This window comes from Canis lupus, chromosome 4 (genome assembly GCF_003254725.2).
Source record: "Canis lupus dingo isolate Sandy chromosome 4, ASM325472v2, whole genome shotgun sequence".
NCBI classification, from domain to species: domain Eukaryota; kingdom Metazoa; phylum Chordata; class Mammalia; order Carnivora; family Canidae; genus Canis; species Canis lupus.
The window spans coordinates 39,636,271-39,758,166 of record NC_064246.1 but is presented as its reverse complement, the minus strand read 5'-3'; the positions used below and the strand labels follow the sequence as shown (position 1 = coordinate 39,758,166).

Genomic DNA, 121,896 nt, shown 5'->3' with positions numbered 1-121,896 from the left:
TGTGGAGGACCTCGGTAAAGCAGCCGCAACAGTCCCGCTCCCAAATCAGTGCCCTCCGGTCCCGCAGCCCCCCTCGAGTTTCACTGGACCTAGAATGTTAATGCAAGTGGGCATAAACATAAATATAAATGGGTATTCGGCCACGGCGGGCCTCACCGTGTAGCCGCGAGATCAGATAAACGCCGGGTGGGAGCGCTTTCGTAAACGAACCTGGTCTGCAAACGTGCGTGTGGCTCCGTATCGAAGACGGCCCACGCCCACGCGGCCGCGGCAGGCGCCGAGCCCCCGCTCCGCCCCCTCTTCCTGGTTTTCCCGGCAAGCCGCCCCTCCGGCGTCACGTGACAGAGGTGGCCGGCCGGGCCGAGCTCCTGATTGGCCGGGCCGCAGGGCGCCTCGCGATTGGCCGGAGGCCGGCGGGCCTCCGCCTCCCTCCTCCTCCTCGCCGCGGCCCACGTGAGGGGGGCGAGTCACGCGATTTCCGGGAACCCGTCAGGAAGGACATAAACAAAACAAACCGAGGCAGCATGGAGAGGGGCCGCGGCCCCTGCAGCGGAAGCCGCCCCAGCCCCTGAGCCGCCCCCGCACCCACAGGTGAGCTCCGCTGCTCTCCGCCCGGAGCCCGCCGGATCCTGGGCTGGGGGACGAGCCGGGCGGGGGGCGGAGGAGGGCCGCTGGCCTACGAGGCGGCAGCGCCGGGGCTCTGAGCCGGGCCGGCGCGGGGCGGCTGGGACCAGGGCCGACTCTGGGGGCGCGCGGGCCTCAGGCTGCCGCCTGCCGGTCACGGGGTCTCCGGGTCCCCTCCCCCACCCCCGGCCCCGGCCCCGGCTCCGGCCCCGGCCCGGGGCAGTTATATAAAAGCGCGGGGCGGCGGTAGAGGGGACCCACGGGTGGGCGGCAAGCTAGGCCAGGGGTGGGCAGCGCCAGGCGTTTGCCCTGCCAGGCCGTCCGGCCCTTCACTGCTGCCTCGGAGCCCGGGGCCGTGGCTGCCGGCAACCGGCCTGTCAGAGAAGCGAGCGGGTGGGAGGGGCCGGAGAAGGGAGGGGAGGCGAGGCTGGCGGGGGAGGAGAGAGAGGGGCGTGTGAGGAAGGGCCGGGGCCACGAAGGTTGGAACCGCGCAGGGGAGAGGCGAGGAAGCGCCGGCGGGGGGCGGAAGGGGACCCAGGCAGGGGTGTCTCTGGGGTAGCCGCTCCCCCTTCCCGTCTCCGCCCCAGAGACGGGCTAGAGGGGCCTCCCTCCGGGATTTGTTTATATGTCTTCTCAAAGCAGCTTGAAGCGGCTCGTAGGCGGAGCCCTCAGCGCGGAGTGGCAGGCCGTGGCGCCCAATGGCGCAGGCGGGCCGAGGCTGCCGTGCCAATGGCCGCGGGGGAGGCGGTGCCGCGGGGCCCCCAATTGGTTAGGCTGTGCCGGGGGTGGGCCGGGCGAGGCGGCCATGTTAGATGGGAGGGGACCGGTGGTGGTGGGTCACTGGGAGGGGAGGAGACAGGGCAAAGGGCGAGGGAGCCGGGCCGGGGGCGTTTCGGGTGTCCGAAGGCGAGTCCCATCGGACCAGGAAGTAGCTCAGGGGAGCCAGACCCCGACCCACCGCTCTCCCCTCCAGAGCAGAGGAGGCAGGGAAGTACCGAGGGCAGTCTAGCCGCCCCTGGGGGTGGTTCCTGGGACTAGATGGAGCTCAATCTTTGGATTCTCCCTCTTTCTCGGCCCTACCCTTCCTGACAAACACGGCCGCCAAACCCTGTAATTGCTCTCCTCTAGCCCAAGAAAGCAAACCCTTTTGCTGTTTCTGAGCGGGCTTGAGCCTTAAGAAGGTACTTGGGTAACTAGCGGTCTGAATTTCGGCACAAGGCCTCACATAAAGACAGGCAGTGAGGAGGAAGTTCTGCTTCTCTGGATTTTGCACGGAAAACCAGGACTAGAAAAAGCCGAGAAAGTTGTTAACAGCTGGGTGGGGTTTCCATTTTTTCATCAGGGTACCTTCTAAAGATCGCCCCCGCACTTTCTAGTCCTGGTCCTAGTAGTAATTTGCCCTTCCTGCCTACGTAAATTTGTAGCTCATGTGAATCGACTTCGTAAGAAAACTGAGCCTTGAGAAAATTATTTAGATCTGAAGGTTCTTTTAGGACTTTGTCTTGTGACTACCCTGCAGGTGAGGAATAGGATCAAAATCTGACTGACTGCTTTTTTAACAGCAGAAAATAAGACTTTTATGTAAATCTGGTGATCCGTGGTAAACGGGTTGTCACTTGGTTGTACTTTTAAATATATTTTTTTTTTTTACCATTTTCTTTTCATCCAAAATAGCTGGGAAAACACCAAAGATGAAGGGGGAAATGGTATGAATATTTAGAAAATCAGTTATTTTACTTTGTTTCCTGATTATTTTGACATCCTGTCAGCCTCATTAAATGCTTGATGTGGCTTTATGATAACATCACTTTGCAACCTGTGACTTGCACCGGTATTGTCAAGGGTACCAGGCTGTTTGTTGATGCACTTAGGGTATCGTGCAGAGGGCATTCAGGAGTTGACTGTATTTGAGAATTTGCACTTTCTCCTGTTAGGTTAACTGGAGAAAAAAAAATCGGTAAATAAATGATTTGTCGATTTCTATATTGTTTTTGACATGCTTGACTCAGTGCTATTAAGAATGATATGTAAAAATATAACCCCTGTTTTTTAATAGACTTTAGTTCTTAAATATAACTTAAACTAAATCCACCATTTGCTTTTAAAGTGTAGTGTGTAGTCAGAATTGACAATTATATGACTTGGAATTAATCAGCAGAGGTTTGTTTCCCTGTGAGTTTTGACTTGGATATTTGGGGGAAGAATTCTCTTTGATTGTATTCAGTAGTTCAATCTTCCAGGCTAGATAAACTCTTAGGCTAGACATAATTTGTCAGGTCATTAGTCTGATGATTTTAAGATAGGAGTTGACAAATTTTTTTTCTGTTCATGGTCAAAAGTAAGTATTTAGGCTTTGTGGGTCATGTAGTCTGTCACAGCTACTCAGCTCTGCAAATTATAGCATGAAAACAACCATAGTATGTTTGGGGTTGTATTCTAATAAAATATGTTTACAGGAACAGGCTGTGGTTGAAGGTTGTAGTTTATCAACCCCTGTACTAAGACATCAGCCACTAGGTTTTAATTACTTAGATGTAAAGATATTGCAGAACATGTAAACGTGCACTTCAGGTAGTAATTTGAGCATTTGTAGAATGTATATTATCTCTTGCCTTGAAGAATTTTTAGAATAAGAGCACATGACAGCATTGTATTATATATATTTTTTTCATTTGTAAAAAGATGTTTTCCTACAAAAATGCTTACTTTTTTTACTTTTTAAAAGTAGGCTCCACACCCAGTCACATACATGACTCTGACATCAGGACCTGAGCTGAAATCAAAAGTCAGACGCTTAACCCACTGAGTTACCTGGGTGCCCCTGGAAAATCTTTTAAAGCAAATGTTGGAATATTAAGTCCTGTTTATTTTATTCAATGCATTCCAATTGAAAATCTTGCTTTTTAAGATATGATACCTAAGAACCTTAATATAGTCAAGGGTAGGGTCTTACTGATGTCTAAAACTACAATTAGTGTATCATTCCTAACAAAACTGTTTACAGCTGTTTGAAGAGATATTAGGCAAATGAATAGTTAATACTATTAGTTCTTATATATAGCATACAGTTGATTTAGAAGCCACACTGATGGTGCCATTGCCTGAGTTGTTTGTAGAATTACCTAAATAGGGTAGGATACCTTTTCAAACAAGATCCCAAAAGATACAGGTTGTTACCCGTCCACTTCCTTGGAAAAATGTGAAGTGGTGCTAATGCCAACTGAAGCAGAGATGCCAAAACATTAAAATATTACATAGGCAAATATTTAATTTTTTCATGGATAGCTTTGTGCATTGTTTCTAGGTGTTAATCCTCCACTTTTGTTGACTTGAACTGGCTTTTAAGTCCAAGCCTGACAGTTGAGAAGGAATATATTGACCTCTTAAGATTGAAAAGCATTATATGGCCTGTTAACCTTGTTTCTAATTCTATTTCACCTACTATTTGTCTGAATTACTGTGGTAATTCAGTTTATTAATTTGTAATGGGAGAGATTAATGATGTTTTCTATCTTTTAGGGATATTGGGAAATTGTCAGTTATTGTATTCTCAAGGTTTTGTACTTTGAATATGCTAATACTTCCAGCTGCTTGGAACCACTTGTCAAATCTCCATTCAGTTTTCTTTCTTTTGTTTTAATTGTCTCTCAGTTTATCTTTTTTTAAGATTTTATTTATTTCAGAGACAAAGAGCATGAGCTGGAGGGGCGGGCGTGGGGGGGGGGGAGCGGAGTAGAAAGCAGACTACCTGCTAGGCAGAGAGCCCAACATAGGGCTTGATCCCAGGACCATCATGACCTTAGCGAAGGCAGACACTTAACCTACTGAGCCACCCAGGCCACCCCTAAGTTTATCTTTATTAGCGCTTGTACCACAGTATGATACTTATCCATTTATGTCATCTGCCTGGTGAGCCACTTGAAGTCAGATTCTGCCTCTTTATTTCTATATCCCCAGTGCCTCCCCATGTTCCTGACACCTTTTAGTGCTTCATTTACGTAAGAAATTCTTAAATGGATGTATTGTTAAAAACTGCTTATCTGGAAGGTAATAAGTCAGTCCACTATTAGTAGAGATGTTGGGCTTAGAAGGGAGGAATTAATCACCATCTGCTCAAACAAAAAGCCTTCATTTAAAAATTGACCCTTTTCTTTTGAGAAGGTTTATGGAAAAGCTATTTTGATGATGTCTGAAATTCCCTTGAATTATTTTGTCAATTTTTTTCAGATACATTCCATTAGACTTGTTGAATATTCCTTCTAAGCGTGTGCATACAGACAGACACACACACACACACACACACACACACACACAAACCTGCGTTTTGTCCTTTGGATTCGTCATTAGCTCTTGGCACACTTAGATCTCTGAATGTTTGGCAAATGTGAGTGGAACCTCTTATTTCTTAGAGGTTTGGAACAATTCTTCATCTATATAGCAGTGTTTCTCATCTTGGGGGGAGGCACTGTAAAATCACTCTTGTTAATAAGTCTAATTTACCCCAGTGGGGAGGACATGGAAAGAGTTTGTTGCAGGGGACTCTTATGATACATGGTGACTGCAGTACCATCCCATTGCTTTGCTAGCCAAACCTTGTATGGTTTTTCACCAGTTCATGACTTTTCTTCCAAAATCTACATTGGAATGGAACTCTCCTCCCCAAACAACTTTTTAAATCACTCATCTCCCCACTAATTCCCAGCTACTCAGATCATGCTACTATTCTGTCCTTTTAACACCAAGCCCTTTTTTACATCTTTTGTTACAAAGTTGTGTTTTACGTATTGTTGATGTGGACGGTTTCCCATGAAAGCATTATGAACTTGCTGATTTTGTGTCCTCCAGTTTTCTTCAGATTCTTTTTGTACATTTATTTTCTTTAGTATGTAATATTCTGTCTTTGAGAGTTTAAGGTGCTTTTTTTTGTTTTTAGAGGGGAATTTTCTTCTTTGCTGTATGCTATTTTTGATGCAGTTTGCCTTCTCCATTACATTTTTGCCATTCAACAGAAATTTAAAGCATTACAAAAATAAAACTTTCAGGAAAAGTCTTTGGTATGGGGAGGAACTAGGGGTAGGGGCATGTGTAACTCATTCAGAAGATTCACTGTAGAATTCAGTAAGGCTTCTAGCTTACTTGTGTTGTATAAGATGTGTAAAATTTCCTACTTATAAAAGGACTTTACAGTTTTTTGAAATGCTTATTAGTAAGGGTTTTCGTCCTTACTATTGAATCCTCTACTAGAATTGCCTGCAGACTAATAGAGGAAACAAGACCTTGCAGTTCCAATAGTAGGATAATTTTTAGAACAGCACGTTCTGAAAATACGAAAGATGGACTACTAACTCCGCCTGGGAAGGTTGGAGAAGCTTCACAGAAAAGGTCCATTTGAACTGGGTTTTGAAGACCAGTTCTAGTCCAGTCAAGGAGGTGTAAAAGCTATATGTGGGGCACCTGTCTGGCTCAGTGAAGCATGCGACTCTTGATCTCAAAGTCATGAGTTTGAACCCCACATTGGTTATAGAGCCTACTTAAAAAAATAAAAAGGTACATATTGATGTTTAGGGTGGGCTTGGATTTGAGAAGGCTTACGTAAGTAAGTAAGGCGGGGCCATGGAGAGGGGGTAGGTGAAGGAGGAGGAGGAGACTCCTTGGTGAGATTTCCGAGGAAAGGGCTTTTTTTTGTTGTTTTCTTTTGTGTTCTTATCCTACTTCTCCTAGGCCTGCTCTACACTATCAGGTCTCTGGTCTCTTTGTAGCTCTGACTTTGATTAGATGGTCTCTTTTCCCATCATTTTTACTTTTTCTTTTAGTCCTTCATCAAGGCCTGACACACCTCTGTTTTCTCCTGTAATATATCAGTACGGAGGTACTTTTTATTCTGATCTAATGTGTCCCTTGCCTTTATCTCACCTTCTGGTTTCCATCCCTTTCTTTATTCCCTTTGGGTTTCTTTTCCCCTTTTTTTGACTCTGACTTTTCCTCTTCATTTTGCTTTATTTTTTTATTTAGATTGTATTTATTTATTCATGAGAGACAGAGCAAGGCAGAGACATAGGTAGAGGGAGAAGCAGGCTCCCTGCAGGGAGCCTGATATGGGACTGGATCCCAGGACCCCGGTATCACGCCCAGGGCCAAAGGCAGATGCTCAACCACTGAGCCACCCAGGCGTCCCATTTTGTTTTATTTAAAAACAAAAATGTGGGATCCCTGGGTGGCTCAGGGGTTTGGTGCCTGCCTTGGGCCCGGGGCATGATCCTGGAGCGGAGTCCCAGGATCGAGTCCTACATCAGGCTCCCCGCATGGAGCCTGCTTCTCCCTCTGTCTGTCTCTCTGTGTCTCTCTTTCTCATGAATAAATAAATAAAATCTTTTAAAAAAATAAAAAATAAAAACGTTGTTTCACACTGTCAGCTTCTTTACATTTGAATAGCAACGTATGTCTGAGTTGATTCCTTTTTGGGAAATCTTGTGAGATCAGCTTATCTTTGATACCTTTCCCCAGTACTCATTATCCATCTCTATGAATTTCCTTTTATGAAGCATTTTACTTTGTGTTCAGAGATGCCATTTCTCATAGGCTACAGTGCAGAATATAACCACTTGTATGCTGTGTTTTCTACTTCTTATGCATCTTAAAATTGTTACGTGAGAAGATCCAATTCAAATCTTTACCTGAAGTTTTCCCAAGCTTACCCAGGTAGAGATGGTAGTACTCTTCTCGGTAGTTTTAGTGTTTTCTAAACACCTCAGCTTTACTGAGTAGTTAATAATTTACATAAAATAAAGTTCACCTGATTTTTAGTTTTGACAAACCTGGGCAGTCATCTAAAGTATTTCTATAGTCATGATATGGAACACTTCCATCACCACAAAAGTTCCCTCGTGACCCTGCTTCACCCCTGCCCAAATCACTGATTTACTTCCTATTGCTATGGTTTTGTCTTTCCTGGAATTTCATTTAAATGCAGTCATAGAACATGTGTTGTCTTTTGAGTATGATTACTTTTAATGTTAATAATGCTTTTTCGATTTCATGCCATTTCAAGTATCAGTTGAGTACTTGTTATTGTATGGATGTACCACAATCTGTCCATCCATTTTGGGTTTCCTTCCAGGTTTTAGGCTGTTATGAATAAAGCTACTATAAACATTCACGTACAGGTCTTTTAAATACTTCTCTCCTTATTAACTCTCTTTTATTTGGAGGTCTAGTTGCAGAGTGCTTAAGAGTGAAAGTTCTGGGGTTAAACTAGTTCACTAGCAGGCTTTTTGCTGGTGCTGTGGTTTTAACAGTGTCAGTACAGGCACCTCAACTGTAAGATGGGACTGGTGGAGATGGGAGCAAGCTGGAGAGCACAGGCCAGTTTAAAGAGAGAGCTCATTTCAGCTCAAGGGATCTTGCTGGGAATATGTACCCAGTGATTTTCTTTTTTCCCCAAGAGAGTGGCATTTGTTAACAGGATTCAGAAATTTTATATGAAATTTCCAACTGAAATGCTGGAAGTTAAAATTTAAAATACCAGTGTGAGCGGAACAAACCCCTTCTGTAGGCATCAATTCGTGGCTTAGCATAATGTGTTGCTAGTGGTCCAGCCACTCAAGTTAAAAAACTAAAGAATTGCCATAAATGAATTTTATTCTTTCCTCTGATAGGCAGGATATAAGAAGTCTGAGGGGAGGATGGGATCAGGTTCTTGTTACTTTTTGTACTTTTCCTCTAATAGCTGCTGATTCCTTTCATGGTTCTGTTTTCCCAACAATTGGGGTAGTAGTCCATCTCTTTTTTCTGGTTTATTGTGAATCCTGTTGAGACAAGTACAGTATAAACTTTGTGTTTGTATTTATTAGAAACTGTGGAACGTGTTACGGATATGAAAGATAAATTTTGTGTAAGTTCATTCCCTTAGGCTACCAGAATCTCTCGTGAAACCAGTATAACTATAAAAAAGCTATATGTAGTTGTTTGAACAATTAGAGCCGTAATCTCTCTGAAGAAGCCCTTCCCCCTTGTAATTTATTTGCCAAGTCTTTTTTTTTTTTAAGAAAAAAAATTTTTTTAAATTTTTAAGTAATTTCTGCACCCAGTGTAGGGCTTGAACAGTCACAAACCCGAGATCAAGAGTCACATGCTCCACAGACTGAGCCAGCCAGGTACCTCTTCTTGCCAGTTCTTTATTGTGTACAGAGATGACTAGTTTGCAGCTTTATGAATTATTTTGTGAATCCAAAGATTCTTTTTGCTGATTAAACCAGCATAATTGGTATTGACCCTCGTGAAGCCAGGGCTGGGATGTTAAATCACCTGTGTTGCCTACAGATTCCTATCCACCCTAGTTCCAAGCAGTTGAATTTTTGTGATAATTGAGTGTGGAATTTAGACAATCTAGGATTCTGAGTCTTACACTTTGGTCGCTGCAACACTCCAGGAGTATGTTTATAACAAGGAAGGAACCTTAGAATAAAAAATAGCCCACAATTTATTCAGTATCTCTTTTGTTTCAGGGCACATATTATTGTGAATCACAAAATCCCTGCAAAGTAAGACAGAGAATTCTTGTATTTACAAGTAAAAGAAGGCAAGTAAGAATCCAGGATAAAATTCCAAATACTCATAATGCAGAACCTTTTATCTTTTATCTAGAGTTTGCTTCTCACAGAGCAATCCTTTAGGATTATCAGAGCCAAAGAGGCAGCCATCCTTTCTCAGTGTTGAAAGAAATGACTGCAAAACTGTTCACAACCACTTTGTAGCCTTATGCCCATAACCCATGTACTAGCTGTTCTGTAGTCCTATGCCAGTGGTATAGCCCATTTCACACAATGGGAAGGAATTTGAAGAAGATTTCAAAACTGTTGTGTATATTTTTGCTAGGTTTGAAAAGTCAAATCTGAGAAAGGAGAGAGGAGACAATAAAGTTAAAGGGAGAGCCTAGATCTCTGATAACAGCAGTGCTGAAGATGCCTGGGTGGCTCAGTGGTTAAACAGCAGTGCTGAAGTTGTTAGGGTACGTCCCAAGTGTCTTGGGAAAGCTATTCCCCTTGAATATTCCAGTATGGCTCAAGTGTGTTTGCTTGCACCACTGTCTGTTTCTATGCTGCTGTCTTTAACCCTGCTGTTCTTTTTTTACATTTTGTAGATTTCTGCTGAACAGCTCAGAAAACTAAATGATTCTTTAAATTTTAGTGTTTAATCTGCATAAAATATTTTGTTTTGATTAAAAATGGGGGTGGGAAGAGAGGGAACAGTGTGTAACATGTATCAGTCCCAATGCCTGGATTCAGTTGGTTTAAATAAATTTTAACCCTATTTCTACTACTCTCTCCTCACTAGACAAGAATTCTCTCTGAGAATTCTGAGTCTTCAGAATTGACTGAAATTCAAATAATGCTTTTCCTGGAAGTCTAAAAGACAATTCAGGAGCACAATTTTAAGTGTTTTTATCATGTGATACCACAGTGGTTCGAGACTCAAATTAACGTGCTAACTACTAGATAATTCCAGAGCACATAAAAGGTCCTTAATAAATACACAGTTGACCTTTGAACAATATGGGGGTTAGGGGCACTGACCCCCTCCACCTCCATGCAGTTGAAACTCATGGATAATTTTTGACTCTTCAAAAACTTGACTAATAGCCTGCTGTTGACCAGATATGGATAACCAGATGTTATCCATAAACATTTGGCTAACATATATTTTGTTTATATTATATACTGTATTCTTACAATAAAGTAAGCTGGAAAAAATATTAAGAATCATAAGGAAGAGAGCATACATGTACAGTATTATACTCTACTTACTGGAAAAAATCCACATACAGGTGGCCCACACTGTTCAAACCTGTTATTCAAGGGTCAGCTGTATACTAATACTGACTTCTTTGCAGTGTCCTCTTTGTATGTGAACAAAGTTGCACCTCTGACTCCTCCTTATCCAGAAGGACCTGTGGTCTTAGAGGATTTCCCACTGGTCAACTATTGTGTGGATTCCTGTGCTGGACAAGGCATTGCTTTTAGCACTGTAGTGAAATAGAGATGGGATGTAATGGTTGTTCTCAAAAAACTTTACAGTCTAGTTAGTAGTGGAGACGAGATTAGGGAGGAGGAAAAGAAAAACCATTGTGAGCAAAGGCATGAAAGGCTAGAGCCTCACTTTTGGAAATTCTGAGTGGAGTGAAGTGGGATAGTAAGTACCTCAAGGATTTTGGTGGGATTGTAAGATCAAGCTAATATTAGAGTTATAGGACAGTAGTGGAAAATAGACTGGAAAGATAGTTTCATTATATCTGAGTATTTTGAACATTATCCAAGAAATCTTTGGGAGTTGCTGAAAACTTATAAGCACAGTGCTAATACGAAGTGGTTGTTTAGGGAGAAAATGGAACATAAGAGCTGGAAAGAGAGGGGCTGGCGAAAGGAACATCTGTAGGGCAATTATTGGAATGGTAAATATAAAATGATGAGGTCAAAGTAAAGGTTGAGAAAGTGGGAAGGGCAAAGACAAATACATGCACGTGTGCTGAGTACAAGGTAAGTTGCCAGCATATCTTTGTTAAAGAGAACTGGCATGATTTAACAAAGTGTTGGGGGAGGAGAAAGAAAAAGAGTCAGGTTTGAGATCAGTGTTCTAAGCCTGGATGTCTGAGACATGATGTGATTACTGACAGAATGGAAATGTTTGAAGAGAGAGGTGGCATGCTGTGTCTGAGGTCATGCTATTTGAATAACCATGGAAATACCTGGTTCTCAGGTGGCAAGGCTCTGTGCATTCATGCATTTAGATTGAAGATGTAGATTTGGGAGTCTTCTGGAGAAGAGGCACTGCAAGTAGAGATGGTCTCTATGATAGGTTTGCACAGAGGCATTTACTGAATGGTCTCAGATAAATCTCTTATCCTTGCTGAACTTTTTTTGTTAATGTAAAAATGGTTGGGCAGAGGGTAGGAGATAGCAGTGATGCTAATATGTACCCTAACTACTACTCCCAAGTTTTTTTTTTATCAAATGACAGGGCATAGCAGTGTGCCTTGTAGTCTATAAACAGTGATACAAATATAGACTGTGAATATTTTGTTGCCAGTGGTAACCAAGTGTGGCTGGGGTTAGAAATGCATTCTTTGGTTCTGTCTTAAACTGTCCCATGCTCTTACTCTTTGCTCCAAACAACTTAATTGACAAGTATCAATGCTGCAGGAAGCCCCTACTGTTGTGTAATTGATAGTTTAAGAAATAAAAAGTATCTCTTCCTGTTCAACTCACATTGATCCGGACTCCTGTTTTAATGCTCTTTCTTTTTGGTTCCCAAAGAGTTTTAACTAAGCTCCCATATGTTGTCTTTGTAGGCAAGAGATTAAAGTTGGGCAGAAGCCTTTGGAAAGGAATCAAATAAAATTCTGAGAGGTCTTATGTCTTCCTCCAAGATTGCATTCTAAGGAGAGATATTTTTGAGATTCAGTATCTTTTCTTAGCTCTTCAGGAGTCTCAGTAAAATGTAATTATTTTGTTTAATTAAAGGTGGCAAACCTAACTCAACCCCCATATTTTTAAAACTTTCTTGAGTGTGAAGATAAAAGGGGACTATTGGATTGACCCAAGGATAGAGAGTCCACAAAGCAGTATGGTAAAAGGATCATTATCTGCTTATAGTGTGATGATGAGTACTGCTTGGCTAGGAAAATCATCTTTTCTCATCTAATCTGAGGGAAAAGATATGTCTTCTCTCTCTTTACCTTCCTCTGTCTTCAAGACCTGCAGTAGCAGGGTTTGGAAAATAAATAATGGGGGGTCTTTTGCTAATAATTCCAGACAGAAACCATAATCATCTAGTTTGAAGTGTATTTACCTATTTTCTATATTTTGGAGTCCAGAGAACTGCTGTTGAAGGGTAGCGAACAGGGATTCACTTGGAGTTGTGTTCATAGGATTTATATCACATAGTAAAGGGAGAATGTGGCACCCACCATTCACCCAGTGTGTACCTTGCATGAGCAGCATATACTTCCTCAGTGGTATAGGGATTTGTGGATCTCTGATTTCTGCTCTGCTATGAACCAGGTAGTGGCTTGATTCACTAAACATCTGAAAAACTATTGTTTAGTAGAACTATTTTGTTTACTGTTTTGCTGTGTCCTTTTCAAAAGGAAAGGAATTGTTGAGTGGGATATAAGAAGTATGGCAGGATGGGTTGAATGTGGCTAATGGGTCCTGGTCAGCTAAGGAACTTGGGCAAACTGATAAACTGTCTTTCTTGCCAAACAGGGGAGCTTCTTGGGGTATATATACATACCGTACAAACTTAAATTGCCAAGTCAGTGGTCTTTCCTCCCTTCCCTCCCCTCTCTTCTCTTTCATCTTTACTTGGGGATTAAGCCTCAGGAAAAATTATTTAAGTTTGAGGGTCAGGACAGTTAGCACATCTTACAACTGTGGATCTGGTACAGTTTAAAGACAACAGAGAGAGAACCCAGGGAGTCTGCACACATGAAAGAAATGATGAGCAACAAAGATTATGAAAGATCAAAATAAACCATAGTATGTGAACTATATAATGGTATAAATGTGTTGGTATTTCTTACCTCAAAAAAATTTTTTAATGTTTTTCATTGTAAAGTTTTTCCATTGAAACCATTTTTGAGGGTCCAGTTCAATGGCATAGGACACTGACAATCTTGTTTAACTATTTCTAGAACATTTTTCTCATCCTAGACAGAAACTCTGTGCCCATTAAACAGTAACTCTCCCAGCCTCTGGTAACCTCTGTTCTACTTTCTGTTCAGTGAATTTCCCTATTCTAGTACCTCATATAAAGGGAATCATGTAGTATTTGTCCTTTTGTGTCTGGTTTATTTCAGCATAATGTTTTTAAGGTTCATCCATGATCAGAATTTTATTCATTTTTATGGCTGAATAATGTTCCATTGTATGTATTACCATTTTTTGTTTAGCCATTGATCTGTTAATGGCCACTAGGGGTGTTTCCACCTTTCAATTATTGCGAATAGCGTAGCTGTGAACATGGGTGTGCATGTATCTGTTTGAGTCCCTGCTCTCAGTTCTTCTTCTTTTTTTTTTTAAAGATTTCTTTATTTATTCATGATAGACATGGAGAGAGAGAGAGGCAGAAACACAGGAAGAGGGAGAAGCAGGCTCCATGCCGGGAGCCCGATATGGGACTCGATCCTGGGACTCCAGGATTGCGCCCTGGGCCAAAGACAGGTGCTAAACCGCTGAGCCACCCAGGGATCCCCCTGCTTTCAGTTCTTTTGGGTATATACCCAGATGTGGAATTGCTGGATCATATGATAATTCCATGTTTAGCTTTGTGTGAAACTGCTAAAGCGTCCCAGCTGCACCATTTTATTTTACATTCCTACCAACATTGCACAAAGGTTCCAGTTTTTCCATATCCTCCTCAATATCCTCGACGTGTTATTTTCCAGTTTTTGGATAATAACCATCCTAATGGGTGTGTCAATTTTTTTTTAACATCTATTCTGATGAACATTGGGTGACTCAAAAGTGCTGCTTACTATTGTGAGGAGCCAGTTCCCTTAAGCTAACTAAAAGGGAACAGTGCCCTAAGCCAGTGCCATATAAAAGTGGAGCTGTAGGGATTTTGGCCATCGTATATATAGTATCTGCTTTTTCATAAGACATTTTCATTTATAAATTGGTTTACATTGTTCAACCTTTTAGAAACATGTGGACTCTCAGAAATCAGCCGAATCCCTCAGATTCAGAAGAGGCAAAATTTAGGGGCTCTTGGATGTGTTTAAGCTGTCTGGGGCACTCTAGTTAGTTCTTGGGTTTGGCTTTCAAAGTTTGGATTAGTAGTTTAAGCAGTCCAATGGATGAGGTTTTGTAAAAGTCCTTTGGCCTTATCTATCCTCTTACTTCACCTTTTACCTTGCCTAATGTACATAGTAAGCCTCAACAAATTTTTAAGTGGAGAACCAAAAAAACAAAAACAACAACAACAAACAAACAAAAAAAAAAAACAGGAAAGGACCTAGTAAAAAAGGTTATGAAAGGTACTGAGCTGTGGCCATCTTCAAGTGACACCATTGCTGCTCATAAATCAGTCATTTGCTCCATTTCATTTGTAGGGGAGGAAAACTTCCTCTTTTCTCTTTTGGCTAGTCTAATATAGTTAAATTAACACAAGACAGATTAACAAGAGAAAAAAAAATTAATTTCGTATATATGGAAGCTCATCAAAATATGAGATTCAAAGAAATGACCAAAGCCAGCAGCTTTTATACCTTTTAGACAAAGAAGCAATAAGAGTTAAGGATTGACAAGACAAAAAAAAAAAAAAAGAATTGACAAGACAAAGATGTTTGGGCTTGGGGTAGCAAATTAATGAAGAAATAACAAGGTTTATTTATACAGTCTTCTTGGCCCTGAATTGCCTCTCTGGTGGTAAGGATGCCTTCGTCTCCCAGGTGTAGAGGAAGGCACATGGGGAAATTTATTTCTTGTTTTCAGGGGGACAGAGGAGGGTCGGTGTCTTTCTTGGACTAGCTCTTTCTTCAGTAACTTCAATTAAAAACAATATGCCAGGGTGGCATATTTTGGGGTGGCCTACGCCAAACTGCATCACATTGTTTCAGAGAGAGCTAGTTTTCTGTTAATATTTTCCTGTGCCTAGGAGAGCTGCTGTTGAATAGTTTTGAATGAGCCAACGTGCAGAAAATCTGTTGACAAATATTCTGATAGACAACAATCTTCTCTCCCTTGAATAACCTGTAAAACTCTATTGGGAACTGATGAGCCAGAGTTGTGAATAAAAGGAATTCATGGGGTACCTAGGTGGCTCAGTTGATTAAGTGTCTCCCTTTGGCTCAGGCTGTGATCCAGGGCGTGCTGTCAGCAGGGAATCTGCTCCTCCCTCTCCCTCTTTGCTCTCTCTTAAGTAAATAAATCCTTTTTTTTTTTTTATAAAGGAATTCATAACTAGGGGAATTAATTTAGCCTTTCCTTTAAGGTGTTGTGATTTTGTTGTCATTGTTTTAAATAGCACTAGTCTTGAGGCCTGCTTTTGAGGGCAGGGTAGAGGATTTTAGAATCCAGTAAGTTTGGGAAATTCTATCTCCTCTAGCTACCTGCTGGTGATTTATAATGCACATTAGCATTCTAGCATCTTAAGGTTTGCAAGAAGTCCTGCATAAAGGCAGAATATCAGTTTTAATGTGTTTTCCAAACTTCATAACCCTTTTTGTTGAATAGCCATTTAACATTTCTTGAAACAAATATTTCTTAGATTACAGATTGGGAAATGAGACCATTGCTTTTAAAGTATATAACTTTAGTATCAAAGCTTTGAGTAACATATGGGTATTCTTGAGCCCAAAGAAGTGTGAAGGCATCCTGATAAAAAGCAAGTGGTTACACTTGTTATTTGACCATCTAAACATTAATGTACTCTTTGTATATGTTTCCCTGGTATAGGAGATGGTTTGGGAGCAGTATATCATTATGGAAGATTCTGTAAAATGGTAATTGCTGTAGAAACCTTTATTTTTTCTTTCCCTTCCATTTCTGGGTGGGGAATTTTGTTCATGATTTTTTCTTTTTTTTCTTTTTTTTTTTTTTAATTTTTATTTATTTATGATAGTCACACACAGAGAGAGAGAGAGAGGCAGAGACACAGGCAGAGGGAGAAGCAGGCTCCATGCACCGGGAGCCAGACGTGGGATTCGATCCCGGGTCTCCAGGATCGCGCCCTGGGCCAAAGGCAGGCGCCAAACCGCTGCGCCACCCAGGGATCCCCTGATTTTTTCACAATAAGCATATAGAATGATACCAAGCATTTTGGAAAATGGGTGCAAAACCTTGGAGATAAAGATAATTGGTTGTGATCTTGGCTCATTAGTTTTAGAAAATGAAAAGACCTTCTGTTGGGGGGAGAATTGGCCCTTCCCCCATCCTGTTTGCTGCTACCTGAAAGCCTGGAAGAAGCAACAAAGGACCCTTAACTATCCCAGGAGGAAAAAAAAACAAAAACAAAACAAAACAAAAAAACTATCCCAGAAGAATGTGCTCAACTCTTTACGTGGTGGATACCCTCTCTTTGGGAATTGGTGTCTTTAAAACACTTAACCCTGTTGCCAATAGCTGTCACGGATGTTGAGTTTCTGAGATGGACTAGCTGTGGATCAAAAGAAAGCATTGGCAAAATATACCTATTGATAATAACCTTTCAAATTTATTTTATTAGTACATCCTAATTTAATATCTCATTCAATTCTCATAACATCCCTGTAATATAGTTAGAGGAGAATAATTATGATTCTTCAATTGAGTGCTAAGGCATAAATTTAAATAACTTGCTCAAATTCATAAGGCTGCTTAGTTTTAATTATGGCATCAAAACTGGATTCCAGGTCTCCTGTCAAGTGCTACAAACAAGTGCTCTTTTTGCTGACTGCATTGACAAATTAGTTTTGATGTTAAGCGTTTAAATAAAAATTTAAAGGTTTCTCCTGTTATGCAAAAGCAGAGGGCTCCTATGAAACCTTTCGTAAGTGGAAATGGCATAAAGCAGAGAAGCACTTACCATTAATTATGTGTAAAAGTTTTGAGCATTCCCAGGCCAGAGAATAACCTCTCATAGGATTTTATGATACCTTAGGATACATCTTGCTAACGTATGCACAAAACAAATCTAGATAAAGCCCAGATGTTCAGAGACACAGTTCAGAGCTGTTGCAGATTTGTACTGAGATGCTGAGTGGTTCCCAGGGAAGGAGTTGAATGGGGCACCTGCTGCTCTGCTTGGGGTCTTGTGCTGCCTCTGTAAGGGTCCAATGCACAATGTACGTGTAACACTATTTTCATAAAAATAAAAATCCTCTTTGGATTTCTTTCAGTTAGCAAAACCAGGTACCAATGTAGATCTTTGTTAAAGCAAAGTGGTGTAACATGAACTTCAAAAGTGGGGTTACCTGTTTTGCATTTTTATTTTATAGTTTTATGGCTTAAAATATTTGGTGCCTAGGGCAGCCCGGGTGGCTCAGCCTTTTGGCGCTGCCTTCAGCCCAGGGCATGATTCTGGGGACCGGGATCAAGTCCCGCGTTGGGCTCCCTGCATGGAGCCTGCTTCTCCCTCTGCCTGTGTCTCTGCCTCTCTCTCTGTCTCTCCCATGAATATATAAATAAAATCTTTTAAAAAAAATTTGGTGCCTAGAAAACTAGTAATAGTTGTGTTTTCTTTCGAGAAATGAGAAAATGAGACTTAAAAAGATTGACCTACCCACTGTGATATAGTTTGCAAGTGAGAGCTACAACTAGAACTTGGCCATTTTTTTGTAGTGTTTTGATAAACCAAGCTGTGGTAGATGGTGTCTTTAGTTGATGGCAGTAAGTATTTGTTGAATAGGATTTAATCTTTTCTTGAGGCTTCAGCCCTGTTTCTTAGTAAGGGTAAACCTCATGTTTTAGAGAATATCAAACTTTTTTCCCAGATCCAGGTTATAGGCCAGGATTATATTGACCCACTTCACTGATTGCATCACTTGAGTCATATACCTTTTTGGAGTCTAAGAAATAGGTCTAGAAAAGGCAACCCACTGGAGCACCTGGATTGTTCAGTCCATTAAGCATCAAACTCCTAATTTCGGCTCAGGTCATGATCTCAGGGTTGTGAGATCAAGCCCCACGTCACTTAAGATTCTCTCCTTCTTCCTTCCCCCACCCCTTAAAAATAAGAAAGAAGGAAAAGGCAACTGACTGTGTTACTCACAGGAATCAAGGGAAGAATCAGAACTGAGATTATATATCAGCAGTAGGACCAAGGCATGAGACTGCGTAAGACGGAACCAGACCAGAACTGGCCTTTGGCAGGAGCCTAGACTGTGGCATTGGATTGAGATGCATAGTTAAATCTGTTTCTAGGCCCAGGATAGGCACTTGATGGTGTTTCCTAGGCTAGAACAGCAAGGTAGGAATGACAGCCCACCAGAGGAGTGAGCCTAGCAAAGATCCAGAAAATAGAAATGGCTGTCAATTTATTAATCTAATTAAGTGGAACAATTATTGACTCTCTTGTTGACAATCTCTTGTTCTGCAGAGGCCTTTGAAATTGATGCAATGTACTGCTCTAACCCTCTCTAGTCCAGATGTGATACGTATGGAGCAGTTTGGTTTAACTTGGCTTTTTGCATCAATCTAAGAAACAATACTGCAACTAGCCTGAATGAGAGCAAGGTGTTGAGTGTAAGACAGTGATTCTCAAATTTTAGAGAGAATCGGAATTGCCTAGAGGGCTTGTTAAAACATATAACTGGGAGAAACACTCCCAGAGTTTCTGCTTTAGTTGGTCTGGGCTGGAGCCTAAAATTTTGCAATTGTAACAAAAACCAAGTTGTTGCTGGTCCTGGGATCACACTTTGAGGACCACTAATCTAGGAATAGATGATGAAGTGGATATAAACTGTTTAGTTACTCTTAATTAAGGCCTTCACAGAGGAGGGAAAAGGGAATTAGCATTTAAATTTAAGTTTCTGCCACAATTAAGACTTTGTGCTAGGTGATTTGCCATCATTACTTAATCTAACCCTTAAAACCCTCTGCAGATGGAAATTTTCCTATTTTCCCCCACAGCATAAACATGTTAAAAACTTACTGGAATAATTCTTACTTCAAGGACAGCTTTCACTTCTAACTTAAAGCATAATGTTGCATATGCCATTATGAATGTGATTTAATGCAGAGGATGTGTTAAATTCCATTGTTGGCTTTTAGATGTTTATTACTCTTCTTATAGATTTATAAGAGATACAAAATGTAGATTAGTTTTGTAGTAATGATTATACAATAGATGGAATTAAGGGTTCAGACATACTTTCTCATATAGAACATAAAGTGAACAAGAGCTTTACTCTAACATTAGGTATAATACATCTTTCAGATCACAAGAAAAGATAAGCCTCAGTTAATTTTGTCAGGGTGTTTTCATTCTTTTTTTAATGTTGCCAATTGATTATTGACCTGTCCATTTTAAGAAACAAATAAAGAGAGGAATGATGAATTTCAGAATAGTTGATACTAAGAAATGACCAAATTCTTGAGATTGCAAAGATAAGACTCCTTTAAAGTGTTCTTTGTTAATGTCATTTTTGAAAGGTCAACTTTTTAATGGTGTTCAGTGAAGTTACTTTGTGCTCTTGTTTGACAGATTCACACAGAAATTTTTAAAAAAGTAAAAAGCAAAAGCAGCGATCCAAGCATTTGAATTGAAGGCATTCCGGGAAAACCTGCCATTTATTGTGAAAATCGTCTTTGATCTTGAAATTAAAAGTAAACCTGGAAAGGAATTTACAAACGAGGAAAAAAAAAAGTTTGGGATCGGACTCACAGGATCTGGGCTTGGAAATGCCTCAGGTAAATCATACAGAGTAGGTGCAAAGTTTTATATTTTCCCTACTGCAGAAAGTCAATACCACTGGTTCTGTAAGTTCTCTGAATCTTAACACAACTTGACCAACTCCCTTTTTAAGACATTTTACTTCTGATCTCAGCTATTTCTGAATATGTGTCCTTCCTTCCTTTGCTCTCATTTCCTCTTTTGCTACAGCTTTGAAATTATTTTAATGAACTTGACGCTGGAAGCATGTTGAATGCGAAGTTGTTTAGAAAGGGGGCGGATCTGCTGGCTTTATGGAGGCTCACCCAACTCCCCTGAAAATTAATTTGCCACAGAAAGCCCACTTCCATCTCCTTGTCTACTTCTGATTCCCAGTCATACCTTTCCATTTATGCCTACTGAATTTAAAAGTAGTTAAGAGGAAATAGAGATTTCAACCTTTCTCTTTCATACACATACATATACTATATATATATATACACACACACACACATTCATACACACACACACCTACAAAAGATTACTAAGAATGATTATATCTATTTATATTATGGTAACTACTTTGAATCGATCAGTTCTGGTTTGAGGCAATCATTGAAATAATAAATGAAATCCTGTTTGTCCCCACTGCACATCAGATTTCTTCCTGTCTTCCTTCAGTGGTTAGCTCTTACCCTCTTCCCTCTTTGGGTTCAGTGCTGAGGAGAAACCTAGAAATAAGGAGAGGACAGGAACTCTTAGGTAGCTTCATGTAGAGCCAGGCAGAATTATGCCTTGAGCACAGAAAATAAGCAACTTGCCAGGATTTTCCAGTGGCTCAGAGGTAAAGAAAGGGGATTTGCTAGCTGATATTAAGAAGACCAGTGGCCTAGCCTCCACCCCAGTCCCTGGGCCAAGTAGACTACACATACTGATTTAGAGCTCTTTCCCATTCAGCGCTTAATTTCCTATTTATGGAATACTTGAAGCTAGAGCTATAACACTCTTATTTTGAGCTTGTGGCTTGATAGGGTTGGGGAAAATCAGAGAAAGAAAAGAATGGGTTGGGAAGTACCAGTGAGGAAAAACATTATAGGAGAGTGTGTAAGAAGGCCGGTCTGTGGTAAGTAGAAAGTATATGAATAGGGAAATGTAAGCAAATAGACGAATAGAATTTTTTAAAGTTTCAGCAAAAACTTGCAGAATAAGAACAAAAGGGCAAAGAGGTAATTTTTTATTGCTTTGCAACCTCTTCCTTCATCCAAGTTAGATTTCAGAGTGAGGCCTTTCACTTGTTTGGGTTGCTTTAGGAGTGTGGCCTGGCTTTCCCTCTGGAGTGATTTATATAGATGTTGAAATGGAAAAGGGGGATGGCGAGAAAAGGGGCATCAACTCTGTGTGCCAAGTCTTTTTTCCCTTATTTATTACAAAATGAATTATAACCTTTTTCTGGGATCAAGATTAAGGCTATTGAGCTCATGCCAAGTTTCTGGTCTTACCAGTAAGATTTTTGGATATTTGGCTGATCCTATCTCCATCACCACATTCCTGGAGACATTGTTTGCACTAGAGGTGCCCAAATTGTCTTCCAGCTTGTTTGGGGAAATAAGACCTTAGACTCACTTAGGAGTACAGAATAAGACCAGCTTGCTATCTCTGCAGACCCCAGGAAATAGGGAATTCTCCACATTGAAGAGTTAGAAGAAGGAGTGGTGTTAGAGATGGATTTGAAGAAATGTTCTATAGCTGAATAAAGTACTCATTCGGTATTGAACGCTGATTCTAGTGGCTAAATAAGTTTTAGTTTTTAGAAGTTAGGTGTTAGTAACAGTTGCCACTATTTCTTTTTCTGTTTTTAATGCATCTTCATTATTTTCCTAATTTAAGTTCACAACTTAATGCTAGTTAAATATCTCAAATGTGCTAAAGAGTAGAAAATATACAGAATTGTTGTGAAAATAATAAATTAGTAGGTGTGGGAGCAGGGCTTATGTGTAATAAATTGGCCTTGGAGTAGGCTTTAACTTTCTAAAGTTAAAATCATTCTGTTGCAGCCTAGTGTAAGCGGAATGGATCCGCCTTTTGGGGATGCCTTTCGAAGCCACACCTTTTCAGAACAGACACTAATGAGCACAGATCTCTTAGCAAACAGTTCAGATCCAGATTTCATGTATGAACTGGTAAGTAGCATTTTCTTGGATTCTGCTTTAATTGATTTGGGGTAAAAATGTTGTCATATACTTGTTTTTAATTTATGAATGCCTAAAAAGAAAAAAGAATGTCAAGCTTGGTTCTTGTGACTGTCAGCCTAGTAATTTTAGATGGCTTTATGAATGCATTGAAAATAGTAAGAGGAGTGGAGGGGAGGTGGGTGAGGGGGTGGGTGAAACAGGTGAAAGAGATTAAGAGTATACTTAACTATGATGAGTACTGAGTAATGTATAGAATTGTTGAATCACTATATTGTACACCTAAAACTAATATAACAGTGTATGTTATTTATACTGCAATTTAAAAATGTGTATATGATTATACAAATAAATATGGTATTTTTATATACATGTATGTGCACATACACGTAAGAAAAAATGTGAGAGGAAAGTATATCTAAATATCTTCAAGTCCAGTTTTTGCTGATGAGGATGGGAAGCTGTCTTTTTTGATATACCTAACCCCTAGAGGACTCTTCAACGGAGATATTTAGAAATGATAACACTGAGCAAAGCATATAACACAGAGAATGTGAGGTAAAAATAGCAATTCCAAGTAGTATACTTATCACTTATTCTTTTTTTTTTTTTTAAGATTTTATTTATTTATTCATAGAGACACAGCTAGAGAGAGAGGCAGAGACACAGGCAGAGGGAGAAGCAGGCACCACGCAGGGAGCCTGATGTGGGACTCAATCCCGGGTCTCCAGGATCACACCCTGGGCTGCAGGCGGCGCTAAACCGCTGCGCCACCGGGGCTGCCCCCTTATCACTTATTCTTAAGAAAAATAGACACCTGCGATTCCTAAGAACATTTAAAAAATAACTTTAATTATGGCTTAAGCAACATGGAAGTATATGAAAACTGAATCATTGAATTGTACACTTAATACAATTTTGTGTATTGAATTTTGTGGTCTGCAAACTGTACTTCGTTAAAGCTGTTAGAACACACACACACACACACACACATATGCAAAAACTAAACAAGAATAGCCCCAAATAAATGGAAAAATCAAAGCGGGACAAAACAAACTGGAAAAATGAAAATTTCCTCATTTCCTTCCTGAACCTCCACCTTCTAAACCTATTCCCCAAAGATAAGTACTCCTAACAGAGTTTTTCTGTTCATATATAAATATATGAGTATTTTAAATTGGATGACACATTCATAGATACAGTATTCTGTAACTTAATCCTTTTAATGTAAAGACATATGGTGAGCAGCCTCTCATGCTAGTACATTAGACTGCATTCTTTACTGCATTCTTTTTAATGGCTGCACAGTCTCACTGACATTTTTTAAATCCTATCTCTATTCATGAGGCGTATCACACTCCTGAGGAGTATTGTAGTTCCCATGCCCAGGCGTTGTTAACAAGGGCTTACCAAAGATCTTATCCTTCTGTGATGGAGTTTCAACTCTTCTTTGGTTTGCACTTTGCCTCTATATTTCAGTTCTCACTTAAGAAGACAGATTCTTCTGTGATTAAGGTAAGGTCTTCATTATTTGCTTTGTAATTGAAACTTATTTCAAAGGAGATCCCCAAATCCTTCTAAGTCAAAGATCAGGAAATGTAAACCTTTTTCAGGAAGAGTGTTTATAGTAAAGTTCAAGAGCCCTTGATATTTAGACCATACCTAAGCCTCTCAAGGGACATATTTCTCTCCCCCCCCCCCTTTTTTTTTCCTTGCCCAAGGAAATGATATTATATGGACTGGTAAAGTGACATGTAAATAGCCTTTATCTTAAAATAAAACAGAACAGAGGTCAAGTAATGATTTATCAATTTGGTACATGGGTGTGAGGATGGAGGTGAATATTTCTTTCCTAAAATATGGTGTGTAATTTTTTTAAACTTTTCTCAGGATAGAGAGATGAACTATCAACAGAATCCTAGAGACAACTTCCTTTCTTTGGAGGACTGCAAAGATATTGAAAATCTGGAGTCTTTCACAGATGTCCTGGATAATGAGGGTGCCTTGACCTCAAACTGGGAACAGTGGGATACATACTGTGAAGACTTAACAAAGTACACCAAACTAACTAGCTGTGACATCTGGGGAACAAAAGAAGTGGATTACTTGGGTCTTGATGACTTTTCTAGCCCTTACCAAGATGAAGAGGTCATAAGTAAAACTCCAACTCTGGCCCAGCTGAATAGTGAGGATTCTCAGTCTGTTTCCGATTCCCTTTATTACCCTGATTCACTTTTCAGTGTCAAACAGAATCCCTTGCCCTCTTCATTCCCTAGTAAAAAGATCTCAAACAGAGCAGCTGCCCCTGTGTGTTCTTCTAAGACTCTTCAGGCTGAGGTCCCTTTGTCAGACTGTGTCCAAAAAGCAAGTAAACCCACTTCAAGCACACAGATCATGGTGAAGACCAACATGTATCATAACGAAAAGGTGAACTTTCATGTTGAATGTAAAGACTATGTAAAAAAGGCAAAGGTAAAGATCAACCCAGTGCAGCAGAGCCGGCCCTTGTTGAGCCAGATTCACGCAGATGCAGCAAAGGAGAATACCTGCTACTGTGGTGCAGTAGCAAAGAGACCAGAGAAAAAAGGGATGGAGCCTCTTCAGGGTCATGCCACTCCAGCTTTGCCTTTTAAAGAAACCCAGGAACTATTACTCAGTCCCCTGTCCCAGGAGGGTCCTGGGTCAATTGCAGCGGGAGAGAGTAGCAGCCTTTCTGCCAGCACATTGGTCTCAGATTCATCCCAGAAAAAAGAAGAGCACAATTACTCCCTTTTTGTCTCCGACAACTTGGGTGAACAGCCAACCAAATGCAGTCCTGAAGAAGATGAGGAAGACGAGGAGGATGTTGATGATGAGGACCATGATGAAGGATTTGGTAGTGAGCATGAACTTTCTGAAAATGAGGAGGAAGAAGAAGAGGAAGAGGATTATGAAGATGACAAAGATGATGATATTAGTGACACTTTCTCTGAGCCAGGTATGGCAATGCTTGGAGGCTTACCAAACTGACCTTTCTCCTATTGAGATATCGATGGTTTCTTTATCTTAGTTTGGGGATTCAATTCAAGATATTCAATTAATATCTTGGCTCAGATATATAATTGCTTTTTTTCTATTCAGGCAGTTCTAAAATAATCACTTTTGCTCATATAGTGATTCATAGGCTGATTCTTCGAGGGCTTCTTAATTTATCTTATGTTAAGGGACTTAATTTGTTACTCTCTGAGAAGCTGTGCAAAGATGCCAAGAATTGATCGATTAAAAAAATGTTCTATTTATATACATGTCCCTCTATTATAATTGAGGCAGGTTAGGAGTGCCCACATGGTAAACCAAGTAATGATGGTTTATATTACTCATGCTTATAACCAACAAGGCCTACTTAATGAATAATGTAAAAAAAGAGCTTTTTCGTGTCTGCCATCTTTCCATTCACACAGTATTTTTCCATTTAAGAAAAATACATGCTGTAATTTAATGAGCATGAAGGATACTCTGCTTTATTTATATACAGTACATATAAATAAAAGGGAAAAAGAAAATGAAACTTGTGGGAACTGGTTCACTTCATTTAGCATTTACATGCTTGGGCTGTTGCCACTGTTGGCTTGTGCAGTATTTATGAAAATGGTATTGCCAAGTGGCACACAGTTTAAAATGCAGAAAGAAGCGAAGATCTTCAAATTTTTAAAAAAGTTATTCAAAGTTTTCTTCAAAATTATTTTCTTCAAAAATAGTGTTGATGCTGTAACTTGTACGTAAAAATAAGTTATTTTTAAAACCTTAGAAATTGTCAGAGACCCCTTTTGTTATAATTACTGGAATTTTTGGCAGTGTAAAGATTGGTATTTAATTTTCAGAAAGGTTTTTAAGGCATAGTAGCTATATTGTAGCCAGTAAAGTACTACTACTGCTGAAAGACTTTCCTTTAGTGAAATCTATTACACAAATGCTTAGATTTGTGTCTTGGACACAATCAAGTTGTTTGACTTGGGTAGAGTTTCAAGTACAGAAAAGGTACTTTAATCTGGTGGAAAAGGGCTTATGCCTTTTTTTGGTTTACTTTAGAACTCTAGATAGAACAATTATTTTCTCTACTTAGAAAAATTTTCCTCTTAACAAATTAATAAAATCTGCTTCGAGGGGCACTTTGGGTGGCTTAGTTTGTTGACCATGTGACTCTTAATCTCAGAGTTGTGAGTTCAAGCCCCACGTTGGGTGTAGGGATTACTTAAAATAAAATCTGTAGGGACACCTGGTGGCTCAGTAATTGAGCATCTACCTGTAGCTCAATCCCGGGCTCGTGATCCCGGGCCCCTGGGATTGAGTCCCACATCATGTTCTCCACAGGGAACCTGCTTCTCCCTCTGCCTACGTCTCTGCCTCTCTCTCTCTCTCTCTCTCTCGCTCTCATAAATACATTTTTAAAAAAAATCTTTTAAAAATCTGCTTTGAGAAGTTTCAGGGAAGGTTGTCTTTATAGCTAGTGCTGAGTTATATAGCTCCCTCTCATGGGAAGACCAGAGTGCTATGAGTGGTCTTTAAGGTCTCACCAATCAGTGCTGTTGCTTTGAGTTCCATATTTAGGATCATGGTAGGAGGTAGGGGAAGGGTGAGACAAAGACGAGATGGGTAATAACTAAGGGAAATAGAAAGTGTGGAGAAAGAGGAGTTTTTCCCTGTGGGTGCTCAAAGGAACATGTAAATCAGAGGGAGTCAGTAAATTCCACTGTCTACAAGGACTGTACTGTCTACCTCACTTCTGGTTGTAGTTTTGCTTTTCTTTGGCTTTCAACTCACCCTTTATCTTTTAATGTGTTTTTACCTGGATAAATTGTGTTGAGAGATGAGTAGGTCTGTGAAGAGAGATCACTTAGTAAGTTGACTCTCATTTCCGTTTTGTCAGCCTTTAGACTCTCATAGGGAAGGGGGACCAGTGTTATAGTTGGTGTTGTCCTGTCATGCCACATTCTCTTGCCTTGTCTCTGGTAGAAGAATCCCGATTTGTGAGCTTCTTGGTGTTAACCAACACTACTTTGAAACAGATGCATTGGCTGGTAAAACTCTCCTCTTGGCTCTGTTTAACAATGCTAAATGTTTGGATGGTATTTAATTCACTCACTTCCAGTTGACTTGAAGTAAAGCCTCTTTGGTTAGTATTACTTGGGCAGTTTTCACAAATTTTTTTTAAAATATTTTATTTATTCATGAGAGAGAGAGAGAGAGAGAGAGAGGCAGAGACACAGGCAGAGGGAGAAGCAGGCTCCATGCAGGGAGCCCGATGCGGTACTCGATCCTGGGTCTCCAGGATCAAGCCCTGGGCTGAAGGCAGTGCTAAGCCGCTGAGCCACCCGGGCTGCCCAGTTTTCACAAATGTTAATGAATGTGACATGATTTAACCACAATGTCAACACAGTTCTCTGGTATTATTTGGGCTTTATTCACATTGGCTAATGAAAATTTTCCTTTTTCTTGGAAGAAAGAGCTAAACAAGTGACTTCAGGAATGCAAAAATGAATTATTCGTGAGAAGCAGGAAGAAATTCTTTGAAGCAGAAAAGTGGGGATAGTTATAGTTTCTTCAGAGTGCTAGTTTTAGAGTAGGTTGATTGGTTTAATTTGCAGCAGTTTACAAAAGCCCTTTTGTGTTGACTAGCTCCCTTGATGCTGTTTCTTGGCAGTTGGCTACAACAGTGCCTGAGCCTACAAAGCTCCAGGAAAGGTGTAAAAAAAAGAGTTTCAGTCCCTACTCTGGCTTTGCTCCCAAATTTTAATAGAGCCTATTCTGTGGGCAGGCTGTGACTCTTTGGGGTCATTGGGATTACATGGTTGTATAATACTAGGAATTGGGCCCCCAGAATGAAAGTTTATTTTGTAGTCTGTATTAATATTTTTACAATTGACTTTATCAGTAGTCTGAACTAAACAGAGATGTGTGATTAGAATTTTACAGAATGAATATAGCCTTTTTGACTTCTATTTAATAATCATGTCAAGAAGGAATGAGTTAAATCAGTATGGTGTTCAAGCAAATGAAAAGAAAAGAGAAAAGGCTTCATGGGAAATTTTGCATTAAACAAGTAATTGGTTAAAAGAAAAAAATTTTGAGTGCCTACTTCTTTTTCAGGCACTGTATTAGGTATTGCCTATCCAGAGATGAGCAAAACAGACATGACCCTTGTCTTAATGGAACTTAGAGTTGAGTGGGTTTATTTACTGTTATGATTTCTTAGTCTTTTAATCTGCTTGTGTGTAGTATGAGTTGGCAAGAGAGATATGCAGGATGAAGAGTTTTCTTAAACCTTATTTGACCGTGGAACTCACTTGGGGATGAAGGCATATCTTATGATAATAGTGTTCCTTAAAACATACTTTGAGAAATATTTAATTACCTTAAATGCTAGACCAATGATCTGGGAATATAATTGTTCTGCATTCTACTTGCTCATGGTGCTCTCTGTATTGAAAAGTGGCCATCTTAAAAAAAAAAAAAAAGAAAAGAAAAGTGGCCATCTTTAAGAAACCCATTGTGTGCGTTTGTGTTATGGTGAATTTATGGTGTATGTTATTAGAAAATATTAAAATGTTAAGTCAAAGGAAGCTGATGGCCCTTAAATGCTGTTTTGGAAAAGACTGACCATAGATAAAACTGATAACTAATTTTAGTGGGACAGAAGAAATGAAAATCTTCATTATTCTTTGAATTTAACATGGGATATATGTGAAGAAAAATCCACTTAAACCATTTCACTAGATGGGAACAGGAAGAGTGAGAAGCCTAATAGAAGCTAGACTCCTTGAGGCATGGGACTGAGTCAGTTCAAGCTCTGCCAAATCACTTAAAGCCTCCATGAGCATGTTTCTTTTTGTAAATGGAGTTAATAACGTCTTTTTTTTACTGTACTCTTGGAAGTCTTAAATGAAATATGTGTAAGTACATTAAATGAGAAGAACAGAGTTTTGCCAAAAATCCAAGCCACCTGAGGGGAGTTGCTAAGTAGGGGAGAGCATCAAATAAATTGTCAGAGGGATGGGATGCCTGAGGAAGCTGTATATGAAAAAAGTTTCCCTTATTCTTTGGGCTAGGGTAGATTTAAATATGGAATACTAGTTTTTTTTTATTTTTTATTGAAGTATAATTGACATATAAAATCCTGTTAGTTTCAGGTATGCATCATAATGATGATATTTTTATACATTACAACATGATCCCCATGATAAGTCTAGTTACGGTCTGCCACCATACAAAGGGTTGGTTTTTTTTGTTTTCTTTGTTTTGTTTTGTTTACTTATTTTTAAAATTTTTGTCTTTTAATTAAAGTATAGGTGATATATGATGTTAATTTCAGTGTGTAGTATAGTGAGTCAACATTTTTATACATTACAAAATAATCCCTACATTAAGTCTAGTTGCCATCTGTCACCATACAAAATTATTACACTATTATTGACTGTTCCCTAAGTTGTAATTTATATCCCATGACTTACTTATTTTGTAACTGGAAATTTATACGTCTTAATCCCCTTTACCTATTTTGCCCAACCACCCCACCCCCCAGCCACTTCCCCTTCTGTAGCTTATCTGTGGTTTGTTTTTTGTATCTGTGAGTCTATTTTGGTTTGTTTGTTTTGGTTTTTTTTTGTGGAATGCCAGTTCTTGACACTGGTAGGAAGTTGGGAGTGGTTTTGTTGGTCTGTCTGCCTGTGTTAAGCCATTCTTGGTTAATCTGTGTGAGCCAATAGTTTCTTCGAACCAGTAAGTTTTTCTTGGCCTGGGGGTGCCAGGCGTTTTGAAAAAGCCATTTCTGGTGGCACAATGTGGCCCTTGCACCTTTCCCAAAGCTAGGCTGATTGCTGGAACAAGATGAAATCCTTTTAAAGTATCACATTGGCACAAATAAATAGGCCAAAGTTACTGCTTTATCTAACACGATTTTTTTAAAAATCAGACTTCTAGAAACAATTGTGGCTCAACTTGTACATCATTTCTTTTTTTTTTTTAATTTTTAAAAATGTTTTATTTATTTGAGGAAGAGAGTGAGAGAGCATGAGCAGGGGGTAGGGATAGAGAGAGAAGCAGACTCCCCACTGAGCAGGGAGCCTGATGTGGGGCTCTATCCCGGGACCCTGGGATCATGACCTGAGCCAAAGGCAGAAACTTAACTGACTGAGCTGCCCAGGTGCCCTATGCATCATTTCTTAAGAAACTAAAGTTGACTGTCACACTCCTTGCCATATCGTTTTAAACTACCACATGTGCGCTTTAATTCTGTTAATACCAGCAGTGCTACAGAAGCTTCTCTTGATTGTTGCCCTGAAATCATTCTGGTTTCCGAATTGAAAGGTTATGTTAATTGAAGTATAATAAGTATAAGTATGAAAATTCACCCTTCTTTAAGTGTACATTTCTGTGAGATTGACAAGTGCATGTAGTGGTGGTAACCACTACCAGCATCGAGAAACAGAAGAGTTTGATCACCCCTCAAATTTCCCTTGTGTTCCAGGGAACTCCATAACTCCTTGGAGTTAAACTCCATGGCTCCCTCCACCCCCACCTCCTGGCAATCACTTTTTAGTTTTTCCTATAGTTTCGCCTTTTACAGAATGTCATATAAATGGAGCCATGTTTCTGATTCTTAATCTCTTGAAGAAAACCTGGTAAAATTCTGAAATTCCTTTTTCCAAAACGTGCAGATGTCATCACTTTCTTAGTGTCAGTTCCCGAGGAATCATGTTTTTAGGAGAAAAAAGTGGTCATTTTGCTTGGCTAATGCTGCCTAACTTTTCCTGTCACCTTAGGGTTATATACATCCTATATGGGGCTCATCTCCACTCCCCCATGTACCTAGCAGTAATGATGTGTGGAGTATACTAAGGTGGGCATTCTCTGGGGATATTTAGATTTGTAGGTCATCCTGCGTGAGGTCTGACCAGCAGTTCTAGCAGCTTAGAATTAAGTATTTTCTGAAACTCCCATTAATAAGGAAAATAACTTCTTAAAAAGTGAAGTAAATGCAGATTGCTTCCAGTAAAATATTAGACTAGGCATATATGTTTTTATTTGAGAGCCTGTGCAAGAACTCTCATACTTTTACAAAAGGGGTAGGTTAGGAGGTAGGCAGCAAAGCCCTCTACTGCCTCACAAAATTCTATATGGTAGGATACCATCTTAGAAATGCACATACCTGTCTGGGAATGTTTTAGATGCATAAATTTTAGGAGGAAGGCATTTAAATCATAGTGTAGTATCTTAGTACCACGATCTAATGGTACATTTGACATTCCTAGAGCTATATATTTTACTTTTTTTTTTTTTATATGATAGTCACAGAGAGAGAGAGAGGCAGAGACATAGGCAGAGGGAGAAGCAGGCTCCATGCACTGGGAGCCCGATGTGGGATTCGATCCTGGATCTCCAGGATCGCGCCCTGGGCCAAAGGCAGACGCCAAACTGCTGCGCCACCCAGGGATCCTGAGCTATATATTTCATTATTCTCTCATGAGAGCCTATCTAAAGATACAAAAAAAAGATGTCATATACTAACTTACAAAAACCAAAGAGAAATATTAGGATAAACAATATAGTTATCTCTGTTAGTAATCTCTGAATATTTTATGACTTCGAGATCTCCATATTTAAAATCACTATAGACCTGGTCTGTTATCTTTGACATGCCAATGATATTTTCAGATGAAAGGAAATATATCAGGTGACAAATAGAAGAGACCTTTTTATTTGCCCTGATTGCTTTATTGAAATTTGTGGAACTTAAAAAATTGGGGGCGGGGGGCTCTCCTCTTTTTTTTAAGGCTATGAAAATGATTCTGTGGAAGACTTGAAGGAGATGACTTCAATATCTTCTCGGAAGAGAGGTAAAAGAAGGTACTTCTGGGAGTATAGTGAACAGCTCACCCCATCACAGCAAGAGAGGATGCTGAGGCCATCTGAATGGAACCGAGACACCTTGCCAAGTAATATGTATCAGAAAAATGGCTTACATCATGGTAAGTGGGAATTGTCAATTTTAAAGTGTCACTTTAAATAGAAATCATAAACCATAATATTTACTCCGTGTAAATTCTTAGTTACGTATTCAGCCTTTACTACCAAAATGGAGAGAGGGGAACAGTAGAGCTGCTATATTTGCTATCATTGCAGACACTCACGAATAGCTTTTACCAGTGGTGAGAGCCATCACTTAAACAGGGAGGAAGGTCTGTGCAGAAGTGATTTCTATCACTTCCTATTCTACTTATCCTACCCAGGAAATGACCAGGAGCCTGCTGATTGATACCTGGACCTGCCACAGTTGCAATAAACCAGAAGGGTTGGGGAGAAAGGGAATGGACTCCAGCATCTTTCTCTTCCATTCTTGTCCTGTCTCCAGGCTGAAATGTAAACAGGGAGATTGGAATCAAATGGTGGATGGGAAGAGGAGAGAGAGGAAAGGGAATAATTGTAGAGAAAAGAAATGGAGAGAGAAGAGTTGAATGGTAGGAGTCAGGAGAAGCCTATAACGTTAGGCCAAGTTTCCAATTATGAACCTAGGAAGATGTAATTAAATAGGATTTCTTCTTTTATTTTTTTATGATCCAAAATCTGTACTGAAAAGAGGGAGGGCGCTAGTAAGCTTGGCACTCAACAGTTTTAGTAATCTCTCATGCTACAGTTGTAAGTTGCTAAGCAATTTTGTTTTGACACAGGAATTATATCAGAAGTATGTTTATGCCTCATTTTCCCTTTCCACTGGCACTCTTTCTGTACTCTACTGTTTCTCAATGAATAGACCTAGTTTTTGCCTTCAGATCAGTTTTCTATGAGAAATGAAAAGACAGGTCCAACAAATAGCTTTAGGTAGCACATAACGAGTACTAGGAAAGTTGTTTGGTGAATTGTAGTTCAGAGGACAGGGCCATCTCTCTTGCCTGCAGTGATAGGGCAAGACCCCTGAGTCTTCTGTAATGTTATTTATCAAACTAATCAAAGAAGAGCTTTCAAAAAAAGCAATCCTTATCTGTTGGCCTTTTTGAGTCCAGCACCAGAGTATATGTTTGAGAAATTTTCGGTCATAGCCTCAAAACATCTTGGTTCCAGTAAGATCTCCTATTTCTTTTCTGGGTGTATATTCTACCCTAGCCCTGATTTTTGGGTGCAGCAAACTTACACTCCAGTCCTGAGGTTTGAGATGCTTGTTACTACCATGCATATAATTAAGATTCTGTCCTACGAGGGCTAGAAACTTTAAGGTGGAGAAGAACTTGGCAAAGACTAGAGCTGTGCCATATTTCCCCTATTTCTTACATTCACAAGGTGGGAAGGAGAGGAGGCTAGTCCTTTTAGCATAGACCGTTAATGTGCTGAGACTTCTGAAACATGTGAAAACTTCTAAAAAAGAAAAAAGAGGGGAGGAAGAAATGTTTTAAAATATGGCTGTAGAATATATCTTTCATGAAATAAAATGATCTAACTTACAGACTTCTTTAAACCATCTCTAGGAAAATATGCGGTAAAGAAGTCACGGAGAACTGACGTAGAAGACCTGACTCCAAATCCTAAAAAACTACTCCAGATAGGCAATGAACTACGGAAACTGAATAAGGTGATTAGCGATCTGACTCCAGTCAGTGAGCTTCCCTTAACAGCCCGGCCAAGGTCAAGGAAGGAAAAAAATAAACTGGCTTCCAGGTAAATGCTAATCACATTCACCTGTGTAAATAAAGTCTAGGCGGTGAGGTTAGACTTTCAGTGAGCTTTTATAGATGATCGTCAACCATTTATTCAGAAATATGCTTTTATAAATATTACAATGAGAGGATTATAGTTTTTCCTTTGAAAATACAGTATTTATGCTTTGTTTATGCTTCATAATACCAAAAGATGGTATTATGCTTTTAAAGGAGAGAGGTAGGGGTGCCTGGGTGGCTCAGTGGTTGAGCATCTGCCTTTGGCGCAGGTCATGTTCCTTGGGGTCCTAGGATTAAGTCCTGTATCAGTCTCCCTGCAGGGAGCCTGCTTCTCCCTCTGCTTATGTCTCTGCCTCTCTCTGTGTCTTTCATGAATTAAAAAAAAAAAAAAAGTTGAGGGGGAGGTGAATGGACTCAAGTGCATTATAACAATGAAAAATCTTATCATAGTTTCATTTTTTCTGTTTTGTGGTAAGTCAGTTTATTTGAGTATAATTTATTTGAGATAAAGTATATCCCTTTTAATGTATACCTTTATGCATTTTTAAAAGATTTGTTTATTTATTAGAGAGAGAGAGAAAGAGAGCACATGTGGAAGCAAGGGGAGGGGCAAAGAGGGAGGGAGGGAGACAATCCCAAGCGGACTCCGGGTTGAGTATTGGAGCCTGATTCAGGGCCCGATCTCACAACCCTGAAATCATGACGTAAGCCAGAACCAAGAGTCCTTTGCTTAACCGACTAAGCCACTCAGGCTCTTCTACACTTTTATAGGTTTTGACAAATGTATCCAATCATACACCACCACAATCAGGATAATATTTTCCATCATCCATTAAAAAATTTCCTCATGCTTCCTTGTAAAGTGAACCTCTAATCCCTCACAACCACTGATTTGTTTAACAGTTTTGCTTTTTCTAGAATGTCATATAGATGTAGTCATATTATATGTAGCCCTTTGAGTTTGGCTTCTTTGATTTAACATGATGCATTTGAGATTCATGTTGATCCATATTGTTGAGTAGAGTAATAGTTTGTTCCTTTTTATTGCGAAATAGTATTCCTTTGTTAGGATATACTACAGTTTATCCATTCACCAACTGAAGGACATTGGAATTGCTTTCACTTTTGCCAATTATGAATAAAGCCACCATAAGCATTCACTTACAGGTGATTGTGTGAATATAAGTTTGCATTTCTCTTGGGTAAATACCCAGAAGCATATGTTTAACTTTATAAGAAATTGTCAAAGTAGTGGTTTCTGAAGTAATAAAGTAAATTTTTAAAAATTACTGTTTTTCAAAGTAGCAGTACATAGTATTTTATATCCCAATTAGCAACATATGATGGTTCCACTTTACATTCTCTTGGTATTATCAGTTTTTGTTTATTTTAGTGTACTCATCATAACTTTATTTTTGGATGTGTGATAAAATTTTTAAGAATCAGTTTGGATTAATGATTATGTTGTGTGGGTTTTTTTTTTTTTGGAAATTGAGTTCCTTGTTATAAACATCAATAGGCAGTGATTTTTGGTTACTGTAAGAAAATGTTTGACAGCAGCAAGAAGAAGTATATTCTGAATGTTCACTTAAAAAAAGAAGTGAACTAATTGCTCCTTCCTTTCACAGGGCTTGTCGATTAAAGAAAAAAGCCCAGTATGAAGCTAATAAAGTGAAATTATGGGGCCTCAACACAGAATATGGTAAACCTAAACTTTTAAGAATTTGATTAACTTCCTATTACTTTGCCAATCACTCTCTTTTTCTTTGGCTCTGTTATTTGCTTTCCCTGTATTCTGCCAAGTTTTAGGCCAGCCTCCTTTTTGTTCATTTATTCAATAAGCTACATACTCACTCTTACTCATTCATGTTCTCCTTTTAGTGAATGTCTGTATCTGTGGCTCCCCATGCCAAATCTCCTCTCTACCCTAAAGAGCTTGTCTACTTGTGACCACAGTCATCTCCTACTTCATTTTACAGTTGTGTTGCTGCATTAGCCAGTTTATTGACTAGTGTTTATTGTAATCTCTGAGTGGATAATTTAGATATGTTTTACAAATTTGATTGCTTGTTAGAATCATCTGTGTATATGCTAAAGTATGGATTTCTAGGCTTCTCCCCAGATCCAATGAGGGAATATGCAGTCTGTGCAAGTAGAACTCAAGAGTCCATATTTTTAACACTACCCCATATTACTCTCAGGCAACTATCTTAGCACTTATTTGGGAACTGTTGGTTTAGATCAGTACCTCCCAATCTTTCACAACATGGCACATGTAAAAAATTATCATCTCTAAGGCATCCCGGAACTTATCAGAGCAGGCTGCTCATGGGAGAGGAGGCCTGTGTCCTGAGAGAATTAATCTCTCAAATGCCTGGAACCCTTTAACAGCACACTAGAGGTTTGAAAAGCTCTAGTTTTGATCTTCTGTAAGAAGAGCCACCTTTCCTTTCCTTTCCTTTGCTCTGTTACCATTCCTTAAGCCTAGTATTGGAAGAGTTCATATGTTCTTTTGCCTCTAAAATTGTCTTCTTCACTGTATAGCTCTCGTGCTAAAGTCGGATCTGAAAGTGGGTCAGTGGCAAAATGATCAGTTATTATTTGTTTCCAGAGATTTTCTGAAGTCTAGCAGGACATCTGGCACGTAAGTGCTCAGTAAACTTTGTGCAGTTTTCTTAATTCTTTATCTTGATTATCTTGTTTCCATCTGTGAGGGCAGAAAGAGGATTTCCTACTGTGAAGTTTACAACTTGTGAAATGAGCTGATGGTTTTGTATATTAATGGCCACTCAGGAACTCTCATCAGGTAAATGAATTAGGTAAAACAATAGTTGGTTTGTTGGAAAGAAAATCTACCCATTTTCATATTATTCTTTCTTGCTGTTGAAGCATTCTGACCTTGAGCTCTGTGTGTGTATACACACACACACACACACACACACGTAATGATTACAATATCATAGGCATTCATATTTCATTTTAGAACCAGATGACTTGAGCTGCAGGGACATGTGGTGGGCCATTGGGAGCCTTTTGGGTCTGTGTTTCCTTGGACACTTGTAGGCATCTATCTATGTGTTGTTCAGTTAATCTATCCATGACTATGTATATCTGTGTGGCTAGGTATTTGTATATATGCTAATGCACACCCTCCACACGTGCTTTGGATCCATGATATAAATATATTCTGGGGTAGAGAACACCTGGGGATTTGGTAAAGGTTAGGAGTATGTGTTGTTCTATCTCAAATTGAGTTTTGATAGCTGTCTTAAATTTTTGTTTCTAAAGCTGACTTCAAGCCTCTTCATTTTCATGTAGGAAAAGGCCCATCTTTAAAAGGTACCATTTTCTTCTCAATTAGGATCTTCTCATTCATTTATTTCTCTTCCACTTTTGTCTTAACTAGCTTCTCTTCTCCAGTTTCTGGGGAGGAATAGCCAGCCTTAACTATTGGTTTAGAAGTCATTTTAGATGGGATCCCTGGGTGGCGCAGCGGTTTGGCGCCTGCCTTTGGCCCAGGGCGCGATCCTGGAGACCCGGGATCGAATCCCACATCAGGCTCCCGGTGCATGGAGCCTGCTTCTCCCTCTGCCTATGTCTCTGCCTCTCTCTCTTTCTCTCTCTGTGACTATCATAAATAAATAAAAATTAAAAAAAAAAATAAATAAAAAAAAATAAAAATTAAAAAAAAGAAGTCATTTTAGAACCCAGGAAATGCTCTCATGCAGTTTGCCACGTGTAGTTTGAAAATTCTTCCTGGGGTTTCTGGTACATCTCTCAAGAGAATGGTGCCCTTGATGCCTGAAATATCTGTCAGTCAATCTGTTATTGTTTTGTGGAACACTTATTATCCACTACCCATCTATTAACCCATTAGTTTCTGGAATTTATAATTCACAAGTCAGTGACATTTGAAAAAGAATTTGGGATTTGGAAAGTATAGGGTTACCAACTTTATGTTTTGCCAGGTGAAGACATTAAAAAGAACCATCATCTACAACTACAGTAATTTCATACAAGGAAGGATATTTTGGCATTAAAAAATTGAGACAGGAATAATCTCAGAATGAAATAAACTTTACAAAAAATTTACTTTGTTATTCTTATCCTTTGTGTTTATTTATTTATATTCTGAAGTTCTTAGTTATTCTGCATTATATGTTTTGTACTGTGTAGAATTAAGCACAGTACAATACCCTGCCTTTTTAACCCCTTTATTTTAGGATTAAACAATTTATACCACTTAAGATGTTTAAATGGAATTTACTTGGCAGAGGGAGAAGGATTAACAAAATGTAAACACAGGAGTTAATAAATTCATAATCAACTCTGCTAAAGATCAAGTGCCCAAATAAATATAAGTATAGACCACACCGAGAAGGGACATCCCTAAGACATCCCCAATTGGAAAATGAACCAAGTCATGGAAAAGTAGAGTAACTCCAAGAGCTACCAAAGAGCAAAAATTTTTAATTTTGATGAACTCCAATTTGCCAGTTTTTCCTTTTATATCTCATATTTTTAGTGTTCTGAAAAACTTTGCCACTTTCAAAATATTTTTCTGCATGCTTTCTCCTAGAATTTGTATAGTTTTAGGTTTTGCATGTAGGTTTATGATCCATTTTAGGTTAATTTTTATTTATGGTGTGGAGTGATAGTTGATGTTCATTTTTTTCCATAAGAATATCCAGTTGACCAAACACCATTCATTAAAAAGGCTTTTCTTTTCCTGTTCAGTTGTTTTCTCACCTTTGTCAAATCAGTTGACCCTATATGTAGGAGTCTGCTTCTGGACTCTGTATTCTGGCCCATTGATCATTTGTCTATTTTTATGTGAATACAAATTATTTTGATTACTGTAGTTTTATAGTAAATCTTAAGTCAGGTAAGTGTAAGTTCTTGCTAATCCTACAACTTTGTTTTTTCAAAGTTATGTTGGCTATTTTAGGTTATTTACATGACCATGTAAATTTTGGTATCACTTTTTACATTAAAAGCTTACTGAAATTTTGATTGCCAGTGCTTTTAGTCTGTAGATCAATTTGGAGAGAATTACCATCTTAATAAAATGGAGTCTTTTAATCCATGAACTTGGTATCTCTTTCCATTTGTAGGTCTCCTTTAATTTCTCTGTGCCTTGTTTTATAGTTTTCAGTATACAATACTTAATATCTTTTGTTAGATCTATTACTAGGTATTTTATATTTTTTGGTGCTCTATAAAAATGGAATCATTTTTGAAATTTTATTTTTAAACTCTTTGCTGCTAATATATAAAATAGAAGTAAAGTTCTCTTTTTTCCTAGTTTCATTTATTATAAATGGGTGTTGAATATTATCATGTGGTCTTTTTTTGCACCTTTTGGAGCAATCATGTTCTCCTTTATTCTGGTAATATATCACATATTTATCTCTTAATATGGTGAATTACATTAATTGACTTTTGTGGTTTTTTGTTTTTTTTTAATTGACTTTTGAATTTAAGCCAACCTTGCATTCTTGGAATAAACTCTACTTGGTTGTGATGTATTTTCTTTTTTATATTAGAGTCTATTACAAATATTCTGTAAGGTTGTGTTTTAAAACTTTAAGTTGGATTCTGTTGCTAATATTTTGTTAAGGTTTTGTGTGTCTATATTCAAAAGTGGTCTGTGATTTTTTTTTTTTTTTTTTTTGTAATATCTTTGCCAGGTTTTGATATTCGGGCTATTTTGGCCTTATTGAGTGAATTGGGCCATGATCTATCTTCCTCTTTTTTGAAAAGTTTAATAAGATCCATTTTAATTTCTTCATTGTATATTTGATAAAATTTTCATTGAAACCTTTTGGGTTTTCCTTTGGGAATATTTTTGATTAAATTAATTCCTTTACTCCAAATACGCTATTCAGATTTTTCATTTCTTCTAGTGTCAATTTTGTTAAGTTACATTTTCAAGAAATATGACCATTTTTACCAAGTGGTTGAATCTGTTGGCATAGCATTTTCTTATTATCCTTTCAATGGCTCTAGATTCTTAAGTGATAACCCCCTTTCTCATTCCAGATACAGGTGACTGATCTCTTTAGCTGAGGATGGGGATGGGAGTAGATTATCAATTTTGTTAGCCTTTTTAAGGAACCACTTTTGGCATTGTTAACTTTCTCTGTTGTATGTTTCTGGTGTTTTATTGTTTTCTGCTTTTTATTATTTACCTCCTGTTTACTTTTGATTAACTCTCTTCTTAAGCTTAGGGATATTTGTTTTTAAAGTTTTGTCTCTGGAAGACTTGAAGGACTTCATTTGATTTATTTAATAAACATTTATTAAGATCCTATGATTCAATACAGGTATTATAGTTCTTAAAGCCATAAAGACAAATAAGTCAAGTTGCTTACAGGATAGTAGACATTGATACATGTCTACAATATGTTATCAAAAGTGGCACATCATTTGAAATTAGTTTCTTTGGATAAAAAAGCTTGTAACTGAGCTCTACATCTGAAACTAATGATGTACTACTGTATGTTGACTAACTGAATTTAAATTAAAAAAAACATAACCATCACTACTTAATATTTTCTTACAAATTCACCATTTTTAACTGAATAACTGTAATTACACAATAAAAAGCAAATTCTTCCATGTTAGAGTGACATGTCCCAAGTGTCTTGTTCTGTCTTACAGATAATTTATTGTTTGTAATCAACTCCATCAAGCAAGAGATTGTAAACCGAGTACAGAATCCAAGAGAGGAGAGAGGACCCAACATGGGGCAGAAGCTTGAAATACTCATTAAAGATACTCTTGGTAAGAATAATATTAAATTCATAACAATAAGATGTAGCATAAGATACATGATTTAAGGAGATATTAAACATTCTTTTAAGGAAAAATTCAAATGTTCTTATTGTAGTTACTCTTCTTTACAAGTTGTTTTGTCTTTTCAGGTTTTGCATTTATAAATATGTGCTGCTGGTTACCACAATTTGTTATTTAGACTTAATCATTGAACTATTTTAACACTTAGGAAAGGTGAACTTCCAGCAACTTTAACCTTTTATGGGAAAAATAAAGATCCCTGAGCTCTCAAGCCTGCAATTTATACTTTGGTAGAGGTTCCTACCTATATGTTTTACTCAGTAATACATTTTGTGGGATTTTAGCAAACTTAATTATCTGGTTTTTTTCCCTGAATGGATTATATACCATGAAGAGGAACAGAGAGGCAGACATCCAGAAGTCAGGCAGAGCAATACCTGGCAGAGAAAGGAGAGGTAGCTAATATAGACATGAGAACTCTAGAGGTGCAAGAGCTTAGCTGCCATAGAAGCAAATCACCTTACAGATGAGTAGCATCCCAAGGACATTGCAGCATAGTGCAATCCATGAAAACCCTGAAGCATCATAAAATTGGCTCAGCTGTTTTATGTATTCTTTGTTTAGCAATATTTATTCTAGGACTGTCTTTTAAAAACGGGTTCTTGGGATACCTGGGTGGCTCAGTGATTGAGCGCGCCTGCCTTCTGCCCAGAGTGTGACCCTGGAGTCCTGGGATCAAGTCCTGCCTCAGGCACCCTACATGGAGCCTGCTTCTCTCTCTGCCTTTGTCTCTGCCTCTCTCTCTCTCTGTCATGAATAAATAAAATATTTAAAACAAAACAAAACAAACCAAAAAAATGGGTTCTTATGTAGTCATTGTGTAGAGTGGCAAACTTAGGTTACTTGAGAATTTTTTTTTTAATTTTTTATTTATTTATGATAGTCACACACAGAGAGAGAGGCAGAGACATAGGCAGAGGGAGAAGCAGGCTCCATGCACCGGGAGCCCGATGTGGGATTCGATCCCGGGTCTCCAGGATCGCGCCCTGGGCCAAAGGCAGGCTCTAAACTGCTGCGCCACCCAGGGATCCCGTTACTTGAGAATTTTATTCCAGTTCATTTTTCCCCAGAATACTGACTGTGTATTCAATCAGGTCACTTAAAAAAAATTAGAGCTTACTTTTTAATGATTATCTAGTTACTTACCTGAATTTTAGAGTAACAAACACTATAAATTGTTCCTATTTTTTAAAATTGTAAATATCTTGGATTTTTTTTTACATTTCTGTTAAAATATTTTTTCTAACTTCTAGTTTACTATAAGTTCAATCATCAAAGTTTCTTCAAAGCCTGCTATGTGCCAAGTGTTGGGGACACAGGGATGAATAATAGAGATTTGGTCACTACTCTTACTAATAAGCTTGTAGTCTAAAAATGGAAACAAAGAATTAACAGGAAAAAATATAACATTGTGGCAATTGCTGTGAAGAAATCAAGATGTTTAGATAGAAGTGAGCAATAGTTCATTTCTGTTTACACAGAAATACCTCTCACAGCTACCAAAATGATTGTGTTTTTAATTAAAAATCAGTACATGGGGCAGCCCCGGTGGCGCAGCGGTTTAGTGCCGCCTGCAGCCTGGGGTGTGATCCTGGAGACCCGGGATCGAGTCCCACATCGGGCTTCCTGCATGGGGCCTGCTTTTCCCTCTGCCTGTGTCTCTGCCTCTCTCTCGCTCTCTCTGAATGAATAAATAAATAAATCTTAAAAAAAAAAATCAGTACACATTGAATGCTTCCATGCGCTTAATTAAGTTTCTCACGGTCTTTGAAATTATTAGTTTCTCTTGTCAGCATTGTGCTCATACTAAGTGTGAAGTATTCTAGTGTTTTTGAAGGACAAGTTGGGATCATTAAATTAGCAATGCATGTAGAACCTGACAAAACAGTTTCATGAATTTGACAACATTCATGTTTGAAGGCTAATGGAGAAGATTCAAACGAGAGATCAAGGGCCCAGAAAGGATTCCTTGGGTGTTAGGGAAGGGAACAACAGCTAGTATTTACCAGGTACTTAACTACGATCCAGGACTTGTCTGTTAAGGTTGGTTAGTCATCTACTTTCACAGTTCTGTATGGGAGGTATGTATTATGCTGGCTTTACAAATGAGGAATTGAAAACGCGGCAAGGTACTAAAGTAACCTGCCATAAGTCATACAATCAATAAATGGCCAAACCAGATATTGAAGTAAGTTCTTTGAGTTCCAGTGCTCACACTACCCCCAAACACCATGACTTAGCCCTATCATCTGACACCCATCCCTGTAGTATTTGACCTGAATAGTTCACATGTGGTGTGCTACTTGCTTCATCCAGTAGGCTGACTTGAGAATTTCTTTTTCTTGACATCTTTGTAACATTTGACAGTTTTGAGCATTTATCTTCCTCTTTGAAACATTTTCTTTATTTTAAGGGACCTTAGATCTGCATGTCTTGTTCCTATCTTTTTACCAAAAAAAAAAAAAAAAAGACTAGATTTCTCTGTGGCTTTAGCAATAGCAGTGGTCTAAAAATTAAAATCATGTTTTCGAAAAGCAAAAGCTTGTTTATTGTAGTGGTTAAAATCAGAGTATTTGAAATCAGTTCTAGATTTAACTCCTGGCCCTGCCACATACTGCATGAGGACCCTAGGGAAATGACTTCATTTCCCTCAACCTACTTTTATTCATCTGTAAAATATGGACAATTGGGTGGATTAAATGAGAAGAGTGCATATAAAGCACTTAGTACCCTGCTGAGCACATAAATTCTCAGTACTCAGTATTAGTAGTCAGTGTTACCATATTATATCTTAACCATTTAAAATTTTTAAAAAGAGTTTTAGGGGATCCCTGGGTGGCTCAGTGGTTTAGCGCCTGCCTTTGGCTCAGGGCGTGATCCTGGAGTCCCGGGATCGAGTCCCGTGTCAGGCTCCTGGTATGGAGCCTGCTTCTCCCTCTGCCTGTGTCTCTGCCTCTCTCTCTCTCTCTCTCTCTCTGTCTATCATGAACAAATAAATAAATAAATCTTTAAAAAAATAAAATAAAATAAAATAAATTTTTTTAAAAAGAGTTTTATTTCTACCTTGTTCCTGTAATCCATCATTCATATTTTAGAAAATTAAATATTTTGTTCAGGACAAAGCCAATTAAGATTAGTCAGATGCTTAAGTTGCATGTTCACGACATAGTATTAACTGATAATTATTTGTGATATAATTGGCTAGCAAAATAAGTTTAATTTTTCCATTTCAGCATTCCAAATGATATGGTATTTCAGTGATTATTTCTAGTCTGTAATTATTTTTGCAAGCTTTGAAAAATGACAAACAGTGACTAGGTAAGCTTATAGAATGGTAAAATGAATGTGCAACTTTAATATTTACAGAATGACTTTTTCAAAAGTAGTTTTAAATACACATTAAAATAGAGTACATTACAAAATGAAACAGGATTAAGGACAGTATATTTATATAAAACATTAACACTATGAAAGGTCAAAAGTCTGTTTTGAACAAAATTATATCTATGTGAAGAACAATCTTAGCAGAGAGTAAATCCTAAATATTGATATTTTCCTAAGCAGTCAGTTAATTTATATCTTTATATAATTATAAATTATAAATTAATTATAAATTAATTCAGTACCCAAATAGGAAGTCCTGGTAAATTTGCTTGATGTTTTTTTCAAATGGATTTTTGCTGTTTTAATATTTTATGTATTATTTCAGCACATTTCTGTCTTTCATGTTCTTTGAAATCATTTTCAGTTCCTTTGTTAGGTAGAGGGAGGAACTTAACACTACAAGTAAAGATTCTTTTTACTTTTTCAGTTTTAAATTTAAAGACTTTGTATGTTGATAAATTTGTAAATATTCTCTTTATATCTAAAAAGTCAGTTTTACCAGACTCAAAATCCTTGACTCACATTTTCTTTATTTTAAATATGTTTCTTTATTTTTTTCTTTTGGCATAAAATGTTGCTATTTAAAAGTGAATAGTTGGGCAGCCGGGGTGTGGCTCAGCGGTTTAGCACCGTCTTCAGCCCAGGGCCTAATCCTGGAGACCTGGGATCGAGTCCAGTCCAACGTCGGGCTCCCTGCATGGAGCCTGCTTCTCTCTCTGCCTGTGTCTCTCTGCCTCTCTCTCTCTCTCTGTGTGTGTCTCTCATGAGTAAATAAATAAAATCTTAAAAAAAAAAAAAGTGAATAGTTGCAAAAAAAAAAAAAAAAAGGCGCTAATAGTTGTGAAACTTTTTTTCCTGATAACTTATTTGGTCTTTTTCCAAGATGTCAATAGGATTTTTCTTTTTCTTTTAATTCTCAGTAATTTCACTAGACTTTGTTTTGGAATTGGTCATTTTAGGTTGATGTTTTCGTGTGTGTACTGTGCTCTTTAAATATGTAGTTAAAATCTTTTTAGTATTTTTTTTAATCCCCCCGCCCCCCTTTTTAGTATTTGAACTGTTTCTGTGCTTTGGTTTTTTGTTGTTTTTTTTTAAGCTGGTTGTGGTACCCAGTGCAGAGCCTGTCAAGTGAGCTGAAGTCAAGAATTGGACACTTAACTGATTGATTCACTCAGGGCCCCCTTGCTTTGTTTTTGTTTTTGTGTTTTGTGATTTGTGTTTTTGTTTTGTTTTTTGATGACTTAATATTTGTGGGTTGCATCTTCTTTTGCCTATCTTTAGTATTTTCTGAGGTATATTCACTTTTGATCAATTATTTTGTCTTTTTTTATTTTAAAAATCTTTCTCCTTTGCACTTCTGTTTCTCTTAAAAGCATTATTGTGTTTATTTGCTGCTCTTGTATTTTTAGTTTTGTCTTTTTTTAAATTATTTATTGGGTACTTGAGTGGTTCAGTGGGTTAAGCTCTGCCTTTGACTCAGGTCATGATCTCAGTGTCTTGGGATCAAGCACCACATCAGGCTCCCTGCTTGATGCTCCCTCTCTCTCTGCCCCCTTCCTGTTCATGCTCATGCTCTCTTTCTTTCTCTCAAATAAAATCTCTTAAAAAATAAATAAAATGCTTTATTTAAATTGTATTTAGTTAACATATACTGTATTATTAGTTTCAGGGATAGAATTTAGTGATGCAGCTGATGGATCAAGTGCCCCCCCCCTTTAATGCCTATCGTCCAATTATCCCTTCCCTTCACCTGCTTCCTCTCCAACAACCCTCAGTTTATTTCCTAGAGTTCGTCCCTAATGGTTTGCCTCCCTCTCTATTTTCATCTTTTTTCCTTCCCTTCCCCTATGTTCGTTTGTTTCTTAAATTCCACATATGAATGAAATCATATGGTATTTGTCTTACTGTGACTGACTGACTTCGCTTAGCATAATACCCTCTAGTTCCATCTGCATTGTTGCAAAATGTCAAGATTTCATTTCTTTTTGATGGCTGAGTAATATTTCGTTGTTTTTATATACCACATCTTCTTTATCCATTCATCTGTTGGTGGACACTTGGGCTTTTTCTATAGTTTGGCTATTGTGGACATTGATACTGTAAACATTAGGGTGTGTGTGCTCCTTTGAATCACTATGTGTATATCCTTTAGGTAAATACCTAGTAGCGCAATTGCTGGGTCATAGTGTAACTCTATTTTTAACTTTTTGAGGAACCTCCATCTTTTTTTTTTTTTCAGAATGGCTGCACCATTTTGCATTTCCACCAGCAGGGTTCCTCTTTCTGCACATCCTCGTCAACATCTGTTGTTTCTTGAGTTGTTCATTTTAGCCATTCTGGCCAGTATCAGGTGATATCTCATTGTGGTTTTGATTTGTATTTCCCTGATGCTGATTGATGTTGAGCATTTTTTCATGTGTCTGTTGGCCATTTGTATATCTTCTTGGAAAAATGTTTGTTCATGTCTTCTGCCTATTTCTTGACTGGATTATCTGGGGGGGGGTATTGAGTTTGATAAGTTTTTTATAGATTTTGGAGACTAGCCCTTTATCTGATAAGACATTTGGAAATACCTTCTCCTGTTCTGTAGGCTACCTTGTTCTTTTAGTTTTGTCTTAACTTCAGGAATTAAATTTTTCTTCCCATTCTTTTCTGAGTTTTTCTATTTCTGATTTTTGTAGTTCTTTCATGTAACATTTTCTTTAATGTCTTTTAGTTCATTTTGAAAATCATTGAGTTCATTTTGAAATAATAGTGGATTGTGACTATTTGGGATAATAATCGTATGATATGGTCATTTTTGCATATATCTTTCAGGCACACTTTCATTGTTTGTAGGAATCTTCTTTTTTTTCCTTACAATAACTTTTTTTGGGATTTCTTTTACCTTGATACACATAAAACTCTTTCTTCTAAACTTTGAAAAGTTTACTTCAGGATAGCTTTTCTAACTTCAAACTTTACAGAGTCCTCTGTTTTTAGTTAATATAAAGCTATGCTTTGCTTTCATTTATGAGATGGTGATTCAGTCCATCCTAAGAAGGGGACACAGGAGAGGATCAGGAAGAAAGTTTACCCTAGAAAAACAAAGTCACCACATGCCACAGGGGAGCCACATGGAGGGAGCAATAAGGGAGAGGGCTCAACAAAGCAGGTAGGGAGGAGACGGGGCAGGGGGGTTGGGGGAGGTGGGTAGAAAACCAAAAGAACCTGTGGGCAAGTGCCTTTATTGGAGGTAGCAGTGATGTTCAAAAGCAAAAGATGTTCAAAAGCAAAAGATGAGAGGGAATTTCTCTGGTACACTTGTATGTCACTAGCCCACAGTCCAGCGAGGGCAAGAAGAACAACTTGTGGCTGGGCAGGTGCACAGGGCAGCTTGTTTTCTGAAATTTCTTGTTTTGTGCTCCTCTTCCTTTTTATCTGGACCATTTCTTTCTTTCATATCTATTGTGCCTGTCTTGCCCAATTTTGATTCTTGCCAGTCCTGGTTCCTGTCTTACAAGGGAGTCCTATTTAGTCAGTTTTTAGTTCACAGAGCTAGACTGCTCAAGCCCCTCAACATCTTTCTGTGGGCCTTTTTTTTTTTTTCCTGGGGGCTTCTCACACTCACCTTGTACTCAATTTTTGTACTCCCTATTCATTTGTACAAATCTCTCACAGCTTCATCTGTTCTCATATTGGTCTCCTGTGGCTTCCAGTGAGTAACTTGTTGGCTATTTTAGACTCTTTTGTTCTCAGGCCCATTAATCCCCTTGACTCATCCTGCACAAGTATTGGTAAAGTTAATACCATACAGGTCTTGTAGCTTTTGGTAGTTTGTTTCCACCCTTTTGAATTTTGGGGGTTTTGAAGATACATTGTCACTTGTTATGTTTTTCATGGGTTTATGGGTTTTCTAGTTAATCTCTGTCTTTATAATGGGAATTGAGATTAAAAATCTGTGCTGCCATACAACAGTCTTTCTAGAGTTCCTCCCTGGAGCAGTTTAAATAAATTGGGGTTTCTTTTTCTTAAAGATTTGGTAGAACAAGCTTTGAAACTATCTGGTCTAGTATGTTTTTGTGATTAACTCTTTGAAAACTTTCTCTGTATGTTAGATTACAAGCTGTTCTGGAGTCAGTTTTGATAATTTACATATTCCTAGAAAATTATCCACTTCCTCCATGCCCTCAAATTTATAAAAATTGTCTTGTTTTTTAATAGCCTCTGTATTGGTGGCTAATGCTTCATTTTCATTTCTTTATGTGTACTGTGTTTGCCTTCATTTCTTGAATTGGTTAGTTATAGGTAGTTCGACTTCTCCCCTCAAAAAAGAACCAGCTCTTGAATTCATCAGTTCTTCTTATTTCTTCAGTTAGATGCTTAATTCACTTATTTTCTATTCTTTCTTGTTCATTAATATAATTAAAAACTTTTGAAATTTCTCCTGAGAGCTGCTTGAGCTATATGTCATAAATTTTGATATGTCATATTTGTTTTCTGAATACTTTGAAATTTGGGGTGTTTTTTAGTAAGATTTTATTTATTTGAGAGAGAACGAGAAAGCACAAGCAGGGGGGCAGAGGGAAAAGGAGAAGCAGACCACCCCACTGATCAGGGAGCCCAATAGAAGGCTCCATCCCAGGACCCTGGGATCATGACCTGAGACAAAGGCAGACACTTAACCAACTGAGCCACCCAGATGCCCCTGAATTTTTGGTTTGATTTACTCTGCAAAAACTGCTTGAGAAGGGGCAGCCCTGGTGGGCGCAGCGGTTTAGCGCTGCCTGCAGCCCAGGGCGTGATCCTGGAGACCCGGGATCAAGTCCCACATCAGGCTCTCTGTATGGTGCCTGCTTCTCCCTCTGCCTGTGTCTCTGCCTCTCTCTCTCTGTCTCTATGAATAAATAAATAAAATCTTAAAAAAAAAAACTGCTTGAGAAATATTTAAAATTTTCCAGAAGGTCGACATTATTATTTTTCTAGTTTTGTTATTAATTTCTCTTTTTTGTGATGTATTTAAGAGGTTTTTTTTAGCTATCTAACATGATTACATTTATTTACATTTGTTATGTTTATTACAACCTAATTAAATGTTCTCTGGGCATTTGAAAAGTAGACATATTTTCTGTTTGTGTTAAGACTGCATAATATGCTCCATCAGGTAATCTTAATTAGGTCTTGTTTTCTTTTTTTATTTTTGTAGGTGTACATTTACTCTAAGATTGAAAAAGGTCCTCGCTAATGTGTATCAGTTTTTTCTCATATTTTCTGTGGTTTTGCTTGAATAGGATTCCTTACTGCTAGATCTTCATTACAGATTATAATCTTTATCATAATGAAGCATAGCTTTTTCTCTGAATTCAATCCTGTCTCATATTACAATCATTAATGAAGCTTTATTATTATTTATATTTGCTTAGTATACCTTTGCCTACCCTTTAATTTTCAGTTTTTCTGAATACTTTATATTAGATACATCTTTTAAAAATATTTAAGTTAAAATTTATTTTGATAAGTATAGCATCAAATTCACTTTGAGATTTTTGTACATAGCATAGAGTTAGATTTTATTTATTAGACTGGAAATCTTTCTTTAATAGGTGAACTTAGGTCATTTTTATTTATTGATTCATATTTAATTTTAGTTTTGTCATCAAAAGATCTGTTAGGCTTTGTTCATATGGCTTTTTCCTTTTTATATCATTCACTGTATGATTCATTATAGTTTAGTTTTATATGTTTTCTCTGATAATTCATAAGTTCTGTATTTTTGTCTTATGAGATGAAATTTTAACTATAGCATAACATGTATATTTCATTTTTTCCTCTTAACTTTTCATTTAAGATTTCAGTCCTAGGGCCGCCTGGATGGCTCAGCAGTTTAGCGCCGCCTTCAGCCCAGGGCTTGATCCTGGAGACCTGGGGTTGAGTCCCACATCAGGCTCCCTGCATGGAGCCTGCTTCTCCCTCTACCTTCTCATATTTGGACAAATACAAGAAGAGTTGGTGTCTCTGCGTCTCTTTCTCTCTCTGTGTCTCTCATGAATAAATGAATGAATGAATGAATGAATAATATTTTTTAAAAATTTCAGTCCTATAAGAAAAGTAGAAATGGCACATGAACATCTGTTTATGATTCAACTAAATTCCCAGTTGTTAATATTTTGCTACATTTGCTTTATTTTTGTCTCTGTCTAAATTTTTTATTCCTATTTGAAGGTAACTTCTACCAAATCCTTCATCCCCAACTACTTCAGCACGTATTTCTCAAGAACAAGGACATTTTCTTTCTTAGGCACAATACCAGTATCACACTCAAGTACTTCAATACTGTTATAATATCTATATTGAGTCCATATTTAAACTTCTCCAGTTGTCTCAGTAATGTCCTTTATAGCCTTTGTTTGTTAAGCATCATTGCATTATTTATATCTTTTTGTCTCCTTTAATCTAGATCAGTCTCCCAGCATATTTTTTTCCATGAAAAATTCAGGTAGTTGATCTTGTAAAATTTCCCAACATCTGGAGTTGTTTGTTTCCTCCTGACTAAATACAGTTAAATTTTCTTGCCAAGAATCATGGGTGATTATCCTCCTCATTCCATCAATCAAGAGGTACATATATCAGTTTGTCCCACTATTGGTCATGCTATGTTTATTTATTTATGTATGTATGTTCGATTTTCTAACATATAGTATAACACCCAGTGCTCATCCCATCAAGTACCCTCCTCTGTGCCCGTCACCCAGTTACCTCATCCCCCCCTTCTGCCTCCCCTTCCATTACCCTTTGTTAGTTTCCCAGAGTTAGGAGTCTCTCATGTTTTATCACCCTCTAGTTTTTCCCACTCATTTTTCCTCCTTTCCCCTATAATCCTTTTCACTATTTCTTATATTCCCCATGTGAGTGAAACTGTATGATGATTGTCCTTCTCTGACTGACTGACTTCACTCAGCATAATACCCTCCAGTTCCATCCATGTCGAAGCAAATGGTGGGTATTCGTCCTTTCTGATGGCTGAGTAATATTCCATTGAATATATAGACCACATCTTTATCCATTTATCTGTCGAAGGACATCGAGGCTCCTTCCACAGTTTGGCTGTTGTGGACATTGCTGCTATAAACATTGGGGTGCAGGTGCCCCAGCATTTCACTGCATCTGAATCTTGGGGTAAATACCCAATAGTGCAATTGCTGGGTCATAGGGTAGCTTTATTTTTAACTCTTTGAGGAACCTCCACACAGTTTTCCAGAGTGGCTGTACCAGTTCACATTCCCACCAACAGTGCACATCCTCTCCAACATTTGTTGTTTCCTGTCTTGTTCATTTTCGCCATTCTCACTGGTGTGAGGTGGTATCTTACTGTGGTTTTGATTTGTATTTCTCTGGTGACAAGTGTTGCGGAGCATTTTCTTATGTGCTTGTTGGCTGTGTCTATGTCTTCCTCTGTGAAATTTCTGTTCATGCCTTCTGCCCATTTCATGATTGGATTGTTTCTTGGGTGTTGAGTTTCATAAGTTCTTTATAGGTCATGCTACATTTAATGACATGGTTGAGGTAGTGTCAGTTCTCTGTTTTTTACACTATCTTGTGACTTCTTCCTATGAGCCATGCCTAAATCTTTTTCTATTTCTATCTCATTTTAATCATTTTTTTTGTCATTACTTTTAAAACATGCTTATACTAGCTCTGTTTGACATACTGATTTAAAATATCTTTTGACCTCAGCTGTAGAAGATGAAGATAAAAATGAAAAACTCAACATACTTAAAGTGTCTCCCACCTTTTTCCCCCTTCTCTTCCAACTTTATTCATTCATTTTTCTTTAAAATGAAGAAAAAGAAATACAAATTTATTCCAGTAGTTATAAAAATGACTGAAAAAAAATTTTTTTAATGACTGAATACATCCTTCAGGCCAGTGTTTTCAGTTGTGTGGGTAAAGCCCACTCATGAGACATACAGAGGCTGGAGCAGTTGGAAGAGACTGACACAACAGGGCAAACATGGTCAGTTGGGGAACAATGCTTGTTGTGACAGTGTGGAGTTTGGGTTTGGACTATTATTTGGACTTTACTACTTACCGTCTACCTCCTTTTAAAATATTGATTTACCATTCTTCATTCTTGGTTTGATCTTTCTAATCTAGTGGGGCTAGAATGAATTTCTGGGTTGCAGTAGCGAGCAGCTGAGCACTTGGCTAGGACCAGTATCAAGCTGGGGTCTGTCCGTCCATCCCCCGCACCCCCCGCTCCCAGATCTGCCTACTCCTCACCTTCTCTTTAAGCCCTCTCCATTTCTGTGCCTAAGTGTGCCTTATTTCTTTTTCTTCAGGTCTCCCAGTTGCTGGGCAAACCTCAGAATTTGTTAACCAAGTGTTAGAGAAGACCGCAGAAGGCAATCCCACTGGAGGCCTTGTAGGACTAAGGATACCAACATCAAAAGTGTAATCAGCCTCATTGGACCACTGGTCAGAAATGTCTGTGTTTGTCACGTTATTCATTGTAAATTTTCATTCTGTTTTGCATGTCAGTTTAGCATTATGTAAACATTTACAATTAGGTTACATTGTTTTAAGAACTAAGTAGCATAAGTGAAGCATGATCCAAAATACTTGATTATTGCATTTTCAGAGCATAAACCATAGTTAAAACTGCTACTGGCATCAGAATTGAAACTCACATTTAAGTAAATGTTTAGATACAGATTGCAAAAATCTGTTAAAGTAAAACATTTGGGAGGAGCGAAGATATTAATAAATGCCAAATTGTGGCAGGTTTATGCTCTGAACCACACAAAAAAATTGAGGAAGCATTTTTTTAAACAGTCAGTTTAGATTGTTTTTAGAGTTACTACTTTTGTTCTGATTTTCCACAACCATTAATCTCACTTGTACATGGCACAACCCAGCATTCACACCCATGTGCCATATTAGAAGTTCATTTTCCGAGCTCAATATGGTATATATAAGTATATATATAAATATATATATATATATAATGTCTGTGCAAGTAAGAAAAAAAGCATATTCTTTGTGCCTTGTATTTTGGGGAAACTATAAAACTGGTAATATTTTGTATGATGAAAACCCTAATGAGGAAACACAGGATATATAGATGGAAAAATTATGGGGTTTAAATGTTTTTTTGTTCCAACTCTTTTTCAAAATTTTTGAATGTATATAGGACTATGTTGAAATGTAGATATATGCCACAGAGTCTGTGTATTGTATAAAAAACAAAACAAAAAACAAACAAAAAAAAGATGGCTCTAGAAAACTCCTATTTCGGTACTTGACCGGAAGAAGACAAATACTTGCACATTATTGCGATTGTTTTATTTTTTGTACCAAAGACAAATGCAACTGATATGGCAAACTGCCAGTCTAAGTAAAGTTTTGCACAGCTTACATGATACTGTATGAATGTATGAAAAAAAAAAGGAGAAAAAAAAGAAAAATGAAAAGGTCAGGGTTAGGGATCTTACTGAACTGTGAATTTTATTTCTGTTTGGGTCCAATTATCTACAGAAGGAGCATCCACACACACAAATATTATTTTGCTGTTCCTCTAGTTCGCTTCCATAGTAGATAAGTTGGTGGCCATTTAGATGTCTGTAAGTCTTTTTATTTCTGCACTTATTGTAGGAAATTTTAATATATTTCATTTTAGTAAGCTATTGGTGAAATAGATTTTGACCTTGAAAATTAAAAAAGTTTATTTAGCTTATTGTAGTATACTTCCACCAAACAACCAAAATACAGATTATTTTTATTGTATTATGTATATATATATATGTAAAGAAAGAAAAAAGCTAAAAATATCTAATTCTTTAGTTGCCACTTTTCCAATTGATGTATTATTGTGCATGTAATATTTTCAAAGATGAACACAAGCTTAAAACAAAAACAATTTATAGATTTTTATATTTTTGTACAGGTATTTTCAAATTAGCTTCTTCAAACTTACATGTGACTTATTCTTCTTCTATAATTTCTAGAACTGAGAAATATTAACACATTTAGTTTTTAGGTGCTCTTTTTTGCTCACATAAAACAGCTTCATTAGTCAGTGTTTTAACTGTGTTACAGCTTTACCTCTTGATGAGAAATTTCTTGTGTCAAGGCAGCATTATAAACCTTCCCCACAGGTCTTTCCATTCTGTCTCTCTTACTGTTAGATTCTCAAATCTTGTGTTTTGAACTCTGAAAACTGGTGGCTTAAAAACTATACTTTAAAAAAGATCCTATCTAGCCAGAAAAAAATACCAAAAATTTCAGCTGCTGGGAAAGTATCTATTTCTCCAACTGTTTCTCCATTACCCCCTGGAGAATTTATTCCTTAATTATATTTTGTCTTTATAGTGTGTTTCCTTTTCTTCTACTTTATCCCCTCTCCCCCAACCCCCATTTGTAAGCCATAGCATATGAAGCTATTGCTTATAAAGTTTGATTCTAAAACACACAGTAACAACTGAACAATGTTTGCTTATATGCTTCTTTGACATCATGAAAAGGAAACTCCAAGGATTGTCTTAACACCTTAGCTAAACTGTGATGCACAAGATTTTCTTGTGCTTGATGGAAATGTACCTGGTTAGTGCATTTATGCTAAACAGATGATAAGCTCAGAGCTAGTGGTTTAAAAGAATGTAAGCTCATTGTTTAAAGTTTTTCTTTTTTAGATGGGAGGAGTCAAAGCACAGGCTTATAACTTGGAAGTATATGAAGTTTTGACAGAGTGTGTTTAGTAAAATGAAACATGTTCCAAAATGTGGCAGTTTTGCAATCAGGTGAAAATCACTTCATGATAGAGATTCAGCTGATGAGGTTTATAAAATTGCCCCTTTCTAGCTGCTGTGTTAGGAATTCTGGTTTTTGATACTTTTTTCCTGTCTGCAAACCAGAATTTGATTTTTTGGTCTTGCATTTCAAAAAAAAAAAAAAAAAAAAGACTTTGAATCTGTTTAGTAGATTCCATATCCTTGCATTTCAGTGTTTTATATGTACTACTTAAGTTAAATAGTTAAAAGCTTTTAAATAGTTGAGCTTTTTAATGTTGACACTTTATTTTGTACCTATTTATATATGTATGTATATCTTAGAAAAGCACTTTGTTAAAAAAAAAATTGCATTTTATATGATTCCTGCCATTTGCTGCTAAATCTGGGCTGGTCAGAATGCTGCAGCGATACTTGATCTAAATAAAAACCTGGCAGTAAAATGTAGAGTGAAAGTTAAATCCTCTTGCTGTTTTAACTTTATCATAAAGATGACATAGGCAAGCTGTGCAGCTTTACATTTTAACCAGGGGACTCTGTGGCATTTAAAACCGTCTAGAAATGGTTGTACTTTAATGCCAGTAATAATCTGCTTCCTCTATTGTCATTAAAATATACTCGTTTAGTGTATCACACAAACAGATCTTATAAGGGTAACATAAAAACCCCAACAATTGTACATGTTCTGTTTTTGAAAATTGTGGCATGTATTTTTGGGTGAAGATCATTAGAGAAGAGCTCTCTAAAGGTTTTCTGTGTTCATACATGGTATACAGATAGCTCATAATGAAGTCCAGAATCTTACTTTAAGTAAAGGCATTGTGAATTCACCTCAAATAAACCCATTGTTCCAAAAACAATTATAAACTTTGACTCTAGTACTACTATGATTTAAAAACAAAACAAAACAAAACAAAAAAACGTTCTTCCTCATTTCAGATACACTGGATTCTTTATAGAGTTTGTCTCCATATGAAAGCATGCTGTCCAGTTGTTCTTGTTAAGATCTTGTCTGAGTTTTGAATTGGGTGCCACACTTTTTCAGTCAATATGATTGCTTGTTCTACTGTACCATGTATGATTCTTGTCCTTTCCTATATCCTTCATGACAGATTATGATGTGGCTTTATATTGTGCCTTACTTGTACATTTAAACTTAACGTCTTCATTCCCTTCCACTTCCTAAATCTTTCACTTTGACCTTTTTGGTAAGAGAATCAGAGCAATTATAAAAACATCATGAAGGATTTCAGATGGGTATGGTTTCCAATTCCCTCTCTTTATAGTTATTTTATATTTGTATGAAAGACCAGTTTTGAATGGTCTTTAAATATGAGAGGGAAAGACTAGCAGTAATTTCACTACATCCCTTGTTTCTGACTTTCATGAATTTGTCCTACATCTTCTTTCTGATGCTTGACTTGATTTGCTCCTTAGCAATAGTCTGCATTTAAAGAAAGGTGTGTTCAGTTCATCAGCTTGAAATTGACTATTTCATCTTTCCAGAATTTTTTAGGAGAAGAATACCCGTTTTGTTTGTTTTATAAAACAGATGACAAGTCTCTTTAAAAGAAACAGAAGTACAGTACTTTTGAAATACAATGCTGTTAGTTTGGATTTCTTTTTTTATATATAATATTCATACAATTATCTGATGTTTGCCTTCATTAATAAAGCTGTTAGTTTATTCACCAAAATGTCAAGAATGGATGTGCTTTTCTTTATTCCATACATTTAAAAATATTTTAGCTGCTAAGATTTAGTTAACTTTCTAAGAAACAAATTCAAGTTGCCTTCAGCAGGAATTAACAAAAACTTATGTTCCCTTTCTTTATATAGTCTTCCTACAATTCTGTTCAAGTATTTTCTAATTAATTATGTAAGAGAATGTTAGCATCTCTCCAAATCTTGAAACTTGAATTTTGAGAATGCATTGAATTATGCTTTCAGTGTTAAAGTAAAAGGTTTCAATTATCCTTCTAGTGAAGTCTATTGTGGAATACCATTTCCCATGGAACTGAGGCCATTTCCACAACTTTGCAAAGAATTGCAGTCTTGTTCTTCCCTTGGATCATGATAAATAAGTCTCACACAGTGCCGTAATACTTGTGGATTCTTTTGTAATCTTTGTAATCTTAATAAGGGCATTATGAGAAGATGACTCCATGTTTTTTTAATATTTCAAACACATTGGGATGTAACAATGAATGTCAACTGTAGGAATGGTTGTTTCGTTTTAAGGAATAAGCATGTTGGGGAAAGATGATGAAAATGTACTACTGACAGTTTTACACTTCCATAGGCAAGCGGGATTATGTGTTGAAGCATAATCCTCATGCTTAGTAAACTGACCGAAAATTGTAGAAATTACACCTAGGAACTGAATTATGCCAAATTGCCATTTTCTTTAGAAAAGAGAGGTTAGAGTGTAGTAGGGAGTAGAACCTTAAAACTACTTCCAAATAGTACTTTGGAATTGAAGACTTGGTAACTAGTGAAGAACATCAGAGTTGGGTATTTCAGTGTGCCAAGTTTGGGTGAACTAGGTTTGCCTCTTTCATAACAATGTAAACACAATGGTGTAGTTAATTAAATTCTGGGTGGATGGGAGCGGGACTGATTACTGTGTCTTGCCCTTCACCCTTTGTTTTTTTCAGAACCAAATAACAGAAATGTGTATGTGTGTACTGTATCTGCCTTTCCACCACATTTTTATGACACTGTATTCCACTGCCTGCTTTTTTTTTTTTTACTTTCTTTCCCTAGGATTTGTCCAATAATTAGCATTTGTGATTAACAGTGATATTAGGGCTGACCGCACATAAGAAGTCACAAGAGAAGAGTGGAAGGGCAAGAATTCAGAGCATTTGTTCATACAATGTGGCAACCTCTTTTGCATAGTGGCGTAGGATCCTGTTTGTAATGCTATCATAAATATTCTGTAGTTTTGTTTCCCCATTCCCCCAACTGGAGCTATGAAACTTTTTATTGGATTCAGTCTTGTCTTTTGTCTAGAGAGAATTTTATCTTGTTGACGCATGAGCTGTTTAAAAATTATTCTATTAAATGTTGGTTAATAGTTGTGCAGTTTTTCTTTTCAGAAGAAAAGGCAATTCAAATGTTGCCTTTGTTTTCTGTCACCTTCCAACCCCTCAGCACTTCTAGTCAGATACAGATTCATCAGTGTATGCAACATCCTTTGTAATTTAAAATAAAAAAAAATATGAAAAGGTTTTGAATTGTTTGTCTCATGTTTTCGCCCTTCCTTTCTCTGTTGCTTTTCTATCACTTCCAAGGGTAACCATCTGCTCCTCTGCAAGATAACCCACTGCAAAGAAATTCCAGACTAAAAACAACAGTGAACTGTGGGTTGTGCTGCCTCTTTCTTGGTGTAGGGCACAAAGAGCTAAAATTTTGGACATTTGGGGCTGATTTTCAGTACTCTGGTGAAATGTAGCTGTTATGGAGAATTATTTGTTGGTGAAAACATTTGCATTCTTCATAGTTTGGAGCACAGTTTCGTTTACAAGTATTTTTTCCTTTGATTCTTTGGGCAGGCAAGGGAAACTGTTTTGAGTCTCTCTTGACTTTAAACACTTGTATATATTTATTAATTCAAAGTAAGCTAGGAGATAGTCTGGGCATATACACAGAGATTTATTTTATTTATTTTATTTATTATTTATTTATTTATTTATTATTTATATTTTTTAAAGATTTTATTTATTCATGAGAGACGCAGAGAGGCAGAGATGTAGGCAGAGGGAGAAGCAGGCTCCTTGCAGGGAGCCTATGTGAGACTCGATCAAGGACCCCAGGATCACGCCCTGAGCCAAAGGCAGATGCCCAACTGCTGAGCTACCCAGGTGTGCCCAGAGTCTTTTTTTTTTAAAGGCCTTATTTATTTGAGAGTGAGAGAGCAAGTATGAGCAGGGGGAGGGGCAAAGGGAGAGGGAGAAGCAGACTCCCCAACTGAGCAGGGAGCCTGATACTGTGGATGGCTGGATCCCAGGACCCCGGGATCATGACCTGAGCCGAAGGCAGACGCTTAACTGACTGACCCATCCAGGCATTCTGGGTACCTTATTGCTGAGATACTTCAAGGACACAGATACCACAGGGTATGCTAGAGAAGAATTGACAGGCTTGTGTTCATGACATCAGGACTCTTGAAGGAGTTCTTTTTGCTTTATTGGAGTGACATTGGGGCTGTCAGATAGCAAAGTGGAGATGGCCTCTCATGGACTTGACCTCCATCCCAACCACTCCTCACAGGAGCCTCTGTCGTGGTCTGGGAACTTTTAAGGAGCTGAGTGAGCCGGGTCAGTATAGTCCTCAGGAAACAACATTTTGTGGGTAGCACCTAGTTAAATGGGTAAGTCAGTTGTCCCTCCTCACTCATAGTGATTGCAGAACCAGAAGAGCTCTTTAGATAGAAAGACAAAGTTGGAAAATACTTTAATACCCCAGCTGAAAGGGTTAGAATAAGAAAAGGTTGTTAGAAGGCTAGGGTGGCTGGCATTTGTTAGATCCCTGCTAGGTGCTTTCCTGTCAGGTTAATTCTGCTCTCAATGGCACAGTGCAGTGGGGGGTCATGTTCATTTTACAAAAGAGAATAAACTCAGATAAGGGACTCACCTCAGACCCAACTTATAGCCCCAATTCAAACTCCAGTCTGCTCTTGCACTCAGACAATTTATACTTTTAAAGGACCAGGCCAGGTCACAGGCAATACTTGAATTTGATAGGAGGGAGGTAATGGGACTGGAATCTGAAAACCAGAACTAAAGCTGAAACCTACCAGATGTAGTTATGAAAAGCTAGTCTCAGGACCTGTGGGGTCAAGGTGATAGAAGCAAAATAACATTGGCAGGAGTCAGTGATTCAGAGTGTGGTTCACCACATTGTACATCTATCCTTCAAAGATGGCCTCTAGTTTAAGGGCTTAAAATTGGGTCTCTGTTAGAAGGAGCATGTTGGAGGATGGAGAAAAAAAAGGGAGCTATGTTTTCTTAATTGCCTCATGGAGACTGTCAGTTGCATAGGAATTTCCAGCAAGAAGCCAGATGTGAAAGGGGCCCGAGGTCATGTGTCCTAAATAGAGAGCTGCTGAGGATCCAAAACTTTTCAGTGACCTGAAAAATGTCAGTTTCCTTAAAAGATTTTAATCTTAAAACATCACCAGGAATGAACTTAAAAATGTACAGGGTCTAGATAAAGAAAACTTTAACATGAAGGACACAGAAGACTTGAACAACTGGAAAGAAAGATCCAAGTTCTTGAACTTGAGCAGTGAGCAACATGATGCTGTAAGCCCTCAAAATTAAAAATTTAATGCTATCTCAAAACATACCAATAAGGTTAAAAAACAAAATACTTAAGGTTTCTAGGGGAAAAATATAATAGCAGAGGAGAAAAAGATTGGGCATTTAATTGAAACACATTAAAACACATAAAAAAACTATAAAATTGTCATTTTGGTGTGTAAATAGGACAATAGAACAGAAGGTCTAGAAATGGATTCGAACATAAGAATTATGGTAAATGTAGCATCCGGAACCAGTGAGAAAAAGATGGATTCTTCAGAAAACAGTGTTGGAACAACTGGGAAACTCTCTGGAGAAAGGAACGTTGGCTCTGTATCTCATACCATAAGCCAATATATATATATCTCAAAATGTGTAAATGAACAAATGACAGAAATGGGAGCAATTCATTTAAAACCTGTGGGGTGGGGGTGAGGAGGCCTTTCTAACTTGGATCCTAAATCCAGGAGTCATAATTGAAGACTGATAAATTCTATGTGAAACAAAAAATTCAAAAACTTATTTAAGGCCAAAACCATCATAAGCCAAGTCAAATTCTATAGACTACATAAAAAGCTCATCTCTAAAGGCTAATCCTCCTGAAATATAAAGAGCTCCTGGAAACTGGTATGAAAAAGAACAACCACCTGACAGAGAAATGAGCAAAGTAAATACAAATAGCACTCAATTTCATTCATGTAAGAGAAAAGTGAATTAAAGAATGGTATTTTTTACTCAGTCAAATTGGCAAAGGGGCACCTGAGTGGCTCAGTCAGTTAAGCATTGGCTCAGGTCATGATCTTAGGGTCCTGGGATTGTGCCCAGGATAGGGCTCCCTGCTCAGCGGGGAGTTGGCTTCTCCCTCTGCTCCTCCCCCTGCTCATGTGCACTCTCTCACACAAAAATAAAAGTTTTTTAAAAATTGGCAAAAATCCTAGTATTTAACACACCATGTTGGCAAGGCCGTGGGAAAGCAGGCATTTGTAGCACATTGTTGTGGGAGTGTAAATTGATATAAACTCTCTGAAGTGCAATTTGGTAATTCTAAATTTTAAATGCACAAATCAAAAAATAATAATAATAAAATGCACATATCCGGGAATCCCTGGGTGGCTCAGCGGTTTGGTGCCTGCCTTCGGCCCAGGGCATGATCCTGGAGTCCCGGGATCGAGTCCCACGTCGGGCTCCCTGCATGGAGCCTGCTTCTCCCTCTGCCTGTGTCTCTCATTAATAAATAAAATCTTTAAAAAAAAATAAAATGCACATATCCTTTGACTAGCACTTCCATTTTGCACTGCGCAAATCATCCTGTGCCTATTTCTTCATGTATAAAATGGATAATTCTACCTCATAGGGTTGTTATGAGAGTTAAATTAGATGACACACATTAAGAACTTAGTACAAAGTGCCTGGCACATAGGAAGTGCTCCAAAAAATGTCAGTAATGTCATAGCAGCTAATGCACATTGAGTTCTTAAACACATGCCACATGACTACACTGTGCTTGGTGCTTTTCATGTACTACCTCATTTAATCCTCCACCTCTGTGACTCTACCAGTTAGCCTCAGAATTCTGAGGGGCAGAGCTGTGAAGTGGGTCCTCCAGCAGGATTCAAGCAGGGTTGACTCTAAGGCCTGCAATACATTGCCTATTAGGTGCAGTGGGGTGATGAACGCCTTAACGGATGGTGTGTGGAGCAGTGGAGAAACACAGATAGGCAAGCACATAGCCCCCTGTGTACGACACTATACCCAAGGGGCCATATTTGGTTTTTGAGGGAAGACGTGGCTTTTAGTGAAGGCTCTGCCACTTTCAAGTTATGTAACTTTGGGGCAGGGACGTTCAGTTTTGATTTTTTTCGCTTTGATCTACTCTTGGTCCATCTACTGATCTGTAAAACTGGGGTATTACCTATTTCAAGTCTGGTTGAAGGATTAAGAGAAAAACACAGCTAGGCATTCAGGTCTTAACAATTTATGCTTGCTGATGTGAACAGAAGCACATGGGGTGGGAGCAAGAGGGGGAAAGCATTCTAAGAAAAGGGAACAGCACATTCCAAAGCTACAGATCCAAAAACAGCTTGAGGAATCCAGGAGAGCGATGGAGTGAGGTGGCTGATGGCCTTGGACTATTTGATAATAAAGGCAGGAGCCACTGTTCGTTGAGGGTCTGCTCTTAATTATTTCCATCAAAACTACTCCAGCAAGGTAGGCTTTATAAATCCAACTGTACACAAAAGGCACGTGCCAGGAGCTACAAAAGAGGTGGAGGTGGGGAAGTGACTTGATCAGTTGTGATTTTAGAACCCTTGGACCATGTGCTGGAAGAGGCCTGTCTTGAATTCCACACGTGAAAAGCAGTAATAACATTTACCATCTTTTCATTTGCTCCACAATTATATTCACTGTACAACATATGAAAAATATAAGGAAATTTAAAGAGATATAAAAAATTGTTAATTCCACCTTCCAGAGACATCCCAATTGATACTTTCCTTTTTTTTTTTCTCTCTCTCTCTCTCTGCAAAAAACATGTAGTCATTAGAATGCCTTTTAGGTAAAAGATGGGGAGAGGCCAATGTTAAAACGCTCTCGATACTCCCTCTCTTCTTCCTTCTTTTTTCTTTTTTTTAATTTATTTTTATTGGAGTTCAATTTGCCAACATCTAGCGTACCACCCAGTGCTCATCCCATCCAGTGCCCCCCATCAGTGTTGCCCAGTCCCCCCCGCCCACCTGCCTTCCACCACCACACCAGAGGCGAGTCCTCCGGCCTCCTCGCCTCGACCCTCGCTCGCCTCAGGTTGGTCCCTAGAGGGCGCTGCCGAAAGCCCCGACGCGGAACGAAGGTGACGCAAAAACGAGTTTAATTTGGGCCCCGCCGCGGCCCGTAGCCGGCGTCCTCAACATGGCGGCTCCCCAAGATGTCCACGTCCGTATCTGTAACCAAGAGATCGTCAAGTTCGACCTGGAGGTGAAGGCGCTTATCCAGGTACTAATTCCCGGGACGGCTGCCGGGCCCTGTAGCCCTGAACCCAGGCTCCACCGGCCTCCTGTGAGCTCGGCGGTCTCAAGTCTGGGAGGTCGCTGGTCCCGCCCCACGGCCCGCTACCCCCTGGCGGCCCCCTCTGGTCCCGTCTCCTGGGCCGTTGGCGTTGATCCTCCCTCCGCGCGCTGTTGTCTTGCCCTCCTCTGAACGCTCCCGCGTCCCCTCGTCCCTGGCCAGGCTTCCGGTCTGTGGCCACATGGGTCGCCCCCGCACACTTGTCGACTGGGACGACCTGTCGCCCCGACGGGCCCCGCCTTCTCACGCCTCCCTCCGCCGCGCTCGGTGGCGCCCCGAGGGCCGCGAGCCCCGCCCTCCCCTGGCCGCCGCCCCGGCGGAGGTGCCCCAGGGCACCAAGGGCCCCGTCGTGCGGGAGGCCCCCGGCCACCTAGATAGTAGCTGCGACTTTGTAAATGAGGAAAAAGGCTAAAATGCCAAGGCCTGAATCAGAAGGCAGGTGGTGGCAAGACTGCGACCGGACAGGGAAAGTCGGCCTAGACGAGGGACTTAGGGGGTCTCGGAAACTCGGTTTAACAGATGGGGTACCGGACACTCCTTGCCTTGAGCCACTTAAGGGTAGAAGGCAGCAGAGCAATAACTGCTTGGCCTAGGCAAGAGGAAAGTAGAAATGGTTCCTTGAATTTAGCAAAAAGAAACCAAGAGTTTTAAACTCTTTATTAGTAGTTTTATTTTTTTTAAGGTTTTATTTATTTATTCATGACAGAGAGAGAGAGAGGCAGAGACACAGGCAGAGGGAGAAGCAGGCTCCATGCAGGGAGCCCGACGCGGGACTCGAGCCTGGGTCTCCCTGGGCCCAAGGCAGGCGCTAAATCGCTGAGCCACCCAGGGATCCCCTAAACTTTGGCTTTAGGCAAGTTATTTCCTCCGTTTCCAAAAATGTTGCTAAGCATTAGATGTAGACTCAGATTTTGCAACTAGCTGTGGCAAAAAGCGAAGGAAAGTAGGACTCTCCATGGAGACCAGATGCAGAATAAACCAAAGTAGTGCTTTATCGTGGTACAAGGAAGTGTGATTTAATGAGTAAGCCAGAAAACAGATGAGAAAACTTGATGCAAACTGTTAAACTTCTTCAACTACACTTATTCATACATATTGCAAAACTTCTGGGCTGACTTTAAGAAAATAAATTTAGGATTCATATAAAAAGATTGCCTTTTCACATAATCTAAATTGCTTAAGCCCTTCTGTACTCTCTGATATTGGGGTTCTCATGATATACCTAGATATACTGTGCTCTTACTGTGTTCCAGCTCCTTTGCAACATACTTTGCATACGTACCTGGTCTATGTGGTAGGTAATGTGATGAGAAAAGTGAGGCACAGAGAACCAGAGTGACTTTTTGTTATCCAGCCAATAAATTGCTGCAGCTGGAGTTTGCATCTACATATTTTGGCTCTAGAGCCTGCTCTAAAATCTGACCCCAGTAATTTTGAATGTCCAGAAACAAATTCTAAATCTACCCTTGAACAGGTCTGTAAACACTGTGATTTGTAATAGATGATTGAAGTAAACCGTGCCATATGATGCCAGGAATTGAGCATCCTGATTTTCAAGTTGTATCACTTTTGGATGTCCATTCTTGTTGGACATATGATCTGCTTTAAGCCTTTTATACTGACTAGGTGGCATTTTGTTAAACTTTAGGAACTAATAGGACAGTTGTGTTTCTTTTTATGCTATTATAGTACCTGCTCAAAATTAAAGAGGTTATGAGAGAAATGTAAACGATAATGTTTTTGCTCGTGTTGCAGAGGTAAACAGCAAAGATCAGGATGAATTACAGACAGTAGGCCAGCCTAGTGGTGGTTCAAGCCAACTCCCCCTGTACAGGTGGTTTCATTTCATGTCATTTGCCTCAAGAAAGGCCCCTTCACCTCTTCACTGTCTCCTAGGATATTCGAGATTGTTCAGGACCATTAAGTGCACTTACTGAACTAAATACTAAAGTGAAAGAGAAGTTTCAGCAGTTGCGGCACAGAATACAGGTGAGTAGCTGTAGAACTGAGATGGGGAGAATGGGTGACAATGAGAGGCTCTATCCTGGGAGTAACCTCTGCTTGAGAGCTAGCTGTCCAGGTTCTTTAGTAAATGTTTTGACAGTGTGGGTAACTGTACTAACATGCTCTCAAGATAAAAGTGAGGAACTTTTGAATGTATCACCAGTGTCTCCTGGGTTTTTTTTTTTTTCATGTTATGCTTTGCCTAGTCTCTTCCTACCTGTTTCTGAGGTCTCTAGTCACTTCATATGCACATATAAACACTCCTGAATCCAACTATGGTATAGGTGCTATCTCAAAAACCACTGGAGTGAGAAGTACCCATTTGTATAGCCTGTTTCTGCTGCTGTGCCCTAGTGAGAATGAGATGGGTGCATGGATCTGCCCATCACTGGGTGGGTCCTGGGGCACCCCATCTCAACTGCTTATGATACTAGGATTTAAAGACCAGATGCCAACCAACAGCCCTTTTTGTTGCTTAACAGAAGATGGTCTGTTTCAAAGCTGGAAGAAAAACTGGCCATTTGGACTCCCTGAGAAGTAGTATGTCTGGGTCCCATGTGTTGCCTTTCTAAGAGATTTTCAAGGACAATTGTGAAAATAAGCAGTTCTTGTCATAAAAGTTCACTTTAGAATTTTAGCAATATCACTGAACCTAGCTGATCTTTTTGCCTCCATCTCTAGCACTGATTTAATCATTTAATTTTTTTGAAAGGCTGTTACTTTTATATATTACGTATTTATCATATCTATGTGTGTAAATATGGGCGCACGGTGAAAAGTCTCATGTACCAGTCTTATTCTGTTTCCCTCCTCCACACAAGTAACCACCTTTGTTACTTGTTACTTACGTATCTTTCTGTGGTATATGTACTCAGATAATAGAAAAAATAAATATATTTTCCTATTTCCAATTTCTCATCTAAAAGGTAGCACACAAAACACCACTTTTTAAAACTTAATATCTATTGGAAATGCTTCCATATCAGTATTTCTTTTTAAGATTTTATTTATTTATTCATGAGAGACACAGGGAGAAAGGTAGAGACACAGGCAGAGAGAGAAGCAGGCTCCATGCAGGGAGCCCGATGTGGGACTTGATCCCGGGACTCCAGGATCAGGCCCTGGGCTGAAGGTGGTGCTAAACTGCTGAGCCACCTGGGCTGCTCCCATTTCAGTATTAGAGAGTTTCCTCATTCTTTTTTTATAGCCATAATTTTTTTTTTAGCCAGTTCTGTGTCAAAGGGCATTTTATTTGGATTGCTTCTCTGCTTTTTGATTTGTTTTTTTTTTTTTTTTTGCTTTGCTTTTTGAAGCTAATGTATTCCCTAAAAGGTCTTTCTTCAACTCACATGACTTCAACTCTCCAACCACACCCACCACCTTAAGTATTTCCATGTTCTTTTTGTTTAAGTATCTAGGTGCTGACTCGGTGTTTATTTCCTTCACTAATTGAAATTACTCCACTGATACATTTACATATTAGGTCCCTCTCTCCCATCATCACCTCCTTGAGCACCAGAATATCCCTGACACCAATTAAGGACCTAAAAACACATGATTAGTGAATGAATAACCCCATCCCAGTTTTAATCTGCATTTCCTTAACATTTATACTAGGAAATGTATACAAGATTTCTTTTTGATGTTTTTAGCTCTTTACGTGAATGACTTCTTTGTGTATTTGCAACGAGATTGTGTGGTACTCAGAGACTTGGCCTCATATCCTTAGTACATAATCTCTGCATTGTAAATGTTGGGCATTGACTATGTATAAATACCTGTGTAAATGTCTTTGCGTATGTGGTGCTCCAACTGGAATTTGAGAACTATTTTACCCCTTTCTTTTCTTCTGGAACTATCTGGGTCTCTATGACAGAATTTCTAGGCAACCTTTTATGAGGAAACTATATACCTTTCTTCTTTCTTTCCTTCCTCCCTCCCTTCTAACCATACATCCATTCTTCTGTTCAATGGTTTGGTGCCTAATAATGTTCTAGGCACAAAGAATATGTATAGTGAACATTAGGTGTAAAATCCTACTTTCCTGGAGTTCACAATCTGGCAAGGAATCTAGATTTTAAATGAATACTTAAGCAAGTAATAAACTGACTACATTTGCAAAATTTTTCCTTCATGTTTTTTTTCTCTCTGTCTCAGAATATCTGGGGCCATTAATTGGAAGTCATCTCTGAGCTGCTGAAATGGTGGATACAGACACATGTTCCTGACCAGCATGTGCAAATTAATATATAAATGAGTATATAAATAAATAAATTAGTATGTAAGTGAACTAATACATTGTTTTAGCATCAGCAGCTTGATTGAAACTGGAAATTGTTTTAATCTGCAAACAAAAAATACGACTTGATTCTTGAGGTATAATGACATCTTTAATTAGAGTCAATCTGATACTTGCATCATCTGAAGTTCTCAGGGGTCTCACACTGCTTGAGCTTATGTCCATTGCCTGGTGTTTGGTTATTTGGGGCTGTGAGCACTCCTCTTTAGCAGACCTTATGTATGGGATTTTTGTGCAACCTGGACTGAAAGCAAGTCTCTTCAGAGGTTTTTGGATTTGCTTTTGCCATATCTCGTGGGATTATAAGTCTGGGAGCACATTTTATGTTAACTTCTCCTCATGGAGATTCTCAGACCTTTCAGAGAAAGTGAATTATAACTCCAGACCAGTTTGAGGGTAGCTCCATGGATATACATTACATTCTCAGGAAATATTTTGTATCCCACTAGCCAACAAAAAAGGACAAGCTTCCATTCTGTCTGTGCTGGCTGACAGGCATGTACATGACAGGCATGGACACTGAAGGTGCATCCCTTTGTGGCTTCCAGCCTCAGATAGCTCAACACTTTATATGCCACCCGTATATGGGCTTTCAAACCTTCCAACTGTTTGCTACCAGTCAATAATGAAATAGGTACAGAGATTGAGAGTGAGCATTGAGACATGTGTAGCAGTTTGATATTTCCATGATGTCTCAAAGTAGAACCAGGGGCTCCTATTTAGTAATTTTTATTCCCTTTTCATTCCAGGTGGACCCCCTAGATGACAGGAGTGAATCTCCCATTGCAGAGCAGTTGAGCATCAGTCACAGGCTGACTGCTCTGGCTCTCAGTTCACTTCTCACTTTGGGGCCCTGGAGATTATCCTTACTTTCTTACACATCAGCTATATACTTATGGATGTTTGTTATATTTACCTGACATTCCTGAGTGTTCTCTGTTAGGAGGGTTTTCAAGTGCTATTGTATAACCTGCCTAGAAAGAGGAGTAGTTTGGTTTTTATATTGGCTTTTTTTTTTTTTTTTTTTTTTGCTTTTAAAATCATTTTAATATAGATCTCTTTTCCCCCAAAGGAGCTTGAGCAGTCAGCTAAAGAGCAAGACAAAGAGTCAGAGAAGCAAGTTTTGCTTCAGGAAGTGGAGAATCACAAAAAGCAGATGCTCAGGTAGGTGGGGCCTGCGCTGGGTCACCTGCTCCCTGGGCGGCTTGTATAAAGGTTTGCCTAACAAACCTGGCTTAATGATTTAATTGTGTCATTTCTACACAAACTGAATGTCCTCTCTAGATCAGTAGTTCTCAAAGCAGGGACAAGCAGGGGTTGTTGGTAGGTCAAATTGTATATAGTTTACAAAAGCGTATTTACCATTATACTATATTTTATATTTTTAGGACAAAACCAAAAAATGATTGCTTTTGTAATACAACATCTTTTTCTGTAAGGAAATTGCTACTAGAAAAAGTTCCTACTTAAGATGGACCAAAATTTAGAAAGCTTTGAGTGGGACTTTATCTTAAAAAATGAAACAAAAAATGTAAATAAGATTATGCTATGTTAAACAAAGCGGTGGTTATCATTGTAGCAGTGGGCTAACCTTTGGTTATATAATTGAAGTATGCACTATTTCTGGATATTGGGGGGGGCTTTTCCAACAAAATTATCTGATGGCATGAAACAGCACCTGTCCCTTCACATGTGACTTGTATCATAATCATAAAGAGTGTTGTTGTGACAAAAATATTTAAGGCTCAAAAAAAAAAAAATTTAACGGCTCCATCAACTTTCCCCATCGTCTGGTAGCCAGGTCATTCTCTTTTGAAGCCCCTGTTAGTCATCATCCTCCTAGGTGTTGCTCTTTCTCCTTATTAATTTGCTCTAACTCTGTTGGATCTGTATGTCTCTCGTTTTGCCTTCAATGTGAGTAATTCTCCAGCATCATCCTTGGCAGGCAGCTACTGTGTTTATGACCCCCAGCCCTTAGGAGGAGACTGACAAACATGTGGGCATGGTAGAGGCTAGTATAAGTAGGGAGGGATGTGTGCATGGTCACCAGTGTTAAAGTGCTTGGCTCAGTCGGAGTACTTTGTGTCATGATGGCGTTTGCTTCCCTCAGCCACCAAGGATACTCACATTACAAACACTGAGTAAAGAGGACCCCTTGTATAAAGTAGAGTAAGTTACACCAGATAAAATGGGCTTAGTTAGCATGGCTAGGAGTTGAGAATGGCCATTCATGATGTAGGGTTACAGGGGAGAGAGAAAGCAGTAGATGAATACTTTGGCAGTTGTGTGTGAAAACAGTAGTTGCGCCTGCCTGGATTCTCGTGCTTATCACACCATTCAGCAAATATTTGTTTGTCTTTCTCCCCAGTAAATGTGAGCCCCTTGAGGGCAGCCACTATGGCTCATTCATCTCTGTGTCACAGGGCCCAGCAGAACTTCCTTGCTAACAATTAAAATATGTAATTGATTCTTTTAAAATATCAGGTGTGAAATGGCATAGCAGATGCTGTTCTGGTGACAGAGAGCTCGTTTTACATTTTAAGCACAGAGGTACTCTTAGAAAAATACCGTATCAGTTCACGTTTGACTTTGGTAAACATCTCAGGGGTTAGCACAATTGATGTGAACCAGCTGCCTAAGAGTTCTAGTGCTTGAGTTTGATTCTCCTAGGGGCCCAATTAACATTTTTATAGTTCATTGACAAAGGCTGCACTGCTAACCCCAGGGAGCTGTTCATCAAATTTGAGTTATCTCTCATGAGGGAGATCAGGTAAAGAATGTAAATAAATCACATCAAACTGCTAATACAGTGTGTTTATCTCGCTCATGATTGGTCTGAGTATGTAAAGAACAGCAAATCTTAAAGAAATATGGAGCAAAACCAAAGTGTTAAGTTACTATATTGTACACCTGAAAGTAATATTACACTCACTGTATGTTAACTAACTGGAATTTGTTTTTTGTTTTTTTTTTTAGATTTTAATTTATTTATTCATGAGAGAGACAGAGAGAGAGAGAGAGAGAGGCAGAGACATAGGCAGAGGGAGAAGCAGGCTCCACGCAGGAGCCTGATGTGGGACTCGGTCCCAGCACTCCAGGATCACGCCCTGACCCAAAGGCAGATGCTTTAACCGCTGAGCCACTCAGGAGTCCCACTAACTGGAATTTAAATGAAAACTTAGGGGCACCTGGATGGCTCAGTAGGCTGAACATCCAACCCTTGATTTTGGCTCAGGTCATGAGCTCAGGGTCCCGAGATCCAGCCCTGTGTTAGGCTCTGTGCTGAGCATGGAGCCTGCTTGAGATTTTTTCTCTCTCTCCCTGTGCCCCTCCCCATGCTCTTGCTCTCTCTCTCCTAAATAAATAAATAAATAAATAAATAAATAAATAAATAAATAAATAAATAAAATTTTTTTAAATAAAAACTTAAATATTGAGGAAAACTGCCTTCCTATGATTTTTCTACTTCTCATAATATCTATTGATTGGCTAATGGGCCAGAGACTGTTGTTCTAGGTATTAGTGATCCAAAAATGAGTGAGATATGGTCCTCAAGAAATGGAACCAACTAGTACACAAGGTAGAACATGGTAAAATGGTAAAATGTTAGTGGTAACTGGACAGAACAGGGCCTCAAGTGCCCAAGGTGAGTTTGAAGTCTGAAGCCCTTGCCCGGCTGTAAGCACAGAAGTAAGTACTGTGGCCAGACTGCTCCCTCTGGCTGCCCTGGAGGGAAAGGGACAGCTACAGGCGGCTGGGCAGGGTGAGACCAGAGGTGTAGCCTAAGCTGGAGCAGTTGCCGGGGCAACCAAGAGGAGGAAATGGTGGGAGGCAGAGATGGATGACTCTGTAGGCCACTCTGGGAGGCCTTTCCCATCACTCCCTTGCCAGAAGGAAGAACTTCTGTTCTTTGATCTGACAGAAACTCATGCAAGACCCTTCTGATTCCAGCAATCAGACCTCATGGAGGAAGGCTAATCTCACTTGCAAAATTGCTATCGACAATCTAGAGAAAGCAGAACTTCTCCAGGGAGGAGACCTCTTAAGGCAAAGGTATCTGTCTTTTTGTCTTTCTGGGCCCTAATGATAGAACAGATAGCAATTGGCAAGGTGCAAAACCTGTGTAGGGAAGCCCTTCTTGTTTTCAGTGTAAAACTGGTAATTAATTTTATTATATAGGTAATATTTTTTAAAGTATGAAAGAAATACTGGCTTATTTGTAATAAATTGGTAAAATAAAGGTGTCGATGACAAAATGAACTATACTGTGATTGTGTTGTACACATTTTGATATATATTGTGTCCTCCCACCATTTTTTTTTTTTTACAGAGTCCTACCGTATATAAAACTTAGCGCCCTGCTCTTCTTCACATAGTATTATAGCACAAAGACTTGCTTGTTTTAGAAAACTCTTTAAACAAAGGTTCAAGAGTACTTAGTATTCCCTTGTATTGGCTGATCCCCCGTTTGTGTGTGTTTGCATTTCTAGTTTGTCAGTATTGTAAATAATACACAAGGGCACACCTTAGGACATAAGGCCTTGTCCACATTTTGGGTATTTCCTTTGTAGAGATTCCCAGGGATGACATTATTGGGCCAAAGGCATGAATGTTTCTAAGGCTCCTAATACTATTTCCAGATTGCCAGTTTGCATTTCTACTAGCAGTCTTTAGGAGTGTGGTGTCAGCATACCCTTGCTGGCATTGACTGTGATTATTGATACTTAAATATATATGCTATTTTGATAGATTAAAAAAATGGGATCGCATTTGAAGACGGGCGTTGTCTTATAGCCAGCTTTTGTTGACATGCCTATCCCACTCTGGACTTTTAGGAAAACCACCAAAGAGAGCCTGGCCCAGACATCCAGTGCCATCACGGAGAGCCTCATGGGGATCAGCAGAATGATGTCCCAGCAGGTCCAGCAGAGCGAGGAAGCCATGCAGACGCTAGGTAAAGCCAGATCAGGAGTTAGAAACTTCTCCCAGAGACTTCAGTTCCAGAGTCCTTGTCCTGGCACCTGCCACCATGCTCTCCCACCTTTGTCCCCATCCCCACCCTCATCCCCAAGCTTACTGACTTGTGTGGCTTCTCACTTCTTCAACACTGTGGTATTGCCCGGGGTGGGATATGTTGCTCTTACTTCTCTTTTTGGTTTTTATAGTTGTACTACAAGATCTGCACACCCCCGTCAAAATGTTTCCCCAGCAGAAGCATTCCCAAGGTCTCATGTGAAAAGCCGAGATCCCCAGGCCTTCTGGAGAGTAGGTGCTAGCAGGACTCGGGGAAGGGCCTGGGCATCTGTTTTTTTTCCTCTGGAGTTCTGTGGACCCATGTGGCCAGGCAGGTTGGGGAATCATTGCTTGGGAAGATGTTTTAGTGTATCGGCTGCTGGCTAGTCTGCAAGGGCCTCAGCTTATAATTAATACTCCCCAGTGTTATTTTTGCTGTAAGCTCCTTTTAAAAGATGCAATCAGAGGCCACAAAAGAAGGTGCTTGAGCATCTGGTTCTCTCCAGCAGCTTTCCCGTGGTGTCTCCCTTGTGATACAGAAGAGAATTGGCCCTTTTCAGGGTCCTCTGCATAAGAAAACAGAAGAGAGTGTTTACTCTCTGAAATAGTTTTGGAAGATTTATAAAGGGACAAAAGTGTCATGGTACGCAGATTGCACGAACCCACCACCCAACTTCAGCAGTTGTCAGTTCATGGCCAGTCTTGTTTCAGCTCCACCCATCCTGTGCCCCCATCTGGATTTCTTTGAAACAAATCACAGACATCATCTATAAATATTTCAATATGTCTCTTTAAAAGATAAGAGACTCTTGAAACAAAAAACAAACATAGCCAAACCACGATACCATTATCACCCCTAAAAAGAATCTGTAATTTTGAGCCACTTTTTTTTTTCAGTGCACTATTCAAACAGGCGGAAGCAAAAGGAGAACAGGCAGCTTGTCCCTAAGGCCAGCCCCTGTGTGTGAAACTTAACTGGGCATTTAGGCTCAAAACCAGCCAGTCACCTCCTCTACATACGTGCTGGGGGCAGAACTCAAGCCTTGGGATAGGCCTTGGAGAATGTGCAAAATAGGAGGCCACCTAGCCTTTGAGTTGAGGACTTTTCTGCTTTGATGCTGGTGACAGGATACCTCCCCCCCCACATATACATACATATCAGAAATAGATGATACAATTAAGTGGTGAGAAGGGTGCACAGATGCTGATGGCTTCTGGGGTGTTGAGGGCTGTTCTTGAGGCCCATTTTGTAGGAGAGAAAGCTGTTAAAGAAGAATGCAGTTGTTAACCCTTTCCTTACAGCTCTCAAATTCAGCTTGATTTAAAAGCCTACTAGGACTACAGTTTTTTTTTAAAAAGCATATTAGGGATATGATATCTGGAATTTGCTGGAATTGGGTGGACTAGTATGGGGACAGGAGTGCCAGGGAATTGGTGGTTCTTGGGTGTGGGTGTTGGGCACAAGGCATTTCACAATACTATTCTGTCTACTTTGGTGATGCTTTAAAATTCGCTATAATAGGAAGTTTAAAAAGAAAGACCTATTATATCTTTTTGAACAGGTTCTTAGGTTTTTGGAATGGCAGTAGGCATGGAGAAAGGGCCGAGAAAGATTTTTGTTATCTGAGTGTTTATTTTTCCCCCTCATCTGTCTTTATATTATAGATGCTCTGTTTCCTCTGATAATTTCTTTTTACTTACTTACTGACTTTCAATTTTGTGAAAAGGTAATATATATTATATGGTTAAGGAAAAAACCTCCAGGCCTGCATTTTCCAGTAGAAATAAAATGCGAGCTACATACTTAACTTTATTTTTTTATTTTTTTTTTCATACTTAACTTTAAATTTTCTAGTAGGCCCATTAAAAAAGGTAAAAAGAAACCTATGAATTTATTTAATCTATTACATACAATATATTACCTTTTCAGTATGCAATTAATATTAAAGACTATTGAGATATTTTGCCTTCGTTTTTTCATACTAAGTCTTTGAAATCATGTGTGTATTTTACACTTACAGACACCTCAGTTTGGTTTAGCCATATATTCTTGCTCAAGTGCCACGTGTGTTTAGGGGCTGTACAGCCCTGGACAGTACAAGAGAGAAATAAAAAGATAGCTCTCTCTTCAGACCTCCCCTTAACCCCTGGCCATCAGGTCTATTCCCCAGGGGCAATCACTGTTATCAGTTTCTTTTATGTCCTTTTGGGATCCTCCACAGATGTATAGCACAAAGCAAATTAAATATCGTTTATCCCCCTCTTTCTTACATAAATGGAATTTTCAATATGGGTTTTCACACCTCACTTTTCCACTTTTCCACTTAACAGCACGTTTTATTCTGTGGATGTTCTGATATTAGGCTTTGTGGGAGAATCTCGCCCGGTAGACCTATTTATTACCCAAGTGTCAGGCTCAGATACTCATACTCAGAAGTAAATTTGACTCCTTAAAGCACATGTACCTCCCCTTAGATTTCATACAGTGGCCAGAGCATAGATGTGATATCTTTAAAACTGCAACAGTATCCCAGGACTGAAGCACTGATATGTGTGAGGGCTTGTGGCAGGGCCCAGCCCAACTTGTTATGATCCCACGTAGAGCAGATCTGGCTCTCAGGTGTCCTGGCAGTGTATACCTCAGGTGGAAAATCTTGGTAACTCCTAGCTTCTGCCTTCAAAAAAACCTCATAGTGCCTGACAATAATCACCCAGGTTCATTTTGGGGCTGGTGGTTCTTCTCACCTGCCTACTTTAGAAAACTGAGATTGATTGTCAGGAAAGGAACTCTGTTCTTTTTTCCCTAGTGATGTTCATGTTGGAGAATGTGTAGTAGTGGCCCTATGACATTGTATATAAACCATATCACTCTGAGCTGGATGGGATGTAGGGAGGTGCTTTCCTTATAATATGCTTGTTCTTTGCTCCTCTGGATTATCTCTTTTTACATCTTTGCTTATGGCTGAGGGGAACTTGCTACAAATTGCAGTGTTTTTTGCTGGTAACCCAGGCAGCAGAGCAAAGTCTTTGGATTTGGTGCTCTACAGTCTCTGAGTCAGGCTCCCTCCCTCTTTTGTTCCAGCCAATTCTTCCCGGACTATCCTGGATGCAAATGAAGAGTTTAAGTCCATGTCAGGGACCATCCAGTTGGGACGGAAGCTTATCACAAAATATAATCGCCGAGAGCTGACGGACAAGCTTCTCATTTTCCTTGCCCTGGCCCTTTTCCTTGCTACGGTCCTCTATATTGTAAAAAAGCGGCTCTTTCCATTTTTGTAAGATCTGAATTTACCAGCTTTGGCCCTTTATACTTCAGAGTCAGGATCTGTCCATGCTCCTGAGCTCTCCCCCAGGCTGCCAAACTAGTGTACACCTCTGTGGCCTGCTCCAGTTGCTTGGCAGGTTGATTGCAGACGCAGCCCTCCAGCTTTCTCCAGGCAGCTGGTTGGCCTGTAAAGGGCAAATAGAACAAGAGGAGGGAGGCCTGTCATTGGGACACCTACAGGACACAGGGACTCCAGAAGCCATCATAGTGTATATGGCTGTCACAAGGGGCACACAGAGGCCAGCCTTCAGGATTTAATCCCTCTCTACTTCTGCTGTAGCCTTAATGCTAGATCTGGTGGAAGAAGAAAGTGGGGAGACGGTTAAGGAAAACTCATGTCCATTCCTTGAATAAACTTGACTATATTTAATAGAATGAAATGCATGTGGATTTATAAGGTATCCTCCTGGGAATTTGTGTCCTGTTTTTGATGTCCAGATATCTAGGACATGAACTCAGATCATTTATTTGTTCATTCAACAAAGGATTATTAAGCAACAGCCACATGCAATGTATTATAGACACTGCTGACTGTTACAAATACTTGGTAAAGCAGCTGTGGTTCCGCCCTCAGGGAACAAGAAGAACAAGATCTCATAGGCTCTAAAAAAGCAAATTACAAAAAACCCCCACTGGAGGTGGCTGACACCACATCTGAGAAAGCTCAGGAAGACATCCTTCTCATTCTATGTACAGTGATGGGCCTGGCCTGGGGATGTGCCATGTCTTGGGGACTGGCCCGTGTCTTTCTCTTTAGGTCCAGAGCTAAATATAACCATGAGAGTGAGGCTAGTGATAAGCTGAGGCCTGTCTGGGCCTGAGTTCTGTTGAGGCCTGTGGGATACTAGGGCTCAGGCTGGGAGATGTTAGTGTCTCCTTGTGCTATAGGCCTGGCTGGTCTCACACATGAAATCCCAGCCTCCCCACTATTTATAGCCCCAAAGGCCCTGGGAGGTATAATGTGGAGGCAGAGGGGAAAGCAGAAAGAACATGGAATTTGAACCTTGATTTTGAGTCTTGGCTCTACTACTAAGGGACCATGTGACCATGGGCAACTTCCTTTTGTCACTAAGCCTCAGTTTCCCCACTAGTAAAGTGGGGATGATAGTCCATATAGATATTTGTAGAGTCAACATGAGAATCAAACAAGAATGTAAAGGAAAAAGTACGGCTTCTGTGTGACTGAACAGTGGGCTTCCCAAATGGGGTCACCTCCAGGACTCTGGGCCCTGAGGTTCCCTGCAGCAAACAGGCTTCAGTGAAAGCTGGCCGGGCCATCAGTTCTGTTTAGATCTGTTTGAACAGAGGGTGTCCACAGTTAAGACTTTAGTTATGAAGTGCCAGATCGCCATGGGACCAAGTTTGTAAGATATTGGCTGCATACCTCAGACTGACTGGTTTCATGAGTAGAATATAAGTTAAAGTGTGTGTGTGTGTGTGTGTGTGTGTGCGCGCGCGCGCACACACATACACACTTCTATATATATGTATATATATCATCCTTAAACAATTTCTGGCCTCAGAAGGCAATGTAAAATGTGCATGCATGTGTCTTATTTATAGTCAAATTAAAGCTGAGAATAAAGCACAGATGGGAAATTCCCACTCAGATTCCAGCTGTAAGTGCAGCAGATGGATGTTATCAATTTAGGATTTTCTTGTCTTAACATTTTTCTTTACTACTTCCCACTAATTGTCAACATCCTCCTTACAATATGGGAATGTGTGGGCTTTGTACTCCTTAAAACATCTCCCTTGACTATTCTTTAACTTGCTTCCTTCTGCAAATAGGTTGAATTTGAAATGTCATCAATAGCGTTGTATCTTGCAACCCCAATCTGCCACCAGGATTCAGTCATCCCCTAGTGGGCTGACTGGGCAGAAAGCAGCCATCTCCATGTTCAACCGTGAGGGGTCAGTGTTCACACTTGCTCTATGGTCTTGCTATGTTTAGGACTCTGTTAGTCTGTATGGAATGCTCTTAAGGATTTTTTTTTTCCCAGTTACCAGACTTAAACAAACAAACATAACAAATGTACAAAGCTTACCTATATAGTCTCTGTAAGATGTTTCATAAATGATTTTAATTTTCACTGTTAACAGTAAGGCAAACTTGTATTCTACATTTTGCTTAGATGACAGTCAAGGAGTTAAAAGTATAAAGCAGCTGTCAAGACATCATTCATTCAAGTATTCACTGAGCACCTACTTTGTACCAGGCACTGTATTGGGTACACTCCGTGGAAAAAAAAAAAAAAACAAAAACGATTCTCTGTCATCCTGGAACTTACAATATGTGGGGGGAGGTGGGCAGATGATAAACAATTAACGTACTAAATAAGCCATTCATTCTGTTAGAACATAAGTGTTTTAGGGAAAAGTGAAACTGGCTAATAGAGACCCAGAATGTTGGTGTGGGGATAGGTTTGCTATATTAAATAGGATAGTCAGAGTTGGCCTCATTGAGGAGGTAAGGTCTGAGCAAAGTCTTGTTGGGGAGAAAGATACTTTAGCCATGTGGACTTCTGAGGGAGGAGGGTTCCATGCAGGGGCCAGCTAGAGCTAGTACAAAGGCCTATAGTGGGAGCATCTGTGATACTGTGATTTAGAGTCAGAAATATATATTTCTTGTCCCCGGTCCTGGCACAGAGCTCCTAAGACCTTTGGACTTTCCTGCAATGAGAGTGATAAAGGTTTTTTTTTTTTTGTTACATTCCTGAGGCAACTTTTGGAAAGCACCAAGATTGGGGCTGGTTGCCAGTGGATCTCAGAGGAGGGGAGAGGGGCTGGAGATTGAGTTCAGTCACCAATGGCTGGTGATTGAATCAGTCATGCCTGTGTAATGAAGCCTCCCAAAAACCTCCCAAAACCCTAAATCTTCCAGGTTGGAGAGCATGTGGAGATTGAGGGAGGGTGGCACACTTGGAGAGAGCAGGGAAGTTCTGCGTCCTTTCCTCATACCTTGCCCTGACATCTCTTCCATCTGGCTGTTCCTGAGTTATATCCTTTTTTTTTTTTTTTTCTGAGTTATATCCTTTTGTAATAAACTGATAATATAGTAAATACAGTGTTTCCTTCATTTCTGTGAACCTCTCTAGTGAATTAATTAAACCCAGGGAATAGGTGCTCATGGGACCTCCCCCATCTGTGGCCTGTTGGTCAGAAGCACCCGTGACAACCTAGACTTGTAAGGGTAGCTGAAGTGTGGGGGGGGCCACAGTTTTGTGGGACTGAGCTCTTAACCTGTGGGATCTGATGACCAGGTAGACGGTGTCAGAATTGCTAGAATTGCTTGTTGATGTCGGGAATAAACCCATACATCAGAAATGTATGCATGCACTTGAGCATGACAGATGGGGGAATAGCAAGGAAGCTAGTGTGCTAGAGCAGAGTGTGAGGAGTGGTAGAGAAGTAGCCTGGGAGATCAGACAAAATTACAAAAAGTCTTGTAGGTCATTGGAATGATTGAGCTTGTTCTTTGAGGGACATGGGAGCTATTGGAGCAGAGGAGTGAGTTGATATGACCTGTGTTGATAACAAAGTGAATGAGACAACTGCAGAGCAGGGTGGCCAGTTGGGAGGACAGTGGCAGAGGTTGCGGATGATAGTGGCTTATACCTGGCTGAGCTGTAGAGACGATGAGAAGTAGTCATATTCTAGATATATTTTGAAGCTAGAACCAATAGGGATAAGGTTTCTTGAAGGAATGAATATCATTCTTTTTTTAAAAATTTTTATTTATTTATGATAGTCACACAGAGCACACAGAGAGAGGCAGAGACACAGGCAGAGGGAGAAGCAGGCTCCATGCACCAGGAGCCCGACGTGGAATTCGATCCCAGGTCTCCAGGATCACGCCCTGGGCCAAAGGCAGGCGTCAAACCGCTGCGCCACCCAGGGTTCCCAATGAATATCATTCTTGAAGGAGTGAGAGTTAAAACTATGAAATTCCTTTTTAAAAAATTTATTTTTGAGTAATTTGTACACCCAGAATGGGGCTTGAACTCACAACCCTGAAATCGAGTCGCACGCTCTACCATCTAGTCAGAGCCATCTAGTCTCACTGGCTCTCCAGTGAGACAGTCTGGTGCTCCAAAACTATGAAATTTTTGGCCTAAGTAACTAAAGGAGGAAGAGATCAAGAGTTGGGTTTTGGACATGTTGAGATGTCTGTTAGACCCCCTGGTCAAGATGTCAGGTATGTATGTGGTTATGTGTGAGTCTGGGGTTTGGAGAGCAGTCAGGGCTAGAAGTGCAAATTTGGAAGAGGGCACATAGATGGGATTTAAAGCCATGAAGTTGGATGAGATCACCCAGAGATCTGAGTATAGATAAAGAAGAAATAATGACAAAAAAGAGGAACCTGCAAATGAGACTGAGGAGGAATGCCCAGAGACAAGAGGAGGCACTCTTACTGGTCAGACTTCTTAGGGAGTCTGTTCTTTTAATCCCCCAAACAGGAGACTTTTTGATCTACAAGAATCTGTGTTTTTCATTGTTGTCTTCATCGTCATCATCACTGTCATCATCACCAAAAACATCTACTATTTGTCAAGTTCCCACTGTGTGTTAGATAACTGAGGACTACACAGACATGTAGTCCCCTGCCCCCCTTGCCTTTAAGGACAGCACAGAATGAAAATTGTGCCTGTGCACTGGCTGCCATAGGGGACCTGTGGAGGGAAGGAGCACCTGGGACAGGACATGGAAGAGTGTGCCTTCCCCCTTGAACCACAGCTCTGTCTTCTTTTTACTGCTCAACTTCTGTGACATGGTCTGTTTCCTCACCTCCCACTTCCCGGTACACTGCACCCTGATTTCTGCTACAGTCACTCTCCCATCAAAACAAGCACCACTGGGGGCCTCATTTACCTCCAGGCTGCTCATCTGAAGGCTGTTTGCCCCCCTACCCCTACCCCTACCCCATCCTTAGCAGTTGTTGACCATGGTGGGCATTGATTCCTTCCAGAAACCTGCTTCTGTAAAACCATACTCTTAGTTTTCCTCTTATTCTCTGGCAAGTCTTGCTCACTCTTCTTTTTTAATCTTCAGCCTTAAGTGCTGGCTTATTAGAGCTTCTTCCCTCTTTTCTTTGTATATATTCTCTCACAGACAAGGTCATCTATATCCCCCACAGTTTAACAATCATCTAGACAATCACTGGCAATAATTCCAAAATTCTGTCTCCATTAAAGACTCTCAGGTGAGCTCCAGATCTCTATCATCTCCACCTTTTATCATCTCCATTCAGGTGTTTCTGTCTCTGAGACTCTTCAGGAGGGACCTCTCCCTCCCAGGTCTGGCTGAACTCTTTCCAGCTTTCCTGTCTTCCCAGACACACCTCTCATTTCCCCTTCCCAGCTCCCTTTTCCCTTCATCAAGCCCATCTGCTTGGATACCTCTTGCCACTAGCTCAGGAGATGAGACTTCATTCAATATGGTTCTGAAGGAAGGCAGATACATTATGCTGGTGAATTTAGGAAGCCAGAAGGTTCTGTTGGAGGCAATTTGGCAGGGTGACCCAATTTGGATATTTTTCTAAGGAAAAACGATAGTTAAAAAAAAAAAAAAAAAGATAGTAAAATGTAAAGATGTAAAGTAAGCTTGCTTTTCTTAATTGACTAATGGTGGTCTTCCCTGGGGCCCTGACTGAGGGCTTGCCCAAGCTGTGTTTCTTCCCTAAACAAGAACAGAATAAAAATAGCTGGGGGCTAATCTAAGAGATACCAGCGTGGAGTCTCAGCAGTTGTCAGGAATGAAAGGCTGCAGGCTGGAGTGAGGGAGAGGTGGGGTGTTACCAACCCCCACCACTCCCACCCACCCCAGTCCCCAAGAGTAGAGCCTGAGGGCCTGAAGTATTGGTCAACTTGCATTTTCAATGGGCTACAATACACAGGGCCCCAGATCCGCCCTTCAGTGGCAGAGAGGCCTGGGTTCTAGTTGCAGTCTTCCTGGCCATATATCCCTGAGTGGGGATCACCCCTCTTGTTTTCTCATCTGGAACACAGGGACATTCAACAGCATTGACCTCTTAGGTGTGCTGGGAATTAAAAAACTCACCCAAGAGCTCACAGGTCACCCTGATGACCACTGCCTTCATTCCCAGAAGAACATGGAGTGACCTCATTCCTCTTTCTCTTTGGGGCTTTATTTTGGAGGAAATGGTGGTTAAGTAAAGATGTTGCTGGGATTGGCACGGAATCAGGCCCAAGGATAGAGTAAAGTTTCTCAAATGGCAGAAAGCTGAGTGGGGCAGAACAGGTGGTGACAAATTGGTCATCTTTCCCAAACCATCCAGGGGGAAAAGAAAAAAAGTCAATGGGAAAAATTAGCTCAATATAAAATGTTTTTTGCTATTATTAAATCTTTGCTTCCTGCCCCCCCCCCCCCCCCCCCCGCTCCCCGCCCCAGGCAGTCTGGCTCACTGGCAAAAAATGCTCCTAGATAAAATGAATCAATAAAGTAGCAAATAGGGCAGCCCGGGTGGGTCTGCGGTTTAGCACCCCCTGATCCTGGAGACCTAGGATTGAGTCCTATGTCAGGCTTCCTGCATGGAGCCTGCTTCTCCCTGTGTCTCTGCCTCTCTCTGTGTGTGTCTCTCATGAATGAATAAAATCTTTAAAAAAAAAAAAAAAAAGTAGCAAATGAGTATGGACTGGAAAATGAGGAAATGGTGAATCAATTTTAATCTGACTGACTGGTATGAAAAACAGGAGGGCTCCTGATAGAAATGTCATAGTTTCTAAGAAAGGAGTTCTTAGTTTGCAAGAGATGGCTCTGCCATTGCATTCTCTGCCATTACCTGAACAGATTTGTGAACCAGTGGATTCAAGGACCAAGGGGCGGTGTGTTGTTAGACTCTGCAAGCTCCCAGCTGCCTTGATGCATGACCTCAATCCACTTCACCCCCAATCCATTCCAGAATTATGCTGCATAGGTGCTTCAGCTGCCCTCTGTGTTGGGCACTAAGGACAGAAGAGTAAGATTCATTCATGAATTCTACCAATAGTTTTATTACAGCTGAGGCAGTTATGACCCAGAAAGGTCCAGAAATATACACAAAGCCACACAGCTAGTAACTAGGGTTCAAACCCAGACCACTAGGCTCAAGGGTCTCTGGATTCTCCCAACAGTAGGAATAAGAGGCCAATAAAGTTCTGGGGGCAGAGGTTCCTCAATGCAGACCCCACCCAGCAACTGTAATGATCTAAAGGGGAGGGTGGAGATGGTGGAGTTGAGGGTGCAGGGTTAGCAGATCCCTGTGTGAGGATGCCTGCTGAGCTTGGTCAGCACTGGGGCTTCAGGAACTACACAGCCACAGGAGCAAAAAAGGAATTCACTGTCACCTAGTGGTAAGGTCTTTAGACACAGCTGGATCTAGGTGCTCTAACAGAAATGTCAGGAACTGGTCTCCTTTGATCTCTCCCGTTTCCCTCCACGTACCTTTCTTCTGAGGTGGACTCTGATCAGGTAGCAGGTTTCCCCCTTCCTCCATGGGCAACTTCAGATTTATATCCACTCAGCTTGGAGTCCCTGAAAAGCCTTTCCCCTAAGAGTTCCTGAAGATACCTCAGTGGGTCCCTGCACTAGTCCCTGTGGCCCAGGGAGCCAGGATGTCCTGATTGGTCAGGCCCTGGTCACATGCCCAGCATGGGCATTGAGTCAGCCCTGCTTGAACCAACCACAGAGTCGAGGGTGGGAGGGGGTGAACATATAACCAAAGCTAGGCTATGAAGCATCAGTCCTAGGACATTTGCTGGAATTCTGCAGAAAGAAACATTCTCTTTTGCTGGGATTGCCAAACTCCTAGGAAGGATCCCGGAACTACTATCTTCAGAGGAGCCTGTCTAGAAGAGAGCCAAGAGACAGACAGCATCCTCCTGAGATAACTTAAGTCCCAGGATCGAGCTATGCCTAAAATCAACCGTATCTCTGATCTTCCTATTTAGATCATCCCAAAATTAACGTATTTACTTTGGGTTCTGTCACTTGCAACTCAAAAGGTCCTTACTCATAGAGCCCTTATGTATTGGAGGAGAGAGAAATTAAGAGGAAGGGAACTGGCAGGCAAATCCCTGTCCCCAGAAGGCTTCCAGACAGGGGCCCTCCACATCAGTATGGCCTAAAGCATAACAGTTTTTGTCTAGAGCTTTCCCTATAAAGGCCCCTGGCCCCATTGGCCTTGTGGTTTACTTTGACCACCAGTTGTTCAGTTGACTGTGAACTGGTCTTAACCCATTGCTGGGATTAACATTGCCCCCAATGGGATTAACATTGCCCCAAAGTCTGGAATTTGGCCCTTGACGTTAAGCCTGACCCTTGGCTTATCACAGGGAATGAATGTGGGATGCCTGCTTGAATATGACCACTGACCAAGGATAAAGAAATTGGATGTCAAAAGCTTTCCAGCTCCACTGGTGTTCCCTATTTGGGTTGCAACCTCATTACCTTCTCACAGCTTCCCTACCCTGTCACTGGCCAAGCTGGAAACTCAACGTCCTTCCCATCTCCTTTGTCTTTATTACTTCTGACTTGTCGTGAGGCCCCTACTTCCACATAAATACTTGATAATGGAGAAATTGTGACCATATTCAAAAATCCCATGAGGTTCCTACATTATAATTGCCAAATGAAAGAAAAAGGAGGTTCTTTAAATTTAGTTTTGACCACTGTAAAATTTTTGAGATGACAAAACAAAATTTTCCAAACCATCTTTTTAAAACTACTTGTGTTATAAAAGCAAAACTTCTTGGCAGTGATGACTATTAAGAATTTGAAGCACTCAGGATGCCTGGGGGGCTCAGCGGTTGAGTGCTTACCTTTGGCTCAGAGCATGATCCTGGTGTTCTGGGATCAAGTCCCACTTTGGGCTCCCCGTGGGGAGCCTGCTTCTCCCTCTGCCTGTGTCTCTGTCTCTGTCTCTCTCTGTGTGTCTCTCATGAATAAATAAATAAAATATTTTTTAAAAATCTGAAGCACTCATCATTAAAGAAGAGATTGAAGGTGGACATCACCCTACAGGCTGACATGAAAGGTACATGCATGGAAGGAAATTCTCATTCAGATTTTTGACAATATTTCATTCAAATTTCCTATTAAGTAAGTTTCCTCTTTTTTGTAATTTATTTTAAAATCGGAATTATGTAATATGAAAGTGTGAATTTTTTCCCTAAGCCCATAGAGAAAGGTCTAAAACCCCCTTGTCTGCTGCAGCTTGCCATAGCAACATGGTAAAACTACTTTCTACCCTTTGGTTTTCTGATGTATCTTTAAAAAGTCTGACAACAAGGAATCCAGAAGCTTAGATCATCCTTACTGTCATCATCTTTCTAATCCAGACCCAACACCCACTTGTATCTTCTCCTCTGTACTCACCTCAGGACCCTACTGAAAGCCTGCAGCTAGTCCACTAGTAGAGTGAAAGACAAAACCAGTTTAATATCACTGTGTGCGGAATAGAGGTGTGATGCCTATCGTTTCTCTACTTTTCAAATTGGTTAGGAGAATAGCATGATTATCTCTTGAATAAAACTGACACGTAGATATTCTCTCATATGCAAATTCTATATGGAAGAAGACCCATCTCCAAAACATATGTGAGAACAAGATGATGTCTCTTTAGAAAAGTGAGTCCACAGTGTGTTAAAGCACAAAATCTGAAGTCTTTGCAGATTGTAACTCCTTGGGAGATGTTTGCCAGTTAACAGAAAAGCATAAAACCACATGTTCAGTTGAGCATTTATCCCAGAGAAATGAAAGTTTACATCCTCACAGAAACCTGTAGACAAGTGTTCAGAGTGGCTTTAATAGCCCCAAACCAGAAACAACTCAAATGTCGTCCAGTGGGTGAACAACTAATCAAATTCTAGTACATCCTTACAATAGAATACTCCTCACAATAAGAAGGTTCAAACTGTCCATATGTACAGCAACCTGGAAGGGTGTCATGGGAATGATGCTTCATGAAGAAAGCTGATCTCAAAGGTCTATGTGCCTATGAGTCCATTTATATAACATTCTCAAAATGACAAAACTAAGCAGATGGAGAACAGATTAGAGACTGCCACAGGATGGTGTGGGGGGCTGTGGCTGTGAAGGGGTAGTATAAGGGACTTCCTATGTGGGCATGGAATGGGTCTGTCTTGATTGCAGTGGTGGTTATACCAGTCTATTCATGGGATAAAATAACACAGAAACACACACACACAAATGAACATGTGAAAACTGGTGCAGAGTTAAGGCCGGTGGTCTAGTTAACCATAGTATATCCACAGCAGTCTCCTTTGATTTTAGACTACTGCTCCAAAAGATGTTGCTTACCATTGGGGGAGGCTGGGTGAAGAGTCGATGGGATCCTGTGTACTATTTTTGCAACTTTCTGGGAGTCTAATGATTTCCAAATACAAAGTTTTTAAAAACCCTAAACATTAGGGATACTGCAGATGAATATAAATCAGAAAAGAAGGCTTCTTGCTAGACTCGGGGGTTCATTTTACTTGAGCTTGACTCAGAAGTACTGTTCAGGAGCTCAAGTCCAAGTGCAGAGTGTCATGTGTCCTATGTGCTTGTGAATTTGACTTGTCTCTTCCCCTCTAGAAAAGATGAGGCTGCAGCTCATCAAGTGAAATGAGATGTGGCTTTAATTCCTAGACTCTCGGTCCTCTCCAGCCCCACAGTCATCCATTTGGTTGGGGACCAAAGGTCACTGATGGGGGAAGTGCTTCCCTCTTGTCTCACTTTTCACCCCCCTGGCAGTGGCCATGGCTCTTTTTAACAGAGTGGCCCTTCCAGGGTGTGGCCTCCTGTGGCCCCTGTCTTCCCCTCCTCACTGGGTGTGGTGCTCACTCAGGAGGCCATCCAGTGCCCCCATCACTGGCTTCAAAGGCGGCCCTTTCAAGGAAGCAGACAGCTCAGCTGTCTGTGCCCTGTGAATGGTTATGAATTGGGGCGAGAATTCTAGAGAATCACAAGCAGTTCTGGTTCCCATGCGTAGGGCCACTCAAACCACCTGGCTTTGAAGCCCCAGCTGGGGTGTCTGTGCAGCTTCCAGCAGAGCAGAGTTCAGGGAAGGAAAACAGATGGCTGAGTCATTAGTGGAGGACAGGGGACAATATCCTCAGGCCAGGAATCCAGAGCTCCGGATGGGTTTCAGCATCCTCTGGGAAGCTCTGAGCCTCTGGAGAAATAATCCAGTGATGTCGCCAGCCTCAACGGCACCTTTGGGGAGTTTGAAAAGTGTGCCCCTCTGAGGGGGTCACAGGTCCTCGGCCAGTTTAGGGAAAGCACAGATGGCCAGAGGAGAAGGCTGGAAGGCAGCCTGGGACAGGCTGTGAAGAACTTTAACTTTCATGCCAAGGGGTCTGAACCTCATTCCATGCTTGAGCAGAGAGCCAGGTTTTGTAAGTCAAGTGAGGTATACCCCAAAATCTAGACCTGAAGGAAATCTTGTTTTCTACCCAGTGGATGTAATTGACGGTGGTGGTTTTGAAACACAGCCATGGGTCCATTGACACTTCTCTTTTGGAGGCATTGTCTCCATCTATGTCCATAGGCTCCATGTCCTTCCTCTTGAAACTCTGAAGGCTTGGGACTGTTTTGATGAATGGAGTATGGTGGAGGTGATTCTATATGACTTCTAAGGTTAGGTGATGAAAGGCCGTACAGCTTCCACCTGGTTCTCCTGAACCCTTGCCCTTGGAAAGCTGAGCTGCCATGTAAGTTCAACTATCCTGAGGCCACCATGCTATGAGGATCCCAATCCACATGGAGAAGCCAGTGTAGATGCTGGCTCTCAGTTTACTTTGGGGCCAGTCTTTGGGTCATCCCAGTCCAGGCAGCAGACAAGTGAATGAAGAAGGCTCCAGGTGATTCCACCCCCTGGATATTGCAGTCTCCCCTTAGGGCTCTAGATATAATAGAGACAAGTCATTCACACCATGCGTCATCTGGATTGTTGGCCCACAGAAGAGTTAAATGATTGTTGTTATTTTATGACACTAAGTTTGGTTTGTCACACAGCAATAGATAACTGGAACATTACCAATAATCTGAGTAAGCCCCAGATCTTAACCTTAGATGCTTTCACTTGGTCAAGGCATGAAGTAAGATTGTGGGAATGGGACCTAGTGAGTGAGTGGTGGGGCCAGCAAAAACACTGTACCTGGCAAGGAACACCCACCTGATGGCCCTGGGGTGAGGCCTTTGTGACATCTGGATTAAACCAGTAACACCTTGGTAAATGTGAACAGAGAATTGAGGCACACCCCAAACCAACTATTTGGGGTGATCTCAGAGGCCTAACTATTGGATAGGACTATAGTTTGTGGTGCATAAGCCTCCTCTATTGTGTTGTGCCCATCTAGAGAAACAAGAATGTGATTGTTTCAGCCATGAGGATAGTAAAGAGCTGCCCCCGAGGCCTCACACTACCCGCCAGCTCTGTCCATCTTGGAGGAGTGGGTCCTCACCTCCCTTGCCTCTGGTTCCAGTCTCACCCACAAATGCCTCTTCATGATGGTAGTGCCCTTGTCCTGTCACCTCTGACCCAGACTCTTCACCACCCTGCCTTACTACCACCACCTCTGGGCCTCCAGGCCTCCACATGTGTCCCCAGGACCTAGCACAGTATCTACACATAGTAGTTGCTCATTAAGTATTTGGCACATGAGTAGATGCCTTAAAACAACATAAAATTACTGTTGTACAATTCTAGAGACTAGAAGTTTGAAATCAAAGTATTGACAGGGCTGTTGCTCCCTCTGAGAGCTTGACAGGAGAATCCTTCCTTGCTTCCTCTAGCTTCTGGTAGTTGCCAGCAATCTCTGACATCCCTTGGCTTGTAGATGCATCGCTTCAATCTTGGCCTACACCACCACATGGCTGTCTGCTCCCTCTGTGTCTTCAGTCTTTCCTCTGTGCACATCTATCTCTGTGTCCAATTTGCCCTTTCAATAAAGAGAGCAGAGTCATACTGGATTTGGGCCTACTCAAATGACCCCATCTTTTTTTTTTTTTTTTTTTTTTTGTAAAGATTTTATTTATTCATGAGAGACACACAGAGAGAGGCAGAGACATAGGCAGAGGGAGAAGCAGGCTCCTTGTAGGGAGCCCGATGTGGGACTCGATTCCAGAACTCTGGGATCACACCCTGGGTGGAAGGCAGATGCTCAACCGCTGAGCCACCCAGGGGTTCCTTGAATGACCCCATCTTAATTAATTACATGAGCAATGGCCCTGTTTTCAAATAAGGTCACACTCTGAGGTATAAGGTGTCAGGACTTCATGTATCTTTGTGGAGGGCAAAATTTAACTTATAACAGCTTGGATAACATAAGTCCAGCCCTGAGATAAGGATCTGCTCCCAGGATGCTGATCAAAAGCCTTCTGAGGGGCACCTGAGTGGCTCAGTTATTTGAGGGTCTGCCTTTGGCTCAGGTCCTGATCCCAGTGTCCTGGTATCTAGCCCCATGTTGTGCTCCCTGCTCAGTGAGGATCTGCTTCTCCCTCTCCCTCTGCCTCTCCCCCTGCTTGTGCTCTCTCTCACTCACTCCCTCTCAAATAAATATATAAATCTTAAAAAAAAAAAAAAAAGCTTTCTGAGCCAGCAGGATGAGGATGAGAACCCAGTCTGAGGGGTTCACCCTGTGACCAATGGAGCATCCACACAGGGTGCTGAGATACCCTAGTGTATCAGCTATACCATGAGCTTTTCATGCCTTATAAAGGTACCCCCTTTTTTTGCCTTTTAGTACATCTCTTCATAGGGCAGCACTCATTATCACATATAATTATTTTATTCACTATAAGCTTGAAGAGGGGCAGGATCCTTATGTATCTTATTAACTCTTATATCCCTAGTTCCCAGCACAATGTCTCATTAAATATTGAGTACATACATGAATGAATAAATGAATAGTGACTTGTTGGAGGGGAGAAGGGTTTCAGAAGACTCCCTTTGAACCACTGTGGAGAGACAGAGACTGAACTGAGGGAACCAAGGAGGTGGGTGCGGCCATCGGCTGCAACATAGAAAGCATTTGAAAATTGATTTGTGGAGGTTTCAACCTGAAAGCAAAATTGCTGCCTGTCCTTCCAGGAGATGAAGTACCCATATCCAGTGGTCATGGCCTCTGGGAGCCAGGATGGTGCTAGGTAGTGGTCAGCACATGCCTAGTGCCATGGACAGACCAGTAGGTGGGAAATATAGATCAGCATGAAAGCAGGCAGTGGTCTGCCCCTGGCTCCCTCCTTCTCAATGGTGTGATGATCAAATATGACCCAGTGAGGCTTGTTAACCCACCCCTTCCCAGACCTATCTTGCCCATTATACCCTTCCTTTCTGGTCTGCAGCCAAGGTGACCAGGGACAGGGATAGCAGGGCAGATGAATGTACTTAGCAAACCCTCTTGCAATAAACAGGCATACAAATCCAAACCACAATGAGATACCACTTTACACTGGTGACAATGGCTAAAATTAACAAGACAGGAAACAACAAATGTTGGCGAGGATGTGGAGAAAGGGGAACTTTCTTACACTGTTGGTGAGAACGCAAGCTGGTGCAGCCACTCTGGAAAACAGTATGGAGGTTCCTCAAGCAGTTAAAAATAGAGCTACTGTATGACCCAGCTATTGCACTACTGGGTATTTACTTCAAAGATACAGATGAGTGAAACAACGGGACACCTGCACCCCAATGTTCACAGCAGCAATGTACACAGTAGCCAAGCTGTGGAAGGAGCTGAGATGTCCTTCAATAGATGAATGGATAATGAAGATGTGGTCTATATATACAATGGAATATTACTCAGCCATCAGAAAGGATGAATACCCACCATTTACATTGACGTGGATGAAACTGGAGGGTATTATGCTGAGTAAAATAAGTCAATCGGAGAAAGAAAATTATCATATGGTTTCACTCATATCATATAAGGAATAATGAAAGGGACCATAATGGAAGGAGGGGAAACTGAATGAAAAAAATAAAATCAGAGGGGATGCCTGGGTGGCTCAGCGGTTGAGCACCTGCCTTCAGCTCAGGTCGTGATCCCAGGGTCCTGGGATCAAGTCCCACGTCGGGCTCCCTGCATGGAGCCTGCTTCTCCCTCTGCCTGTGTCTCTGCCTCTCTCTCTCTCTCTCTCTCTCTCTCTCTCTCTGCCTCTCATGAATAAATAAATAAAATCTTAAAAAAAAAAAGAAAAAAAAATCAGAGAGGGAGACAAACCATGAGAGATTCCTAACTCTGGGAAACAAACTGAGGGCTGCTGGAGGGAAGGTGAGAGAGGAGGGGGTAACTGGGTGACAGGCATTAAAGAGGGCATGTGATGTGATGAGCACTTGGTGTTATATGTAACTGATGAATTATTGAAAACCACATCTGAAACTAATGATGTGTTATATGTTGGCTAATTGAATTTAAACAAAAAAAAAAAGAAAAGAAAAGAAAAGAAAGTCATACTAGCCAGCTGCTAGCCCATGAATAGACAGGAAACATTATAGTAGCTTTCTGTTCAGACTACAGTATCTTTCTGTTCATACAAACCCCACTCAGCAATTTCCAAACCCTTTAACTAGTCCCGTCCAGTGAGTGCTTCCATGTCCCAGTGTCCACACACAGCAGCTCTGTGAGGCAGGACATCATTACCCCAACGACGCACAAGAACCTGAAGTGCAATAGAGTGAAGTGCCCTGACCAAGGTCACACAACTGGTAAGCGACACCCAGGCTGTCTGTTTCCAAAGCCTGTCCTCTACCCACACTGCAACCCAACCTCCAGTTCGATCCACTTGGGATCATCTATGAGGAATCTCAGCTTTGGGGCCTCAGACTGAAACTACCTCAGGCCCAGTCTCCTGCTTGAGGCAGCAACCCATGGAAAGTGGGGAAGGGAACTGACATTTGTTGAGAACCTGTAATCATTCCATTTTATACTCCTAACAATGTGGTGTGGGGGGGCTTTAATAGCCCCATTGAACAAACAGGGAAATAAAATCTCAGGTGGTTTCATGATGCTAGAGCTAGGTCAGTGGGTGCTAAAACCAGTGCTTTTGCTACTACCCCATGATCCTTTCCAGAAGAAGACCTCCTCACACATCCCTGTGTACTCCCCCGGACAACAGATCCTTGTCCATTCCACAAGCCCTGCTTGCCTGAGGCTGTAGGATACGGCCGGTCCTCCCTCAGGACTCGATTCTGTGGAGAGAAGAGGATAGGGACTGTAGTGCCGGGTTGGGCTGAGTGTCATTTAGGGATGGGAACAGCCCTTATGCTGGCCAAGGCCCAGCTGGAGCGAGACCCCAGGTGACCATAGCCCTCAGGAGCCTTTTTTTTTTTTTTAAAGATTTTATTCATTTATCCATGAAAGACACAGAGAGAGAGAGAGAGAGAGAGAGAGAGAGAGAGGCAGAGACATAGGCAGAGGGAGAAGCAGGCTCCTTACAGGGAGCCCAATGTGGGACTTGATCTCAGACCCTGGGATCCCAGCCTGAGTCTAAGGCAGATGCTCAACCGCTGAGCCACCCAGGCATCCCTCTCAGGAGCCTTTCTTACACATTCAGAATAAGGATAGTTTGCAGATAACTGATGAAGGCTGACAAGGCCCTGGGATGAGATAGCCTAAGAGATAACCCTTGAGCTCCAATGGCCTACCTTGTTCGCCAGATGTTCACCCAAGCCTGGGCAGAGGGGAGGGGAAGGGAGGAAGGGAAGAAGGAGGAGAGGGCAGGTACAGAGGCTGAATGCTTGGATTCTGAAGTCAGACCACCTGGGCTCACATTCTGGCTCTCATTGTGATGCTGCCATCACAACATTTGCCATGTCCTCTCACACTGGCTACTTGCAATTCTTTCTGTATCAGTTGACTATGGCCACAATAATGCTGCATAACAACAACAACAAAACCACTGAACCTTAGCAGCACTCAACAGTAAGTGTTAAATTAACTCTATGGCTCTTACGAGCCTGCTGCATCTGGCGAAGGGTAGACTGATATAGGCCAACTAGCCCCACTGTATGTTTCTCTCTCCTCTTTCAACAACCAGAAGGCCAGCCTGGGCTTGATGTTCTCAGTGTGAAGGCAGAAGCACAGGAGGACAAGACCAACCATGCAAGTGCCCGTCCAGCCTCTGCCACTATTTCATTTGCTAACATCCTATTGGCGACGCAAGTCATATGACCAAGTGCAGCCTGAGGGGCCAGGGGTATCTGCTCTGCTCATGGGAGTAGGCGGATGAGAGCAAACATATGGAAATAATAAGCATATCCACCACATATCCCCTCCATACCATGAGTTCCAGTGGGATGCTTATTGCTTGCTGGATTTCTAGTCCCTGTCATAGGGGCTGGACACAGAATAAGTTCTCAACAGATGCTAATAACGAGAGCTAATATTTAAGAGACCTTAAATGTAAGATAAGAAGACTTACTGTGTCAGGCACTGTACTAATAGCTTTACTTCTATGTTCTTATTTAAATGTCCTACTTCTATGTTCTTATTTAAATGTCCTATTGTGATGTAGTTCCTCATAGTCCCATTATACAGACGAGAGCACTGAAGTCCAAGGAAGCTAAGTGGCCCCAGGTCACATGGCTGTGTGAGAGTCAGAACACAGCCTAGGCAGCCTGGCATAGAGTCTGAGCTCCTATAAACCATTAAATGAGCCCAGGGTAGAGAATGCTGAGCTTAGCTGGGGCAAGTGGCAGTGGCATGATGGAGGAGGCATACTTTGCCCTAGATTTGAAGAATGAGGAAGACTTACCAGGGAGTCAGTCTGGGGAGGGCATTCCAGACACAGGGAAAGGATTATGCAAAGGTGCAGGACAGTGATAGTTTGTGGGAGAGCATATTTCTGATGCCTACAGGTGGGAGATGAGGCTGGAGAGATGAGCAGGGTTAATTAAATGGAAGAAATTGCTCATTCTCTCCTTTTTGTACTGTAACAGTTTTTCGGTGGGCATGAACATAGATACCAACTTACTTGCCTCCATGTGTTAGGCTTCTCTGCAGCTAGGTAGGAATGGCAAACTAACTGCTTTCAGATAGTGGGACAAGAGTTAAAGTTCTAAGTGAAACTTCTAGATTGTGTTCTTAAAGGAAGACAAGGGCCTCTCTCTACTATTCCCTCCTCCTCCTGACTAGAATGCAGATGGGATGGTGGAACCATCTCAGAATGGGAGGTGGTTGCTGCATATTGAGAACAAAGTGCAGACCGAGATAGAAAGAGCCCAGATTCCCAATACCATCAAATCATAAGTTGGAACAAACTTTGCACAAAAGAGAAATAAACTTCCCCTTTGTTAAGCCATTCTAGTATGGGGGTGCTTAGTTACAGCCACGTTTTAACCTAACTATCATACCATGCAATTTCATGGTACCCTGCAGAGGAGTTTGTTCTATCCCCAGATCAGGGGTTACAAACTCAAAGGCTTATAGGCACCAGGCAAGCCATGCTCATGAGTAAGGCAGACTGGGTGCTTCTTTTCACCAAGAAATATCTTCTCTCCTGTTTGAGACACAGGATCCTCTTCACTCTTCACCTAGCTTTAATTTTTCCGAGTTTGCAAGACAAGGACATAAGAAATCCTTCTCCGGCCTTTCCAGCTAGGGCCCAGCAGAATGGCTCCCGCAAAGAAGGGTGGCGAGAAGAAGGGCCGTTCTGCCATCAGCGAGGTAGTACCAGAGAATACACCATCAACATTCACAAACGTATCCATGGAGTGGGTTTCAAGAAGCGTGCCCCTCGGGCACTCAAAGAGATCCGGAAATTTGCCATGAAGGAGATGGGAACTCCAGATGTGCGCATCGACACCAGGCTCAACAAAGCTGTCTGGGCCAAAGGAATAAGGAATGTTCCATACCGTATCCATGTGCGGTTGTCCAGAAAAACGTAACGAGGATGAAGATTCACCAAACAAGCTCTACACACTGGTTACCTACGTACCTGTCACCACTTTCAAAAATCTACAGACTGTTAATGTGGACGAGGACAATCGCTGATTGTTTTTTTTTTTTTTTTAATTTTTATTTATTTATGATAGTCACAGAGAGAGAGAGAGGCAGAGACACAGGCAGAGGGAGAAGCAGGCTCCATGCACCGGGAGCCCGACGTGGGATTCGATCCCGGGTCTCCAGGATCGCGCCCTGGGCCAAAGGCAGGCGCTAAACCGCTGCACCACCCAGGGATCCCTGATTGTTAAATAAAGGTATAAAACTGAAAAAAAAAAAAAAAGACAGAAATCCTTCTCCGTTCTCAACTCTGCTCTAAGAGGAACAGCTGGTACCCCTCATTGTCGGGAGACAATAGGGAGTGGTGAGGACTGTGGTGAATTGGAGGACAAATGCCTCAGTCAGGGAGAAGCTGCTGCTCAGCCTCTCCTAGGGGCCACCACGTGGGAACATGAACCCCTGTGACCAGATAACTCCATTTTTCAAGTGTAATAATCTGGATTTTTAAACTTAGCACCATCTGTGTAGTGGAGGAGCACAGAGCCTCCTGAGAAAGCAGCCAAACTCAGAGGCTTCATTCTCGTGGTAAGAGCTCAGGTCCAATGGACATTCCTGCAGCTTCTCCAAACAGTAGCATGAGGCCAGTGCACAGTAGACCACCTGGGACCAAAATGGTGTGGGATAAAGAGAAGATAGTCTGAACCAGCACCATCCTGAGCTTCGCCATTATGATAAGGAAGAACTACAGGGCATTTATTTTCCGGGCTCTTGGCATAATCTTGACAGGTGTTACATAAATATTCATGAAAATCACATACATGGCATTCATTTAAAAAGAGAGAACCCTGTGTGGGCTAAACATTCAGTTTACAAACCTCAACTCTAGTGACTGGAAAGCATGATAGAATTTTGAATGAGGCCCTTGTGGGGAGAGATTTATGTGGAGAACCGATAGGAGAGTGAGAGAGAGGGTCAGTGTCCCAGGCTGGTCGGAGGCAATGAGCCTGATAAGATGCCGACTGTGGGCTGAGAGAGGACAGGCCAGAGCCCAAGGCCGCTGGCAGGGAGGGGAGTGGACTGGCCTCTTCCCTGGCTTGCATCTGGCCGTGCTTTGGGAGGAGCTGGCTCCATGGTGCAGGCTCAGGAAGGTTTCGGGGGGATGCTGGCCCCGCAGAATTACCTCTCAGGAGCCTCATCCCTGATGCGCTGCAGCCCACCTAGAGCATCAGCAACGCAGTTTGGAAGCTACACAGGAGCTCGGAGGTGAAAGGCAGCATTTCCCATGGTGTAGTTCCCATGGTGTGAGCCTTGGGTCCCTGGGAGCGTGAAAGACTATTTTACATGGTGTACAGAAAATGTTTTGTGTTTAGTATTTTGTACTTATTTCCACGTACCTTTAGGAAACGTGACTGCCATATCAAAGCTGCAGTTTCACAGGTATTATTGTTCAGGATAAGACAACTAAAAGTAATGAGTTACTGAAAGTGAACTCAGGGAAAATGTGAATAACCACCTGAACAACAGGGTGAGTGGACTTGGGAAAGATGGTAAAAACGAGGCTTGAAGGGTACAACGGTCTTTTGCCTTTGGTTGTTTTGCGTAGACCGGATACAGGCTCAGTGTGTGTGTGCAGATTGGGTCACTTACTGCTCACAAGCCTGCCTGCTCAGTCTTTTTTATCCTCATCTGAGATAAGAAAGACCAAATGTCAAGTACTGGCCCGGACACTGACTCTGAGATCAGTGTCTGGCTGTTGGGGACAGTGTGACAAGGGGGCCATTTCTCTGCAAAAGCTCTAAAAGGCTGGGCTAGAGAGGGGGCTCCTCTGGCTCAGAGGCTGACCTTGGTCCTCCAGGGAAGAACATTCACCAAATGCTGTGTTGAGCACATACTAGGGTTGTTCTGAGGACCCTTATGGGGACAGCCAGACTTTGTTTTGCTTTTCAACATAAAGTGTGGGGTTTTCCCAGTATTTCAAGGAAATATATGATCATTCCAAAAATTCAGAAAGAAGGAAGAAAACAGACACACATAATCCCACCAGCGATGATCACTGTTAATGATAGCTAGACATTTGATCCAGGTTCATAATCTCAGAATCTAGGGGAAAGCATCTTTTCTCTATAAGAGAAATGTCTCCCCATATGCCCTATTTTTCTGGTTCTCCATCACAGTGGCTCCCAAACATCAACAAAATTTGACAGGCCCAAAGACTTTTCTTTTTCTTCATCTAATAGAATGTTCTGGTTTCTACTCGATTTCTGGTGTTCCCACACTGTCATGCCCTGTTGTCTCTCCTCTCTTCTGGCTGTCCTAACCCCATCTGTCCATGCTGCAGTCCACAAAGCTTGACTTGACAGCTTTGGCATTGAAAACACCCGATTTTCTGGTGCCCTTTGAGGACGGCGATGCTACTAGCACAGCCCAGAACAAAATACAGAGCATTCCTGGTAAAGAGATTAGGAACATAAAAAGGAGCAAGTGTCTGGGCACGGGAGCTAATTGCTCGGGAGGCCTTGCCTGCCGCAGGCCCTGCGGCTCACCTCACACTTGACTCTGGACCGCAGGTCCCAGAGGCTGCGGATGAAAGAGCAGAGAGGATGAATTCCAGCATCTTGATTTCAGCCCACAGCTTGGACAGCTGCGTGAAGCAGGCCCCTGGCTCTGCAAAGGGAAGGCAGCCCAGCCATCTGGTTGGTGGGAGTCAAGGGCACAATTAGCTTCTTCTAAATGCTGTGCTTAAACCAGGTTCTCTGGCTTTGAAGATGATTCCTGCAGGACCAAAAAATTCACTTCCTGGAAGGGAAACACTGTCAGATTTAAAAGCCATCATTCTTCAGTGAGGCCGGGTGGCTCTCTACTTCTCTGTAAACACCGTTAAGGAGGGGCTTGGTTTCTGATCTGACAGCTCCTTGACTTTTACATTTAATGGGAACAGGGTGGCACAGGGAACAGATGGGCAGTGGGCTGTCTATGGCCCCCAGACAATTTGGTCTCGTCATGTGTGCATTTTGTTTCAATCAATGCAGCTGTGCTCTCTGTGGCCTTACTACTGTTCTTACAATCAGGGCACGCCGTTCTCAGCCCTGGCACCTCACCTCCAGAGAACACCCATCCATTTGCCGTTCACTCATTCAGCAGCTACTGTGCGCCAGGCCGTGTGCACCAAACAGAGCAGTGGAGTCCAGAGGATAAAATAATGGGCTCTGGACCAAGCCAGCCTGGGTCCTGGGTTGAGTCCTGGCCCTGCCCCTTACTCTCTATGTCCTGTGCGCTAAGACTTTGGGCCTCATCTGTAGCAGGAAGATAATGATGGTGTCTATCTATGGAGTTGTTATAAGGATTAAGCGTGACATTGCAAATGAAGCCTGATGCTTGGTAATGGCTCAATGAGTCCAGATAGTGATTGCATAGTCCCCATTCTCCATGGCGCTTAGTGTAGAAGGGGCAACAATGACAAACCAATGTACTTGCATATGTGCAGAACAGACGGTAAGAAGGGGCACTAAAATAGTGGACGTGGAAACACCCATCTTAGACGAAGGCTCAGTGAAGCTGCAATGGGGAACATGTGAGGCAGCCGGAGACGTGGCCAGGCCTTGGTGCCAGGCAAAGAGTTGAGGATCACCTGTAGGGTCTTGCACAGGGAAGTGACAGCATCCAACTTCTGGATCCCTGACACCATGTGGAGATGAGACCATAGGGAAGTGTGTGCGTTTTCTATTATGATAGATTCAGTGGCTTAAAACAATACAAATTTACTATCTTAGAGTTCTGGGAGTTGGAAGTTCTAAAATCAAGGCGTCATCAGGGCTGAATACCTTCTGGACGCTCCAGGGAGAAACTATTCCTTGCTCTTCCTAGTTTCTAGAGGCTGCCTGCCTTCATCTGCTGCCGGGTGCATTCACTGCAACCTCTGCCACCATTGTCACATTTCTTTCTCTGACTCTAAACCTCCTCCTGTCTCTTATAAGGACCCTGGTGGTGACACTGGGCCCATCCAGATATTATCCAGGAGAATCTGTTCATTTTAAGACCTTTAACCTAATCAGACCTGTAAAGGGTTTGTTTTTGTTTCTGCATCTGTTTTAATTTTTTTTGTTTTTGTGTTTTGTGCCATATGAAGTAACATTTTCATGGGTTCTGGAGTTTAGGACATAAACATTATGGCCATCATTGTGGGAGACTGTTATTTTGTCTAACACAGGGAGAAAGCATGGAAAAGAGAAGACTGGCTGGGAGGCCACTGTGATCGTCCAGGTGAGAGAGAACAGTAGCCTAGACCAGGTTGGGAGTAGTGGAAGCAGAGAGAAGCAAGTGGAATTAGATTTACTGGTTGCCCTGGCAGAGGAAAAATGAGTAGTGTTCTGGCTCTGAAAGCTTTCATCCGGAATTGGCATGTTAATATCACTTCTGCTCACAAGTGCCATGGCCATGCTTAACTTTAAGGTGGTGAGAAAATGCAGTTATGTTACGTGCCCCAAGGAAGACAAATAGAGTGTGTGTGAACCACCCTTAGGACTGCTACATCTGTCGTAGAGACACTGGAGCTAAGGACCATCTAAGGCAGCATTCATCCAGCTGGCTTCTCTTGCCCCTTGAAATAAAATCCCAACTTCCTACAGTGTCTTCATATTAGTTAACTATATCCAAAATAATGCTGTGAAACAATCCTGTTCCACCAATCCAGTGACTTAAAATCATCAGGTGTTTTCTTCTTTCATTCATCTTTGGTTTGGCTGGAGCTTGGCTGAGGTTGGGTGGGCTTGGCCCAGGCTCTAGGCTAGGTCCAGGTCCACTCCAGGAGTCTCTCATCCTCCTTGAGCCCGGGGGCTGGCAGAAGCCCAAGACGGCAGGCCCCACCAAGGAAGCGGATGGCAAACCTTGGCCTCTGTCCTATCTGCTAACATCTCCTTCGCCAAAACAAGTCCCCTGGGCAAGCCCAAAGTAAGAGTCAGGGAAGTTCATGTACAGATGTAATACCATCCGGGGAGTGAAGACTTATGAAAATAAATGGAGACCAAGATGTGAAAACAAATTCTGAAAGAAAAAAAAAAAGACTAGTTTGGGACTTTGTCTTAAAGAAATGAAAAATTAGGAAAATAGATTCATCTAATAGTCAACAAAAATTGTTAGATTGGAGTTGTTTTAATTCTTACAAGAAACCAAAATGGAATCAAATGTTGATTTTGGGAAAGATGCGATTTTTCTGGCCAAGTTGGCCACATCCTTCACTTTGCGTTTGATTTCAGAGCCTGGGCCCCTGGGGGTGGTTTCCCCAGGGCCTGTCTTTCCTCTCTGGTGTGTTGTATTGTTCCTGTTTGAAGCTTCCTGTCTCAGCATTTTCCCTCTCATGTTTCTCTTCGCGGATGGTTGTTCACTCGCCTTCCCTTTCAGACCCCAGTTGTCCAGGACTGAGCTGGGATCCATGAGGCTCTCTGATGCCACTGTCCTCAACTTCTTGACCTCCTGCATCTTTTGCAAGACTTGTCATCTTATTTCACTCTTGATTTGCACGACCTCCTCAGAATGCTTGTCAGCCAACTCAAAAGATTAGCAAGATTATCAGTGGCCTTTCTGGGGACCAGGGGATGGGTCTAGGCAGGTAGGGCACTTGCATCAGGGTGAATTTGATACCTGATCTGTTTCCCTGTGCCTCGATGTAGACCTACAGGGCAGACTGTCTGTGGTTGCTGTGTCTGGGGCTTAGGGCATGGATGAGAGGGCGCGGGCTGAGGCTGGGAATGGAGAGAGGTGAGCCCTGCTGGCTTTATGTGCCTGCTTTTCCCCGAGGGAAACAGGAGCCCTGAAGAGTATAAACAGGGTGAGACCAGGTCGGATTGGACTATAGAAACCTCCTCCTCTGAGACAACCAATTGGCTTGGAGGGTGCAGGGAGGGATGTGGAGCCCCAGCCAGACTGAGGCAGGAGCTGCCCTCCCCCATGGTGGCTGGTGGCCCAGGTGACCTCATGCAGCCTCAGGTCCCTCTTTTGTATGGCTGGATCTGAAGGACAGATAGATGCCCACCGTGCACTGAGAAGGGGCTCTTGTAGAATCAGGGACCGTCAGAGTAAGAGATACAGAGAAGTTGGAGTGGGGGTGGATTATTTTGGATAGGATGGCCAGAGAAGCCTCTCTGAGGAGCACTTCTTAAATAGGAGACCAGAAGGTTGAGAAGGGACCAGTCAGGCAATGGATATGTGGAAGGAGTTCCCGGCAGAGAGAATAGAATGGGCAAAGGTCCTGAGGCAAGAAGGGGCTCTGCTGGCTCAAGAGACAGACTGCAGATCTGTACACCTCATGCAAGAAAGGGATGGGCTAGGGTAAAGCTGGAGAAACAGACAGGGGCTAGAGTAGCAGGCACAAGAATTTGGCCCTAAGTTTAAAGAGAAGTCATTGAAGGCTTTGAATTAGGGGAGTGATGTGATTTGTGTCTTTGCAGGATTCCACTCACTAGAGGGAGGCAGAAGGGAACAGGGAGACTGGAGCCTGTGGCTAAAATCCCAGTGGCACCGGACAGTTACTTAGCCCATGGTAGTGTCAGTAGAAATGGAAAAAAGTGAGCAAGGGCGCCTGGTTGGCTCAGTTAAAAGTCTGCCTTCACCTCAGGTCATGATCCCTGGGTCCTGTGATCATGCTCCATGCTCAGCGGGGAGCCTGCTTTTCCCTCTGCCTCTGTTCTCCTCCTGCTTGTCTTCTATCTCTCTTTCTCTCAAATAAGGAAATAAAATCTTTTTTAAAAAAAGAAAAAAGTGGGGATGCCTGGGTGGCTCAGTGATTGAGCATCTGCCTTTGGCTTAGGTTGTGATCCTGGGGTCCTGGGATCAAGTCCCACATGGGGCTCCCCACAGGGAGCCTGCTTCTCCCTCTGCCTATGTCTCTGCTTCTCTCTGTGTGTCTCTCATGAATAAATAAATAAATAAATAAAATCTTTAAAAATTAAAAAAAAGTGAACAGATGTGAGATACAGTTTAGAGGGTCACCCAACTGGACCTTCTTTTTTTTTTTTTGTTTTGTTTTGTTTTTTTTGTTTTGTTTTTGTTTTTTTCCAACTGGACCTTCTGATGTGTGCCCCCAAATCTGTTCACGTCTCAGCTCCGCTCCTCCTCTCACCTCTGAAGCAACAGAGTGTGCCGGAAACAGCATGGGTTTCAGAGTGAGATAGGCCTAGGTTATACTTACTCCAGAATAGAGCCAGTCCTTCTACCTTTTTGAGACTTGGTTCTCTTACCTGTAAAATGGCAACAACATCCTCAACACAGAATTACCAGATGATCCAGCAATTACACTCCTAGGTATATACCCAAAAGTATTGAAAGCAGAGGTTCAAACAAACACCTGTATAGTCATGTTCATGGCTGTATTATTCACAATAGCCGAAAGGTGGAAACAACCCAAGTGTCCATTGACAGATGAGTGGGAAAACAAAATGTCATGTAGACACTCAGTGGGATCCTATTCAGTCACAGAAAGGCATAACATTCTGACACCTGCTACAACATGGATGAACTTTGCAAACCTTATGCTAAGTGAAATAAACCAGACACAAAAAGACAAATGCTGTCTGATTTCACTTATTTAAGGTGTGTAGAGGGGGCAAATTCATAGAGAAAAGTAGAATAGAGGCTACCAGGGGCCAGGGTAAGTGTGAATAGAGAGTCATTGCTCAGTGGGTACAGAGTTCCTGTTTTTGATGATGAAAGGCTCTTAAAATGCATTGTGGTGATGGTTGTATGACATTGCAGGTATGCTTAGCACCATTGAATCATACACCTAAAAATGGTATACATATTCTTATGTATATTTTATCACACACACACACACACACACACAAACTAAACAAACCATGGAGTGCCTAGCTAGCTCAGTCAAAAGAGCATGCAACTCTCGATCTCGAGATCTTGAGGGTCTTGAGTTTGAGCCTCACGTTGGGTGTGGAGATTACTAAAACTAATTAATTAATTAATTAATTAATTAATTAAGAAAAAGAAACAGCAACACCTACCTGGAGGGAGTTTGTGAAAAGTCAGAGAGGCCCCCAGCCCATCACCTGCTACAGCCCAGTGAGGGTGGGATGAATCAGGAGAGGCCTCCCCGTCCAGCACATGGAGACCGTGGGCGCCCAGTGCAGGTGAGGATGCCCTGTTGGGAGCTTTCATCAGAGCAGAGAGGAAACAATGGAGGCAGAACTCATGATAAAGATCACATTAGTTATCAAAACAGATGACGGGGTAATCAAAATGGGAATGGTGGCAAGAGCACACCAGTAGGGTAGAGAGTGAGAGAGGATTATCTTTGGTATCTGTCTTCTGGAAGAAACTTAATGGGGCTCAGGTCTGGATCTAAAAGGCAGAGTAGGGTTAGGCTTTGACCAGCTTGCCTGTAGCAGAGGGAAGGTGCTCCCCAGCATCAGGTCAAGGGATGCCTCTACGGGCTGCAAAGGTGAGTTGAAAACACTGAGATGCCATTTGCTGCCTGGGAGGTGGATGAGAGGAAACTGGATACACATGCAGTAACACCTGGTGGAGGCCAGGAGTCTCCCCCATTCCTGGGGAAGCATCATTGAACTGGTGCCACACTCTCCAGGGCAACTTGGCATCACACAGGCCCAAGTCTTAAAACTGTGTCTAGCGGTTCTCCCTCAATATATCTATAAAGATGTTCATCACAGGGTTAGTTATGAGAGAAACAAAAGGACCCTACATATCTTTAAATTAGGAGGCTAGTTAAATTATGCTGTATCTGAACACCAAAATTATTTACTGCAGCCAATAAAAGCAGTATCTTTCTGTTGTGCAAAAATATTGAATATTATGGAAAGATGGTGATATGAACACATATTACACACCAGATACGGTTCTATGTGCCTTACTTTTTAAAAGATTTTATTTATTTATTTATTCATTCATGAAAGACACAGAGACACAGGCAGAGGGAGAAGCAGGATCCTTGGGGGGAGCCTGATGCAGGACTCGATCCCAGGACCCCAGGATCACGACCTGAGCCCAAGGCAGATGCTCAACCACTGAGCCACCCAGGTGCCCCTCTATATGCTTTATGTAAACAACCAATTTGATGCTCCCCACAGCTGAAGACATAGGCACTATTATTATCCTGTTGCACTCTTGAGGAAAATAAGGCACAGAGAAGTTAAGTAAGCTGCCCAAGGTGATATGGCTGTAAGTGGCAGAAACTGGGATTTGAAATCAGGAATGCTGGATCCAGACTCGCAAAAACATTCCTGGTGTACTGTTAGGGGAAGGGACATGCCTGTTTTGCTTTGTTTTTTTCTTAAAAAACAAAACAAAACAAAACAAAAAACCCTAAAGTTAAGACAGAAACATGCGTAGGACAATCATTGGAAGGGAAAAATGATGTGGTTTTTTTTTTTTAAGATCTTATTTATTTATTCATAGAGACACAGAGAGAGGCAGAGACATAGGCAGAGGGAGAAGCAGGCTCCATGCAGGGAGTCCGATGTGGGACTCAATCCTGGGTCTCCAGGATCACACCCCAGGCTGCAGGCGGCGCCAAACCGCTGAGCCACCAGGGCTTCCCCGGGGAAAAATGATGTTGCCTGGTTCTCTCTGGGTGGCATCATGGGTCATTTTTATCTCTCTAGCATCTTCTAAATTTACTGCGATAAAAATGTTTTAATTTTATAGTGAACATTTTTAAAAACAGCGATTTTGCTTTTTAGAGCAGTTTTAGTTTCACAGCAAAATTGAGTAGAAGGTACAGAAAGTTCCCAAATATCCCCTGTCCCTACACACATGTATAGCCTCTCCTACTATCAAGATATGGCACCAGAGTGGGACATTTGTTACAACTGATGAACTGACACTGACATATCACGATCACTCAAAGACCATAGTTTATATTAGGGTTCAATCTTGATGTACATTCTATGGGATTGGACAAATGTATGATGACATGTCTCCAGCATTATAGTATCATACAGAAGAGTTTCACTGCCCTAAAAATCCTCTGTGCTCCACCAAATCATCCCTCCCTTTCCTAAACCCCTGGCAACCACTGATCTTTAATGTCTCCCTAGTTTTACCTTTTCCAGAATGTCATAGAGTTGGAATCATATAGTGTGTAGCCTTTTCTGATTGACTTCTTTTGCTTAGTAATATGCATTTAAGGTCCTCCATGTCTTTTTATGGCTTGTTGGCTTATTTCTTTTTAGGGATGAATCATATTCCATTGTCTGGGGAGATTACAGTTTATTTATCCATTCACCTACTGAAGGACATCTTGGTTGCTTTCAAGTTTTAGCAATTAGGAATAAAGCTGCTGGGATGCCTGGGTGGCTCAGCGGTTGGGCACCCGCTCGAGGCTCAGGTCGTGATCCCGGATCCTGATTGAGTCCCGCATCGGGTTCCCTGTGAGGAGCCTGCTTCTCCCTCTGTCTGTGTCTCTGCCTGTCTCTCTGTCTGTGTCTCTCATGAATAAATAAACAAAATCTAAAAAAAAAAAAAAAAGAATAAAGCTGCTATAAATATCTGTGTGCCTGTTTTTATGTGGACATAAATGTTCCAGTTCTTTGGGTAAATACCAAAGCCACGGATAGTAATGAGTATGCTTGATTTTGTAAGAAACTGCCACACTATTCCAAAGTCGCTGCACCATTTTGCATTCCTGCCAGCAATGAATGAGTTCTTTTTGCTCCACATCCTCACCAACATTCGGTATTGTCAGTGTTTTGGATGTTGGCACTTTCATTTTATTAAGAAAGAATAACGTCCTTGCCAGGCACTCCTTGGCCACCCCAGTGGCCCTTTGAGGATTCCATGCTCCACTTGGTGATAGGCGCTGGTTGACGGGGCTGACTGGCTCGTGCTACCCCCTTCTCTGTGAACAGCTGTAGTACCCAGGGTGGTCCCTGAATTGCTCCTGGTCCAGTTATTGATCCAGGGAGAGAAATCAGACCTACCTAGGCCTGTCAGCTGCTCTCCCAGGTACTCACCAGAGCTCAGATGGAGCTTTTGCAGGCTGCGGTCACTGGGGCTAAGTGGCTTTTTAATAATGCCCTCTATAGAGCAGGGCTGTGCTATGGACTATTCCTCCAGGCAGGCTTTCAGTTTGCACTGATTCTGCATCTCCTAGACCTTGCTGTTTGGATCCTCCTTCATAGATTTGATGAGCTGCTCTAAGATCTGTTCAGTGAAGTCCTCCCTTGGGTTTATTTAGCCAGAGCTGGTTTCTGTCATCTGCTACCATAGAACCTTAATCCAATACCATTTCATTTCTTGTAACTGCAGCTAAATGATAAAGATATTACAGAAATTAAAAACCCTTCAAATGCAGCTGTAATTATGAAACATGCCTTCTGTGGTTGTAACTTGAAAAACCATATTAAAACACACGATCAAGAAACATTTTGTGTTAATATAGCAGTTGCCAGAATAAAAAAGAAAAGATCTTGGGGCACCTGGATGGCTCAGTTGGTTAAGCATCTGACTCGTGATCTCAGGGTTGTGAGCTGGAGTCCAGTTTCCAGCTCTGTGTTTGGCGGGAGTCTGCCTGAGATTCTCTCCCTTTCCTTCTGCCCCTTGCCCCGCTCACGTGCACTCTCTCTCTCTCTTTTCAAATAAATCTTTTAAAGAAAAGAAAAGATCTTGAGGCATGGTGGCAAATGTCATCATTAAAAATCTCTGATAGATATAATCATACAAAATGGCATATTAATAAAGTTATTCACTGTAGCATCATTTGCAAGACCAAAAAGCTGGAAACAATCTAAGTATCCATCAATAAGTAACTAAATAAATGGTACATCCATGCAATGAGACAATATGTAGTTATAATACTAAGAATAAGGTCTTTATTGATTGGGGCAATCTCCAAAAATTATTCAGTAAAAAACGCAAGGTGCAGAACAGCGAGTCCAAAATCTGCCATGTATGTAAAGAGGGAAAAACAAAAAACAAAAAAAGAATCCCATGTATTTGCTTGTTTTTACATCAGGTCTCTCTGCAAAGATGTAGTTTGTTACCATCTATCCTTTCATGATTTGTGAAATTTTTCTAAATATTTAAAAAATGAGTCGCTATAACAGACATAATGAGGCATAAATAACTTATGTGCAGTTTTACTTGTCATAGTAAAGCACTACCCATGTAACTGCCACCCAGGTCAAGAAATATAACATTGTTGGAAAACTCTCCAATTGTCCAAAACTCCACCCTTTTTCTGGGGCTTCACACTCCTTAAATCCATTTCACTGCTCCTGATGGAAAAGTTACAGTTGTCTGGTATGTGATTCTATCCCCTCCTTTGTCATAACCCCACACCTTACATTCAGTGTTTGCTTGTATTTGCCCACATATTTACATCTTTCTTTGCTTTTCCTTGTCTTGTATCTCAAACTCCATATGAGCTTATTGCAATAATTAAATGAATTAAAAAGTATTTTTAAAAATTATCACTCTTAATTTCTAATATGATAAATATCAATAAATATAACCAACCCAAACTAAAGTTCTTTGGGGTCTTCAATAATTTTTAAGAAGTGTAAAGTGTTGGGACGCCTGGGTGGCTCAGAGGTTGGGCACATCTGCCTTCGGCTCAGGGCGTGATCCTGGGATCTGGGATCGAGTCCCACATCAGGCTCCCTGCATGGAGCCTGCTTCTCCCTCTGCCTATGTCCTGCCTTCCTCTTTCATATTTACTTATGAATAAATAAAATCTTAAAAAAAAGAAGTGTAAAGTGTTCCTGGGACCAAAATGAGAACTGCTGGTATAGTGAATTTTTACTATTTCTCAAGTCATTCCTTGATTTTCTCTCTCTGTGATGAATTGGGCATACCCTGCCAGGCCTTCATCTACCTGTTTTCTTGGGTGGAAATGGAACAACACTGCAATACTTTCCTCAGCTTTCAGAAAGCTGGCAACTTTTCTTTTTTTTTTTTAACTTTTGGGACTTTTTTTATTTAATTGAGAGAGAGAGAGCAAGAGCAAGGGGAACGGCAAAGGAAGAGGGAGAAGCAGACTCCCCACTGAGCAGGGAGCCTGACATGGGGCTTGATCCCATGACCCTGAGATCATGACCTGAGCTGAAGGCAGCAGACGCTTCTGATGGAGCTACCAGGTGCCCCATTTTAACTATTTTTAAATGTATAGTTTAGTGTCTTCAAGTATGTTCACATTGCTGTGCAACCATCACTATTATCCATCTCCAGAACTTTTCATATTCCCAAACTAAAACTCTGTTCCATTAAACACGAACTCCCCATTCCTCCCCCCCTGCCCCGCCCTTGGCCACCACCACTCTATTTTCTATCTCTATAAATCTGATGACTCTAGGTCCTCATATGCATGGAACCATACAATATCTGTCCTTTTGTGTCCAGCTTATTTCACTTAGCATAATGTTTTCAAGGTTCGTTCACATTGTAGCATGCACCAATACTCCCTTCCTTTTTAATGCTTAATAATATTTCATTGTATGTATAGATCATTTTGTTCATTCCTTTATCAATAGACACTGAGGTTGCTTCTCTTAGCTACTGTGAATAATGCTGCTATGAACACTGGTGTACAACTGTTTGAGTCTTTGCTTTTACTTCTTTTGGGTGTATATCCTGATGTAGAATTATACATCAAATGGATATTCCTGTTTCAGGTTTTGAAGAATTGTCCTACTGTTTTCCATACGTGCTGTGCCATTTTACATTGCCATATTTCTCCACACCCTTACCAACACTTGTTATTTTCTGTTCTTTTCATAGTAGGCATTTTAATGGGTGTGAAATCGTGTCTCATTGTGATTTTGATTTGCATTTCCCTAATGACTGATGAAATTGAGCATCTTTTCTTACGGTTTTTGGCCATTTGTATGCCTTCTTTGGAGGAATGTCTATTCAAGTCCTTTGAGCATTCTAAAATTGAAATCCTACATCTTTTGTGTTATTTATTGTTTCTTTTTATGATTGAATAGCCTTAAAAAGTTGCCCAGTGCTGACGGACTGCTTCTGAAAGCTGCTTGGGACAAAGACCTTGACAGGATGGCTGTGATTCTCCTGGTACACTACACATTTACAAGAGTTTCTCTAGAGTATGTACCTAGATGTGGAAATGCTGTTTAAATCAGGCCTACTTTTTTTTTTTTAAGATTTTATTTTTAATTAGTTTCTACACCCAGTGTGGGGCTTGAACACAGAGCCCTGAGATCAAGAATCACATGTTCTACCAACAAAGGCAACCAGATGCCTCAAATGAGGCCTACTTTTTCAAGTGGTTTGTTCATTAGTCATTATTTTTATTTTCTGAGGACTTATGATTTCTTATGAAAGTGATTGGGATAATGAATACTTAATGAAGAGGGCCCTGGTACAGTGTCGTGGGATTTTTTTGATTGTTTGAACTAGTCTTCTGAAACACAGATACCTCTCACTTCCTCTTCCCAAGGCTGAGCATCTATCTCCTGACTCCAGGAGAATTAAGGCTGAAGTCCTTGGAAGTAGGACTCGCACCCCCAAATCTTCCTCAGGTTTCAGCACAGACCATGAGCAGTGCTGCTGGAATACTGGGATCAGCCTGATTTCCCGGGCCTTATCTTGGAAATGGGGCTGAATCCGAATCCCTATAAGGAGAGGGATCTGGGCAGCTCAGCATGATGGTCAAGTTGAGGAAACTGAGAATGAATGTAAAAGTACTTAGTGGTCAATATGTAGTCCAGTTATACCAGAAGCTGTTCCAAACACTGAGAATTCCAACTTCCCTACCCTCATGGAACTTCTGCTGTAACAATGGAGACAGTGAGCCAAAGCACCGTCATTTCTGGGAGGGATGGTGCTGTGGTTTTTCTGTCTGGTCTTGATCTTTCACAGTTTCCAGTCCTTTTGGTGAAAGGGCCTCCACATACTGGTGTCTATTTACATTTTTCAACTTTGATTTTGTTTCTGATGCTCACTGCAGTAGACTTGGAATATAGAAAAATCAGAGTCTATATCTTACATTGGATATAAATTTGAGTCACATGCTTTTGGAGTAGTACCAAAAATAATCATTTCCCTTAAGTGCAAGACTTGATACATGAATTGTACTTTCCATTTAATCCTATTGCAAACCGGATTTGAATTATTTGAGGTCCTCAGGAAGCCTTCCTGGTATAAAATTTAAGGTTACCCCTGGCCAGGCACATAGTGGTGTGTTCCCTTCCCTCCCCACTTCCCCCCACCGCACACCCCCATCTGTTGTAATGGAGTGGGGAGGGTTTCAGCCTATAAGCTGAGTGACTTGCTTGATTCACTTCATCTCTGTCTCCTCAGTTGAAATAGTACCTGGATCCATTTCACAGAATTGTCTGGAGGCATGAATGGGCATACAATTCTAAGGGGCTAAGTGAACAGCAGACTAAATAACATTCAACAACTGGAAAACAATGATCACTAGATAATATAAAATAATATATGTAACAGTATACCATGTAAAGTAATAAGTATATGTTGTTTTTTTTACAGACTCAAGATCCTCCTGGAAGCACAGTTTTCATCTTGCTTTCTTTCTCTTGGAAGTATATCTTGGGTGGAGCCTCCTTATTCTAAGGCTAAGTCCTGAAGTTCAAGAACACCATGATTGATTTTGGGGGTGCACTTTAAAATTGTCAAATATATTATGTTATTTACATACACACACAAAAGATATTATAATTTGCAAAATTTAGTTTACCATTTAAGATTTATGTTTTCCTGTAAGCCATATCTCAACTGAAAAGTTAAATAATAGTAAAATAAAAATAAAGAGCATATATATGTATAGATTAAAGAATAATACAATCACCCAGACCAAGAATACTTCACAAGCCCCCACTGAAAGCTCCCACCATTTGCATTCCTCTTTCTCTCCCCCAGAGGCAACCACTATCTGAATTTTGAGTTAGTCATTCACTTGCTTTTCTTTCTTTTTTAGATTTATTTATTTATTTGAGAGAGAGAGAGAGAGAGAAAGAGAGAGCGCCCCATGTATGCATGCAAGCAGGCAGCAGAAGCGGAGGGAGAGAATCTTCAAGCAGACTCCCTGCTGAGGGCAGAACCTGATGCAGCAGGCTTGACCCTGCTGGAACAGGCTCTATCCCCCAATCCATGAGATCACAACTTGAGCTGGAACTAAGAGTCAGAGGCTCAGCCAACTGAGTTTTGTAGATGCCTCACACTTGCTTTCCTTTATAGTTTTGACATCTAGGTATATATCCTAACTAATACATCATTTGTTTCACCCATTTTCACCATTATGTAAATGGATCTCATTATCTCTATTCTTCAGTGACTTCCTTCTTTTGCTCACCTTTGAGCATTGATTCATCTTTGAGATTGATTCATGTTGATAAGTATGATATTTTCACACTTTCATTTTCACTGTTGTATAATATTCCCTTGTGCCAATCTCCTACATTTTATTTGTCTATCCAACTGTTGATAAGTATTTGGGTTGTTTCTAGTCCATATTATTACACACAAGGCTATTTTGAACTTCTTTGCATAATTATGTATGTCTCCAGGTGCACATATATAAGACTATCCCTGGGATATGTGCCTAGAAATAGAATTACTGGATCTAGGGTGGGCTCATAGTCAACTTTACTAAGTTGTGCCAAACTCTCTCCTAATGGCTTTCTAGAGGAAGTCACACCTCTTGCACGGGAATAATTCTCGTTGATGCTTACTCTCCCAATTTCTGGTACTTGTGGCTAATTTTTGCCAGTCTGGTGGGTGAATTATAGTTATTCATCACGACTTTTTGTTTTTCTAATTAATGAATAGATCAATCGTATTTATATATTTTGAGGCCATTTGTACTACCTCCTCCATGAAATTCTTGTTCATTTCTCTTGTCTACTCTTCCCTTTTGGATAATTTGTCTTCATTCATTCATTTATCACATTTTATTAATCATCTACAAGTGCCACTCTTCTACATGTTTGGGATACATCACTGAACAAAACAGTACATTAAAAGGTGATAAGGAGGGACGCCTGGGTGGCGGCTCAGTTGGTTAGGCATCTACCTTCAGGTCAGATTGTGATCCCAGGATCTTGTGATCAGGCCCCATGTCAGGCTCACTGCTCAGTGGGAAGCCTGCTTCTTCCTCTCCGTCTGCCTGTCACTCTCCCTGCTCGTGTGCGCACATGTGCACTCTCTCTCCGTCAAATAACTAAAATAAATAAATAATTAAATAAATAAATAAATAAATAAATAAATATTTTAAATAATATAATAAATATTATATATAATATATTTGTTATAAATAAATAGTGACAAGGGTTAAAAGGAAAAATAGGGACTGCCACAATTATGTGTATGGGGGTACAATTTTAGATAGAGTATACAGATATATATCATATACATGATACAGACATTTGAGTAAAGACTTAAAAGAGGTGAGGCATTAGCCAGGAAAATATCTGGGAGAATGTCATTCCACACAAAGAAAACAGCCAATGTAAGGACTCTGAGGCCAGAGCATGTGCCAGCTTTTTGTGTGTAACAAAAAGCAAGGAAGCCAGAGAGGCCTGGAGTACAGTATTGCGGAGGAATTTTAGGATTTCGTTATATATTCTGCATACTCATGTTTTGTTGGCTACATGCTTGCAAATATCTAATGTAGACAATCTTTTCCTTTGAGTTTATGGGGTTTTTTTGGTGTTATATTTAAGTAACCTTTTCCTACTATAAGGTATAAAATATTTTCCTACATTGTCTTCTAAATGTTATATAGGTTTGCTTTTCACATTAACCCTGATTTAATTTTTGTAAATGGTCTAAGGTAGGACTCTAATTTCATTTGTTTTTTTTTTTTTTTTGTCTAATGAAACACTATCTTATAGAAAAGTCTACCCTTTTCTCGCTGATCTTCAAAAATAACTGTGTTATGGATCATCTATGTACAGATCTGATTCTAGGGGGTCTGTTCTGTCTCATTAGTTTATTTGTCTGCCCTCGTGCCAATACCACACTGGGTTAACTACCATAGCTTTAAAAGCCCTGTTGCAGGGAAAGAACCTCCCTATCTTGTTTTCCTTATTGAAGAGTATCTTGGCTTTTCTTTACAGTTCCATGTGAGTTTTCAAGTCAGTTTGTCAAGCTATACTGTACACATACACAGCACTAGCATTTTGATTGGGATTACATTGAATCTATATAATACTTAGGGACCTTTTAAACTGTCATTTCTCTATTTACATGTTTTAAGCTTCAAATCTTTCCAAATGGCTCTTGAGATACTTAGCTAGGTGGCTAAGAAATCTGGATCATGGAAATAAATCAACCACCAGTGAGGACACTGAGCATCACAGTTTGCCTGGTGTTGGAGAAAAGAGGGAACTATTCTTTTTTATTTGTAAGAAGAGAGCTAAACTAAGGTCATCAGCAAGATAGGCTTACCTATTTATGCACAAGGATTTATGAAGGGCCACAGAGGAACAATAATAAGTGATAACTGTCGCATTCATTGACTATCCTAATTCCTTTCCACATAGAAGTTTTTAAAAAAGACCTCCCCTAGGGGCAGCCCCAGTGGCTCAGTGGTTTAGCGCCGCCTTCAGTCCAGGGCCTGATCTTGGAGACCGGGGATCTAGCCTTATGTAGGGCTCCCTGTGTGGAGCCTGCTTCTCCCTCTGCCTGTGTCTCTGCCTCTCTCTCTCTCTCTCTTTCTCTGCTTCTCCCTCTGCCTGTGTCTCTGCCTCTCTCTCTCTCTCTCTGTGTGTGTGTCTCTCACGAATAAATAAAATCTTAAAAAGAAAAAAGACCTCCCCTAAAAAGTTGAGGACAGAGGAAACCAGTTTGGGGTGGGGTAGAGCTATTGCCTGTCAATGCTGCAATTGAGATTTCTGTAAGCTGGAGTTTGGATGAGGTGGAAATAGTTGAGAGTATACTGAAAAGAAAAGGGTTTGGTGTTAGAACTCGGCTACTTCCTCACTATTGGAACAGGGCAACTCATAAAACCCTTTAAAGTTCTCACTTTCTTCATCTGTAAAATCGAGCCCATGATGCTCAATTAATTGTGGGGCTTCAGTGGCCTCATGCAGACTGAGAGTTGGCGGAAAGCCTGGCACACTCTAAACCCCTATGGAGGCTGGTTTCCCCTGATTCCCCTTCCTTTGGGACCTCAGTGTGGAACTTAGAATCTGGACAGAACAGACGGACTGTTTCTGAATAGTCCTCGCATGTTTCTCTTCTCTCCTGTTGCAGTACTGGCAGGCATTGGGTTGTGTACCCCACAGGGATGGCTTTGTGGTCTGTGCCAAGACCAAGTACCTCTCTCAACCTCTACTGCCTTGGTTTTACCCCTTTCTGCCCTCTTCCCTGCTCCCAGGGTCCCCAGAACTGCCTGGCTTGTGCGGTAGCCACTGTCTCACAGCAAACACACCGAGACCCTGAGATGGAAGAGTGGGGCCAAAGAGAGGAAACCTGACTCCAGTTTCTCCCAGACCCTCAAGAGCCAGAGTCTGAATGGTCTGGGGCCTCTGTGAGTTGTGGTTCTGCAACTTGCTGGATGATGAAAATCACCTGGTTATAAAATGCAGTTTTCTAGGCCCAGTCCCTGGGAGTCCAATTCAATGGAGGAGTTCAGGCAGGCAGGGATTTGGGTTTGGCCAGCCTTCAGCAATTTGTGCCTTTAGGCAAGTTGGAGAACTGCTGAGAATGGTTCAAGGCCAGGGCTCTACAGGCATCATCTGATTCAAGCACAGGCTCCCCTAGTCTGCGCTACCAGAGTGGCCTTAGATAGGCAATGTCCTTAACTTCTTTGGGTTTCAATTTCCTCCTTGGGAAACAACAGAATGAGATTTGCAGGTTTAGCACTTAGCCCTAGGCTTGGCACAAAGCAATCGCGAACAGATGTTAGGCAATAATCTAAGTTGTTATCCCGTGCAGCTGTGGGTTGGAGCAGGATAGGGAGCCTGTGGTGGTTCTGGGTGACCAGCCTGTGAGGGGTGCTCATTTTCCACCCTGTTCTGCCGTAAAGTCTCCTGAGATGCAGGAGAGTGCAGCAGGGTGTGTGTAGGGGGGCACATTGTCCCCCTGGAACCCCAGCTGCTATGCCTCCCCTCACTGTGAGATTTTGGGTGGGGTCATATCTCTCTGTGCCTGTTTCCTCTTCTACCCAAAGTGAAGAATAATTATGTGCCTGGCACATAAAAGCCTTCAAAGAATTGTTAGCAAATATTATTACTGTACTCTTTAAACAATTGGCAAACATTTCTTGGTGCCTTCTCTTGGAACTGGGGATGAGATGGTGCTGAGCACTCAGGCTTTAGAGCCAGCCTGCCTAGGATTTTAACCAAGCTCTGGCATTGATCAGCTGTGTGATCTTGGGGGATTTACTCCTCTGTTTTGAACCTAAGACTGATTCTTCATCTATTTCCTCAGTAGAATTCAGAGGTGTGAAAGAGGATTAGATGGGTTCACTCTGTAAAGAGCTCAGAACAGTGCCTGGCACAGGGTAAACTCTAGTAGTATTAAATAAATGAAATCCAAGCCATAGGCCCCCTTGCTAGGAGCCCAGTGTAAGGGGCAAGTAGGCAAGACCTGGGGACTAAGCCTCCTGCACAGCTGCGCAGGCCCGGGTCCCAGAGGAGGCAGGGGCACTGCCCAGGAAGGGTGCGCTTGCCAAGGAGCACAAGGTGTCAGTTGGCAGCGAGCCCTGAGTGCTCTGTGAGTTCTTTTAAACACAGGTATTGAGATACACAACATGGCGTTTATCTATACAAATAGATAAATAGATAAATAGGTAAATAGATTTACCGTGTATCTATACAAAATAAGAAGATGGGAGCTATTCTGATTTGGCAACAGCTTTATCTGCTGGCTGGGAATAATGCAAGGAGGCAAGAGCACATCCGGGCCAGAGTCGGGCCTGATCAGGAGGAATGAGGTGTCCTGGCCTCTGTTTGGGGGGGGACGATGGGGGGACACGCAGCCGGGTCTCTCCTCTGCCAGCCTGCGCAGGGCGGGCGCCTGGCTGCGGGAACCACTCCACCCCAGCCCGAGAAGCTGGCCTTTTTTTCTACTTAGTATCACGGTGTATCTTTCATTGTTTTTTAACCATGGGGTCGTTGTTTGATTTTTTTTTTTAATTAAATATAACTGCACTCCCCCTGGCGGTCCGGGAACGCGGAGCCAGCCTGCACCACCCCATCTCTGCACACTTTGACACCTCGGAGGAAGCCGCACTTGTTCTCACTAAGCGGGTGAGTTATGTAACCATTGGAAAACCACCACTACCGATTTAACCTGGGAATAGATCGCTGTGTAAATGAGGGTGTTGTTAGTTTAGGATACTTCTGACCCTGCAGTCCCCCCACCTACTGGCTCCCGGATCGACACCCTCGGCCAAGCCAAAGCAGTCCGTGCTGCTTCCCAGAGCTCTCGCACTGTAATTTGCCCCATCATGAAGCCTAAATATGAAGCCTTACACCTCATCCTACTGATGAGAGAGTGGGGTAGGCTCTGTGCCATGCCCAGAAGCAGGCCCCACTGCATCTTCCCGACAGAGAGAGCAACACAGTGTGGCACACCACCCGCTGTGCCATTTAGGAAAGCCTGAAGGGTTTCCCAGCTGCACGCTAGGGGAATGACCTTGACCATTACCATAACCTGGGGTCCTCTGTTTCATGGTTTGCAAATTAAGATGGATTAGAGAACTCCTATAAAGCATTTCGCCTGGACTCCCCACACTTGGTAAGCCCTGTGCCAGCCAGCCATTTTTACCCATTTGTGAAAGACATTGGGGTCACTCAGCTGGTCCCAGAAGGGACATGACAGAGAGAGAGTCATTATAGAAAAATCCTGGAGAGGGAGTGCCAGGCTGGCTCAGTCTGCACTGAGCGGCTCTTGATGTTGGGTTGTGAATTAAAGCCCCATGTTGGGGTAGAGTTTACTTAAAATAAATAATTTTTTAAAAGAAAAATCCTTGCGATATAATGTTAAGTGAAAGAAATATTTTTTTTTAATGTCACCACAGACGTGTGTAAGATGAAAAAGTCCAAAGGATGTGCAGGACCCCAGGGGGTCGTGGGCTAATCCACTGATCTGATTAACAGTGAGAACAGGGGTGAGCTCCAGGTAGAAGAATTTCCAAGGGTGTGTGAGTTAGGCCACGTGCAAGCCAGGGATGTGCCAAGAGTGCCGTCTGGTTGCCTGCTGGAGCTTCAGTGTGCCCCTCTGTGAGAATGGGACCAAGGCGTGCATCACCGAGAGGGATAGACAGCATCAAATGAGCTGGAGGTAAAGGCTTGATTCAGGGACCTAGGCCTGGAACAAGGAATGCTGGGACTGAACTCAACACATCTTCCTCCCTAGGGCGCTGGCCAGCTAGCTTGGACCTTGCAGCAGAGGAAATAAATCCTGCGGCCCAGACCCAAGCCCTGAGCTCAGCCTTCTCCCCTCCTTCACAGAGCCCAGTACGTAGCCCTGCCAGGGTCGACCCCATCCTCCTGGTGGCAACCAAATCAGCACCTTGCTCCGTTCTGGCAAGCAGTAGCTTTTGGAACCTCATGAGAACCTGTGGCGAGCCTGGGGGCAGCACTTACCCAGAAACAAGACAAGCCCTGGCTGAGCTGCCTGGGCCAGGGGTGGCAGCAGGAGGGCTCCTAGTTGCACCAGGCCTGGCTAGGTGACTCTTCCCAGCTATTAGAGCACATTAAGTCGCCTTTGGTCTCTGAAAGCCACAAGCATTGTTTTGGCTACGATCAGGAGCTCTAGGCCAAATGGCTTAAGCCCCACGAGCCAGCCTAGCCCTTCCTGGGGAAAATCTCAGAAAAATCTATATTCCACACAAGCCTAAAGTTCTGACTCCCTCCCACTTTCACCCTTTTTAAAGAAGCACAATTAATTCCTCCTGGCCCTGGAGACTGGGGATAGTGGAGCTGGAGGTCAGGTCTGAGCCGCCGTGTACTGGTGGGACCTGGGGTCAGACCAAGTTATTCTTGTTATCCTCATTTTACAGATGGGGGTGGGGTGTGTGTGCAGAGAGCAAGTCTCACAGCAAGCCGGTTTTTAGCTTAATTTCCCTAGCCTGTTTTCTCATCTGTAAAACCTGAACAGTAGCATTCATTGATCAAGACAACGGCAAAATTTGTTAAATGCGGAGAGGAGAGGACAGCCGTAGGGTTTGGGCGGGAGGTCCCCTGACCATGTGAATTCTTGTGGCCAAGCCACAGATGGAGGCACAGTTGGCAGGACACCTCTCGGCGGAGTCCACCAGCTGGTGAGGCTGCGGCCATGGGACCCCAGGCCCTCTAACCTAGCTGGGCTGGGGAGTTTAGGGAAGTTTGACAAGAGCTCTGGTTCTAGGTTTTTCCATCTGTAATATGGAGTAAGATGGTCTTTGAAGCAGGATGAATTATGATGCGTTCCAGTTGCAGAGGACTCAGGTCCCTTTGTTCTCCATTTAATGCCCAGCACCTCAACTGTGCCTGACAGGCCAGGCTGTAGTTTTCAAGGAAGTAAAGTTGGTGGCTCTGGGCAAGTGTCCTCTGTCTGTGAGGTAAGACCTGAAGCCGAACCTTTTATCCACCACTATTGGCTGTTTGCTCAGAGACAAGTTGTCATTAAACCTCGCCAGGCCTCAGTCTGCTAAATTTTAAAACAGGACATCTTTTTTTGGGAGTGATTGAAGATTACCAGAGACAATGCCAGGAAGTATCTAATAAAGGACCCCGGACAAGTTTATTATTATCCATTTGCTCAGTGAATGCCTGAACCTTCAACACAAGATCAGCTGGCAGGCGGGCTCTACTTTCTAAAATTCAATTTGGAAGCGCCGGAAGCTGAAAGAAGCACACATGCGGGATCAGCGCACTCTCTTTAATGAGAAGGGAATTCCCATTTCTTACAGCAACAGGTAAAAACATAAATACGGGTGGGTGGGCTGGGTGGGCGGCGGCAAGGCGGCAAGGGCCCGGGCGCCGGGCCCAGGCTCGAGGAAAGGTGCACCCGGGCTCCCAGTCCCAACTGGCCCAGGTTCAGCCGGTTGGGGGTGCCCGTGGGCGTTTGGAGGCCACTCTGGGGGCGATGGCTAAGGCACCAGGCTGCGGGATCATTCGCCGCAAGCTCTGTAAACGCGGCCACAAACTCTCCCGCGCTTGGGGACAAAGGCGCACGGGGCGAAAAGAGCTCTGAGGCCCCTGCGGGAGTGAATGTGAAATCCAAGGGACGTGGAGACACGTCGGGGTCCTCCCTCCCCCGAGACTCAGTGTCCCTCTCTAGAGCTGGGATCGGTCGGGGCGCCCCAGGTCCTAGGGCCCTTTCCTACCAGGCTCGGATACCGTGCAACGTGGACACTCCCGAGTTGCCCTGCGGAATCCCGGGGCTCTGCACCGCGTTCAAGTCCCCGACGCCAAAGTTCACGAAGTTGTTGTTGGTGGCGGCCGTAGCCGCCTGCGCCGGGGGCGGACCGGCTGGGTAAGCGGCGGCGCAGCTGTAGCCAGGGCTGCAGGCCGCGCTCCCGTAACCCGGATAGGCGGGGTAGGCGTTATAGCCGTAGGCGTTGAGGCCCACGCCGTAGGCGGGCGCGTAGGGCGCCGAGTCCCCCAGGCAGGGCTTGCCGTCGCGCACCAGCACCGGTACCGCGATCCTGCGGGCGGGCGGCGGCGGCGGGGGCAGTCCCACCAGCTCCAGAGTCTGGTCCTGCCGCTGCCGCTTGCACTTGTAGCGCCGGTTCTGGAACCAGATCTTGACCTGCGTGGACGTGAGCTTCAGCACGCTGGCCAGCTGGTCGCGCTCAGGGGCCGACAGATACCGCTGCTGCTTGAAGCGCCGCTCCAGCTCGTAGACCTGCGCCTGCGAGAAGAGCACGCGCGGCTTCCTCCGCCGTCGCGCCCTGGGTCGCTCCGCGCCGTCGGCCTCCGGCTTCTCCAGCTCCACCGCCTTCTGCAGTGAGCACAGCTCTGCGGGGAAACAGAGGGGCAGAGGGGCGCCGGGTCAGGCCAGAGCGGCCCGCTCCGCGGGGCGCCTGCCGGGGAATCCGCCCTGGTGGGTGCCACCGCGTGCTGCCTGGAGCGCCCAGCTTGGCTGCGGCTCGCGCCACCCAGGGCACTGGGCGCCGCGGACAGCTGGGACCGACCCGCGGCCCGTGAGCGTTTGCTGCAGCTTACTACGTGCCAGGCGGCCCAGGGCACTGGGGAGCGTCAGCCGGAGGGGTCCCTGCCCTCGCTCGGGAGTTCACCTTCTGGTGAGGGAGACGGACGGTGACTTAAGACTTCAGGCTGAAAAGAAGGTAAAGCCAGATGCTGCCCCGGGGGTGAATTAGATGAGGGCTGCAGTGGTTTGGGAATTAATTAATTAATTTTTAAGATTTTATTTATTTGAGAGAAAACGAACGAAAGACAGAGGGAGCACCAGACTCTCCGCTGAGCGGGGAGCCTGACGTGGGGCTCAGTGCGAGGACCCTGGGATTAGGACCTGAGCTCAAGGCACACGCTTACGCGACGGAGCCACCGAGGCGCCCGGGTTTGAGACCAAGGCCTCACCACAGGGGCAGTCACACTGTCTCAAAATTATGGAACCCAGAAGAAACAGAAGGGGAAGAGCGGTTGGTTTGCTGATGGAACACGCCCGCGCAGCCGCCATGGGGTCTGTCCAGCTCCCAGGAGGCCGCCTGGGATCCCGCCCTGCCCGCCTGCTCCAGCTGGATTCGAATCGGTAGCGGCCAGCGGAATTGACCCTCCGGCGGCCGTCCCGGGGCCTTCCGTCTTCTGGACAAACCTCTCTAGGCCAGAAAGAGCCCTCCTGGGTTCCCCGCGGCCCTTAGCTCGGCGCCCCCAGCCACCTCGGAATCGCGCAGATCCCGGCCACGCGCCCCTTCCTGCCGCCCCGCCCGCCTCTCCCCTCTCCCCAAACTCCCGCTGCTCTGCGCGGCGACCCCGCCACCTTCCACGGTCTCCTTCTTCATTGCCTCTCGCCTTGAGTCGCGCAGCATTTTCTAACTTTTTTTCCAGCAGGAGAGAGCCCCTCAGTCCCAGTAGCGTCGGGAAGCTGGGCCGGAAAAACAAAGCTGCTAACTAGATTCTTGAGAGTCCGCAGTATCTCACTTTTGAATCAAGGCCTTTGTGCCCAAAGATTCCACTGTCCTGGTACAAGGAGGAAAAGCCCCAGATACCCGGGCTACGGGTGGGCCATAGAAGGTCCTGGACCCTTCTCCCTTTGTAAGCAAAACCCTGTCCGGTGTGCGGCATTTTAACTTCTGTTTAGGCGCTTTCGGCAGATCCTGAAAAAGACCCTTAAATCAAAAACAAAAACAAAAACAAAACAACCCAAAACCCTGATATGGAGAATCTCTCTTTCTACCACAAGATCGCTAACTTCAGCAAGGCTGCTGCCTCCTGGGGCTTTGTTAGGCCAAATATCTATCTATCTATCTATCTATCTATCTATCTATCTATCTATCTATATATATCTGTATTTCTTTTGTCTCTTGTTTCTGATCATCTCAGTCCAGCATTTCCTCTAAACCTCCGATTGGACGCGGGGCTCAGGAGCCCTGGCGACGACCTCGCTTCTCACACTCCCATCCCCCTGTGTTCTGCCCACCGCCCAGGCACTCGCGTCTCCTCCGCCCAGGCCACAATTTCTCGGCGGCGGTTGGGGACACAAAAGCGACCCCAGGAGGGAGAAAAGGCTTGTGCTTGCTCCTCACCTTTCTTATCAGCTCGAGGGTCCTTGGCGGTGTCGGGGTCGCCATAGGCCCGCGGATAGAAGGCAGGGGCGCCTGGAAATGCAGGCGCACACTTGGCAGGCGAGGGCGCGGGGCCCAGCTCGGCGCGTAGCTCGGGGAGGGCGGGCGCAGCGGCCTCAGGCCCCGCGTAGGCCTCGGGCTTGAAGGCGGCCAGCATGCAGGAGGCGGGCGCCAGCGTGGCCTCCAGGCGCGCCGAGAGCTCCCCGGCAGCCAGGCTGCGCTGCTGCTGCTCCAGGTTCAGGATGTCTTTGACCGAGAACGGCGTGGGCGTGAGCGCAGGGCTGGGGAACATGGTGGCAGTGCGCGTCTCACAGCGCCAGGTGGGCGGCAGAGAGCAGCGCTGCCCACGGCCTTTGGCAGCCTCCCCGCATGGTGCCCGCCGCCCGCCCGAGCACCCGCCTTCCAGC

General features: G+C 41.7%; 3 protein-coding genes across 7 annotated transcripts in view; 2 read left to right on the top strand and 1 right to left on the bottom strand.

Moving 5' to 3' along the window:
- Nucleotides 1-447: 447 nt before the first annotated feature.
- CREBRF (CREB3 regulatory factor) lies at nt 448-58,082 on the top strand. Of its 2 annotated transcripts, none has more exons than XM_025434261.3 (9): nt 448-591; nt 19,804-20,009; nt 22,026-22,151; nt 24,051-25,137; nt 31,970-32,164; nt 33,656-33,845; nt 35,473-35,546; nt 40,508-40,630; nt 52,405-58,082. In XM_025434261.3, the coding sequence occupies exons 2-9, from the start codon at nt 20,001-20,003 to the stop codon at nt 52,518-52,520; spliced, it is 1,920 nt and encodes a 639-aa protein (XP_025290046.1). In that variant the 5' UTR covers nt 448-591; nt 19,804-20,000; the 3' UTR covers nt 52,521-58,082. The 2 variants fall into 2 exon arrangements, with proteins under 2 accessions (XP_025290046.1, XP_025290047.1); XM_025434262.3 differs by lacking the exon at nt 448-591 and adding an exon at nt 1,475-2,143.
- Nucleotides 58,083-62,987: 4,905 nt separating this feature from the next.
- On the top strand, nt 62,988-113,107 carry BNIP1 (BCL2 interacting protein 1). Of its 4 annotated transcripts, XM_025434110.3 has the most exons (7): nt 62,988-63,146; nt 65,115-65,207; nt 68,594-68,685; nt 71,473-71,574; nt 72,357-72,475; nt 72,687-72,786; nt 75,617-75,756. In XM_025434110.3, exons 1-6 carry the CDS (start codon nt 63,063-63,065, stop codon nt 72,755-72,757), a joined length of 561 nt encoding a protein of 186 aa, XP_025289895.1. In that variant the 5' UTR covers nt 62,988-63,062; the 3' UTR covers nt 72,758-72,786; nt 75,617-75,756. The 4 variants fall into 4 exon arrangements, with proteins under 4 accessions (XP_025289895.1, XP_025289894.1, XP_048965086.1 ...); XM_025434109.3 differs by lacking the exons at nt 72,687-72,786; nt 75,617-75,756 and adding an exon at nt 110,278-113,107; XM_049109129.1 differs by lacking the exons at nt 72,687-72,786; nt 75,617-75,756 and adding an exon at nt 105,000-105,311.
- Nucleotides 113,108-118,606: 5,499 nt separating this feature from the next.
- The window catches only part of NKX2-5 (NK2 homeobox 5), a 5,748-nt gene continuing 2,458 nt past the window's right edge, over nt 118,607-121,896 (bottom strand). The window contains exons 3-4 of the mRNA XM_025434882.3: nt 121,451-121,896; nt 118,607-119,702 (exon numbers count right to left, since the gene is read on the bottom strand). The exon at nt 121,451-121,896 is cut by the window's right edge and continues 152 nt beyond it. Coding sequence (XP_025290667.1) covers nt 119,065-119,702; nt 121,451-121,781 — 969 coding nt within the window. The 5' untranslated portion in view covers nt 121,782-121,896 and the 3' untranslated portion in view covers nt 118,607-119,064. The remainder of the gene's footprint in view (nt 119,703-121,450) is intronic.

Bases quoted from the DNA above. Each gene is read 5' to 3' on its own strand.
- CREBRF (XM_025434261.3), top strand. The intron at 25,138-31,969 runs GTATGGCAATGC...CTTTTTTTTAAG, and splicing joins TGACACTTTCTCTGAGCCAG to GCTATGAAAATGATTCTGTG. The intron at 35,547-40,507 runs GTAAACCTAAAC...TCTGTCTTACAG, and splicing joins GGGCCTCAACACAGAATATG to ATAATTTATTGTTTGTAATC.
- BNIP1 (XM_025434108.3), top strand. From the start codon at position 63,063: ATGGCGGCTCCCCAAGATGTCCACGTCCGTATCTGTAACCAAGAGATC. The intron at 63,147-65,114 runs GTACTAATTCCC...ACTGTCTCCTAG, and splicing joins AGGTGAAGGCGCTTATCCAG to GATATTCGAGATTGTTCAGG. The intron at 71,575-72,356 runs GTATCTGTCTTT...CTGGACTTTTAG, and splicing joins GGAGACCTCTTAAGGCAAAG to GAAAACCACCAAAGAGAGCC.